Source organism: Cucumis sativus, chromosome 2 (genome assembly GCF_000004075.3).
Source record: "Cucumis sativus cultivar 9930 chromosome 2, Cucumber_9930_V3, whole genome shotgun sequence".
NCBI classification, from domain to species: domain Eukaryota; kingdom Viridiplantae; phylum Streptophyta; class Magnoliopsida; order Cucurbitales; family Cucurbitaceae; genus Cucumis; species Cucumis sativus.
In genome coordinates, this window is record NC_026656.2 from 21,230,277 (window position 1) to 21,369,104 (window position 138,828).

The 138,828-nt window shown below is 31.2% G+C and overlaps 18 protein-coding genes and 1 non-coding gene across 24 annotated transcripts; 9 read left to right on the plus strand and 10 right to left on the minus strand.

Moving 5' to 3' along the window:
- Positions 1-3,130: 3,130 nt before the first annotated feature.
- Positions 3,131-6,333, minus strand: LOC101206439 (probable glycosyltransferase At5g25310). Its single transcript, XM_004138802.3, has 4 exons — positions 5,990-6,333; positions 5,731-5,897; positions 4,566-4,917; positions 3,131-3,888 (listed from the first exon to the last, which is right to left on the minus strand). Exons 1-4 carry the CDS (start codon positions 6,197-6,199, stop codon positions 3,220-3,222), a joined length of 1,398 nt encoding a protein of 465 aa, XP_004138850.1. The 5' UTR covers positions 6,200-6,333; the 3' UTR covers positions 3,131-3,219.
- A 3,406-nt stretch (positions 6,334-9,739) lies between these two features.
- On the plus strand, positions 9,740-14,767 carry LOC101215191 (hydroxyproline O-galactosyltransferase HPGT3). Of its 2 annotated transcripts, XM_004138671.3 has the most exons (12): positions 9,745-10,084; positions 10,394-10,457; positions 10,720-10,769; positions 10,986-11,182; positions 12,043-12,103; positions 12,234-12,306; positions 12,595-12,718; positions 12,807-12,894; positions 13,133-13,183; positions 13,304-13,375; positions 13,750-13,862; positions 14,339-14,767. In XM_004138671.3, exons 1-12 carry the CDS (start codon positions 9,960-9,962, stop codon positions 14,359-14,361), a joined length of 1,041 nt encoding a protein of 346 aa, XP_004138719.1. In that variant the 5' UTR covers positions 9,745-9,959; the 3' UTR covers positions 14,362-14,767. The 2 variants fall into 2 exon arrangements, with proteins under 2 accessions (XP_031736920.1, XP_004138719.1); XM_031881060.1 differs by lacking the exons at positions 13,750-13,862; positions 14,339-14,767 and having other exon boundaries at positions 9,740-10,084; positions 13,133-13,224; positions 13,304-13,373.
- Positions 14,768-15,383: 616 nt separating this feature from the next.
- On the minus strand, positions 15,384-19,450 carry LOC101214951 (protein MEMO1). Its single transcript, XM_011651532.2, has 9 exons — positions 19,300-19,450; positions 19,142-19,201; positions 18,112-18,196; positions 17,962-18,030; positions 17,489-17,601; positions 17,228-17,339; positions 16,997-17,140; positions 16,296-16,470; positions 15,384-15,783 (listed from the first exon to the last, which is right to left on the minus strand). The coding sequence occupies exons 2-9, from the start codon at positions 19,191-19,193 to the stop codon at positions 15,658-15,660; spliced, it is 876 nt and encodes a 291-aa protein (XP_011649834.1). The 5' UTR covers positions 19,194-19,201; positions 19,300-19,450; the 3' UTR covers positions 15,384-15,657.
- A 2,114-nt stretch (positions 19,451-21,564) lies between these two features.
- Positions 21,565-22,515, minus strand: LOC101214709. The gene has a single exon (XM_004138669.3). It carries the CDS (start codon positions 22,425-22,427, stop codon positions 21,822-21,824), a length of 606 nt encoding a protein of 201 aa, XP_004138717.1. The 5' UTR covers positions 22,428-22,515; the 3' UTR covers positions 21,565-21,821.
- Positions 22,516-27,535: 5,020 nt separating this feature from the next.
- Positions 27,536-29,500, plus strand: LOC101214306 (40S ribosomal protein S11). Its single transcript, XM_004138668.3, has 6 exons — positions 27,536-27,691; positions 27,781-27,821; positions 27,954-28,054; positions 28,780-28,924; positions 29,004-29,093; positions 29,183-29,500. The coding sequence occupies exons 1-6, from the start codon at positions 27,680-27,682 to the stop codon at positions 29,271-29,273; spliced, it is 480 nt and encodes a 159-aa protein (XP_004138716.1). The 5' UTR covers positions 27,536-27,679; the 3' UTR covers positions 29,274-29,500.
- A 4,535-nt stretch (positions 29,501-34,035) lies between these two features.
- Positions 34,036-38,876, plus strand: LOC101206203 (flotillin-like protein 4). Its single transcript, XM_011651533.2, is given in 7 exon segments — positions 34,036-35,058; positions 35,146-35,666; positions 37,404-37,466; positions 37,468-37,960; positions 38,008-38,185; positions 38,188-38,318; positions 38,320-38,876. Coding segments are annotated over 7 exon segments (2,520 nt in total). The 5' UTR covers positions 34,036-34,131; the 3' UTR covers positions 38,527-38,876.
- On the minus strand, positions 38,690-41,543 carry LOC101214063 (hydroxyproline O-arabinosyltransferase 1). The gene is made up of 8 exons (XM_004138666.3): positions 40,941-41,543; positions 40,497-40,564; positions 40,194-40,395; positions 39,996-40,093; positions 39,814-39,883; positions 39,403-39,474; positions 39,188-39,301; positions 38,690-39,010 (listed from the first exon to the last, which is right to left on the minus strand). The coding sequence occupies exons 1-8, from the start codon at positions 41,340-41,342 to the stop codon at positions 38,951-38,953; spliced, it is 1,086 nt and encodes a 361-aa protein (XP_004138714.1). The 5' UTR covers positions 41,343-41,543; the 3' UTR covers positions 38,690-38,950.
- Positions 41,544-47,930: 6,387 nt separating this feature from the next.
- On the plus strand, positions 47,931-48,368 carry LOC105434671. The gene has a single exon (XM_011651534.2). The coding sequence runs from the start codon at positions 47,931-47,933 to the stop codon at positions 48,366-48,368; it is 438 nt and encodes a 145-aa protein (XP_011649836.1).
- Positions 48,369-49,448: 1,080 nt separating this feature from the next.
- LOC101213817 (homeobox protein knotted-1-like 3) lies at positions 49,449-54,599 on the minus strand. 3 transcript variants are annotated; one of them, XM_011651536.2, is made up of 6 exons: positions 53,437-54,599; positions 52,307-52,427; positions 51,134-51,324; positions 50,545-50,676; positions 50,103-50,239; positions 49,449-50,024 (listed from the first exon to the last, which is right to left on the minus strand). In XM_011651536.2, the coding sequence occupies exons 1-6, from the start codon at positions 54,202-54,204 to the stop codon at positions 50,021-50,023; spliced, it is 1,353 nt and encodes a 450-aa protein (XP_011649838.1). In that variant the 5' UTR covers positions 54,205-54,599; the 3' UTR covers positions 49,449-50,020. The 3 variants fall into 3 exon arrangements, with proteins under 3 accessions (XP_011649838.1, XP_004138713.1, XP_011649837.1); XM_004138665.3 differs by having other exon boundaries at positions 49,449-50,035; XM_011651535.2 differs by having other exon boundaries at positions 49,449-50,032; positions 53,437-54,598.
- A 9,531-nt stretch (positions 54,600-64,130) lies between these two features.
- Positions 64,131-67,238, minus strand: LOC101213579. The gene is made up of 5 exons (XM_004138664.3): positions 66,777-67,238; positions 65,707-65,769; positions 65,520-65,582; positions 65,074-65,142; positions 64,131-64,878 (listed from the first exon to the last, which is right to left on the minus strand). Exons 1-5 carry the CDS (start codon positions 67,104-67,106, stop codon positions 64,630-64,632), a joined length of 774 nt encoding a protein of 257 aa, XP_004138712.1. The 5' UTR covers positions 67,107-67,238; the 3' UTR covers positions 64,131-64,629.
- Positions 67,239-70,423: 3,185 nt separating this feature from the next.
- Positions 70,424-70,505, plus strand: TRNAS-UGA. Its single transcript has one exon. It is a non-coding gene; the product is annotated as a tRNA-Ser (tRNA).
- A 5,641-nt stretch (positions 70,506-76,146) lies between these two features.
- LOC101205958 (probable receptor-like protein kinase At1g80640) lies at positions 76,147-80,368 on the plus strand. The gene is made up of 10 exons (XM_004138800.3): positions 76,147-76,852; positions 76,961-77,128; positions 77,237-77,493; positions 77,578-77,710; positions 77,829-77,892; positions 78,059-78,155; positions 78,360-78,462; positions 79,411-79,529; positions 79,625-79,714; positions 79,809-80,368. Exons 1-10 carry the CDS (start codon positions 76,699-76,701, stop codon positions 79,959-79,961), a joined length of 1,338 nt encoding a protein of 445 aa, XP_004138848.2. The 5' UTR covers positions 76,147-76,698; the 3' UTR covers positions 79,962-80,368.
- Positions 80,369-80,832: 464 nt separating this feature from the next.
- On the minus strand, positions 80,833-84,630 carry LOC101213342 (aspartate aminotransferase, chloroplastic). 3 transcript variants are annotated; one of them, XM_031880768.1, is made up of 13 exons: positions 84,471-84,581; positions 84,313-84,384; positions 84,117-84,188; positions 83,887-83,930; positions 83,564-83,758; positions 83,381-83,419; positions 83,212-83,301; positions 82,970-83,078; positions 82,776-82,885; positions 82,495-82,638; positions 82,139-82,305; positions 81,458-81,722; positions 80,833-81,200 (listed from the first exon to the last, which is right to left on the minus strand). In XM_031880768.1, the coding sequence occupies exons 5-13, from the start codon at positions 83,738-83,740 to the stop codon at positions 81,069-81,071; spliced, it is 1,233 nt and encodes a 410-aa protein (XP_031736628.1). In that variant the 5' UTR covers positions 83,741-83,758; positions 83,887-83,930; positions 84,117-84,188; positions 84,313-84,384; positions 84,471-84,581; the 3' UTR covers positions 80,833-81,068. The 3 variants fall into 3 exon arrangements, with proteins under 3 accessions (XP_031736628.1, XP_004138711.1, XP_011649841.1); XM_004138663.3 differs by lacking the exon at positions 83,887-83,930 and having other exon boundaries at positions 84,471-84,630; XM_011651539.2 differs by having other exon boundaries at positions 83,564-83,930.
- A 1,727-nt stretch (positions 84,631-86,357) lies between these two features.
- LOC101212943 (60S ribosomal protein L39) lies at positions 86,358-87,149 on the minus strand. The gene is made up of 3 exons (XM_011651538.2): positions 86,994-87,149; positions 86,763-86,866; positions 86,358-86,671 (listed from the first exon to the last, which is right to left on the minus strand). The coding sequence occupies exons 1-3, from the start codon at positions 86,994-86,996 to the stop codon at positions 86,623-86,625; spliced, it is 156 nt and encodes a 51-aa protein (XP_011649840.1). The 5' UTR covers positions 86,997-87,149; the 3' UTR covers positions 86,358-86,622.
- Positions 87,150-93,446: 6,297 nt separating this feature from the next.
- LOC101212705 (ethylene-responsive transcription factor ERF003) lies at positions 93,447-94,553 on the plus strand. The gene is made up of 2 exons (XM_004138660.3): positions 93,447-93,724; positions 93,827-94,553. The coding sequence occupies exons 1-2, from the start codon at positions 93,642-93,644 to the stop codon at positions 94,269-94,271; spliced, it is 528 nt and encodes a 175-aa protein (XP_004138708.1). The 5' UTR covers positions 93,447-93,641; the 3' UTR covers positions 94,272-94,553.
- Positions 94,554-100,282: 5,729 nt separating this feature from the next.
- On the plus strand, positions 100,283-101,153 carry LOC101205730 (ethylene-responsive transcription factor ERF003). Its single transcript, XM_004138799.3, has 2 exons — positions 100,283-100,462; positions 100,569-101,153. The coding sequence occupies exons 1-2, from the start codon at positions 100,380-100,382 to the stop codon at positions 100,978-100,980; spliced, it is 495 nt and encodes a 164-aa protein (XP_004138847.1). The 5' UTR covers positions 100,283-100,379; the 3' UTR covers positions 100,981-101,153.
- Positions 101,154-110,157: 9,004 nt separating this feature from the next.
- Positions 110,158-111,648, plus strand: LOC101205493. The gene has a single exon (XM_004138798.3). It carries the CDS (start codon positions 110,319-110,321, stop codon positions 111,219-111,221), a length of 903 nt encoding a protein of 300 aa, XP_004138846.3. The 5' UTR covers positions 110,158-110,318; the 3' UTR covers positions 111,222-111,648.
- A 1,954-nt stretch (positions 111,649-113,602) lies between these two features.
- On the minus strand, positions 113,603-115,173 carry LOC101212462 (deSI-like protein At4g17486). The gene is made up of 3 exons (XM_004138659.3): positions 114,768-115,173; positions 114,135-114,422; positions 113,603-114,049 (listed from the first exon to the last, which is right to left on the minus strand). Exons 1-3 carry the CDS (start codon positions 114,904-114,906, stop codon positions 113,772-113,774), a joined length of 705 nt encoding a protein of 234 aa, XP_004138707.1. The 5' UTR covers positions 114,907-115,173; the 3' UTR covers positions 113,603-113,771.
- A 20,827-nt stretch (positions 115,174-136,000) lies between these two features.
- LOC105434672 (zinc finger protein 3) lies at positions 136,001-137,080 on the minus strand. The gene has a single exon (XM_011651542.2). The coding sequence runs from the start codon at positions 136,850-136,852 to the stop codon at positions 136,178-136,180; it is 675 nt and encodes a 224-aa protein (XP_011649844.1). The 5' UTR covers positions 136,853-137,080; the 3' UTR covers positions 136,001-136,177.
- Positions 137,081-138,828: the final 1,748 nt, after the last annotated feature.

A 138,828-nucleotide genomic window follows, 5' to 3' on the forward strand; every position in this document is an offset into this window, starting at 1 on the left:
TGGAAACTTCAAATTGACATAAAATCAAAGGCAGCCAGTTAGTAGACCATTGCCGCGTACCCTACATCATCAGTGTGGGTCAATTTATGAAGTTTCATGTCTCGGTAGGGCTCCATCGTATTCCCCTTCACGTGAACAACTTACTATTTAAATATAAAATATATGCCTACATAGTCCTCTAAATTTATGAAGTTTCATGTCTACTTTTCATTAATTTTGTTCCTATATACGTTTTAGATGGTTATACTTTTAAGATAAGAATTCCAGATAAATTTATCTTTCACCACTTTTATCTAAGTTTCAATAATTTAAAGCTTTCTCTAGAACTTCCTTTGAATTGCTAGATATTATGGATCTCTTTTTTTAAAAAAATAATTAATTTGCAAACTAGTTTGTCTTTTACATGATTAAATTAAGTCGTGTATTGAGTATACGACTTGAAATAAAAATCATATACCTACTTGCAACTGGCTTGCTAATGTGGCAGTTCTATACCACTGTCATGTTGTCATCATGCATGTTCAACATAGTTGATTCCTAGTTTACCATTTCTAAATATATATAATTACCATCTTTACTTTTTTATTATCTTAAATAATTTACCATGTATAAATTATATTTTTCCATAAATAATAACTTTCCATTTTTTACTTTTTCATCACCTAAAATAATTTATCATATATAAATTATATTTTTTTCATAAATAATAGTGTAAAAAGTGGGTTTTTCCTAACTTAGACATAACAAATTATTTCTTGGAACCTTTTCTTTTGTCAAACTAATTAACTTTTGGGTACTAAATTAATATATATTTTTAAATATACAATTAATTTAAATTTGATTTGCATCAAATCTTGAATATCATTAAAAATAAAATTAGAGTTTCTATTTAATTGGTGCATTTTGAATTATTCATAAAAGTTCAGGTTTAAATTTGTAACGTTTGAAATAAATTATACATTTAAAAAAATAAATAATAAAGTTAAATGTCTATTATAACTAAAGCTCAAGTATTAGCTTACTAATTATATATATATATCCAATATTAAATAACCAGAGAAGTGCAAGTAATTGTCATCAATAAATTAAACTTAAACAATTTAACATATTTTAATATTAAGAAATTATTTAATCACTTAAAATATAAATAAAATAATATTTTTATATTAAATATTAATTTAATTACTAAAGTAGATAAAAAATAATAAATTTAGTTATAATATTAATAACTAATAGTATTTTAATTAACTGTTAAGATAACATAAAACATTAGTGGTAGTGAGAAAACGGATCTAACTCAACATAATTAATATAAATAAAACTAGCTGTAGACCAAAATGAAAACTTTTAGGAGCCTATATTTAACTAGTCCATTGCAAACTTTACGTTGGATCAATTAATTTTTACCCTAAAAGTTAAAACATCTAATTCATAAAGTTGGACTCTTAATTTAGTTTAATGTTAAAATATAAAGCTTAACACAAATTTAAATTTGATTAGTTCATGAATTAACTTACGTTAAGAATTAATTACTCGTCCATTTTTTAACTAAAAATTAACTATAATGTTTTTATTGTTAATTTTTTAAAAAATCTTATTAAATTTGTACCATAAATTTATTTTATAATTTATTGTAAAGCACGTTTTTTTGTTTAATGTTATTGTCATTCCTTTCATATTTGTAAAGGTAAACATTTGTACAACTTGAAAAGTATGATTTTTTTGTTTGTCACAAAACAATGAAAAGACTAAAAGAATCATTCTTGGTTAAGGCGTGTGCCCTACTTCTACTTCTACTCCAACTCTTCCACAACATTCCTTCTTCTACAAGTTTTCCTTCCAATGAATATCTCTTCTATTCTTTTATGACCCACTTGTTTCATTTCTTAATTAATATAATAATTTAAATGTGTGTTTGTCACAAGAATCAGTCACCTATTGAGAGATTTTATATAGGAGAGACACCCGACATTATAATAAACACATTAAAAATAATTAAAAACATATCTCGACGTTCCACTGATACTCTAATAACATGTGTAGCAATAAAGAAAGATCGATAATTTTTAATGTAAATATGTAAATTTAAATTTTGCATTAAAAAAAAAGAATTAATACATTTTTCATGGAATATTGTTGAGAGATGAAAGTTTAGATTACCGACTTTGTGGTATTTAAAAAAAAGATTGATAGATAGCAATCAGAACTAGAAAATAAGTTAAGGTTTTATCTTAGATAGTTTTTTAATATATATATATATATTCCTTTTAAGAAATCATCGAAAATTTAGGAAGAAATTTGATATTTGAGGAAACAAAAATATTGATGTTTTGAATAAAATCTATTGGAATAAGAACTAAGAGTAATAAAAACAAAGATTTGAATTCACAACCAGTTAGTTGGATAACAATTAGAACTAGGAAATAAGTTAGGCTTTATCGATAGTTTATATATATATATATATATATATATATTCCTTTTAAGAAATAAATTTAGAAAGAAATTTGATATTTGAATAAAGAAAATTATTGATGTTTTGAATAAAATATATTGGAATAAAAACCAAGATTTGAACTCACAACCAGTGAGTTGTGGAAGAAGGATCGTGCACACTACAGCAAAAGCAGAATTTATGCAAAATGAAACTAAATTTAACATATATTGTAATCTAACACTTTAAAATAACATTAAAATATAAAAACCGATCAGGTGAGGAGGGCATTATTTCCTGAGTCCCTTCATAAATTAGTCCTTGGCAAGAATAACGATAAAAAATGAAAGGTGAAACCTTATACTTCTATAATGAAATATTATATAATAATTATCATCAAGCTTATTTTAATTAATTTAACACATTTGATTGTCGTCAAACTAATATACAATAATATAGGTTTGTATGTCGTTCAAATCCTCCAGAAGAAAATATTGGTGAAAGTGTAAGAATTGAAAACCCTCTCCCTTATAATATATTCACCAACATATTTTTTCTATTTCCGTACTAATAAATACCCTAAAATTAAACTAAAATATATTAACTAACTTCATGCATGCATGAATTGTCACGTATCCAAAATGAATTATCAGCGTCAATTAAATTTATGGGGAAATGTCAATTCATCCGGAAGTAGGGTTGTGTAATGTGTGTTTGTATCAAATCTAAAGAGCGAAAAGAAATTAAAGTGTAATATTTAGAAAGTTCTGTACAAAGTAGAAATTTGGTTAGGCAAGTTTTACATTTAATCTCCGAAGCCAAACAGAGTGCAAAATCATATGAAAAGCATCAAACCTCTTAGCCGGACGGTTCAGCACAAAGTGCTTCCTCACAGTCCTCAAACCTTGTATAAGTTTCTCATACCTTTCTTCCGATACACCCATCAAAATCTCCTCCAACCTCGGAATTTCTGACACACTAACCTCAATCGAAAACCCTTCCCATCTCAACACATCGCTGAATGGCAAAACATAACGCTCCGAAATAATCACGGGGACGCATTCGGCATAAATGGCCTCCACGATTCTGGGACTGGCCACCTCGTAGCCGCTGGGGCAGAGGCAGAATCTGGATTGAAGCATTTCGTCGTAGTAGTCGAGCTGTTTTGGGAGGTACTCGTAGACGTGGATGTTTGTGTGGGTTCGGTTTTTCCAGTGGTTTAGGAGTATGGGTCTGATTGGACCGTGGAGACCTCCGGCAAAGAATGCGAGGTGTGGACGGTGGTGGTGGGAGTTTGAAGCTGAGAGGAGTTTGGGGGAAATTTCGCCATCGTAGAGGTGGATCTCTGGGAGGCTGACGTCTTTTTGTGGGTTGAAGCCTTCGGAGGAATTTGCGTTACATAGGACACGGATAGATGTGTTGTATAGGAATCGGTTTCCTTCTGTTGCTATTGGACCCTATGAAATTCACGCCAAACACAAACTTAGGTTCAAAATTCTCAATATTTTTTCTCATCCAATATTATTAAAAGTAATATTAATAATTTAAATTTTATTTTTTTCTATAATTAGTCAACCAAACCCTTTAATTAATTGATTTTTATTGTAAAATTCGGTTGATTAAATTTTAAATTTAGCTCCTATAATTTTAACATAAGTATCAAATTCTAATTTATAATTTAATCCAACGTTTTTAATGCTAATGCATTATCTACCTCAAATGCCTATACTTTAGTTAATATTGTAAATCTACTGCATTTTCTCATTAAAAAGAAAATTATTAGAGTTACTAAATTTTCAAATTTCTTTAAAAAAAGTTTAGGAACCACAAATACATCTACAACTGTCAAAGTTTTCACAAGTTAAATTTGTAATTTAACCAAAACTAAATTTTAAAATAATTACAACTATATATTACTAAATAGTTTGAAAAAGTTGAAATAAAATTTGAGTATAAACAAATAGATGAAATTATTAGGAGAAAGTGAGAACTGAAAAAATAATGAAAAAAAAAAAAAAAAAAAAAGCAAACTGGACCAACTAACACACATGATTGAGAAGAACATAAAAAGCAAGGTAACTTTGTATAGAAGAAAAGAAGAAGAGAAAAAAGAAAAAAAGAGAGAGAGACAAACCCAATCATGGCATGCAAGGATGAAATGGTCAGCCCCATTAGTTTTATTCCAAAACGGGTATTTCTTAGACACCACCTCCACATAATCACTCACAAACATCCGTAATGGCGTTTGATCATAACTTCCATCTTTATATAAGTACTTCACCATCCAAGCCACACTAAACGGCATAAACAAAACATGTGCCCGACTCGGATCCACCGTCCTGAACCCGTTTCCACCATCCTCCATCTCATGTATGAACCTCCCTTCAATTGTGTATATGTTTTTACACGGCCCGGCATGTGTTATTGGCAATTCCCCTTCTGGGTACACGTACACTTTAAATCTTTTCTCCATTTCCACGTAGCTCCTGTTTAATTATTGGATGATTATTGGTTATAAGTCGCCAGTGGGGGTAACTATAGTCATAATACATGGTTTATTAGATAATTAGTGAATGGATTATTAGTGAAGAAAATAGTAATGATAGTAGAAAGTGTGTGTGGTGTACGTGGCTTTCACTGTCGCAATTGAGTAATGTGCAATTCTATTCCACAAAAAAGAAAATTGGAAATGAGTGTGCGCACTTAACACGCCTACAGTCAGTCATCCTCGGGTCACAGCTAAAGTAAATAATAAATACCAAAAAAATCAAATTTATCTTAATACTTTATCTGTGTCAGAGTGATCAAAATAGGATGCAACCGTTTATTTTTCTCCAAAGAATGTCACAAGTAATATTACAATTTTTCTATGAGTGCATCTTAATAACGAACACATTAAGTAAATTTGAGGTATTTTTATATTTAAGAGACAAAAAAAATTGTGAGGAAATAAAGATATATTATGACGTAATATAATATTAAAAGAAAGGTTTAATCAAACTAGAAAACATATTCCGTTCTTGACGGTGTGTTTACTACGTTATTCTCTTTATCTACTTTTTTATTATTACTATCATCATATTTATAAAAAGAAAATAGTTTTAATTTGCTTCCCTTGCATGATAAGTATAAGTATAGAAAAATCGAAATTACTCTAATTTATGAGGAAGTTGCCATGATTACGAGCAGATTTATAGATTATAACGTAAAATAATTAATAATTTTTCCTTCCCTCTCCACCTTCCAAAGAAAAGAACGAATATCTGTGTAATTGGTAAGTAAGTAAGAATAATACTAACTGATAAAAAGCGCGGGGATTGTGATAAACGGAAGAAGAAGGAATGTAATCGATGGAGGAAGTCGAGAGGTTCGAGTCATTGGCTGCTTTGCGAATAGAAGCCCTAGCCTGTGCGAGCCCTAGTTCCAGCTTTTCTTCACGACTCAGCCTAGTTTTCCTCACTTTTCTCTGCGAATATAAAGGTTTAATACATCAGTAATTCCATACACACACACATATTAATCATATATATTCGTTTTTTTTATATATATATTTCTTACCAGTTTAACACGAGAAGGGGCTGTTTGTGGGAAGTGAAGGGCTCGGAATTGATCGGAAATAGGAGGAAACTCGCGGTGCAAGTGCGTGGAATTGAGTGGAGTGTGAAATTTGAAGTTGTAATTTTGTGAGAGAAGAAGAAAGATCAGGAGTAGGAGAATAGAAATTGATGAGAATATTGTGATGGGTTTGGGTGGGTGAAAAAACTCCATTTGAATTATACTAATTTGGAAAAAATTTGGATTGTCGAGTGAAGGCGATGATATGTATATATGTGTGTGTATGTGTGTATTAAAGCCTTTTAGAGCTTTCCATAAACGAAAATTTGAGATTTAAGGAAATTTTATGAAAGGCATACAGTGGAATGACTTGTAATTGACTTCACTCACTTCACGTTACAAACCACACTCGAATATATGTCAAATCCCCGAAATGCCCTCCTCTTGTTTATTCAATTATGGTAACTTTAATTATATATAAGGTTATAATCCAACCCATCATCAACAAAGATACCGTCTTAAACCATCAATCAAACCAAAAAATTTAATTGATTAATGAAAGTAAATTAAATTATATATATCACAACATTTCTTTTACTTTTGAAAGTATGTTAATTTATTTTAAATATTATTTTCTATTTTTAAAGAATAGTATGGTAAAATTTATCGTTTTAGTATCAATTATTAGCTTTTTAAATTTCAACTTTTATAATCAATTTAATTAAATATCACATCTAAAATCAAAGATAAAAGATCCTAACAAGACCACAAACGTGTGAATTTTGAATGAATAGACATGTTAAATCTCTCTAGCAACTTTAAATATTTTGATAAATTAATTTTAAAAAGTGTGCTGTTAATCTCCTTACTTCAATTTTGATTGCTAACCATAACCATAGTGCTTTGACAGATTAGACGAGGGTGAACAAAATTAAGCAGAACTTTTGAATATTTTTGCAAGTTTACTCTTACTCTACCCATAATTAATGCTTTTCTGCCACTAATTGATATGGTTATGATTTTTAGTAGAAACAATGAAAGAGATAGAAGCAAACAAAACCACTTGTTAGCTAGAAGACTGTTTCAGTTATTGTTAAATTAAATTTACTTTAATAACACAAGTCTATGGTTTGACTGGTAAACCATCTTTTAAACAATTTAGAAATAATGATACGTTACAATTGAAAACTTGTTGTTCAAATTATTACTTCTACCTCTTATTTAAAAAACATTAAGTTGAACTCTATTTTTCAGTACAATAATAGTTACAACAAAGAGTGTTATTGAACTTTTCAGTCTTATAAGAGGATGGTGATCGAACTAAGTAAGATAACAATTAAAATAGATCAAGAATAACAATAAATAAAAAGAAAATCGTGATAAAAACTACCAAACAATCATAGAAGTATTATACTAAATAAAATAAGAGTAATTTCTTATAGAAAAAGAGCATAGTCTCTCATCTCTCATTTAAAGTAAAATAATAATAACAACTCAATTATATCAACTATCCATTTGATATTAATTAGAGATAGTAAAAAAAGTTTGAAACTATTTATAAAATATAGATAAAAAAATTAATAGAGAATCTCATAAATTTTACACAATTTATATATACATATTTTAAAATGCGTCTTAAAAATACATAATAAATTAATAATAAAAGTGAAAGTTATTACCGTGGACTAAAATCTTTTGAATTTATTTATTGTGATCATAAATGGACATGACGAAAATTAAGAGCCTTTCTTAATGGAAATTTCTAGTCTTTCACAACCATTATTCTTTTATTTTTATTGTGGAGTAATCATTGGGTTAAGATTAATCAGTTGAGACGACTAAAACTCAATTGGATTGTTAAGTTATGAATTTGTAACGTAAAACTAATTCTATCAATAACTAATAATCATTCAAATCCCATTCACTTATTCAACTCATGTGTTTAGATTAGTTTTAACTGGATTCTAAAACTCTATTCCATTAAAGTTTTTAAAACACATTTCACCTTAAATTACAAAAAAAAAAAAAAAAAGTCAAATTATATATATATATATATATTTTTTTTGATTGGGTTGTGAGACCATCTATATTTTTAGGTTGGTTGGATTGACAACTTAAATAATCTGAATTAATTTTCCAACTCAATATATAAAATATGGATTGAGTTAGGTTGCTTTTCTTTTTTCTTTAATTCATGATGATTATAAAATTTAAATTTATTGTAACTATTCAACGGTCAACATTCATGAAAATGTTTAGTTGGACTGAAAAGGTTCAAGTTTTTATGATTAGAAGATAAAAGATAAATTTGTCTTTACAAAAACTAAAACAAATATTTTGCCATTCCATAAAATTCATTATACTTAAATTTTCATGTTAATATTACGTGAAAATATTTTATTTTTAATCATTTTTTATTCAAATGAACCTATAAATTTTAAAAAAATGCTCCCTAAGTGAATATTTAAAAATCTATTTGTTTTTTACATTATTCCATTTTTTTTTATCTAAATGGGAATATATCAAAATTTATTGATCTTTTAAAAAAAGTATTTTATTTTATCAAAATTGATCGTATTTCTTAATTTAAACATGAATGTATCAAATTTATTGTTTTTTTAAAATGGTTCCTGCGTGTGTATACTTTTTAATGTGACATTACATAGAACACTATAACCAATCATTAAAACTTAAAACGAAAAAGGAAAAAATAAACAAACTATTGTTATATAAAAACATCTTGTTACTCATTATCAAATTCAAAATATTGCAATTAATTTGGCACCTTAATTTTAATATTTATCATATTCGTAAAACTGTAGAAAATTTGAAAACATGTCAATTTATACTTTTGATATTAATTAAAAAAAATTACCTAATAATTGAATCAATTTAAATGTCTGAATTTCATCCGTTAACATCCTCGTCCGAAATTCATTTTAAAAAATTAGTAAGAAGCCAATGATTTGTATGTGCTAAAGCTCTACTCTTTACGCCATCTAATTTCTCACCCTCGTGTAAGTTATCTCATATTCAATCTTATAAAATTGATGAATAGATGAATTGATGCGTTCATAAGTTTTAAAGAAAATAGTAATGGAGAGTCTAAATTTATTTATTTATTCAAATTTAAAAGTCTATTATATATCATTATAAGTTTTACGCAATGTTTATCAAAACCGAATAAAATAAAGTGTATGAATTGATACAGTTTCAAAATTTGAAGATTTAAACGAATACATTATCAATCATTCTTTTTATGCACTTCCAAAGTTTCAAATTTATCGTGGAATTGATACACTTTTAAAGTTCAATCCCTCCTTTTTACCTTAACGTTTAATCTCTTGATTTTCTTATTTTTATAAGTTTAAGTTTTTATGATGTGTGGGCATTAGTTTGAAGTTTGGTATTAGTAATTTGGAATGTCAATTGTAAATTCGGTGCATATATATGAAAATATAAATCATAGGTACATTTTTTAATTGAATTTACTAATTTAGATAAATGTTTGAAATTGGACTTAAAAATTGTTGCAACTTTTTCCTTTGCTAAATTTGGTGAGATTGTTTGAGTTAAAGCTTGAAGAATGGATTAAAATATTTGTTAGAAACAAAATAAAGAATTGTGTTTAATAAATAAAACCAAACATTTTAAAATTTAAAAGAAGTAAATTGGGAGGAAACTAAAGAATGGCGCGAGGAAGAGATGGGCCAAGCCCATTTGTGTGTGGACCTTTGAAACCGAGTGCAATGGCAGGCGAGATCTCAACGACTCTGTCTTCTTCTTCCTTTTGGCACTGAGTTTCCATTACTGTATTCTTTCCTTCCTCCTTTCCTTCCTTGTTTATGCCAATTTGTCTCTCTATCCATACATTGATCGATTCTTTCTCAAACACTAACAAAATTTCTGCGTTTAAACCCAATCCCATTTCTCTCTGTCTCCATCTCGGCTCTTGCTCCTCAAGGTTGACGAGATGGAGAGTTTGCCCACCACCTCCAAACCCGAAAGACGTCCTCGATCCAAGCCTATTCATGCCTCCAAACCTTCTATACTTCTCGCATTCCTCTCATGTCTTGCTTGGCTTTATGTTGCTGGCAGGTATCTTCTTCTTCTACGTAGCCATGTTGATTGAAACCGCAGAATCTGAATCTCGGAAATTAAACCATACTTATAGTGCACTTTTATTCTTGGTGTTTTTTAGGCTCAATTGGATCTTATTATTTCATCCGATTCTTTTTTTCTATTCCAATTTTTAAATGATCTTAAGATCATCAAGAAATGCATTCGCGGGGGAGGTAGAGAGAGAGAGAGGAAATTGATTGTTCTATTGCGATAATCTATTGCATTTCACTTTAATCTTCCTTATCAATTCGTATATTCTGATTATTGTTGGTTTGGTTTCTTCAGGCTATGGCAGGATGCAGAAAATAGGAAATTACTGACTACTCTTTTACAGAAGAACGCATCCCAGGTATATGGATTATTAGTACTTTTTTTATTCTAGGAGAAATATGTTGGAATTGCTGCCAAATTTTACATTTCCTTTACTTGAATTGAAAGTTTGTATGAATACTGCACGCGTATTTGCTAATAGCTTGTATCCGATAATTCTAGTTCTACATTTAATCGTTTTTCTCCGCGTCCAGCCATTAATTCGCCATATCTGCAGAAATGATTTGTTCATTTTTTAGCATTGTGCCCTCGATTCATTAAAATTCTGTCACTGTTTGCAGAGACCCGTGATTTTAAGCGTTGAAGATAAGCTGCAAGTCCTGGGTTGCAAGTATGAAGCTAATGTTCCTTTCTTGATTCTCGTATAAAACCCTAGATCTTTGTTTTGTAATTTTTTGTCTTCTTTTAAATGATCTCGTGCGTCTTTCTTGCAAGAGTTGGACGTTTTGTTTCCTTTCATTCTTTGTAAAATTGTTTCTATTTACGTAGTTATTAATAAATTCTAATCTTGATATTTCGCATTTATTGAACTAAAACTTTTATTAAGAGATTTGGAGAGAAGGATTGTGGAAGTTGAGATGGATTTAACATTAGCGAAGAGTCAAGGATACCTGAAGAATCAACTGCGACAAAGTGGATCTTCTTCTGACCCTGGCCGTAAGCTCCTTGCTGTTATCGGTGTTTATACAGGATTTGGAAGTCGACTGAGGCGCAATGTATTCAGAGGATCCTGGATGCCAAAAGGTTAGTCAAAGTTTAGATACTGTTTGATTGGGGGTGATAGAGCTTCATTTAAAGCAAAAATTTATTGTCTTGTTCTAATAGTCTGTAGGAGTGATTGGTATATTATACTTAAATCTAGGAAATCTAGCATGCCCATGGTATCAATGATTGGTAACTGGTTTTGGTGGTATTGTCATTTTTCCTTGGAAATGAAAGACTTCCTCCTATTGTCGGGCCCTGTAATAGGTACGCAGAAAGAACGATAGTTCCTTGCAATTCAACATGGTTTATTATTAAACAGGATTAGGGGAGAAAAAAAGAGGGGAAGAGCCATGCTTCACATAAAATAATGATAGACTCCCTATCTACCAGTACAGCAGGAGAGAGAGAAAGAAGTAACATGTGCATATGAATGACACGTGGGAATTGGCAAAGGGAAGGGTTAGTAGTTAGTATAAATAAAAGCAGTATGAGGGCGGGAAAGTTAGTTATGTTTTTGAGTTTGGAGAGATCTTTCTGTTCTTCCTTGAAAGGGAGGATAGCAGGAGAGAATTATTCGATATTGTAACAAGGAATTCATTCCTATAGTATCATCAATAATAATAGGAATTACAACTACATTCGACTTCCATCAAATAGATCTTGAAAGTGATGTTTGCATTAGACTGAAACTGATGCTTGGATATATTCTTGCGATGGAGAAATGTATTATTTTAAGAAATTATAGGGGAATGAATTCTCTGCTAGAATATTTGAATCTTATAGAATTACTTGTAAATGTTTCAATATTTGAAGAAACATTGACCGGTTTAATTTCATGGTGGGATGTGTGTGAACATGTATTTGATGATATATGATAATAGTTCTTTTGGGATTTATAGGTGATGCATTGAAAAAGCTGGAGGAAAGAGGGGTGATTATACGCTTTGTTATTGGTCGGAGGTTTTCCTTTCCACTTTCAACTCTATTTCACATCAGTGTTCTACACTTACATTTCTTTCATTTGATGACATTATGTTTTTCAATCTCTTTGTTGTTACATGTCATAACTTTACTGATTTGGTATTGGCAGTGCAAACCGAGGTGATAGCTTAGACCGCAATATTGACAAGGAAAACCTTTCAACTAAGGACTTCTTGATACTTGTATGTTATAAAAGTTTAAGCCTTGCATATATACACCTGTTCCTATCACTTAGAATTAGCAAAGACTTTCCAACTCAACTTTTTGGTTCATGGTTCCCGTGGTAGTAATAACTGTGCTTGCATGTTATCTTGTTTCCACTGGACTCTATCTAGACAATATCATCCGTAGATGGTTTGTTAAGGAGTATCTCTTTATGTATTGATATTGTACAGTTTATAGACTTTGTTAATTTATTCACGCCACCAATTGCTTTGAAATTCTCAACACTTGTTCCTTATATTTTGTAGGAAGGTCATGAAGAAGCTGATGAAGAGTTACCAAAGAAGGCCAAGTTCTTCTTCAGTACAGCAGTTCAAAATTGGGATGCACAATTTTACGTGAAAGTCGATGACAACATCGACCTTGATCTTGGTTGATCATCTAATCAACAACCTCTATTTCCAAGAAATTTATTTATCATGGCTTGCTGATTAATTGAAACTTTCTTTTGGCCAAGTAGAGGGTTTAATTGGGCTTCTTGAACATCGTCGTGGTCAAGATAGTACTTATGTTGGATGCATGAAATCTGGAGATGTGATTGCTGACGAGTATGCGCTCTACCATTCCATTTTTTATTATTAAATATACGTGGGTGTATGAATTATATGCTCCAACTTCTACTTTTTAAATTGATTTTGGAAATTGTTTTCACCTCCTTAAGCTTCCGTTTTTTATGATAAAGACTCTTCATTCTTTGTTTTTGTAAGGTCAAGATTTTATGGTACTCACTCATGTAATTATCCAGTGCTCTAATCTGTTGAAATGCTATGTATTTTTTTTTTTCAGAGGAAAGCAGTGGTATGAACCTGAATGGTGGAAGTTTGGAGATGAGAAATCGTATGTTATCTAGCTTCAGGATGGAGCCATGAAGGAATTTTGTAATTATGTTCTTCAAATATATTGAATACTGCCTCGACTGCAGGTGTAAAACGTGATCAATTTTTGCATATCCTTTAGGTACTTCCGGCATGCGTCTGGTGCCCTTATTATCCTCTCCAAGAATCTGGCTCAGTATATTAATATTAACAGGTAATTTCAACAACTCAAGTACCAGAAGATGATTTACTTTATCAAAGCTGTATTCCATGTTCAGAAGTCTAGGATTCCATTCTCAGTTACTTCTAGTCTATGGGAAGAGAATATTTTTATAACTCAGATTATCTTTTTCCATTAGAATTATAATCAACAAGAGTCGGTATCTGCCAAATTGTACTCCTTTAAGACAAGTTAACTCCATCAATTTGAATGTGGTATTCTGCTCTATAAATATAAAAGAATCTTATTACTGAAATTGCTCAAGTCCTTTATTCAACTTTTAATTTCTAGAATATATTTCTTGGTTATGTCATGTATCATAATTGTCCTGCCTCTGAGGCCTTATTAAATGTTGATTTTATTTGCAGTGCATCGTTGAAAACTTATGCACATGACGATATATCAGTGGGATCATGGATGATTGGTCTCCAGGCTACTCATATAGATGATAATCGACTGTGCTGCAGTAGTATTAGACAAGGTGAATGTGCCTCCATTCTATTATTGTGGTACTTGGTTTTTTCTCATATTTCTACCACTGTTTTAAAGTACTACTTGATTTGGAAAATTGATGGGAGCAGCTCAAAGGTGCTTTGGTGCATACTTTTTCCTGCTCATCATTTACCCCCAAATCTTAACTTTCTATAAAGAAAAGGTTTGTGGGTTGTCAAATGAGTTGGATGAAATGCGAGACACCAATACGGCCTTTAGTTTGCATTTGTATTATTCTTCTTTAATGGAAGAGTTAAAATGAAACAAACTGATACATTAATAGGAAACTCTATAAGAACAGAAACAAAACCATAAAACGTTATAGGCCTTAGGCACTAGTCGTTTAAGAAGTTTACTTCACCAGGTGGAATTACTAACTGTTCAAATCACTGCAAAGAGGTACTTTGGTTTTTGGTTTATGGATATGTACTTATGCCAATGATGGATATCCCTTTTTTTTTTCAGACAAGGTGTGCTCCGTGGTTTAATAAACCCACAATAACTGAGGGCGGTAGATTATCTGGACATGCAGCAAATTTTTCGGAGCTTACACAATTCTTTTACTACAGTTTAATGTGCCTGAGTTCACCTTCCATCTGAGCTGACACCGGAGAATCTCGACATGTTCACTAGATTTCTCTTTTCGGATGCTGAGGTACACAGCAAATTTTTTTTCTCGGGATAATAGTGACAGGTCGATCGAACTGAATGCCCTCTTGTTAATATTAGAAAGTAGAAAATTAGTTTGATACATATGATGGATAATATTGAAATATCACAGTTCTTTTTTCCCTTCTCCTTTCTCTTCCTCGTTAATATTTCTTTCTTCTTTCTGAAGAGAAATTGCTGTCTTCAAATAAAATGTTAAATTCAGCAAAGCGGTATTTACATTTACAATCTGTGCCACATTACTCTAATTCATAGGGCTGGGTTTGCCATGTGAGTCCAAGAGATCATTTTTTTTTCTGTTTCAAGTATGGAACTTTTAAGAATGTTATCACTTTATGGGAAACATAAGCGGTTCTTTAGAAAGTTTTGAAATTAATTTTCTTGTTCGAGTCCAAGAGATCATTGTTTCTTGTTATTTCTTCTCCTGCTAAAAAAAATGTTCCGGAATCATTTTTGGTTTCTTGTGCTTTAAAATTTTAAATTGAAGTTGTAGATGAAAAAAAAATGATTTCAATTGTGATATGGAAAGAGTGGGAAACAACAACCGAAGTTCATATTAAGGAAACTTGATCTTGTTTTTTACCCCCGAAATATAAGTTTAATCTTAGGAATGTTTCTTAAGAACAAAAAACAAGCAAATATCTCATAAATTGAAAACAAAAAAAAAATCTAAAATGTTACCAAACGACTTAATAAGTTCACTTTACCCTACTGGTCACATTAAGTTTCAAAATGTGTATTGATTAAGAATTGTACGGAACTTGGAACGGTAAATTTCACCCAAACCGCTGGCAGACCTTTCGTGTCAAATCTTAACAAGCGATTTGCAGTGATTCTTAAATACTTGAAAAGAAATTATTAGAAAAGAAACGAAATCATTTGACACGAAGAAACAAGAAATTTCATCAGAAGCCCTTGGAGAATCGTCATTCCGACCAAGAATAAATATATGAAACGAAAATTAAATAACACACTAACAATGAAAGTTGCTGAATGACTGATATGTAACACGATGGACAAGACTTTCTAAATAATTTAAGAACAAAGTAAAATGCATGATATCAGAAGTTAAGGCGAATGCAATGGTGAAGCTCGTTGCCATAATTCACACAGCTTCAAGCATCCACCTTGGCTGCAGCTGATGCGTAGCTCACACTGCTGTCTCTAGTTGTTTTGCATTGACTCGATTGCTCATATCGAAGGAATTTTATTTTTATTTTTGTCGAGCTGTGCTTCAACATCTGGTGAAACAAAACCAACAAATTCATAATCAGATTCAGAGGATGCAGCAGAGTGAAAATTATAAACCCTAATGAGACCAGAAGAAATCAGAATATGCACAACTTCAAGATACGTTATGTGTAGAAACAAAATACCTCAGATCAATAAACCCTAAAATCTAAATCTTCATTCAAATAACTTCAAAAGCCAATTTTTTTTCTATATTTTAAAGTTGATTAAACGTGCATAAATCAAACAAATCTCCATATCATCTGTCCAACATTCCTCAGAAGAGAGTGTTCAAGATTCTAACTAGAATGCATGGATGATAATTTTATACATGTATTCAATATATGTAGAAGCCCAAGAGAACTTCAGCACATGCTTTTTACTCATGAGGAAGGGACCCTTTCGAGGAACCAACCTCGAACGTAATTTCTTTATTCAAGGACTATCCTCTTTTATTTTTCTTTTACTTTTTCAGCTCTTCCCTTTCTTTATCATTAGTTTTAGAGTGTTTTCTGGCACTTACATGAAGAAATACACTAATAGGGTGGCGACCACAAATGGTGTTGTCATATTCCTGCAGGTACTTTTTGAATGCTTCAGCATCACCTGTTTCTATTATATCCATACCCATACGGTCCAAAGCTTCAATAGATTTGTATATTGGTCCATGTTTCTTGTCGTAGTGCATGTAGCTGAACCTAAAGTACACATCAGACGAAATTCAGAACAATAATGACAGTAACTTTGAAAGCCATTTATTGTGAGATTCATGAATTAAATACTTCATATACATCCAACAGGCATCAACACATAAGGGCAATGAGTGCAGTGATGAAATGAAAAAGAATCACTTTTTCCCAATATGTGGAAAACTAGAGAGCTGACTCTAATCAGTAATTACTAATATACTGTCAACTTAATTTTACTTAAATTCGAGGCCCAGTCAAACCTAGCCATTTAAGAGACTTCCAATGAACAACCACGACAGTTGATATAGCTAGTCTGTACAGTCAGAACTAAGAGCAGAAAAATGACCCCACATTCAAGCAAAACTAATTTGCACCTTAGGCCTTTTTATAATAACTAAGATTGTTAGAAAGCACTAATAACAAAATAGAGCCCAAAGAGTAATAAACCTCGCTAAATCTATGGCTACATTATAGGACGTGCCATATAGATCTCAAAATGAACCATGCCATTATATAAGATAGTGATAGAACATACCGAGACCCCCAATGACAAAAATCTGAGGATATAGAAAAGAAATTTTTTGGATCATCCACATATTTGGCAAGCAGGCGTCCATATGTGGCTTCACTTTCTGCAGAAACAGCACCAACTAAAATGGGTACAACTTTCACTGGATGCCTGCATGAGTGCCTCGTTATCAGTATGAGTAGGTTTCTAGAATGCTATATAATCCCTCGTTCAATAAAAAAATATACACATATATACCCCTCAAATACTTTGGCAAGATATGGCAAATGCATTTCCATGCTATGTTCAGCTTCATCAACATGCATGTCCATCAATTCAAATTTTCCGGTAGCTTTTAGCTCCTCAATGACTGTCAAAGTGAATAAAACAAAGAAATTTAGGGATTAAAGGAAGACCCAGTTTTTCATGGATGCAAGCACAAGAAAACCTATATGAGAAACCAAGTCCAGTTGAGAAAAAAATGAAAATTCTCAAAGAAAAAAATTGAAATCAGAATACCTTCCAAATCAATAGGAAGGTCCCCCACAGGGGTCTGGTAAATAGTGGCAGTTGAAAGAGCACATTTTGGTGTGTAATAGTGGTGAGATGGGCCAAGAAGAAAGATCCTAGAACTGCAAGCATCAGCATCTAGTATATTAGCAACAAGCTGGAAGCCGCTTCGAAACGAACCAACAATTATTTTGGAGATGATATGAGAATATGGTATTTGAAATAATTAAGATTTGTTAAACGAACTATTTTCTTAAAACAGCTTTTCATTTTTGCTTTAAAAAATGTTCTTAGAGTGTTGTGATAAGTGACAAGTCACTTTTAGAAAGAGTTTTCTAGACATGTTCACGTATTTCACTGAATTCTATTAGAACATAAACACATAATAATAATGAGTTTTGGAATGAGCTAAACTTAAACACCAAGTAGCATACAGAATTTGTTGGGATAGAGTAGTAGTGATGAAAGGGAGATAAACTCACATGTTTGTTGGATCAATGTTACCAAACGCATATGCAGCAGCACGTCCTGAGTATGAATAACCAGCATGCCTGTGTTTCCACACCAAACCAAATGCATCAAAATTGATACATTTTAATTTTTTTCAGAAAACTTTTCTTACAGAAACTTACGGAGCAATTACACCACGTACATCCGGGGATTTAGACAGGCCTGATGCGCTCAGCCACCCATCAAGCTCCTCTGCGAGTTTCTTAGCTAGAAAGAGAGAAAAAAAAATAAAGAGGGAGAGAGAATTTAACATACGATATCTCACTATCCATTTGCGTTTGCCTTCCACAAACTATAAAAACTACAATATGAAGATAAAAGAAAACCCAAACACCAACCTCCTCACTATGTCATGGAAGCTCACACACACAAGCAATGTTAAATTCTTCCAATTTTTTATTGTTGTATACTTAAGATGGCATACAGCTAAGTTCGTCCATAAATCATAATCTCATGCATCTGAGTGTATTTTGGATCGAACTTGGGAGAACGCTTTATCTCCTCATCAGTAGAATAAAAGTTTAAGCTTACCCCCAAGTATATCCCAACACAAAAGAGGTATTATTAAAAATATTACTCGATCACATTCATATTTAAACCAAAAGCAGAATATTTAAAGAATTGCTAGATAATAAACTTTAATTAAAAAAGGATAGAACGAACGCCCTAAACTCATGAACCTTCGGATGATGAAATTCAGCCAATATCAATGGTCCAACAAAGCATCTCACTCTCAACCGGGTCTAAATTTGAAGTTATAATTTCATTCCCTCTTCGTGAAATTAGCAGCACAACAGTAAGATCAAGACTTCACAACTGAAATTGAAGTACCCCCACAATATACAACCAATAAAACCCGATATCCTAAACGTACCATAATCACTGTGTCATGTAAGTTTAATCAATGGACTTCTACAAACTTCATTGCGCAGCTGAGGAAGCCACAAAAATCTAGCTTGAGCTCGAATTGAATAAAAAAAAAAATTAAAACTTCCAGGATTGTAATTTTAAAAATCACAGTGCCTTCCAGAAGTTGGGCTGAGTATCGTAAATCAATGAAAATAAATAATAATCAGAACATAAAGCAAAGTGAAGAATTGAAAAGCAATCAAGCCAAAAGGTTCATGCAAAGAGTAAGAGAAGGCGACTTACAATTGTCGGTGTACCAAGAACCGGCATGAGAGGCTCTTCTAATTTTGTCCATAACAGGAACTAAGATCAGATTGAAACAAAAGGAGCAAAAGGGTGAGAGAATGAAACAGAAACACGGTAGTGAGTGAAAGAAGATAGAAAAATGAGAAGGAACTGACTTGTGTGTTGTTCTTTGTTCTACTTCTAATCGAAAATACTAAAAGAACTTGAGAATCGCTTTTAAAAACTATTCTGATCTCTGAGTTCTCACGCAACTTCCCCGGTTTTCAATTTTCAATTTTCAATTTCCCCGATTCCGCCGCTCCCATATTTATCTCAATCTCTTTGGGCCTAACTCAAGAAGGCCCATTTCATTTTCTAACTGTTCTATCTTTACTTTTATGTTTTGATTTAATAATTCTTTTAGATTTCGATTTCATATTTGCCTTTAAATCATTTTTAACCAACTGCTGTTAAATTTTTTTAATTCCTTCTTATTTTATATTCAACCTACATAATGGCCCTATCTTTTTTTTTATATATATTATTGTTATGGAAGATAATGGTTGAGATTGTTCAATTATTTATGTAGATTGATCAATTATTTTATTAGTGGTAGGATATGCTTCAATAATTAAGTTATGTTCTTTAAAATAAACAATTAAGTAATATATACTTGACTAATAAGTTAAATATCCAAGTCTCCCCACTCTCATATATGCATGCCTTTAGTAATTAAAAAATAAAATTGTAAAATTAGAGAACTAACCCACAATCTACCTAAGTAATTTTACTTGGGTGCTTTTCAATCTTATTTTGTTTGTGTTTATATAATTTTATCTGTATTTTATTTCTATTTTGAAATTTAGGATAGTGAATTAGGGTAGATTTTGGCATTTGATTATGTATATGTCTCTTCTTCTTCCTTCCTCATTTGTGTGGAGGAGGCTCGTAGATTTGTATTTTGGCCTTTGGCTTAATGTTTTCCTTTCTTTGTAAATAAAAACAATATATATCACTCTCAACAGTAGAAAGAACCAATCTGATAACAATTTATAGAATTGGTATTGCATGTTACTTTCAAAATTATGATTCAACTTATACATGTCTTTGTTCTGTACAAAATTATTGTACATAAATTTATATTTAGCTACTTGGTGATTCCATTTTTCTCTTTTTTATTTTTTTCATTAGCATAGTCAATGTGAGTTGATTGAATAGGTAGTTATGGAGTTTAAAGTGAATAATAATGAGAGTCTATCTATATGTATAAATAAATACTAGACATTATTAAAGAATGGGGAAATACCATATTAATAAATTCTTATTAAAAAATATATACTTAATGTAAAACATTAATTATTTACTTCAAAAACATCATTATTTTCAAAAGTTTCAAAATACTCTTAAATTATTGCAACATACTTTTAGAAATAGTAAAACAAATTTTGATTGACTTTCTAAATATTTATAAGTGTAAAAAGATGTAAATGTCAATCGATGGCAAAAGGGAGACATAGCTTTAATAACTAACTAATAACTCATAGTCTACTTATACTAAATACTTATAAAGTTAATCTAAACGAATCATATCATTCAAGATTTTTTAAAAACATTTAAGGACATTTTTTTAACAATTAAGATTTTTTTTAACAAAGTGATTTACATCCAAATCATAGCAACGTTATTGTTGAACTTAGTAAAGAAATAAATCAAATATATTTTGTAGTTCTTTTAAAAGTAAGTGATATTTTTTAATCGAAGTTTTTTTTTTGTTTACAATTTAGCCTACATTTTTATTTTCTAGTTTCTAAATTTTATAATTTAAGTTTTAATAATATAACTTCTCACCCAAGTTTTCCATCCCATTGCCTTTGTCACTCAATTTTAGTTAAATCATTTAAAATAACTATGAAGTTGATTTTCAAAATTAATTTTGATAGTATGAAATTCTGCCCCCCAAAAAAACAATTATTCATTATAACTATTTAGTTAGCAAACATATATTTTTTTGCAGGGAATTAACAAATAAATATTGAAAATAAATATTCAAGAATTCAAAAGTAATATTTAAAATCCCAACAAAAAAAGGCAAAAAAATGTTAAAGTTCAAGATTACAGAAAATAAATATAATAATGATCTAATATTTTAAAATAAAAAATAAAACTCAAAACTTTAATAATAAAAATGTTAGCACTTGAAACTTATTGAGAAAAACAAATTCCTTAATTGAATTTGTTGGTTTTTTTTAATTATAAAAAAACTATAATTCCTCTTCTCTCCATGTTCTTTACAACAGAAACCTGTCTCCTCCATTTTAATGGATTCTCACCTCCATCAACAGTCAATCCCAAGCATATTATCATCACCTATAAAACCACACTGAAATTAATAAAATACAAAAACTAGAAACATTAAAAATAGTTATTTGAAAAAAATGGCATGAAGAAATCAATTAGTTTACTATATAACCTGACATAGAAGCAAACTCAGTCGCCACGGTAAAATAACGGCTACCGAATATCAGACCCAAACAAATTACAACGGCAACCGGTTTCAATCGATGGAAGAACAGTTCGGTTTTAAAATGTGTATTCACAATTGCATTTCTTATATCTAATTTTGTACAATCTAATTCACAAATTTACTTTAACAGATGATTTGACTTCACTTAAATCTGCCAAAAATCAATCAAACTAATCAATCGGCCTTCGACATGACCGAAAGCCGGCTGGGCTGCGGCCGGAAATTGGCTCGTCTTCTCAACTGGTGTGAAGAGGGTCGAATCAAAGCAGTCAACGCTCGCTTGACCCACTCTCCTTCAACCCCACCGATTCTCACCAGCGAGTTCGTCATCGCAGACCTCCGCATGTTCAAACCGCTCGATGAATACGCCGACGACGACGCCTGATGTTGGTGAATGCCACTTCCCGACTTTTTATGTAGACTGCACCGGAAGGAACCGGGGTGAGTCGTCGGCGAACACGTGCACGGCTTTTTCGGTAGAGAAACCGGCGAGTTCCGGTTGGAAAGTGTCGGCGAACCGGTTCGGTGACCAATGGAAAATCGAACAGAGTGAGACAGGGGAGTGGAAGAAATGTTGACACGAGTAGGAGAAACGGATCGATGGTGGTTATGATGATGATCGTCGTGATCGTGGTTTTGGAGAAAGATTGAGGATCCGGAAGAGAAGCCGAAGTTTGTTGAAGCAGCGAACGAAGAAATCCCAGGAGAAGAGAATTGAGATTGAAATCGAGCGCCGGCGGGAAATGGGCGGAGAACTGGGCCGCTTGTTTCCTTCTTCATGGAGAAGAGTATTATTTAGGTTTTTTGTTTCGGTTCACTCTCAGATTGGGGATTTGGGATTACGTTTTGGTAAACCAAGTTTGTATCGGTGGTGTGGAATTTATAGGTGGGATGGGAGTGGGGGTGGTTGGATTGGAATTTGCTTGTAAACTGAAGGGTATTTTTCGAAAATAAGGTGGGGCATAGGAATGCAATTTCTCATCTAAGGGCTAAGACGAGACGACGTAGACAGCGTGATTGCACCGAAGTGCTTCGGTTGATTTCTCCAACCGCCATTACGAGCAGCTTCAAATGGTGCCACGTAGAAGATGTGGAAATGTAACGACGTGACTTCGGAAACTACAAAGGAACTGCTTTTTTCCACTTTTCATGTCGGTTAATTGCAGTGTGAAACAAAATATAATTTCATTTTCAGGTTTATTATTATTATTATTACTATTACAAATCACCCAATTAAAGTTTCATCCATGAAACTATCCTATAGTTTTATAAGACATAAAATATCATATCATGTAACATAAGATATGATTTTCTAATTACTTTAATGTCAGTTCGAGCCCTAGCAATAAGGGATGAACATGTATCCAATACGGTTTATTTATTTTTGAAAGACGGCAAATTTGGTCAACCTCGTCTACATGCATGACACCTAGGCTACTTAATATGATTTTTTTAGCTACTTAATATGGTTTTCCATGTTTTTAATATAATATTAGTTATCATCATTATTGATTTGAATCCTCTTACGCTCCATTCTCATTAATTAGTTGAGTATAGAGTAACCATTCAATAACTCCACCATAGAGACCTTGACTAGTTGTTTAAACAAAATTTAATTTGTAAATTTGTATTTTGCAATCTATATCTATCTCAAAAGGAACAGATAGATGAGCTTTATATAAATATGAAAATTGTATATTTGTGTGTGTGTATTTTTTTTACCATTCAACCATTTATAAAAATTAAGGATATACACAAGACAGGTTAACCTAAGTTTACATTTATTCATAAAATAAACAACTTTTTACAACTTAATTTAAAAAAATGTGAAGCACTGGTTCTTTATTTGTGTTCATGCTGGGAAGTTTGGGAGGGCGCCCCTCATGCTAGATTGGAATCAAAATTGATTTGTGGAAGGTATGGATGGAATGATTTGTGGGTGACAAAATTTTGAAGATATTGTTGAATGATTGTGGTCTTTATATTGGTGTTGTCGCCATTTGCTATTTGAGAGATTCATATAATATGTTTTATCCACGAGTGATCATTCAGACTTCGTTGTTAGGTGTGAGTAGAATTGTGTAAGTTTCTATACAGTTTTTTTCACAATGACATTTGATGTTCATATCTATTATGTTGTGATCCTCTAACATGCATGTGGATGTTTTTCAGCCACAAATGGGTGGAGGTTGCATGTTTTGGAGTTAGTACTTCTTCATGGATCTGCAGAGGTTCAAGTAGCTTCATATAGATGCAAGAAAAAGTCAGAGTTGTTATCGGATGTTGATTGGTATAATAAATAATCATTCGTTTAAATTTTATATAGATATTGTTTTGTTCATCGAGAACATATGTCATTTGTCTCTATTTTTTATCTTTTGTCAATTTTTAATTTTGTGCAACAACTGAATTAAAGCAGAACTACTCACAAGTGGGCTCGTAATTAAAAGATTTAGTGTTGTCTATCTCATTTTCGTATGGTGATTTACCTTTTCAATATCCATGCTTCATTAATACTTCTAGTTACAAATGTATGGTGTACAGTGTACAAAATGTTTTCCTTCCGTCAAATGTTTTTGGCAAACTTTATGCGTTTACATGATTGATTTTGCTGGAAAAAAAAGAAAGAAAAGTAAACTCATTACAAATGCTAATACAGTTGGTTTAAGATATATAGAATATTAAATACATATTAATAAGTTTAGATTCACGTCAAGGGAAACCCAAGGTTGTGAATAAGCAGTAAGAGATGGGGACGTTTTTTTAAACTACAATTAAATTCTGAAATAAGTTGATAAGAAGAAACTGAAGGCAACAAATTAGAAGAGTTAAGTTTTCATGCATATTGTATATAATAAACGAGGATGCAATCGAGTGAGTGGCGGATAAAAACGTCTTTTCAAATACAAATAAAAACAAAGACTTTGGAAAGATCAAGAAAAAGAATTATACAAAAATAATCGGAAATTAGGACTGAATGACAGCTGTCAATGAGGCAAGATTATAGTAATTTGTTAGCTTGCGCGTGCTTACATGGCGGTAGATGATTGGGAGAAGGCGTGGGGCCTTCTGCTTCCAAATCGGATCCCGTGGAGGAAGGTGCATTGAATTAATTATAAGTGGCTGTGGTTTATTGTTGAAGTTGATAATCAAACGAGCGCACATGGACTTGCTATGTACAAAATCCAAGTTAATTATTTCCACTATATTTGGATGGAAATTGGAATTTGATATTTTTTCTTTCAAATGTGATTATCTTTTAAACTAACATTTTTTTTTAAAATTGAAGTTAAATTGCTGTGCATGTTCATTATAACTGTCTTGTTGAGACTAATTGTTACAAATAATAGTGGTGAGTTGTGAAGGTGATCGTTAGAGTTGGTTGCTAATAATGATAGTAGAGGTAGGTAATCAAAGTTCATTTTAAGTGTAGCACCAAATTATTCATAAAATTGTTTTTATTTTTTTAATTTTTTGCATTACAGTGGTTTGTCCATACTTCAATTATTTTTACAAAAAACTAAATACTTGAAAGGTTAAACTAAACAGGATCCTAATTTAAATACTCAAAAGCATCTTTTTGATGTGAGACTTGTAAATTAATTCAATCCCAAGATTGTATTAATATTGCTAGTCAAGTTAAAGATGCCAAATAATTGAAAAGTAAAGAAGAACAACAAGGCATCAAATCCTACTACGGCCAACATGGTTTAACTTCAACTATTCTTTAGCATAGGTACTCTTAATACTTAAACTTCACCGAGTTGTTTCACTTTATTTTAAATTACAAACAAATAAAATACTAGTTGCGTCTAATAAATCTTACATTTCAACTCCACATCGTTGGTCATCGTTTTTTTAAAAATGAAACTTGTTTTCTTGCAACTACAAATAACATTATTAAAATTTCATGGCATGTTAGTAGAGACTGTGAAAAACATGTTATATAGATGATCAAAATGTTGTGAATATTATTATCACAATAAACAAAAACTCATACATAAATATAAAATATGAGTATAACGAATTAACGTTGTTTCCTTAAAACAAATTTACTCACCCTAGTGCTTGAGTATATAGGGTAATTGCCTCCCATGATATAACATATTACCTTTCTTATAAGTGTAGCACCCCGTGTAGAAAATCAACAAACCAAATCATGCGAATATACCGAACGTCAAGATTGTGAATATGTAGAGAAGTTTGTTTATAGAAGACAAATGATTATTGATATTAAACTTATCTCAACCAAACGAACTTATTTATAAACGTATTCATGACCATTCAAAAAGTTATGTCATTTAGTTATTAATATTATTCATGAAATGAATGCATGCGCTCATGATGCATCCATTCATGAAAAATTATAAATAATAACAATTTATTCCAACAAAACATACTTTAGAAAATAACAAATTCAACAAAAACAAAGTTGTATTTTATGTTTATAGAGATATGTTTGGTGATAGGTTCAAAAATTTTGATTACGGTTCTTAGAAAAAAGATTTTAGTGAGATTGATACTATATATTTATAAATCGCAAAATTAGTCATGTTACGTCTCCACAAATTTATTAATGAATATAGATTATGTTTAAAAGTTGGTTAAGTTGCAATTATAGTCCCTAATGTTTGAATAAAATTTTAGTTTAGCATATAGTTTGATAAAATGTCATATATAGTTCTTATGATTTGACAATCTTCATAATTAATTAACCGTTTGTACGAGTGAGACTATTTTCTATGATTTTATCAAACCAAATGAACTAGATTCTAATTATAAACCACACAGACTAAATTATATCATTTTTAGACTATAAGGACCAAATTTAAAATGTAGCATAAAAATTTATATAGTTATTAATTTGTATCATTATATAATTTATACTACATCATATTATATTAAGGAAATGAATTGAGTTTTCTTATAAAAATATTAATTGAATTTACAACCGTGGGGATTTTAGACTTTTGAAACTTGGAGCTTTGAAGTTTAGGATCCGAATGGCCCAGTTCACGATAGAAAAAGCCCAAGCTTATCCCAAAGCATAACAAGAAAAAGGCCCGCCCCCAGAATTTAGTACAGCGAGAGAGAGGAAATCCAAAAAATATTAAGAATTTTGGGAAAATGAATGATTATTGAACTTTTAACATCTTTTTTATTCATTTATGCCTTTCGGTGCGATACTACGTATTTTATTTGTTAAATATCACACAGTCAAAGATTCAGTAATTTAGATGTTTGATAAATAAATAGAGAAAGCAATCCCTCGTACGTTAAAATGCCTCATTCGCTAAGAATTTACATAAATCATTCTTAAATGCATGGATGGAGGAAATGAGCTCTAAAGTTAGACAACCAAATACTTAAATCAATTTTATCTTTCAAGTTTTTTTGCAACGATATCAACAAATTCATACAAATATAGTAAATTTCAATTTCGATGTTATTGAATGCTTATGTTCTAAAATAAAATGTTTTTTTGCCCATCATTCGATTTCACTTCAAATGAATGAAAACCCTAGAATTAATTCGGTCAAATCACAATATTTAACAACGGTGTTACAATAACAAAATCTTGATGCTAGATTAAGACATTAAATATTGTCTATCACAATAATCCTAGCAATTATCTTGTTTATTAAATTAAAAATCTATTTAAAATATTTTTTTTTGTTAAAGTTTAAAAATAAAATTCAACTGTTGTGAATAGCTTAAAAAATTTTAAAATTATTTATAAAATATATAAAATTTTTAAAATAAAATATAGATAGTGTGATAGTTTTAATATTTTGCTATTTTTAAAAATAAAAAAGAAAAACTAGGAATAATTTTGCTATTTGATTGTTTACGAGTCTAATTAGAAATTACATTCGGAGGCAGGGGAGAGGGCATAGTGGTAATTTTGTTAGTTAGGGCTTTCCTTATAAACGTCTCAAAGCCTTCCTCCTCACTCTCTGCTGCCTCTAGGGTTTTTACTTAGTATCAGACTCTGCGGCTTAGGCTTCTATCGGATCTTCGAAACCCTAACAATGGCGGAACAGGTATGGATGTTGTTCTTCCCCGCCGTTTATTCACATTCAATCATTGTCTGATTGGCCTTTGCATTTTTTAACTCTATTATATATTGCAGACGGAGAAGGCTTTTCTGAAGCAGCCCAAGGTGTTCCTTAGGTAGGAAATCCACTGGAAATTGTATAGTTTTTCACTGTCAAACATGTTTAACGTTTTACTTGATCTGTCAAAGGCTGTTTTATTTCCGGTGTCTAATATACTACTACATTTACATTGAATCGTTGTTTCCAGCTCGAAGAAATCGGGCAAAGGAAAGAGGCCAGGAAAAGGAGGTAATCGTTTCTGGAAGAGCATTGGTTTGGGCTTCAAGACTCCCAGAGATGCAATTGAAGGTCATATTCTCTTCACTTTCAGATCCGTGCTTTATCTTTACTTATTCTGGAGTTTGTTCTTCCATAGAGACCAGTATGCTGAAGTATTTCTGCAATTTGTCATGTCTCTCTATGAACTTTCCCAGCTACTTATAATAGTAGCCGAGAAGATGGTTCTTCTTTGCCTGAATTGGTGTGTATACACACTCAGTTTTTACTTCAATTTCACTGGTCGTTAATCAGCAATTCGCATGCTCTTGGGCCTGTAACTAGTTCTTGTTTAATTGGTTCAAACTAGGGATTCGTGTGTGTGTATTAGATTGCAATTTCTGATAGGGGACTTGAAAATGTCAAGTTATTTGTTACTCTTTCTTAATTAGACTTCATTTTATCATTGGCTTCAGCTTCTTTTTAGCTTCAAATATTGCACTTTGCAATCGAATGGCTAGTGAACGTTATCTGCTCAATTTTTACATTTGAAACCGTGAGCATATGTTATTTATTGAGTTCTATGAAACAATGCGGGTCTGTCCTTGGCATCATTTGATCTGGCCAATGGAGAAGTTTGATTTTCATTTATCCTATGACAACATTCAAACTAACATTTTCATTTAAAATTTGGTGTTTATGTCGCAAGTGAAGTTTACTAATTGGTAGGTGGTGTGGAGTGTTATTTTAGATTTTCATTCTCAGCGCTGCCCTTGCATCTTAATTTTACCAAAGGCTGAAGAGTTTTTTTGCTGCAGGAACCTACATTGATAAGAAGTGTCCATTCACTGGCACTGTTTCTATCAGGGGGCGTATACTTGCTGGTACCTGCCACAGTGCTAAGATGGTCAGAACTATCATTGTTAGACGTAATTATCTTCACTATGTGAAGAAATATCAAAGGTGATAAACTACTGCTCAAATGTTCTTGTTTATTATTTATTGTTTGATTAATATGCTGACATTGGTTATTTCATTATAGGTATGAAAAGAGACACTCTAACATCCCAGCACACATAGCTCCTTGCTTTAGGGTTAAAGAGGGAGACCATGTCATCATTGGCCAGTGCAGGTTTATACATGAACTTCCTATATACCTCTGGTTCTTATATACTCTTGCACTTTTATTTATAGTCATTTTCTTAATGCCATTCTTTGCAGGCCCTTGTCAAAGACCGTGAGGTTTAATGTATTGAAAGTGATTCCTGCTGGATCATCCGCAGGTGGAAAGAAGGCTTTCGCAGGGATTTAAGTCCAGAATTTTCAGGTCCCATATTTGTTTATGTTAAGGGGATAATATGTTAGCATGAGCTTTTCTTCAGCTAGATGATCTTTTCACTTTATTTATTAACTGAATATTTCATTATTGTGATACTACTGCAATTTTGATTCCCTTGAGTTTTGCTTTATCCATCAGTATCAGTACCTTCTCTGTTCTTGGTTTATCAAATATTATTTTCTGCTTACGGTAATCCATAAGTTTGATTCCCTTGAGTTTTGATTTATTCCTCTTTTCCCCCCACCCCCACTCCACCCAAAGGAAAATAAAAAGTAAATAAAAACTATAGAGAAGAAAGACATGGGAGAGCAGTGATTTGACTCTATGAGAGCCCTTTGAAAGTTGAATCTTGGGGTTTAAAGAGAGGGGAACCCTGTTCGTTCTCTTGTTTAGTGCCATACGAGTATTGGAATGCCTAGAAATATACTTTTTGAAATCTTACGGATTCTTCGGTTACATCTAATGACCTCGTGAAATTGGGACATGATGAAATGTGGGTGGGGTACAATGCTGGGTCGGTGTTGTCTAATTTTTCTTTTGAAGTGGCAGATTGACAATTCTCTTGCTCAATGCACAAACTGATATCTATTTCAATACTATTTTAGCAATCTTCACGCAAGAATAAGCCAATGTGGAAACTTTTGAAAGAAAATAACCGTTTACGGACCCATTAGTTCAATTATTAATTGGCATGTTTAAGCAGTAAATGTATGACCAACTAACGCAGGTTCTCTTTTGCATAACCTCCTGTGCTTCTTGTCTTCTACTATCAGTGTAAACGTGAAGGTGAATAATTCATCTTCGGAAAATTAGAATGTTATCTATTAACCAATATAATCAACCAATCTAGCGCCCCAAGGTTTCTAGGAACATTAAACAAGTAACAATTCCTTCGTTGGTGGATGTTGGATGTCATGGTGAATGGGAAGTTCAACCAATTGGCTCGATAGTAATTGGGAAAGGGGTCGAATATTCGATCTTAAAACTTCACGTTTGTGTTTTACTTAAAAAATTGACACCCAATTTGATTTGAGGTAAACGAACTGTTCAGACTTGTAGTAGTGTATTTTTATGTAAACAAGAAGGTTTTAATCTGTTTCTCGCACAAATCAATTGGAAAGTGATATAATCTGATGAGCTGGTGAGTTAATGCTCCTAAACAATAATTCTAGTTCCTTTCCCAAGGCAGTGATACAAAATATACCCCCCCAAGGTCCATACAAATAAACCTATTTTATTTGTTTCTGTTCTCACTTGTCTTCTTTTGTGGAATGCCTATACAAAAATTGTCTTTTTGTTTTTGTTCTTCTTTTGGATGAGATTGACATATACCATAGGACAAATGCAAGTAAATGTAATCATACAACGGAACCATATAAATTATCCAAGCGTACTATTTAAATATGGAATTAAGACGCAATATGATAGAAACGTTCCCAAAAGGAGAATTTATTATGTACGGATTCAACACTTAATTGTTGGGTTTTCTTTTTTGTTCTTCCAAGGGAGAGTATTTGATTGATGTTCACTACAAATAAATTTATCTTAAATTTTTTAAAAAAGATATGTACCTTTTCATTCCTAGAAAAAATGGGACTGTCTTCAGAATTTATATATGTAATCCATATAAACATAACATTGCAGGTATCCACAATTCATTTACTCCGTCCAGTTTTAAATGGCTTACATTATACTTAATTTCTTTTTTCAAATAAGAAAGATGATTGCTCTATTTCATCACGCCAAACTATACTTTATGTCGTCTTCATCGACATACCACTAATATGTTTAGTTTTTGTCTCATCGTTGTTAATTCAATTAATAAATTTTTATAACATGCATACGTTTCATAGATGATAGACATATTCAATGATGTTATTAATGATAATTAACATAAATGTATTGAAAACTGTTGCACACGTAGCTGAAACTTCAAATAATTGGGAAGTTTCTTGCCAATTCAAAGGGTTGAAATAAGAACTTAAAATCAAACAGAATTTCCTATGGATGACAATATTGTCATCAGTTGAATTTTGGATGATGATGAGTGAAAATAACATATAGTTTCGACAATACCGCCGTTTTCGTTGTTTGAATCCAATATATTCCATTCATTTTATTAAACCCCAACTTGTTTAATTTTATGCCTCATTGACTTGCATGACTTTATATTTTATTTATATTCATTCATAATCAATACTTTGATTTGATCAACTTCTTCCTCTCCGTCCTAATAATCATAATAATAATAATAAGAAATCAACTTCTACCACTATGTCTCCCTCTCAAGCAAGCTCTCGTGATTGAAAACTATGGAGCTCTTGTTTCCTTGAAATTTCTTGTTAGTGGTTGATGAACTCCTATCGATAATATAATATATTATTAATAGACTTTAAGAACTAAATCTAAACTTTATTATACTTGCGAGTTTATTTTACAACGTGGTATATGAGCGCTAATATTTGGAGATTAATTGATAAAAATATAAGTATTAATGAAAAATAACAATTTTGACTCTAAACACTTTAAGGCCACATTATTAACGATTGATGTAATCAAAACGTGATTTTATTGATGGATGAATTGTAACCGACTCGAATCAATACAATTATATTGTTTTTGATGTGTTTAACTAGAACTAGGAATGTGACATTTAATTGTTACTATTATTGTTCAATTCTAAGCAACTTCATTACTTTCTAACAATATATTGGAGGCTAAAGCTTTATTCAATCAAAACTGATGAGTTTATGAAGATGATAAAAATTTGTGGACCCTTTCTTCTTGTTCAAAGTCAACTTTATCCAAAATCACCCAAATAACTTTCTCATTAGAAATAAAACGAGGATATTTGTGCTTTAAAAAAAAAAACAATAATTGTGGAAAAAGAAAACTAATTAGGAAAGTGAAATAATTGAGAGATGACTTTTATGGAGATATATCTCAACAAAGTCTTCTCTTAGAAATATGAAAAAGTCCTACAAAACTATATAACATTATAATTATTATTAATACAACTCTCCCCCAAATCTTCACCGCAAAACTTGCTTCTCAAACAACTCATTGCTTCTATTTCTCTATTAATTTTACACTTACACATCTTAAAAAATCTAAATTTTTGTATATACTGATATAAACAAATCTAAACACATAGTAGAATAAAAAGAAAAAAAGAAAAGACATATAACACATTTACACATACGTTTTTTTTAACCATAACCACTAAATTTACTTTGAAGGTATGTGATTTAAGCATTGGTTAAGTAGGGATGGGCTTCTGTGTTCATGAATTGAACGACTAAATGACAAAAGCCTTCCAAAATTGTTTTTAAAAAAGCTTTAAACTTCAAAAGTTAAAAGATGACATTTTGGTATAATTGAAACTAACCGTTTAGGAATATATTTCATATATCATTTTAAATTTAACTAAATGGCTCATTTGTTTTCTTCCATTTGTTTGTACCTTAGGAAAAGAAAAAAAAATGGTTTCAGAATTAATCATCCAATAAGAAACTTAGAAAATAGTTTTGAAAAACATTAATATTCCCAAATCCAAATGTATTTGGGAAAAAAACAAAAAATGAAAAAGAAAAATGTAGAGATGGTAAAGGTAAAAACTTTTATGATTTTGTGTAAATGGCAACATTCATATTAATAAAAATAGCAAATATTCTATGCAGGGTTAATTTCAGAGATGACATCTAAAGTCACTCAGATATATTCATAGTTTCGAACAAAATTTAAAATTTGAATTTCAAATAATATAATAATAATATATATATATATTATTCACTTTGAACTAAACAAGCCATAATCACCTTAAAATATAAAAATTATGAAAATATGTTACCAAATAGGGTATGAGCACAATTTCTTGTTGACCAAGCTAGGTTGAGATCGATTTAAATAATTGATTTTGCTTTTTAAATTATTGGTTGGGATGATTTTATTACAGGTATACAAGATTTATAGAACAATTTCAAAAATATAAAAATCAACTGTTTAGATTTGACTATTTTAACTTTCTAATATATAAACAATTTTTTTCAGGATTATTTGGTATTAGACGTTTTCTAAAATATTTGTTATATTTAGGAAGAGTGTGAAATAGAATGGGTAGGGCTTATTTTTATTTTGTTACTCAACCCTGGAATATTTTGAGGTTAAATATTTCATATTTATGAAAATTATTGGTTATTTACAATGAATTATTGAAAATATTGTTTTTTTGGTTGAATAAGTTAAGTGTTGTGATATGAAGTTTGATGAATAAATGAATCTTAATCCACCGATTTACGCGAGAAATTGAAAACAATTGCAATTATAGAACTCACCACAAAAACATTTATAAATATTAAAAGAATTTATATATATAACAAAGTTTGAATTTTTTTTCCGACCATATTGGTAATGAAATTTTAGGAGCTATTGATGAGCATAGATTTTATTATAAACACAATTCTTTAAAAGAGCAGTACATTTGATTATTATTAAGAAAATGCTACCTAACTCAATTACCTAAAATGTAATTTAATCAAAAAGTCTATTTGATACAAGAAATGAAAATTTAATAAGTCATAAAGTTAAAAATTAGATTAAGGAGTAAATATTGATTAAGTAAGCATAAACATAAAAAATTAGAGATCATAGATCATACTTAGAATTAAAATTTATAATATTTATGATTATAGTTATTTAAAAAAACTATGGGAGAAAGGAGAAAGAGTAAAAAGGATGTGTGTTTGTCTATATTTAAGGGAATTAAAACGAATCAAAATCAAATTCACATTATTCAGACTCTCAAAAGCTTTTCTCAATTTCCGTTGCGATCATGTACAAAGTAGCGAGCGCATCGGAATACCTTGCCATTACCGGTGTCGGAATCAGCGACATCAAACTCGCTAAGAAGGCATGGGTTCTCCCTGGCCAATCCTGCACCATCTTCGACATCTCTCCCGTCAACTACACCTTCGAAGTCCAAGCCATGAGCGCCGAGAAACTTCCTTTCATCCTCCCCGCGGTCTTCACCATCGGCCCTCGCTCTGACGACATGGACTCTCTCCTTAAGTACGCCAAGCTTATTTCCCCGCACGATAAGCTCTCCAACCATGTCAAGGAGCTCGTCCAGGGCGTCATAGAGGGGGAGACTCGTGTCCTTGCAGCCTCCATGACCATGGAGGAGATTTTCAGAGGCACCAAAGAGTTCAAACAGGAAGTGTTCGGGAAGGTCCAGTTGGAGCTCGATCAATTCGGGCTTTTGATTTACAATGCTAATGTTAAACAGTTGGTGGACGTTCGTGGGCATGAGTATTTTTCGTATTTAGGACAGAAGACGCAACAGGAAGCTGCGAATCAGGCGAAGATTGATGTGGCGGAGGCGAGGATGAAGGGGGAAATTGGGGCTAAATCCAGAGAAGGACAAACCCTTCAGAATGCTGCTAAGATCGACGCTGAAACTAAGATTATTGCCACACAGAGGCAAGGGCAGGGTAAGAAGGAGGAGATCAAGGTCAAGGCGGAGGTTAAGGTGTTCGAGAATGAGAGAGAGGCGGAAGTGGCGGAGGCTAACGCCGAACTTGCTAAGAAGAAGGCCGCCTGGACTAGAGCTGCCCAAGTGGCGGAAGTGGAAGCCGCGAAAGCCGTCGCACTCCGAGAGGCGCAGTTGCAGAAGGAAGTGGAGATGATGAATGCAATGACCATGACGGAGAAATTGAAGGCTGAATTTCTCAGTAAAGCCAGCGTTGAGTATGAAACTAAGGTCAATTTCCCTTTACACACACTTTGTTCTAAACTCCCTTTATACACACACTCTGTTTTCGTTAAATTTCTCTCATAAATTGAAAAGGTACAAGAAGCAAACTGGGAGTTGTACGACAAGCAAAAGAAAGCGGAAGCTGTTCTGTTCGAGAAGGAGAGGGAAGCTGAAGCACAGAAGGCACTAGCCGACGCCGGGTTTTATGCTCGTCAACAAGTCGCCGACGGAGAGCTCTATGCCAAAAAGAAAGAAGCGGAAGGATTGGTGGCACTGGCGGAGGCTCAAGCTCTGTACCTCCGTTCACTTCTCGAGGCATTGGGCGGCAATTACTCCGCTCTTAGAGATTACCTAATGATCAACGGAGGCCTATTCCAAGAAGTTGCTAAAATCAATGCCGACGCCATTAAAGGGCTTCAGCCTAAGATTAGTGTCTGGACCAATGGAAGTGGCGGACAGGGTCTAGAAGGAGGCTCCGGAGCTGGGAGTATAGCGATGAAAGAGGTGGCCGGAGTTTACAAAATGTTGCCACCGCTGTTTCAAACGGTTCATGAGCAAACTGGAATGCTGCCTCCGCCATGGATGGGAAGCTTGGGTGATTCTTCTCAGAATTGAAGAAGAAAGGTTTGATTTTGTATATCAAATCAATTAAAAGATCTCTCAAATTAACTGTTTTTTCCCCTTCAAATCAAAAGACCAAAGAATAAATTGGTGTGAGCAATTTATAATCTTTTAATTTGTGTATCTTTCTTGAGAAAACAATGAGTTCTGTTTTTTTCTTTTTATTTGGACTGTCAATATAATAGTTGGGTTTTCTTATTTATTTTTGATTTCAATTATTGAAAAGAAATTGTGTGTTTTTTTCTTTAGCATGTTCTTAGTTCTTAATAAGCTATCTCAACTAGTTTTAATTAAAACATGAAAGTTTGTGTGAGTATTAATGAGTTTTGTTAACATTGGATTAAAGAATGCCTAACTCAATGGATGGATTTATTGGATGAATGTTAATATAGATTAGATCATATAGCAAACTATACTATTCTATTAACATTTGTAAATGCTAGTTATTATTATTTCGAGTACAATCTTGAAAGAGTAATTTGAACCTACATCTCTTTAACTTCTTATGCCAATTCATCTTTGCTTGATTTAGAATAATATCTTCTTTGTCTATAAAACATACTATTAACTCAAAATGACTTCAAATCTGAATTTTTTTGGTGGTATATCTCTTATAAATATAACTAATCAAGCACTTCACTCATATAATGGATGTTCTAACCTTAGAGTATTGTAAGTTTTTAAATAATTGATGACATCTGTGCTCTTAAAAAAATTCAATCCATATATTAAGTTTTGGTAAATTTCTGCTTTAAACTTGAACAAATAATGTTACAATTATTTGGTAAATAAATATTAAATTTGTGTAATTTAGCTACAAGTACTGGCTACTACTTAAAAGACAAAATCAAAAGTAAAAAATCTCTTTATTCTACAAAATCTACTTTTAAAACTTTAATTTAAATATATATTTTAAGAAAAATAACACCATAAAACTTTGAAATTAATAATAACTAATTGTTTTAAAATTTTGAAATTAGTAAAGTTAGGAGGTAGCATTACATTCTTTAATGAATTTGATATTTATTTCTTTTTCTTTTTTTTAATAAATAAAAAAATAAGAGAAAAGAAAATTAGAGATTGATTTATACTTTTGTTTTAGTAATTATTCATAATAAAAGAGAGAAAAAAAGGTGATATATTTTTTCAAGGATACTTTATTTCTTTCGACGCCGTAATACATTAATAAGATTGGAGAGTGGAAGTATGGAGGAATTTTCATATAAGAAAAAATTTCAATTTTCCATTCATCACCTAAATTTCATTTTCTAAAAATTTGGTTTTTAATGAATTATTTGATAAATGAATTTCTAAAAAGTGCATTATTCTAATTTGTCAAACACTATAGTTTTTTTCAAAATAGTTCTTTTTCACAAAATTAAATACTTCAAAATCTCAAACCAAACACACGTTTAGAAAGACAAAAATAATTTTCAATCATCCCTCCTATCAAACAGTCCAACAAACAATTTTAAGAAAAAAGAAATCAAATAAAATAAAATGGAAACAAAATCCTTTAATAATCATTCTAATCAATCCCAAATGAGAAAACCAAAAATGTCCTCCATCCTCGTTAGTATAGTAAATTAGGAATGAAAACCAGAATCTCTAAAATAAATGCATTGATGTATTTAAGAAAAGTTATAATAAATCCATTAGATATACATACGACACATAGGAGGAAGATGAGTAATTCGTAAGTGGTAGAATTGATTAGCTTAAACATTTAGTTCTCCTTGCTGTCTTCACCATTCGTATGCCAAGCTGATCTCACCTCATGACAAGCGCTCCAGATGTCAATGAACTTCTACAAGGTATCATCGAAGGAGAGACCAGCGTGCTTGCGGCTTCCACGACCATGGAGGACATTTTCAAAGGCACCAAAGAATTCAAGCAGTAGGTGTTTGGAAAGGTTCAGTTGGAACTTCACCAATTTGGACTTTTGATTTACAATGCTGATGTCAAACAATTGGTGAATGTGAGTGGGCACGAATATGTCTCCTACTTGGGGCAGAAGACACAGCAAGAGGCTTCCAATCAGGCCAAAGTGGACGTTGCTGAGGCAAATGCAGAAGTGGCAGAAGTGGTGGAGGCAAATGCAGAGCTGGCGAAGAAGAAAGCAATATTGGCTAAGGGATCAGAGATGGCGGAAGTGGAAGCAGCAAAAGCAGTCTCACTGAGAGAGGCAGACCAAAAGAAAAAGGTGGAGAAGATGAATGCATTGACCATGACTGAGAAGCTTAAGGCTGAATTGTTGAGCAAAGCTAGCATTGAGTACGAAACCAAGGTGAGTTCTAAATCCTAGACAAGAACAACATGATTTGACATCAGAAGGCACAAGAGGCAAACTGTGAATTCTACTAGAAACAAATTAAGGCAGAAGCTGAGCTGTTCCAGAAACAATAAAATGCAGAGGCACAGAAGGCATTGGCTGATGCTAAATTTTATGCTTGCCAGCAAACTGCTGACAGAGACTTATATGCAAAGAAGAAAGAGGCGGAGGGACTGGTGGCACTGGCACTGGCACAGGCCTAAGCACTGTATCCCTGCTAGATGCATTGGGTGGGAACTACACCGCTCTTAGAGATTACCTAATGATCAATGGAGGGATGTTTCAAGACATTGCCAACATCAATGCCAATGCTATTAAGTATTAAGAGGCTCCAACCAATGATTAGCGTGTGGACGAATGGGAGGGATGGACAGGGTTTAGGAGGAGCTGGTAATATGGCTATGAAAGAGTTGTCTGGAGTTCATCAAATGTTGCCTCCATTGTTTCAAACAGATCATGAGCAAACTCGATTGCTTCCTCCTCCATGGATGGTAACCATGACTGACCCCAAACAGAATTGAGGTTAATGACTTTAGCCTTTTCCTCTCTCTAAATTTTCTTTTCTATACTTAAGACTTGTCTGTTCCCTAGTTGTTATTATATATATGTATAATGATTTCTGTTTAGAGATTCTACAATATTTCGTTTCCAGAAACTGCTCGATTAATGGGTTTTGCCATTGCATTTGGAACAAATATTCAACGTTCGTGATGTATTGACATAGGTGTTAGCTTTCTAATATACATGAGATGATTGAAGAGAACGCTAGCTATTTATTTTTATCTTAAAACGAAACAACGTTTTACACATTTAATACATTTGCCCATGCCTTTGCCAATCAGATACAAGCTAATCAATACATATTCAAAAAGGTAATTATATTGTGTAAGAATTAAATTAAGTACCGGTCTCCACGCCTTTCAAAAGTACACGTAACAGACTTTCTTAAGATCCCCAATTAGGAATGTTTGCTGTGGCTTCATTAACCATTTTCACTAGTGTCACCTGAAAATGCATATATGGAATATGTTGTCTCAGGCATCACAAGAATATTAAAATGTATGTAATTTATCAAATTCATTACAAACTACTTGATCAGTTAATAATAGTAGAAACATATCGACAAGCAAAGGATAAAAAGCATTCCACATCATCCACATGCAAGGGTTATAGGACATATACCACGCTTTCAGGGACGCCGGGTGGTGGTAGGGGAAGGTTCCTGGGAGGAACAACATTATCATATGATCTCTTGTCAAACCTCCATTCTCCAATCTTACCGTAAGTCAGTTTTCCCTGTATACCAAGGTATAACAAGTAGCCATAGACAAAGATAAGCTATGATGTATAATAGAGGAGAGAGATCGGTATACACATAATCAACCTTTGTTTGATACCTTCATATCATAGTCACAACCGTAAGTGTAATGGATTATGAACTTCTTGCCCACTTCTGTGTCCCATGGGGGCTGTAAAGTGTCAACGTACAATAAGTTACTTAATATATAAAATCAGAATATTGATCAAGTTTGAGAATGAAGGGTCAAATCCTCTCATTTCCTAAGATCACGTGTTTCCTACATCACATCCTATCAGCCAACGGAATTGGATAAAATTTCATGTGGTTTGGTAGAAAGTAAACATAAAAGTTTTCACAAGGATTTCAAATTGTGAAGCCAATTCAAGCTGATTATGTTTCGTGGAGGAAGTATATCAAACAGCAATGAGAATCGGTAAAAATGCTATGCTGCATAGCGAATGATAATCCAACCAAAAAGATAAAGAAACAGAAATATTTCTCTAAGAACCTGAATCATGAAGTCCTTATACAAGATGTTACCAACATCATGTAGAGCAGAAGCGACAGCATAAGCATACCTACAGTTAAAATACAAGGAGAAGAAACATGGGAAGCAAAGAAAATAAAGAAGTAAAAAGACCATACGAAGTGAGAAAGATGAAAAGGAAACCTCAAAGAAGAAAAACTTACATTTCAAGAACCCAACCAAAAGCCTTATCTGTCTCAGGATCCTTTTTCATTGCCAAAGAAACATTCATCCAAGTGGGAGCAATTTTCTTGAGAGACTCCTAGCAAAATTTATTCAAAAGAGAAGAGAAAAGTAAGACAGAATGGAGAAAGGAGAGAAGAATGCTAAATGTAATAACTTAGAATCATGATATTGCATACCTTTCCAACAATAACAGGTGAATTCCCTATTGGATCAATGTTGGTAATAGGACCCTTGTCCTCAGGAAAGAACTTCCGTAGTTGGCTCTCATACTTCTTGGGTTCGATGTAAAAGAATGGAAACGCTGCCCCAAGCCCATCCTTAGACAAATTTGGTATAGGCTTGACAATAATATGATCCGGCTCTGACATGAGTATATAACTGTAAAACATAATTTTAGATAAAAAAACATTCAGGGTAAACTCAAAGTAAAAACATTATTGATCTATCAGTTAATTAGAACAGAGGAAAGCGCCCCCTACTCTTCCTTGATGTCCGCTTGTTGAAGCCATTGCACAAATGCCCACGGTCTGTTGAGGACAATGTAGCCCTGTAACAGTTTCAAACCACAGATGAGCAGCTAATAGAAGGCAATTTCAGCTCCATGAAAATGAAACCCAGAGAGGGTAATAAAAGCAAAATAGAAAATTCTTAATTCAATTAGAGACGTCGCCCATTGGGCGTCATTTCATTAGCCAAGGAGTTAGCCATAATAGAAATTCACTGCGACCCCTTGCTTTCCTAAGGCGAATTCCTTCAAACAGGTGTAGAGCATAAATAAAACCATAGATAGCACATAACAAAGTCGCAGATGAACACTTCCCCTGAGATTCTCAAAGCTTATAATAGAACACCAGAAGCAAAAACAAGGCCACGCTCAAAAGTCAACCCCGTAAATAATAGAAATCAAGCAAATAAATTAGTACCCGATCCATTCCCGCTGGCAGAGGCTGAGCAACGAAGGTGGGGATCTCATCCATATACTTGTCGGGCTTCCCTGAATGCAAGATCCTGGTGAAGCCACCCATTTCAGAATTAGGTCCGTCCTTGAACTTCTTGAACCAGTAGTACATGATCCGACACTGCCAAGTATTGTACACCGAATCCGACGCAGTAACTGCCGTATGGAAGAGTCGTTTGGAGGAAGAAGTTTCTGATCTATCCAGGGGCATCTTAATCACAGGGTCCACAGTAATGGAAGATGAAGATCTTGATGGACCAGGAAGTTCTTGCTTGAGAGGGGCATTAGCAGAGAGAATGATGTTGTAAGTAATTAGAGCTACCGAGAAGGTTACCAGAACCAAGAAGAACAAATTCCCACAACCCATTTTAGGATTCGTCTCCAACTTGCTGGAATTCAGCTCAAATGAATTTGCCCATCAAACTCCCCTTGGAAGCGAAGACAGAATAAAGGTAGGAACTTCAAGTTTGAGAAAAGTCGTCGCGCCTAGGCCTAGAAGAGAGTTTATTGAAGAAATTTGCTGACCAAAATGGAGAGTTGGATTAGTTTTTTCTGGTGGAATTATATAATAATAACTCATAAGATGAAAGTTTGGATCTTTAAGCGGGCGGCGGCTGGGATTGCAGAAGACAGAAGTAAACATGGAGGCAGCCCAGTTCAGCTTCTTGGGCCATTGCAACTCCATCCGTACCTTTTCTTACTTTCCTCCTGCTCAATTTTTGGTATCTTAAAATATAGGAGTTGAAGATGGAATCCACTAATACTATCGTTTAGATTACCGCCATGACTTAATTTTATTAATTCAAACAATGTCCACGGTTGAAATTTGGTAATTATAAGCTAAGAAAAAGAGTAGAAGGTGTATGTATTCTTCTTCTTATATTTATAACCATGAAAAAGCGATGCAGGCGATATTATTCATCAAATATGTAAAAGAAGTGAAAGTATTGTGGCCATGAGATGGGAATGGGCTGCTCTAGGAAGTAAGAATAAGGAGCCTATAATACTTATGCTCACCTCCAAAGCCCATGCAGTCCATTTCCAATGCAAGCAAGCTGCTCGTTGATCCATGCCACCAAAAAGACATGCTTTGCTTTCTAGTTGAGCATTCAATTCAAACGACTAATTTTGTATTAAAGACAAAATTGATATTTTCTCACAAAACTGAGTGCCACCTTGTATCTTAAAATGTGACGATTTGATGATTAAATTATTCTTTGTTGCAGCTTTCATCAATAGAAAAAAATATATTTTTTGAAGCATACATGTAGTACAACAGATTTCGTATCATATAAATTAAGAAATAAGTTGAGATGACTCAATTTTCAAAGTGATGAACACCAATGTAGTATTTGTCACACGTACGTTTAATTTGTGAGCACAATTTGGATATGTGCTTGTCCAAGAGCATTTGTAGGATGTTGGAAGAAGAAACATCTATTTATTAGGTCACAAATGTGCAAAAACATAACACATAATTTAAAAGAAGAAACAAAAAACTCGATAGTTATGAAAAAAACTCTAAATCGAAAAAAATCAAAGAAAAAAAAAGAGTTGTGTGAAAAAGTATTACAGTCAAAGGAAAATTTCCATCTAGCTTCAATTATGGGAAGAAATTAGTTGTGAAAACATTTGTGTTATGTACTATTTTTCACGCTCTCAAACTAAAAGAACACAGAAGAATAATTTAAGTTAGCTAAAATAGTTGGAGAATTTGAAATAAAAGAGAGATGATATCCCTATTGTGGAGTCTATAATGATGATGATGATAATAATAATAAAAAAAGAAAAAAAATAAAAGGGAGAAATGTGAACCGTACACAGAATTCTGTATCCAAATGTGATAAAAGATTTGAATGTTTGGTCCACAACCTGAGTAAGCAAAAGCAAGTTGAAAAAAATTAAAATTGAGCCTTTGAAAGGGTGAGAGAGTCAGAGTCCAAATAGAGTGACTCACCCATTGGATAGTTTCGACATTTCTCCCAAAAAGATCCGACGCGGATTTGACACATTAAAAATCCCCCACTCACCACCACGCTTTCCACGCTCTTTCTCTCCCCTCTCCAAACCAAATACGCAATCCTTATCCATTTCACTTTTCTCCACCCTTCCCCCTTTTGCCCCCCCTAACCTATAAATCCACACCAATCTCTTTTCTATTATTATCTTCTACTTCTTCATCTACTACCACTCACACTCACTTCCACCAACAATGTTCTCTCCTTCATTCTGCTGTTTCCATCCCTCCAACACCCCTAAATCATCCCCCTCTTCCTGCCTCAAATCCACCGCTCTTCACCTCTCTCGCTTACTTCGCCGCTGCCGCTATTTCCTTGCTCGGCTTGCTCGTCGCCGGACAAACTCCCTTTCCTCTGCTCACTTTTCCTACGATTCTTCCAGTTATGCCCTTAATTTCGACGACCATTCCCATGATGACCATCAGTTCCCCTTCAGAGATTTCACGGTTAGATTCCCCTCGTCCGCTACCAAATTCGCCGGATCTCAACATCAAATCCCCATTTCCCCCTCTCCTTGACTCATTATACCACCGATTTTGAGATTTTTGTTGTAAATTCCTCCTCTGCCCCTGGAATTGTAAATATCATATCATATATATACATGATAATTTCTTTTTCTTTTTCTTTTTTTGTTTTTCTTACTTGGGTGTTGATGAAATAAATATTCAAATCGTTTTCGGGAACCAAGTTTCATTCTGACCTTCTCATCTTATTAGAATTATAGTCTGACTAAACACTACTTTTCTTCTTCTTTTTTTTTTTTTTTTTTTTGGCGGGGGGGAGAGAGAGAGAGAGAAAGAGAGAGATGATTGGGGAAAAATCTAATTTCAATCGAACAACAATCTTGACTCAAAGTGGAAAATGTAATTGTACGAACAGATGTAATAACAATATTATTATTGGTAATTCAAACGTGGATTAATTTTATAAAAACAATGCTGTGGTTATACTTACGAGAAAAAAAAAAGATCTTGAACCTGTATTCTCTAGGTGATTACAGAAAACACTATTATTTTACTCTGTTTTCATCATGTGGGTTGGTGTTCCATTAAATAGTTTCTTTTACTACTTATATTGGTTTAATTCTAAATTTGAGATTATGTTTGGTTTAATATCGACAAAGATAATACAATAAAAATCTCTATCTACAGCATGGAATGACACTATCTCACTTTATTTATTCATGTATATATCCTACAATAACTCGTATCGATTTAATAAGTTCAAATACATCCACACAAAAAAGAATTAATTTTATAAGTTTGAATAAATTTTTAATGGGACACTTTTTGTTTATGCTTAGATTATAAATTTGATTCTTGAATTAAAGAATTTGTCTATTATATTCTTAAAACTTCTATACATCAGTATCAAATAATTCTTTATATTTACATACTTTCCTATAATTTCAATTTGGTCTTAACAAATTCAATGTTAAGAATGAATTGATTTACTATATATATTCATTTGAATTTTATGTCTAACCCTATTTCCAACTTACAATTTTATATCCGATGGATCTATGTTTATTAATCAATTTATTTTGTTTCTTAAGACAATTGCCATTTTTCTTAAATTCTTCACCTCGTGAGTTAACAGTTATAGAAAAAGAACAAGTGTTTTTCCTTTTTGTTCTGTTTTTGACAAAAGTAAAGATTTTGTTTTTGTTTTTATTTTTAACTTTTTCAACAAAAAGAAAATATTTTGATCCAAAAAAAAAGTGAGATTGTCTTGAGAAACTTTATGCTATCGTTTTCCTTTATTCTCTTTCTTTCAAAAACCGAAAGAGAAAAGTACACACTAATATTATCTCTCGTATTTTCTAAAGTAAATTTAACCTTCTTTTTTTTTAAAGAGAACATATTAGTGATAAAATTCATATAAGAAAAATACTCTAATAATTAACCATAAATTTGTAAAAAAAGAGAAAAGTAAATTACAAATGGAAATAAAATAAGTCAATTCATGTAACATGTCAGTATCAAAATTTCAATTTTATAGATACATGAACATATATATCTATAGAGTAAATCACTTTAAGGAGTATTCACAGATATTTAGTATGGAGTTGATTGATATGGATGAATAGATGAGTATGTGATTTAAGTTAGAGTTTGAGAATAACAAAATTACGTGGTTTGTTGGTATGAATGCATCCAAAGTTTTCTCATATGAAGAGAGAGACGAATCTTCTTTTTTGAAAAAAGAATAAATACAGAACGAAAGAAAGAGTCAATGTCTTGGTGATGTCAACAGTGACGTCGATATTCTTTTGTGCCCTTTTGGAGTGGATATTATTTTATAAAATTAATAAATATTTTGGTGGAAAAGGAAGCAAAATCAACCAAAGATCTTTCTTTGTTCCTTTTTCTTTTTCTGTTAAAGTAAAATCAAATATTAACAACAAATGGTGGGGTGGATTTGGTTTCAACTTTACGCTAATATTTTAAATTTTCTAATTAGAGAAGAAAGGTTAGACATCTAATTTCCCATAGAAATTATTAATTGTAATTAACTAATTTTTATTTCTTTTTAATTTATGTTGAAGTTGAAAATCCAATGTGTTGATAAACTTTTATATTGACAAAAAATAATACCTTATCTTAAAACCAAAAAATGGATTTACAAAAAGAAAAAAAGTAATAATAATAAAAATCCAAAACGATTAGAAAATTCATGAAATAAAATGAGGAGCCGACAAGAAAAAAAGAGAAGGGAGCGTAAGCCACGTAGCATAATGTTTAGGGTGAAGAGGGGGCTTTGATTGAATGAGTGTATAGAAATACAACCCCACTTTGTCCTCTCGACTTCAACTATACTAATCATCTCTCTAATGTATTGTTCTATCAATTTTCAATATCACCCTCTCTTCCAATACTTTGATTTGGGCCAAACAAACAATTCATCTAATTACCATTCATTATTTTTGTTAATTTGGTTTAGGGTTTGTTAGATTCGAAATACATACATATTATATTTAAAATTTTGTGTTTTTAAATTTATTGATTTTAATAAATATGCATTGGATATGATCTACCGTTATAAATATGAGAGGTTCAATCTTTTATCTTCGTAGTTGTTGCATTAGAAAAGGTTTTTGAAAGAACGGTGTGTAATATTTTTCTTTTTCTTTTTCTTAAAATTATTTTATAAGGATAGAAACACAACATTCAAATAAAAAAAGAGTATCACAAGATAAATTTAATTTAAACCACTGGGAAGAGGGAGATTGAAAAAGACATAACTCTTGATTCTCTAATGTCTTTTTTCGCATGATAGTGCACTAGAACATTATGGAAACAACGTATGCGAGAGAAATAAACGATCCTATCTCTTGACCTCTTTCTTTGGCTTCCTTGACAACAAACAAGACTTTTGATAGATCCTCGGTCTCATTATATTTAGCAAATTCACAACTATTTTAATAGTTAAATTCAATAATCAAGTTCGAAATGTTAAATTAACCTAATGATCATCGATGACGAAAGAGGTCAAAATATACGAGTTAATTTCTATTTCTACGTTAGATAATGTAACAACAATTTTCATCTCTGAAGTAAAAAAGTTCATTAAAATAAACAACATTGATGGAGTAAATGGAGTGATTTATAAGGATTTGATGGCTCTTAATTAAAATTTTAATTAATCATTAAAAGTGAGTTGAAAAAAAGAGAGAGATGAATACATAGTTTGAAAACATTGTGGTATGTGATATCATTTATTAGTTTATTAAAGATAGATGGATTGGATTGGATTGATTAGAGAAGTAGAAGTTAATTAAAAGGTTAAATAAAGTAAATAATGGAACATTAAAAGACTAATTAACATAGGTGGACCAAACAAAATGATCGGTTTTGGATTTCTTAAAATGCAAGGATATGATGATGTGTGGTAGTTAAAGTCGGTGTGAAGTTTTGTAATTTAATTAATAAATGAACCCTTAAACCCTAACTATTATTATTATTATCATTGCTTTTTAGACATTCTAAATTTTGGTATTTAACACCAAATTGAGGTAGAAAACAAGAACTCAAATCACCACCAATAACACTCCCCCAAATTTGTAAACATGTCAAAAATATTATTATTATATGATTTATTGAAAGTAGAGAGACTAAATCTAAAGATTTGATAGTCTAAAGATGAAGATAAAGAAGACGTAAAGTGGTAAGTAGAAAATATTAATTAATTTGATTTCAAACATATTATTTTGGTGATAATATTGTATAGTGTGTTGGTTCATGTAAGTTTGAAAAATCTAATTTGAGTGGATGGTTATTGAAAAAATGTTAGATGTAAGATTGAGTAAAAGTAGAGGAATTATGGAAACATAATATGAATTGAATGATAGTGTGAAAAGATAATATTGAGATGAAATAAGAATATAGGTATAATAGATAGGATAGGAAGAGAGGGGTCCCATATAGGGTGATGGAGATTTGAATAATTGCACGGAAATCGTAACACACAAGCCTTTTGTTTTTGGTTCTCAATTATATAAAATTCATAAATATTAAAACATTATGATAATTATGATATTGATTGTAACAAAAATAATCTCTTAGTTACCAAAATTTAATTATATAGCCTACATCTGCGGCGTACCAAAGGGTGAGGGAACAAACTGCAAACAAAAACATCATCTTCCTCGATCACTAATCAACACCTCTTGATTTCTGACACCTGGACCCCATTAATTGTTTTTATTCTAAGGAAACCCACACCGAATAACTCTATGCGTTGGCCGATGCTGATTGGTCTGTTTTCAAAAGTCTTGATCTGTAGCTCTGTCACTTGACTCTCTTTTCTTGGACCCTTTCGCCTCCGATTCTAATTCTATTTCACTTCTGCTTTCGCTTCTTCAATGGCCGCTCAATTTTTATTCTATCCTCTCTCTCTCTCTTAATCGCTCCATCCCAGATTTTGCTTCTTCCACAATGCCTTCTTCTTCTTCTTCTTCTTCCTCTTCTTCCCCCATTGATGGAACCTTGCGATCGGAGGAGGGAGAAGATCTTCGTGATCAAGTAGGAGTTTCGTATTCTTCATGTGGATGTTTCTTCGGATTTCGATCCAGACTGTCTCGTGTTCGAGGCGGGTATTTACCGCTGCAATCCAATCGGAAGACCGAAGAAGTGAAGCAGCACCAGAGTTGGATGATGACCAAGGTGAAGAGATTGAACGAGATTATAAAAGCTGTGGCAGGGCGGAAGTGGAGAAGTTTGATTAATGGAATAATTAACAAGAGACGGAGTGTGAGGTTTCAGTACGATCCCAGGAGTTATGCTCTGAATTTTGACGAAGGGATCGAGGAAGAAGCACGCCATACTCTCCACCCGATCGGACTGGGGATTGGAATGAACAGAAACCAAATATGATACATATGCCTATTGGCCGGTTCCATACTTTCCATCTCTTCTTCTTCTTCTTCTTCTTCTTCTTCTTCCCAATGTCATTTTTTTTTTTATGTACATTGCTTAATTAAATGATTAGTTGTGCTGCTAATTCTTTACGCTTTCACTTTGATATCCATTCAATACAAATATTTATATTTTATAGTACAAAACAATAGAGATTAAATTAAATTAAAACGCACTGCAATAATAAAAAAATATATATCTATTAAAGTTAGGTGATGAAACACACACGTAAACACCCACAAAAGACTGATTTTAGACTAGAGATTAAGTAAACACCAATATTATGTTAATATAACATTGAGAGTGAGATTTAGCATCTTTTATTTCTTTTTATGTATGCATATGGTTTGATATGGGTAATGTAGAACATTAATCATTGACTAGAGGTCAAGATTCAAATCAATCTCTTGTTATATATGTATATTCAATTCTTCAACTTCAAATTTTCACAACCAACTTGTTATATATATATATACATACTTTCAATGTGAGAATACAAATTGTTATTTTAATGGTGACTAGTTAGTCAATAGTTTGAAGTCAAAGAACAGAATAATTGATACAATATAAACATTACATGTTTTCAGTGCAAGTTTTGCTCTTTTGGAGTGATACTGTATAAATATAATTGCTTCATATTCGAATCATTTCACAACCACTTTTTTAATTACGATTCAAAATTATTTTTATAATGCTAAAAATAAACTTAATCAATTTTTTAATCACTTTTATGCTTTTTTTTTTCCTTTTCTTTTCAAAGTGATAGGATTATATAACAATATTTTGATCAAATATTATATTACGTAATTAAACACAACAAAAATTACAAACTCAATTCTTTATTTAAAAACTGTTCTCTATGATCAACACAATCATTAAATTTGAAGTTTTTTTTCATCATTAAAAAAGAACTACATGATCGTTCAACGGAAGACTACTCTATGAACATTGATTGAGACATTTTTTATATTTTCCATCGTGGATCTATGGATTTTAAACGAATTTGTTATATCTTTTAAAAAACCCCAAGAAAAATCATATTAAAATCACTCCATCATAGAGTTGATGAATTAAGTATGATCAATGAAATTTCGTGTCAAATACATATATAATGTAAAAGCTATGTTTTGACATATTAACTACAACTTCAAATCAATCGTGAATCTAAGACGTGTTAAGAAAAAGCCATAATGGCTAGTATAGTATGACTTGTAAAGGAACCATACCAAACCTTATTACACTATACATCTATTTTCCTCACCAAGAAAAATTCTTCAACATCTCACTAAACCAAGTGGAAAACACCCAATTCAGTTCTACAAAAGCCTTCAATATTTAAATTCTAATCTTCCGTGTAGTAGTTCAGTTGCATCCTCCTCCATTCAAATTCCTTTCACCATATATATATAACAATGGCCTTCAACATCAACATTGCTGCTGAACCCCAGAACACTCGATGATTTCCAATTTCATTCAATGCTTCAAATCTGTTTGATTTATACCTTCAGCTTACAACTTGATATCGAAGGATCAAGGGGATTCTTTCCTTCTTTTGTTGTTGTTATTTTCTTCCATCAAGCTAGAGCTATGGATGGTCGTTGCCTGTTGCTTCACCTGCATTACTTCTTTTTCAAATCAAGTTAGAGAAATGGCACACAACTTCTGGAGTAGCATTTCGTTCAGTAGCTATACCTTTTGCGTTTAGTCTTCAAGGTCGTTGAGGTTGAAGGATTTGTGTGCCAATTCCTCTTCCTTTGGTTAATAAACCAGTTATTTATCTGCTTTAATTGAAGACCAGTTTCCTGAACCAACTTTGCTTTATCTTCCTCCTAAAAACAGGGAAATGAAAGTTCAATTCAAAAATAGTTGGTCATTTTAGGAATACAGCTTCAGAAGTACTAGGTACTTTTTCGCCCATTTAAGGATTCCATAGAAGGCCTACTAATTACTTGTTTGTAGCTTGAATATTGTACTTTTCTTAGACGCCTGTACCCTAAGGGATTTTTTTTAATGACTTAAAAATACTTTCCTAAGTACAAGAAGGTCGTTTCAAACCGACCCTTAATGTATTTATGAGGCTCATAATTGACCTCACCTATGGAAAAGGAACAGAATCTATAACCAGCATACTCACAGTTGGATATGGCCATTTTGAATGTGATTGCCACCAAGCTTTTAAGACGGACGTGGTGTCACCAGGAAGTTTACCTGCTCTCCTTTTTCGTAAGATCTCCTCCCTTATATCTACAATTTTCTCCTTGTATCCCTGTTAAAAGTAGAGCTAGTACTTTTGTTAGTCAAAGCTGCAGAATAATTAAATTTCATTATATTCCTTGAACTTTTATTTTCGCTCTATTTTAATCCATAAACTTTCCAAATGTATATTTTGACCCTTGAACTGATTTTCCATTTTAATCTCTAAACTTTTAGATAGTGTACTTTAGTCCCCAAGCTTTTTAGAAACTATTTTGCTCTTTTTTTGTTATTCTTTTCATCTAATTTTCACTAACCTAATGCTAGTTTCTAATCACTATGGCCTGAAGTCATGCTCATATAGTGACATGTTATAAAGACTCAAACCCACATCACCAGTTTGCTATAAACAAAATAAGATAGAATCAAAATAAAGATATGGAACTAAAGTTCAGGATCAAAACCAAAATAGGATTAAACCCTGAAAAATAAACAAAAACGTGAGAGAGAGAGAGAGAGAGAGGCCTCACATTCTTTAGTTCATGCTTCAATTCGTGCCTGACCCTTTCCATCAAGGATCTCTCACTCTCTGTTGGGATAAGGGGACCGAATCCCATAGTATCATGACCCTCCAAACTTCCATCAAACATAGCATCGCTATCTATTTGGTCTTCGTCATCATCGGACATTGTAGCACCCGTACCTACACCTGGTGAAACGCCTAGACAAGGAAAATGCAGAAATAATTATAGCTTTTATAACCAGACTCATTAAATAAACCATAACTAACACAACCCTTGACTGGAAGAATAAGGGTTCTAAGTTCTAACCATCCAAACAGAAAGTCATCGAGTGTAGACTAGTAAACAAAATAACACGTAATTATTTCCTTGGGTGAAAAATTTAGGATCACAAGGGTCCGCTATTAATCATTTCTTTGGGTGAAAAATTCAGGATCATAAGGGTCCGCTATTTCTTTTAATCAAAATCACAGAGAAATTCAGATGCTAACACAAACAACCAAAAATAGGATTTATTCTATGCTCTTCCAATTTAATCTACTGGTTTGAGTCGGACCATGCTTTTTTTTTTAATAAACTGAAGTAAAGTTGCACCTCTTGATATTTTAATTTTCAGCATATGATATATAAACGAGTGGCCCAATGTGGGTATGCAATAAGGAACTTCCTCAAAGGTCCAGAGCCTATGAGCGGTTTCAAAAAACTCTAAGCATGCCAATGGGATACGAAAATAAGGGTGGGATGATCATTGTAAGCCAAAAGAACCTAGAAAACGTCAGAGGAAAACTAAACGATGCACAAATTTTAAAATCCAAATAACAGGACAATTGACTTCTTTCCATCAGTTTCCCTCCGGTACATCAAATAACCAAATCGTATCTTGTATTCCTTTTGTAGTCTCATAGAATATATGGCACTGGAATTTTTCAATTTGCATCATTTAAAGAACATCTGTCTTAATAGTTAATAAGTGCTCATGAATACTTGTAAAGCATCTAGGGGGACAAAGTACAAGCATTATCCTGAAGAAATATTAAATATGAGGAGAATGAAACTTTTACTCAGTAAGAAAAGTAACTGCTAAATAGAATAACCAACAAGCATGCAACACATTGAATAAACTTTTCTCTTTATTCCCCTTGTTCTTGCTTTATCTCTTTCACTCTTATAGTTTGAAAATACCTGTCAAGCTTTGCAGAGATTGCTCAATTTCCCAGCAGGCATATACTGCTTCCATTGCATGGACACGGACATGTTGCTGGAGTTGTTCTTTAAAAGAACAAAGTAAAAAAACATAATGCGTCTGCAGCATAGAACGATGAAAATAGCAAGAAATTAAATTAGCATCATTAAGCCGTCAGCACCAAACCTCAGCAATGTACCACGAGCAACAAATGAATTCATTCAGCACTTCAAATTCTTCATTTCAATTTTGAGAAATCCGTACTAGACACATATCTTGCAGGAAATAAATTATCTTATGCAAGAAGGCTGAGAAACCAAACATGTTTTAGTTTGAAATTTGAAATAGAATTCAGAAGAATAACACTAAAAATAGTTTCCCTTCAAGAGTCAACTGTTTCAAGAAATTGAATATAAACATCATGAAACAGTATGAAAGGAAGAGCTAGACACTGATAATACAAAAAACATACGTTTACTCGAACATGACGATGGCAAAACAATATAAGACATGGGTTATATCCTTAAATTGACAGATGATGGAGTGAAGCATACAGTTCAAGTAATGGGTTTCTGGAAGAAAGAAAAAACAATGAACTCGTAGCATTAGGAAACTACCTTTACGACGAGCCACACGATTCACTCCAAAAATGTAATGGCAATCGGACAATCACTCGCTTACTAAGCCCTAGTTTTCAAACCGAAAGGGGGTTGGTGATTCACCCAATCTCAGAGCTTAAAATGACCAGAAATTCTTAATTACAAACATTTCGTTATCAAGAAGAGAACAGTAATCCATTAGCTGGATTCAAAAGGCAAATCCCCCAATTCGATGAAGTGAAAGAGATGACAAGTGGGGGAGTGTCTGTAATGCAGACAGCCCTTTTTCTAGGGAAGACGATGCCGGAAGACATGCTAGATTCTGCCAAGAAGAATGTCTTTCTCGAATCTCTAAAACGTACTGAACTTACAAAGTAGAAAATAAAGAAATGAAGATACTTACAAAGTGCAGACAGAAAAATAATTTAATAATCTTTCTCAAACTCAGAGAACTATACGGTCTCCCCAATCCACTGTATGAAACAATCCATAAAAAAAAAAAAATTAAAAAAAAAAAAGATGAAACGTACCATGAACTGATCAAGCTCTTTTCCATTGCTGACTATGGACTGGGAACCGTTACCCAGCGACGAGTATTTCGCCGCCACATTCTGAGACCGAGAAAGCTGAGAATCTATTCTCGGCAACTGATCCACCGGCGTTGCGATCCGGAGGCAGGCGACATGAGCAGAGAGCAGCTGCTCGTAAAGAGGATGCGCCAGAATTTCAGCCTTAAACTGCGCATTCTGCCAATTCATCGCCGCTTCTCCACCACGAGCACCTTCATTACAATCGCTCTCAACCGCCACATCGTCGCTGTTATTCACACCGTCCCCTCCTCCACCACTGCTGTTGTTCTTCAAATCATCCGATTCACGCGACAAAGTCGCAGTAGCGCCAATCATAGCATCGGCAGCATCGGCGACGTCATCGATAACATCACTTTGATTGCGATGGAGGATCGGGCGGGAAAGCCATTGACCGGACGAATTGGGAGCAGTCGTGTGAAGATTAAGGAAGTCGGTGTTGACGTTATCCGCAGCGGTCGTCGTGGTCTCACCGGAGTAGTGAGAATGAGGGGTTTGATTCCGAAGTAAAGCAGTATTCAGCCAATTCGGAGCGCTCTGAAGCGGATTCTCAGACTTAGAACCATCGGCAGCTGTAGAGTGATCCGTAAGTTGATCAGATAGAATCGAGCGCAGAGTGTTATCAGAAAGCGGGCGTTCCGATTGCTGCTGTTGAGACTGATTCGCGTAATGGAGAGGAAGGTCCCGAGAGAGGTGGCTGCGAAAAGCCATGGTAAAGGAAGCAGATGCAGTCAAAGATTATAGAGCCATGGGGGGGGGAGGGAAGCTGTGGAAACAGAGAAAGATGAAGAGATACAAAGTCGAGTGTACTGTAGAAACGTGTCTTCAAGAACAGAAAAGGAGAGACATGGGAAGCCTCGGGAAGATGTGGAATTTCACAGATTAGGAAAGGAGCGAAAGCACCGGGAGAGAGAAAGCGGTTTTCAGATGAAGAAAAACAGGCCGGCAAACTGCTAATTGTAAAACGGCAGTTTGGTTCCCTCTTGTTTTTGGTTTGTAAGGGCGGAGAGATTGGGAGGATTCCTTTTTATCTCTGCCACTGCCACGTAACATCCGCATCACCTAAAATTTTACTCATAAATCTTCATAATTTCTGTACTTCATCCATCAACTAAGATTTTCCCTTTTATATATATATTTATATCTTTCATTATTCTTCAGTATTATTCATTAATTATTTTTTAAATTATATATACACACACATCATTATTTCTTCAATATGGTTCAATTATTTTTTTATTTTAATTTCTTCAATATCTCACCATTCCTACTATTTATTGACTTTGACTCTTCACTCTTCACTCTTCCATCAAACTTTCAAAAGAGATTAATATATCAAATTAAAATACAATATAAGTATTATATCTATACATATATAGAAAATATGAGGATATTAATAGTAGAATGAGATGTGTATGCATACTATTTTTTTTTACTTCCTACTTGTGATTAATCCTTACATGTTATTTCCACTCCATAAAATATCAATAACACTTGGAGTTAGGCTCTTTATTTACTTTTTAGAATATTAATATTGTTTTGTCAATTCCTACCAACAATCTATAACAATGTTATAAATTAATTACTCTCTAACCATCTAATCACAAAACAAAACGTGAGAAATCTGAAAAACCATCTTTTCCTATGATACGAAGTTAAAGTTGCTTTGAGATACAACATAGTTATCCTCTCTAAGAAATGGATATGTTTTTGTTTAATATTTTTTATTTTTTTATTTGCATTCACCTCAAAAGTTTAATAGTTTGTAATTTATGAGCACAAACGAATTATATTGATCAAAATTTGTAGTTATTAGTACCTATCAAGTTAAAAAGGTTCATCTCAAAAGAATCTTGTTGATTACTAAATTCTAATATGGTTATATATATATATATGTAGATGAGGATTAAATATTTTAGTTAGAGAGTTGTATAAGACGAAGGCCTAGTGAGGACAAAACCATTTATTGACTAAATGGGTATAGTAGTAGTTGCCCAATTGTTGAGGTAGCTAGCCTAACATCAGATAAAGAAATATGGTGTGATATTCAAGCAAGACAATAGAATTTGTCCACGTTATAAACTATAAGCATCTTTTTTGTTTTTCTGTAGACTTTAGTTATTTCAAACAGTGAATGATGATGATCTTATGATCTTATTCAAATTGTCAAGTGGTAGGTACAATGTATGTAATTTCGTTGAAATCTGTCCGTCTTCATTTCTTACTGCTAAGATAGGATTGAGGAATTTAAAATATATGTAAATAATAAAGGAGTGTTCTGAAGTGATTTAGTTTTAATACTAAACTGTTAGGATTTGATTGGTGGAATTAAAGTCTCTCTCACAATATGTCAACAAACTGAGTTTGGTATGGTTCAGACTCCAATATATGAAAGACAAAAGTAGCCTCCAATGGAACAAAGAGGAGCAATCTCTTTGTCCAACAAACACTCATCCTTTCTCCACCACAGCTTACAACAAAGCTTTCTTCTTTTTTTCTTCCACCGATCTCAATTTTAACATAAAGTTATCAATTAAAGTAAACATTTTTTAATATTATCACTAGAGAAGAAATTTTGTAGAAGGACGAACAATAATTAAGACATGAAACAAAGTGAAAATGAAAAATATTTAGTTAAGTGTAAAAAATGAAGCAGAAGGAAGAAAGTGATGGTTAATTAGAAGCGTGTAAATTTAATTAGGAGTAGATTTTGTAATTTTGGATGTTAATGTAAATGTGTGATAATGGTAGATTTTGATGGTTGAGTTGAAATGTAAATTTGTAAAATGAAATTGAAGAAGAGGGGGACCATAAGTTGCACTAATTCTCTCTCTACCATTTTGTTTCTATGGGAAGAGGGAAGGACAGAGAGAGTAAGAACCTGCGACACGCAACGTGTCTCTTTCTCTCTCGGATCACCCATCTCACCCGCACGCCTTTTACATACTCATCCTATCATCCTCCACCACCTGTCTTCTTTCTTCATGCGGACCCTCCCCCCCCCCCTCTTCTTTTCACTCTCCCACACCCTCCCCCTGCCGCCTTAATCAATGCCATTTTCCCAACTACTTTCTTTTCTAATTCATCTTATCTCTTTCTCTTACATTTTTTTCATTCCCCATTCACTTTTATTTTCTTACGTAAATACCTTCTAATTTTGTCTCTAATATACTACACTAAATCTATTTTTATATTTTCTCTCATACTCCCTCAAATCTTCTACTTTCAATAAATCTAAATATTTTAACCAATTTTAATTTCCATTACTAAGTATCAAATATTTATGTATGTATCTATGATTTTATTTATTTTGCTTTATGCATCCAATTCTCATCACAATTCAAAACAACATATAAAATTGCTATGGTACTCAATTCATTTTCTTTTCATCCATAACAATATTTTTCTAATGTTTCCAAAATCATTTTAAACAGTTTAAATTACTTTTTTTTTTTGCTATATATAAATTTATTTTAGGGGTATTTTTTAAAATTAAAATACTGTTTTTTTACCAATCAAATTATCTAGCTGTAAATTACTATCGTAGTGATATTTTAAATCTTAAAAGTTAATTTATTTAATAATTTTATAAGAACTACGGTTCTTTTTCCTATGGTTAGCTGTGGAGAAGCAAATTATGAAATGGATTATATAAGAAATTACTAATGAAATAAGGAGTTTTTTTGTATTCCATTTTCATAACGTAGGTGTAAAGCAAAGAAGTTGGGCTGTGCATTGTACTTTTCATAAATCAACAAGAATAAAAAAAAACGTATTTTTCAAATATGAATGGTCACTTTCATGTATTTGTTTTCAATGGACAACATGTTAATTTATTTTGTTACCACATGTTAATTGTCACTTTCATAAACATATTTTTAAATGGGACAAGATTGAATACATATTGAAGAGTACGCCAGAGGTTGATCTTTGCTTGAGTTTTCAACCATCGTTTATCTTAAAAATGATCCTGAATAAATCAAAGGGAAGATGATTCTTAAAGAAACAACCAAAAAATGAAGAATCTCTTTTGACATTAGTTTGAAGAATATGCAATAACCTCTCATCTACAAACTAAGAGAGGGTTTTCTCATTAATCAATGAAGAATATAATACAAGAGGTAATGTATAGAAAGTTTTAGCAAACTAACAGAAAGTAACTATTATTTCAACTAAACAACATAATTGTTTTCTATTATTAACACACTATATAATACATTATACTTTGATCATTCTTATGATTTTTTATTTTCTTTGGAGATACTATTTTGTTAAATATATATATACATCACTTTCCCTTATTGATTTCAAATTTTAAAATTTGAATACTAAAAAAAAATTGTTTCTATTTTTGCCCAAATGTTTACATATATAAATTATAAAGCTCATGTTGAGAAAATAAATACATTTTTTAATTAAAAATATATCTAATGTATTCTTTGAAGTTTTACATAATTTTGCCTCCTTAGCTTGCCTACATCGGTTTTGTTCTTGTTCGTAAGTTGCAAGTTTATAAATTTTAGAAAAATGTATGATTAGTAAGATAGGTTAAACTATTAGAAATACGTAGAAATTTAACAAAGAATTCTAACATTTTTTTAGTCAAACAAAAGATAGAAGTTTAATTCAGCTTTCACTCCAAACATTGATTATAATACATTTTTAAAAAAGTTTGCTAAGATAAAAAAAAGATCATCAAATTATTCAATGAGATAGACGATACTTTAGTGTGGTTCAAAATTGACAATATTTAAAAATCTAAAAGTAAATCATATCTTATAATGTACATATTCCTCTCTTAGTGATTGGAAGTTAGAATAATTATAATCCGTATTTTTGAATTGTACATGTACTTGTGTTCATTGGCCCTCTTGTACATCTATTATACACATATATTTGCATGCATCTAAGCATTGTCATATATGTTTCCTAGAAAACAAATATATGGATGTTACTCCCAAAAATAAGATGCCCCTATGGGCATAAGTATCTGTTCTTTCATTTTGTTTTTCTTTTAAAAAACAACTCTCAAACTTAATTATCAAATACTTAAATTTTAAATTACCTTAACAATATAACTTGTAATCTCGTAATATTCACTAAGTGCAACCTTTTAATAGTTGTGACTGTATAAACAACGATATTTTTTACTGTATAAACAACAATAGAATGAAGGATTAAATCTTATATATATTGATCTTAAAGACAAAAATCATTATCTCGTTTAAGTCTGCATAAATAATGATTTTGATGCATGACATTTATTGAAGAGTATTACTAGTATTTAATAGAAAAATACTTGGATGCATCCTAGACCTTATCCATCTTTGTTTGTCCCATCAAATTGTCCAATCAAAACTCATTTCATAGTATTTCGATATTTTTTTTATGTGAGAGGTGAGAAGAGATACACAAATTTGAATGATGTACGGGAGGCACTTAAATATTGTCTCGTTTAATATATTTGAGTATTAACTGCTAAACTTGTTTAAATAAGTTTCTTAACTTTTAAAAAATTTATAATTTTGTCTTTAAAACATTCAATATTATGTCTAATGTATATCATTAGGTTAAAAATGATGTGTTAACTCTATAAAATTTGAAGTATGTGTTTAGTAATTCTTGAAACTTTTAATTCTTCTTCTAATACGTAGTAGCTGTTCAAAAATTTAAAATTCATGAACTTATTGTATAAATATATAAATAATTGAAATTGGAAGGAAATAAATTGAAGAATGAAAATGTGGGAATATGGACGATGGAGATAATAATTTTGGGTCCAATGATGATGAACAGCCAAATTGTATATGCAATAATAATGTTGATGATTGAGGGAGGCAAAGAAATTAAGCAAAGCATAGGCATGATCCATAGTTGTCCCAATCCCAAACAAATACCATTCAAAAGAAAGAAAAAGAATGGGGGTAGCAAAGAACCTTTCTCCAAAACATCATCTCAAATTGATTTGAAGTGCATATGAGACAGTTTGATTTGAAATTGAAATCTTTTTGGCTCTTCTTCTTCTTCACTTCAACTTTACCACCACACCCACACACACTCAATATTTTTTTCACGTCACTTGGGGAGCCATCTTATCTCAACTTTGACCTTTTCTTCACCTCTTTCTTTTCTCTAAACAAAAAAAAAAAAAAAAAAGTTAGGTTTAATTATAAAATATTAACCCATTTTAACTCAAATTTGTTAAGCTAAATCAAAATGTAGTTTTAGCGTTAAATGATATATTTTTTTTTAAGAAAAAGTTGTGACAAACGATTATAAAGATAACGACTGACTGACTAACTAACATGTTGTATCATCAACTATCATATTATGCAATCAGTGAATGTGATAACAATGAATTTCCTTATGTGTCTCTCTAAATAAAATGTCTTCCACCACAAGTTTTGTCAAAGTTAACAATTCTGCATTATTGCCACCACCAAAAGTCAACTACACAGTTAAAAAACACATATTGTAATTGAACCTCTACAAATAGCACATCAAGTGATCCTCATACAACCTTTCATCCTATAGCAATGAGCGTACTTCTATCATCCAAAAGCACCTCTATCTTGCTTAAATTAAACGAGAGAGGTGGAATGAAAAGGAATAAATTTAATTTGATAAAACATAGTGATGAATTTTGTATGTTATTGATTGTTGCCTGGACTTATAATTAACCAAAAGAATTAAACTACAATACCTATCATAATGATTTGAAATGAGTTTGTGGTGAATAACGAATTTATAAGTTATTATACATAGATTAATGATATTGTCTCACTGTTTATTCACGTGTGATATTGATGTACAAAATATCATATCAAAATAATTAGATGTCGATATCTCAATAATGAGCTGGCTTGGCTCTTATTATTATTAGTATTTAAAAGAAAAATAATATTATAAGAAAGGGATTTGGGTCACATTTAAGTATTAAGTTGGGACATGTTATAAAAAAGAAACAAAAATGATTGCCTAACAACAAACATCAGTGCATTCCACCGGATAAATTTTCATTTTGGAATTTTTTTTTTTTTTTTTAAAAAAAAAGAAAGATAGAAAGAAAGAGAGGGAGTTTTATAAAGATGAGAATGCATTTTGTCAAAAACTTGTCATTTCAAGAGGGCTTAAATCAAGTCAGGTAGATATCAATGTTTGACAAGATTTGATATTAAAGATATACATTTCACATTATCTTCCTTTTCTTTTCTAACTTTTTATCATACAATTTTTTAAATCACCCTTGCTTCCTTAATTCTAATCATATGCTTATATTAACAAATTTTAAAAAGAGGTTCAAAATCATCTAAGAATTATAAGGTTACTAAGATTACACCTTTCAATTTTTAATTTGATTAAAAGACGGGCTTATGAATGAGATTAGTAGACAACTCTCTTTTTTTTTTTTAATTTAATGGAAATACTTTAAGTGTGTTGGATTTATTTAAATTATTTAGTTGATATTCGTGTTTAAATTCAAGTCTAAGAAATTAAGGAAGCTAAGTTAATTTAATTTGATGAAGTGTTTAAAAGTATGTTATAATTCTTTTAAGGATAAAAGATATGAAGGATTCATCACATTATTGAAATTATAATGGAAGACGTATTGCAAATTATACCCACAAATTTGTAGGAGTGGATCAACTATAATTTTAACTCATAATTGAACCAATTAAGGCAGGATCTTTTTAAAGCTTAAACAACCTTTTTAATCAAATAAATAAATTTCTGAAACATATTATTTGTTAATCTAAATAAGCCCTTTCTAGGTTTTTAAATATTAAGTTCGATATCGAGAATAGTTCTCTAATGTTTATTTTAAAAAATTAATTGTTTTTTAAACTTTCAATATTTCTAATAAGATTATACTCAATATTTTTTAAACTCACTTATTTATTTGACCCTGAAATTTTAAAATTGTATTGAACATTAAATCCAATAACTTATCATAAATACATGAATTAATATATGTATAGATCAAATAGACAAAAAAGTTGAAATTTCAAACCACTATTAAATCTTATTATCATTACTATTACCAACCCATTTAAAAGTGAAAAAAATAAAATAATTACAAACTTCAAATACTTCAACTTATAGTGTTTTTTCTTTTTAGTAAAAGAGAAGACGAATTGGATATAAAAATAGGTCATGAACGTTTATCGAATCTTGGGCCCAGCTCAGCCCCGTCGGCCCAATTTATATCCCTTACCATTTCAACTTTCACATATGAGAGAAAAATTATTTTAAATGACAAAATCGTTTTCTATTAATTAGTTTAAAACATATTAAACCAAATTGGTTAAAAATCACTTTTAAAAAACATTTTTGTTTTAGCTCCTAATTTATTTTGAATGTGATATTTAATTATTTATAATTAAGATTTACCTTACATATCTATTTCATTCTCATTAATATTTAATCTATATTCTAAATTTGATAATCAAGGTAGTGCATCCATTTTTTAATTAAAAAGTACACCATATCGTTGTTTTCAAGTGAAGTTATCTCACTTCATGTTTAAAAACTAATCTCGATCGAACAACAAATATAAATTTAAACAATTATATAAAATTTACAGATTATGAAAAACAATAATAATAGGTTTATTAATTTTTATATTTAAAGCAAGATAATTTAGTATTTATTTACCAAATACTATAACGTTAATTTTAACTGAAATACACTATAGACTAATTTATTTAATTTCACGATTGACTCACAATAAATTTATAGGTGGAGATTTATGTTTATTAACATAATTTTTTAGTTAACATAATTTCAAAAACTAAAAGAAAATCAAATGGATACAAAATGAAATCCACCAGTATTATAGAATTTATAAAAGATTTAGTAGTTCATGGATCAAATTAGACAATATTACACTTCAAGAACCAATTATAAAACTTAAAATTTAAAAAAAATCATCAATTTCTAAAAAAATTTAAGTAATGTGTGAGAACAGTAGGTTTGGTGCTTATAAGTCAAGATTACAAACATTACATTCACTTATTGGCTTCTTTGTTTTAATTTGTTATCTACTTTTTGAGGAGTGTTTTTAATATTCAAAATTATGAAAACCTAATGATGAGAGAAATATCTTTTTAGTCCTTAAATTTAGTTTTGGATTTGAACTCGATTCTAGCACTTCTACTTATAAAGTTTCAATAATGCACGGTTTAACTTTTAAGATATTAGAGTTGTTAATGACCTAACAAAACTGTAATAAAATGATGAATGAGTTAATTGTAAAGGAAGAAATGTTAGTATTGCATTTAGTATGAAAATGCTTTCATACTAAAAATTATTGCAAGAGACTTCACATGTATGTATGGATGTATATATGTATATATGTAATTCACGTATAAAACTATTGAATGAATATCCATTAATAGTAGATTTTTTTTTATAAAAAAAAACGTCAATAAATTCATTCACGATGGAATACTTTGGTCTTGCATTTCACAATATAATTATATTTCCTTAGAAAAAAGTGGACAGTACGAAAAAGGAAACTTAAGAGCAGGGTTCAAAGTTCATTGACGATCTTAAGAACCTGGAGTACACTTAACCCAAATAAGGTTACTTTTTTTCTCGGGCTGGGTTTATATATATATATAAACGAACAAATTTAGTACAGGTTGGAAGAAGAGTAAAAGAAAACTAAGAAAATATGGCTGGAAAGGATAGCATTTCCATGGGCATCGCCAGATGAGGAGGAAGCTAAGAGCCTAAGAGAAGCATTGAATCAAGAAGCCTAAAGTCGGACCTGAAAATGGTAACCTTTTGTAAGGCTATTCTTCTTCCATCCTAGATTTACATTTTTATCATCGTTTTTAGTACTGCTTATTTTTGGTTATAAAAAGAAAAGAAAGAAAGTTTGTTTTACAAAATTAAAATATTCACAACGTCAATTAATTTGGTATTTAAAATGTGTCTAGTTATTACCTTCATTAATGTTTCATCATGTCATTGCCAGTTACGATTTATGATTTCAATTTCTTTTATTATTCTTCTTTTTTTTTTTAGAGAAATTTAAAAGTAATATGAGTTGCAAACCACTGTTTTTTGTTTTTGAAAAAAAGTGAGAAAGAAAGAGAGAAGAGAGATGAAAAAGATAAAAAGATAAAGGTAATATGAAGTACTTTGACAAAAAGTCAAAAAGTATTTAAAAGTATTTTTTTTTTCCCTTTTGTTGAAAAAAAAATGAAACACTTTAACTTAAAATTATAAAACCAAACAAAACAACAAAATAATTAACTGTGTGATAATTTGGGTTCAATACATTGCAATCTTACAATTCAAGGAACTCTTCAACCTTCAAACACGTTTTTAATTTAAAAACTTGTATACAAAGAAAAAAATAAAAAAGAGGGGATATATTATAATAAAAAACAGGCTTTTAAAAAATATTCTGCTCCAATATTTCTTGCAACTAAAACAACAAAATGATGCTTTTCACAGCAATTCCCCATTTCAATTTCTTTTAATCAAAGATCAAAGAAAAATGAGTTCTTTTTTCCTCTCTTATTCCTCACAATCCAAGCAAGGAACAGTTTCTATGACGTCATATGATATAAACAGCTATCAGTTTTCTGAATTCTGAGCCAATGAAATTGATTCGACACCTCGCATTTAGAAAAAGAAAGAACAAAAATCAAATCAAATATGTTAAAGAAACCATTACAAAGGTTTGCTCTGTCGAAATGTTAACAGCAACAGCAGCTCGAGGAGATTGATAGTTAAACAATGTCAGTTAGATGGCTTTCCTGAAAATATAGAATAAGAATTGGGTTGAATAGAGAGAGCAAACGTTTCAGCATAGAACAAGTTTTGATTAGCTTTTCTTTTTACCTACAAAGAATCAAACATGTTTGATCCTACAATATTGAAATGAATTTCAATAAGGTATTCTACTCCAAAGAATTTCAAAACAGCAACAGAAGGAACTCCCCGGTTTTGAAATTCTAATGACTCGGTCAAAATCTCCTTTATGACCTCAAGAATCATCTTGGGGAAAAACGACCTCCAGTAAATTATTCTTCATTTGACATTGGGACAAGTCGTTTATCGTGAAGTAACGTTCTTGATGAAGAGTCGAAACACGTCTTCAGCTCAAGATCAATGAGAAACTCAGAGACAGTCCTCAGCTGGGATCATATTAAGATCAGGTAGAAAGAAACCACCACCACTTTCCATTGAATTTATTTCCTGCCTGTTGTTTGATTCTGATTGTGAACTGTTTCCAGGTGCAGTTTGCATCGGTAAAGTTGCAGGAACACTTTCAGTTGTAGGATCCGCCCTTTGGCACTGTTGATTGGAAGCTACTGGCTTCGACATGTCCCGAAGATGATCTGATGATGTATTGAAATTCATATTGAGCTGAAAAACGTGAGAAGTTCATATCAGAAGAGCCAACAGCAAAGATCACAAGGCAGGCTCACATATTATTATATATAATACACATCGACCTTTAATGTTCATACATTATCAAAAGATCAACATCAATGTCTCACATTTCTTAATATTTTAAGATACTATTTTCATCTGGGTTCGGAGGGAAAATTTTTGAATCACCTTCATTTTCTTCAACTTCTCATTGTTAGTAGTCTGTTCCTTGAACGTCGCATGTAAGCTTTCCAACTCCTGTTCAAAACCAATCAGACTTTCATTAAACAAAAACAAAAGGATGGCTTTGATTGACAACTTGTGAAGTTTTTTTATTTTCAAATAAACGTTAATGACAACTTTCTCCAAAAGCACTTTTCAAAATTAATGAGCTGTAGCAGTAAGGAATAAGGATAGATCATAGATCTAAGAAGTTTAAACTCAAAACACAAACTCACTCCCTCCAAAGAAAAAGTTAGCAAAAGCAGAATACCGTGATTAAATCAGTAAAAAACATACACTTTAGAAGGTTGCAAAGATAATTTTAAAACACACAAACTAGTATTCATTCAGTAACAACTACACTAATTCTCTCCAATTCAGGAATCTTCTTTGCTTTAGAACAGCAAACACACCTTTTTGAGATGTACCCTTTCCTTCAAAAGTAAAGACTCCTCCACTCTCAGATCAGCCAATGCCTGAAAAAGTTATGGGTAATTCAGAATAATAAAGTAAGATAAGAAAAAAGACTAATAATTAATCACCAACAACCAAATGACATTACAAGAATTGGAACACTGAACACAAGATGGGAATTTTTACCTTCCTTCTTTTTAACCTCTTGGCCATGGCAGTGCTAGAACTAAATTCATTAATACCACAACCCTGCACAAAAGGTCAACCCATCAGATTTGAGTTTCTTTATACAGAAACTACAAAGAAAAAAAGAAACACAAAAGTCCACAAATACATTCAGAAAAAATTTTAAAAGAAGGGGGCCCTGTTTTAATATATATATATTTTGTTTTAAACTTTGATAAACCAGTAATTAAAGGCCACATCATCAAACCCACATGGAGGCTCATCAATCTAACTATATAGTCTAAACCCCAATTTCTTCTTCAGAATCTTACTTCCAATTACTCGCGTGACCCTTCACGTGCCTCTCTTCTTTCAATTTAATGGCTCTTTAAAATGAAAAACAATTGCCAACAAGGAAGGGAAAAAGATGAAAAAGAAGATCATTGACCTTCAGATCTGAGAACCCAAAGGATCAAATAATAATGGCTAAACAAACATTTCGAGATTGTTCTATTCCAAGCCGTCTGATTATTGGGAGCGTTGTACGTGGGACATACGCGCATAAACTAACTACTCTGCTCTCGAGAACAGAGGATAAACAAACATACTTTGTTCGAAGACTTTGCGAAAACCAAACGCATCCTATCTCTAACGCCGTTCTCAGATAACGAGAATATCGATCTGATGATTCTGATCCCCACCACTCCTCCGTGCTTACCGGCTCCCTTCCGTTCAGAGACTTTCAGTTCTGGACTTCATTACTCTTCACTTAACGCCGCTATTAAGAACGAAAAACAGAGGAAAAGGGCGCCATCATCCAAAACGAAATTGTGGGGTTCTTGTTTCAAATACGTCTTTGACAAAATACGAGCAATTCATCTTGTGGGGTGACAGAGTCAGCCACGAGGAGAGAAATACTCGTTTGTCGGCGGATAAATTCGGCAAATACAGGGGAAAGGAAACTGCCATGATGAAGATCGAGGGCTCTGTATTTAACCCAAAACAAGAGAGAGAGGGAGAAACAAAAAAAAAAAAAAACTGAAATGAAGATTGAGAGAAATAGAAAAGAAAAAGTAGAATCGAGAAAGAACCTTGGATCTGGAGGAGAGGGAGAATTCGGACGGATGACTGGACTCTTCGAATCCATCGGCGGTAGCAGAGGGAGATGTATCGCCACTCCAAGAGAGAGGTGTGGTGGGGCTGCATCTGGTGGAGGTAGAGTCCTTATTCTTGTGAGAAACGGCATCGAATCGGAAAGGGGAAAGAATCCTGGAACGGCGTTGCCTGAGACCCCATCTGGAGGGAATAACGGGAGATTTAATGGAGGAGGAGGCTTGAGACTGCTTGAGACGAACGAGTAACTCAACGACGACGGTGTCATCGGCCATGGCGGCACAAAACCACTCGTCCTTCAACACCATATTGAGCGGGGAGTTGGGTGTGAAAAGAAAAATCCAGAAAGAGAGAGAGAGAGAGAGTTGAAGTTAAAAAAGGGAGAAGGGAAAGAGAAGAGAGAGTGAATGAAAATGGTGGAAATATAGGAAATGGGGAGAAGGAGAAGAAGAGATTCCAGTTATTCGTTTTTGTTTTGTGGGCTATTAGGGTGGGTGGGGGCGTGGCTTCGGGCCCGCATCTCTTTCCAGTATTCACCATTTCTTTTTCTATTTTTCTATTTTTCTATTTTTCTATTTTTCTATTTTTCTTTTTAATTAATGATATCATATTACCGAGAAGGGAACCACCGATTCTTTCTTCTTTTTTTCTCTTTCTGAAAATAAACTTCGTCCGACGGGACCCACCTACCTCCTCCCACGCCCAAATGTAGCTTCCTTTTCTTACCCTAACTCTCCTGGGCTTCTCATGGGCCGCCCTCAATCTTTTCCATCTAGCCCATTAATATTTTCCCAAACTTTCTACCTCATTTTTAACCTTCTTCTTTTTAAAATTATTATTATTATTATTATTATTATTATTATTAAAGTTTTAGTTGCAAACATAGCACCATTTTTTAAAAATAGAAAATATTAGGAGAATTTTTTAAAATAACAAATTCATATGCTATAAAAATAGAAGACTACCGTGAATAAAATTCTAAATTTGGCTATATTTCATAAATATTTTAATTTATTTTCCTATTTATAAAAATGCTTCAAAAAATAACTTAATTTAGATGCAAAATGAAGTTTTTTAAGTCCTTTATCGTCTCTATTTTCCCTTCATTTTGTTCCTTTTTTTCTTATTTTAATTCTCACGCTCTCGCTCTTTGCTCTAAAGTAGGAAGAGCTCAACAGGTGTGTATAGTACATTTCTTTTGGTAATTTATATTAAAGATGACATAAAAAAATGGTTAAACATTTAAGTTTAAAAAGTTGGACATATTTTAGGTAAATTGTACAATTATCTGATTGAAAATATCTAAAATAAAAATCAAATTTCTTTTTCATTCTGTACATCTGCCTTCTTCCTTAATCTCCCTATTTTGCCACCGGTTGCCATTGTTTTGTCTCCATGCTTCCTTCAAGACAACAAGCTAAGAGTTTTTGGGTCTAAAATGAGAGGGAGAAATAAGGGAGAAGGTGACAGCAACAGAACGGTAAAGGAAAGAAGAGGAGAAAGGATTTAATTGCATTGCATGTAGTTTTAAGATAAGAAATCTCAATTCAGCATTATAAATGCTACAACAAAAAGGAAAACTGCTAAATAAATCGTTCTTTAAAATTGAAAGGTTAAACCGTCCAGTTTAAAAATTTAATGACTTTCATACTCTACTAAATAAAAAAATCCAAAGTAACTATAAATGGTTCTTTTTCCCAAAAACATAAATTGCACGAAATGAGTTTCTGATTGCTTTTGCATTTGAACATTAACTTTTCCAATTTTAAGAATTATGGCTTAGCATATTTACTTGATGTAGGCAATGTGTAAATTGGGGGAAAAAATCAAATGAATTTGTTTTGTTGAGTTTGAAATGAAGCGTTTTCAAAGTTATTTTGAGCGATTATAAAACAATTCAACTTTTTTTCTAAAACGACTATAAGTTAAACCATATGATTACGTGTCTTTTTTAATAAAATAAAGGGATATATGAATTTTAAAAAAACACACACACAGAAGCAAATATACAAAAGCTTTGTCTCTTTTGCTGGAACGGTATCTTGTTCCTATTCATTCTGCTACCAGACATGGTTTTTTTTTTTAAATAAATGAAAGAAAATTGTATTTTCATGTGGTTAGGACAAAAGTATACAAATTTTACACAGACGTATATTCAAATATAAATAAGAATTAATACAAATGATAAAATGTCAGTCAAAGTTTTAAAAAATGATTTACATAGTTACTTTGGAATATTGAAAACTAACACTGTGCTGCGTGTGCCAAAGTAGGATAATTTTAAAGTAGAAGGGGGTTAGGGTGAGTGAAAAATAATAATGATTTAAAGGGTGGTTTTATTTGTAAATTAGGGTTTCCCTCTTCAAGTTCACTTACTTCTTTTGTTGCTCATTTTTTTAGCCATCTTTATTAAGATAATAATAAAATAATCTTCTAATTAATTTTCTTTTTAAAAACTAATGCGATCTCAAAATTCATTTAAAATTCAAAATTAACAATCCTTCTTAACGACGATGAGTTGAGACAATAATTATGTTCACTTTTGAGACTCAACTCAAACACATTTCATCTCTCCTTTGGCTTTTAGTAAAAATACTTATTTAACTAAGTGACTTATAAGATTGACCTATTAGACCGACTCATAGGATTGACCATCATCAACTTATAATTCCTGAATATGAAATCAATCCATAGGAACAATCATAAAGCTTGATAGACTAAGTTTTGTACTTTTAAACATGTTTGGATCACTAATAAAATAAATCATACGATTCTCGACAATTAATAACAACAAAATTAACTATCTATAAATTAATTAATGAATAGTTTTTACAAAATTTATTTTTATACAACCAAAAAAACTTACAAAACTTTTGAGGTACAGTTAAACACATTCTAAACTTTATATTATCCTCAGTTCTCTAAACACCACACCAGCATCATATTCTTTTATATTTTGTGCGATATTTGTTTGATTCATTCCAAAATTTACAAATCCATAGTTAGTATCAGATGCTCATATCAAAACTACCTATACTTAACAAATTGTATCAAAATTTACCACAACCTTTCAATTTTATCAATTTGAATACACGTTATAATTTTTATTTTACATTAATTCTTCCATTAAAACCATCTCTGTTGTTTAGGCAATAAAAAAAATGTTATTCCACATTTGAATGATAATGTTAATTATTGAGTAAACTTATGTTCCCCCTAATTTAGTAATTTTGCCTTTTAAGTTTAGTAATAAAAGCATACACTTATTAAAACTCTCAAGTACCTTTTCTTTTATTTCTGCACCTTATACTTTTGTTAGGGTATTTAATGGTTAGTATCTTTATTATTATGTGATAGCTAACTTTTAAAAAAATTTAAATTCACTTGTTGACACATAAAAGTAAAATATTAAAAATCTAAATTTGTAATTTAACCAAACGAAACCAAACATTTATTAGTATTTTTTTATACTTAAAATATTTAATAGTTAATTGTGAAATAATTATTAAAAAAAAATAATTGCATAAATTGAATTGCATAGCGCTTATGAAATATTATTTGACAGATTTAATTAAACTTTATGTTTTTCATTGTATTGATTAAACCGAAAATTATGAACCAAATGGTCGATATGTCCGAGTGGTTAAGGAGACAGACTTGAAATCTGTTGGGCTTCGCCCGCGCAGGTTCGAACCCTGCTGTCGACGCTTTTTGTTTCAAATTTTATATTTATTTTATCTCCTCTCCACTACTCCCTACCATCACCCTAAGTTTTTCTTCAAAATACGTATTCAATTAATAATAAAATAGAGTGGATCATTTATTTTAATGTTGTATTATTTTTCTTTGATTTTGTATTTTCTAGATTTCAAGCTTTACGTGTCTATAGTTATTTTTCATTGAACACTTACTTTTAGTCATTAGTTTTTTAAAAATATATTTGTAAAGAATATCAATTGGTATGTCATGTTTGTAAGGAAAAACGATTTGTAAACTCAATTTAAAAGTTTAAAAATCGCTTTCCTTTTTCTCTTTCTTTTGAATTCAGGACTTTGGTCTTCTTAGTTTAAATCAATCACATTGTCTCTTTAATTACTTGGTATGTTCGGTTGAGCATAATTAAGATGGTGAACTTTGGGGCGTTGTGGACAATTTCCCTGCATAAGGTAAATGGGCCTGTTGGGAGTGGGCTTTGGGTACATGTTGGGCTGAATTGGAGAGGGATGTGAAACGACATGTCGCATGGAGAAATGATTGAAAACGGAGGGATGTGTCGGTTGGAGGAAGATGAGGAGGAAATTAGAAGGCGTGGGTCAGAAATGAAAAGCAAAGGCACTCGTTTTTCAAAAAACATGTTCACTTTTTTCCAAACCATTTCTGCAAATTGAAATTTGACTTCTATTTGTTCTTTTTTCTTTACAAAAAGTTAAATGAAAAGCGTATGACGCACGCATTCCACTTTTTGGTCCTAATAATATTTGGGTCACAATTACAAACACACACCATCTTTCATGGCCCCCCCCCAAATATGGTACATTCATCTTCTTCTTCTTTTTCCAATTACCATCCTTTCCACCACCGTCATACATTTTCTCAATTTCCTTACAATTCACAAACTTAAAACCATATTAAAGTAAAAAATACTTCGGTACTGATAACAACGTGTCATGTGGTAAATTTGAAATATATATTTACATATTTTAAATGTAGTGTACAAGTCAGATTAGAGTATGAGATTGGATTGAACTAAACCACACCTAATGTGAGAATAAAATATGGAATTTCAAATTGAAATTGAAATGTATACTAACAAGCTCTAGACCAAAAAATATGCATGGCAATTAAATTAAAGTTGAAGTTATAAATATGAGCATGTGTAACATCATCTTTAGCAGCTCCCTCTCCAAAACTTATACTGTATAAATAAATTGGTTTTACTTTTATCTGCACTTGAATGTTTTTCTTTTTTTTTTTTATCGACAAATTTCAAGCTAATTAACATATCTATTTTGGTACTGTTAAATTATTCTTGTCTTATATTTAATTGTATTTTTCTTATAGCATTAGGTTATTAAATTATGAATACAAGCCACAAACTAAAAAGAAAATAATTGTGAAAATCAGTATTTAAAGGTTTAAAAAATGCAATGAACTGAGCGCCATAAATATAATAGTTGAATACAAAATTAAAAAAGGACAAAAGATCATGCTAGTATGTTATACGAGTGTGTTGCTTGTCCCCCAATCCAAATATATATATATACACACACATACACACACACATATTTTAAAATTATTTTACTTAACTTAAACTAGTTTAATCAATCCAATGAATTCTCCCTCTCTCCATCTTCTATTATTAGATTAAAAAATTATTTTAGTATTTATAGTATTGATAGCAAAGATATATTTAAAAGTAATATTGAAATATAAGTGTTAGGCGTAGAGGAATAATAGGGAGACTAAAGTTTAAAGTAGCGTATAGTTGTTGGGTATGGCCCCTACTGCCACCCCATCCATCACCCTCCAATTACTACGTTGTTTCTTCTTCTTCTTTTTTTCTTTTTTGTGTAAAATAGACATTTTCCTTTTAAGGTGACTTTTTCTTATGAATTTCCAAACAAAAATATGGATCTTTTACAACTGAACAAAAAAAAGAAGTAGATAACAAAACATATCTTTTGAATTTTTAATCAAATTATGTAGGTTTTAAAATCTCAAGAAAACAAATTTAATCGATTGAATTCAATCGGACAGTATATATATAAAATAAAACTTTATATATAGTTGATTCAGCAGTTGGATTAGATTTTTTTTTTTACTTCCTAATATTTTCTATTCCAACAAATAGTTAAGAATTTTGTTGGGTAGAGAAGGATATAGAAAAGTAAATTAAAATATAAAGACGTGAATGTATGAATTTTAGGAATGGAAAAGACTTGAAATAAAATCAAAGGTTGAATAGAACAAGAAAAAAATGACGTATCTTATCCAAAACAAAAATTGATTAACACAAATTTCAAAATCTTCTAAATTTGTGGGGTGGGGCTCATACTTGTACATCAATCCCAGCTTATTTTCTCATCCCTCCATTTCACATCATCTAAACTCAAAATTTCTTATCTCACTTGTAATTTTGTTGAAACTCATTCATTTGCTTACTTGGTTCTTCCATTGGGCTTTCATTTGTGCATTGGTGATCCTCTGTCTCTGTCTATGTATGTATATATTTTGTGTTTGTTTTTGTTCTTTTATAGTTTTAATATCACAATAATTACATACTTATACTTTCCAAGAGTTCAATAAAATTTAAAGTTTTTAAGATTGCATCACTATTTCATAAATGTTATTTTTTGAATGGTTTTTATTTGAACTCCCCTCCAATGTTAGGTTTAAATAATTGTATCAAACAAAAACAATTGTTTGAATGCATTTGAAAATTATAATGTCTCAAGCCCTTCTTGGGTACAAAAGAAAGAGAGACAAAAATAAGTAACTAAGTAAGAGTATTCTATTTTTCATTCGTTGTCATTGCAAACCCTTGGAAAATCATTCCTGTTTTAGTATAGTTTCACCTTTTAACCCACTATGCACAAAGGTTTCACATATCAATATAGTTTTAAGTACTACAACACTCTAATGCATAAGTTAGTACAAAAGAGTGTATAGATCGATTAAGTATGCAAAGGTAAAGTTGGATGCCCTTCTTTAAAAAATTACTTTTATCTCCCCTTTAGTGTGGGCTATTATTTATAGGGGCTTTTCTCTATTGTTTGTAGGGTTACATGTGACACTAGTGATGTTAGGGTGGTTTGTAGCCTTTGATACTATAATGTGACATATCAAGCACGACTCAAATAATTTTCAATTAGTATATATTTACTAGGTTGAACTTTGACTTTTCATTTTATGAATACACGAATCTTCATATCACTTTCTAATGTTTATTAGATTTTGATTCACCATAAACATCGTGACCTTGTGTAAGACAATTCTTGGAGTATGTGACACCTGATGACTTCCAATAATATAGTTATAGGATGAAAAGAGGATATATTTTTTTTTAAGTATCATTTATATGCCCTTGACAAGGGTATTCAATACCCTTATAAAATATGAATTTTCTGTTTGCCACCCTTTAATTCATTTCACTTTTATTTTGAAAATAGTTCACTAAAATTAGTTGATATTGATTTCACAAAATCAATTAACAATTGGAATAAATCATATATATGTATTTTAAAAACATATACTTATTTTTTTTCACCAACAAATTCTTAACAAAATTAATGCAATTACTTATCTATTAATTTTTTTTGACTAATTAGTAACTAAATCTTATATGTATTCAATAAAAAAAAATGGGTTACAAATATTTACAAATAAATTTTAACAACAATTTTATAATTTGAAATAATTTTCATAAAATATATCTAATTTTTTTATTAAACCCAAAGTTAAATAGAGACATTGGAATTCATTTGTACTCTATAGACAAATATTTATCTACAAAACGAAATTTAGGCCTACTAAAGTCAGCTCCATTTTTTGTCCTTTCTGGCTGACTTTTCTCTCTTTTCTTTCCTTTTTTTTCTTCTTCTTTATATATCATATAAATAAATAAATAAATAATAATGATAATAATGATAATAAATAATAGAAATAGTAAATAATAATAATAGATAAGATGGGGTTATTGGTTTCCAAGAGATGAAAGTCTTGGAGGGTTAAAACATTTGCAATTAAAAAACTCCAAAGTTATGCACTTAAATTTGTCTCATTTAGTTACCCATATTCTCTTTGTCAAATAACCAAGAGCTTATTTTTATTATTTTTATATTCTCCCTATTTTTTTAAATTTAATTAAAGTGTAGTTTAAACAAATAACATGCCATTTAATTTAAAAAATCTCCATCAATAATATTCTCATTTTCACATTATATTATATTATACTATGAAGTTGGTTACCTACAGAATTTATATATTTGGTACCATGTTTTTCATATACAAGATATAGACTATACTGAGGAGAGAAGTAAAGTTATAACTTAGTATATACTTTAATAATTAATCTAGATGTTTAAAGTATAATTAATATCGTAAGTTAGAATGTTCACTCGAGCATTATGAGCTAATTATAAAAATCAAATATTATAAGTTAAATAAAAATGTGTTACATTTGAATACATTGGAAAAGGACTAGATGTTTACTTTTATAATTAAGATGGACCATATATGTTTGATTTGTGGGTCATTCTTACGAGAAGCTAACACTCTAACTTATTACTCTAATCTATCTAAAAAAGGTTTTGGTATACATTCAATTTTCGTCGCAATTCCCTCATAAAAGAAACATTTATTATTTGGTAAAGAGTCCTATATTAAGTGATATTTTCATGTGTTTTCTTAACTCTATGAATAGGAATGGAAATAAGTCATTGTAGAAACATTGTTGTCTCTCACCTATTAATGCTTGTGTTGTTCTCTTTAATTTCATTTTCTTTTATGCAATTAATAATTCACAAATCAACTATTGAATTTACTTTAACAATCAATGCCCTATTAAAATTTAATATCTAACAACTTGGATAATATGCATACAAATAAAATAGAATAATGATAACATAAATATGTTAGATTGATCAATTTTTTTCTAATAAAATCTTCCTCAATAAACTACCTCTCAAAATAACATACCTTATCGTATTCTTTTCAAAAAACAAAAATTGATACAAAGATCAGGATTTGAGTGACAAACGTTGTAGTTATTAATACATTCAAATATCAGTTGAGTTAAACTCTAGTTTGTTGACCAGTAAGATAGTTTAAGTTAATAGTAAATAAACTTGTATATTTCTAAATCTAATGAACAAGCATGTGCTATCCAATGTGATGGAATTCATATATACCAATAACAATCGATTTGAAAAAAGCTAAATAATTTAAATACCACCTAACTTTAAATTTGTTTAAAATGTTTTCTTTAAAAAAAATGGTAACATTTTCTTGTCATTAGAATCCACTAATATAGAATAATGCAATTTTTTTTTTTTTTTTTTTGTAATTTTGAATAAATAATCATTGTGATGCATCACCTTTATTTTAAAGGACTAAGATTGAAATTTTTAAAATTTCAAAACCTAAAATCAACAAAGTGTAAAGTATAAAAACCAAGATAAATATATATGAGAAAATTACCTCTAAGAAATGATGATAAATGCAATAGGACAAAACTATAGAATGGTTAGAATTTCTAAATTACACAAATTTAAAGGCGAAATCTGTAGACTTATATGAGCTCAATGTTTACTTTTAGAAATATATATTTTTGTGAGTTTCTTTTGGCAGTTTGAAATTTCTGTTCAAACGAAAAGTTCATATTCCCCAAAAAAGCTATCACCATTTTTGAACCTATAGCTTTCTCCTTCTCATAAACTTTCCCAATTTTTTTTTTCCTTTTAAACAGGCGACGACCAGTGAAGACGACGGCTCCTGAGGTTGTACAGTGCGCCAACATTGCGTGAAAACACATCTCTCTCTTTACAAATCAATTTTCAATTCCCCCTTTTTGAGATTTGGTTATCTACCCACTGCCATTGCCACTCTCTTTCTCTCCCACTTCTTCTTCTTCTTCTTCTTCTTCATTGTTTTTGTTCTAATGGCATCTCTTTCAGTCAGAGTATAATGGAATTTTAAATCCCCTTTTGCCCCATTAACTCCCCACATGATTCGTATGCTGTGTGTGTTTTTGTGCATACAAACTTCTTTCCTTTGCCATTTTCAATCCAAAATCACACACTCTCTTTCGTCCTTTTGAATCCACAACACGACACCCATCTCTCTCTCTCTCTTTCTCCATATCTTCATGAAATCCGTGAAAACAATTAAACTAGGGATAATATGAACCTTCTTCTTCTTCTTCTTCTTCTTCTTTTTCCATCTCTTCGATTTCAAATTCCCTCTATTTTGGTGGGTGCTTCTTCTTTTGAACTACTTCAACAATCTCCTTCTCCCATTTCTCCATTTTTCGATTCAATGACTGCTTCTTCTCCCGGTGGGTATTTTACAGATCTCTCTCTTTCAGCTCTGCATAGTTTTCTTTTCTTAATTTTTTATTCTCCACTCACCATCCACTGAAACTTCCTCTGTTTTGTGTTTCCAGGGATTCCGATAGGAATGGAGACTCTTTCAAACGATACCCACAAGAAAATGCTTATTGCACTTATCGTTTGTGCTTCATTCGGTGCTGTGTTAGTGGTTTCACTGTTTTTGTGGATTTATTACAGAAGAAACTCCCCCAACTTCCATAAACGAAACGGTCAGAGCTCAGGTAAAACTCATATTGAATTGTTTTGAGTCATCTGCCATTTTTCATCCGGTTTGAATCGATTCATTTGGAGGTTTTGTTTTTGTTTCTTGTTTGAATTTGGATTTGAAGATGCCGAGAAGGGAGTTGTTGGGTTAGCTCCGATATTGCGTAAATTCAGCTCAAACAAAATGATGGGTAGCAATAAAGTATCTGTTCCACTCATTGATTACGAGGTGCTGGAAAAAGCCACCAACATTTTCGAGGAAAGCAACATTTTAGGGGAGGGTGGATTTGGAAGGGTTTACAAGGCTCGTTTAGAAGAAAACTTATGTGTTGCTGTAAAGAAACTTGAATGTACCGATAAGGACTCAGAGAAAGAATTTGAGGTTCTGTTTCTTTGTACCACCATTTTCTTCTTATTCTTCTTCTTCCTTCAGAAAACTGAACTTCCATAACTTGAAATTTTGCAGAATGAAGTTGATCTATTGAGCAAAATTCATCACTCGAACATTATTCGCCTTCTGGGTTACACCATTCATGGGGAATCAAGGCTTCTTGTTTACGAGTTAATGGAAAATGGATCACTAGAGACATTGTTACATGGTAAAACACCAAATCAAAGCTTCTTAACTTTTTGTGGTTCATTAATTAATTGGCTCTATGATTATCCCTTACTTGCTCAGAGTTGTCTGAAATCGAAATGTTTAATGTTTAATGTTAGGTCCCTCACATGGAGAGGCATTAACATGGCACATGCGCATGAAGATTGCTCTTGATGCAGCTAGGTGAGCTTGTTTTTATGTTTTTACAAATGTCTATGTCTAACACAAGATAAGAAAAATTATTGAACAAGACCGTCATTATGGAGATGGAATTGTCTTTAATAACAATACCTTCCTTCTTTTGAGCTTCTTCCTTGTGTTTTTCTGACACTTGAAAACTGTTGACCAGAGCATTAGAATATTTGCATGAGCACTGCAAGCCATCAGTAATACATAGAGATCTGAAATCCTCCAATATTCTTTTGGATGCAAACTTCAATGCCAAGGTAAAATAATACATCAATTCAAAGTTTGAAAAAAGTCCAATCCAATGCCCTTTTTTAAAAAAAAAATATATATATATATATAAAATATCAGATAGCAGACAATTATTAATTTACAACAAACAGGTTAGGCTCTCAATTATTAAGAGAAGAATACAATGGAAGAGAGATACCTAAACGTCTATGTTTTTTGTGTTGTGGATTCAGCTTTCTGATTTTGGCTTGTCTGTCATTGTTGGAGCACAAAACAAGAATGATATAAAGCTTTCTGGAACGATGGGTTATGTTGCTCCTGAATATCTTTTAGATGGTATGTCAAACTCAACATTTGATTCTGTGAAAAATAACCTAATCAACACGATGTTGTAGTATCACTTTGATTAGTAGCATAATTTAATATTAAATAAACATAATTGGGGGATTAATTATTAAATTAACTTTTATGATGATTTTTTCACTTTAGTCTTTGTGACGATATAGTTGATAGAACATAAAGTTGGACTGTTTTCAGAAAAGTTAAGCTTAATTTGGGTGTTTGCCTCTTTTAACTGTTAAAAGGGTCTCATCATGTTACAATTTGCTGGAACTTTTATCTCTAAAACTCAAAACTTGGTGCTGTTTGATATCAAGTGTTAGGTGGAGGCCACAGCTAGCTCAAAAAGATATAAGTAGGTTTTTTTTCTTTTTTCTTTTTTCAGAAAAAAATTAGTAAAGGATATGATTATAAAAGTGGGCCATCCCGTTGTCTTGGAATCTAGTCTCACTTGTAAGAGGGTGAGGAGCATGCAACCAAAAGCAATAGACAAAAGAAAAGAGAGTGGTAGAGCATTCTAAATAAAAACTTGTTTCATAGAGATTTACTCTCCTGTCCTTCCCTACCTTGCCGATATATTTGGAATGGGGAATCTATTAAACATCATTCACAATTTTGAACCGAGACTTTAAAGGAGTGTTATATATAGACTCTCTAATCTCTTTAGCGTATTTGTATCCGTAAAACTGCTTCCTTAGCCTTTGCATGTAGTCATAGATAAACATACTATTAGTGAACTACGTAGATCTATGCGCCAATTCTTATTTCGGTCCCTATTACCAGATAATTCATTGTTAACATAATGTAATTGAAGATTTCAACTTGTAGAAATGAGATTTTGTTTTCAACTTGTTTGTAATTTTTCATGTTGATATGTTAGCTGCTTCAACTCCATATAGTCTCCTTCCAGCTTCAATTTAGTAAAAAAAGATTACTTGTGGACAGGTAAATTGACTGATAAAAGTGATGTCTATGCTTTTGGAGTTGTGCTTTTGGAGCTTCTTTTAGGAAGAAGGCCTGTCGAAAAACTGGCACCATCTCAATGTCAATCTATTGTCACATGGGTAGAGCTTCTACTTAACCAAACCTCTCAATGATATTCCACATACATTTTTCTCAATCTTACAACCTATAGTTGGTATTTTTTTCCTTCTTGCAGGCTATGCCTCAACTCACTGATAGATCAAAGTTACCCGATATTGTTGATCCGGTGATCAGAAACACAATGGACCCGAAACATTTATTTCAGGTGCATAAATACTTCCCATTTCTATTAGACCTTTTCCTTCCACCTCTTCAATTGGAAGGTCTTTTGTGTAATTTCATACTATCAAATGGTGCAGGTTGCTGCTGTCGCTGTACTGTGTGTGCAACCGGAACCGAGCTATCGTCCCCTAATAACAGATGTTTTGCACTCTCTTATTCCTCTTGTTCCTGTTGAGCTTGGAGGGACTCACAGATCATCAACATCACAAGCTCCTGTGGCTCCAGCTTAGCTATTGTTTGGTGGGAGAAAGTGAGAAAGAGAAATGTTCGATGAAACAAAGCGAGAAAGAGAAATATTTGATGATACTGCAGCACTGGTTCAAGGGTTCTTCAATGCTCAAATATACGATTCTTTCAATCATATTTGGTCTTATTTCGGCAAATATGGTTGCAGTGAATGATATGAAAACCAATTGCTATTGGTGCTTGGTTCAAAGCCTTGTGAGGACTGGTGGAATGTTACACTACGTATATTTCTTTTATCCTCAAAAACAATAAAAATGTATAACTTTGGGTCAAAAGAATGCATTTTTTTTTTTCAAAAAGGATTTTGTGTATATGAACTGAGGGACACTCTTGGAAGTAATATAATTTCCTAACCATTTGAAATGCCAACTTGACTGTTTCTGACAGCAAATTTTACTCTTATGTTTGAGTAATGTTGAAAGCTGTTCTTCATCAGAATTTGTACTCATGTAATTATGATTTCATTAAAAAAAGAAAACCCAAAAAAGTCAGCAAGGCATTTTTGCATCTATAGCATATTAGTAGTTTTTTCCTAGCTCGTCTTACTCTATCCCCTTTGGCTTGATGCCATCGACCAACACGATGTTGCCTCTTCTGTCACTTATATAATCATCACTTTCTTTTTTGTTCATCTTAGGTTTCTTGAGTGTTAGTTCGGAATTCCTAACACAGAAACGGCCAATCCAACCACATACAATTCAAAACGCATGAAATTTAAAAGTACTGAAACTCAATCAGAACTTTTGTAACAGATGAGCTACTTGAAAACTAGAGAGTTAAGTGTATTGAAGGATGAAAAAAAAAGGGTCTAAAGATCATGATCTGCCATAGTTGATGAAAACATGAACATGCAAATAACAAAGAACCAAAAGTTAAAATACTAGGAATATGACAGATTGCTTCAAATTTGACCTTGAATGAAGAAGTCTGACAATCTCTGGGCCACTTTATTACAAATTTTAGATCATCGTCTCAGCTAAAAACTAAGATTCAGTTAAGAAATCTTAATTATTCGATCACTCATGAATACAAGATTTGAAAACAAAAATTTGAAGATATATTTTTACCATATATCCGATAAGATTTCCAGTTTACCGTACATTGTGGAATGAATCAATGATGGCATCTGCGAGATATTCACATTTAGCTAACGACAATCCAGCCAAAGATATCCTTCCATCCTTTGTCATGTATACATGCCATTTGTCCGTCATATTATCACTCTGTTTGAACATAAAGAGTACAATACAAGGTAACATGTTACGGAAATGCAAAACAAGAATTGGGATATTGCCCAAAAATGAAAGAAGTAATCAGATAAAACAAAGACTATTGCAATCGGTTCTGATTGACAATGTGAAGAAGCCTAGCATTGCTTCTCTTCCCAATTGATGAATTTTTTGGATCAAAATTATAAACAGTGAGGCACCTTATATTGATTTTCAGTAGATAAAAGTTGATTAATCGACAAGAAAATTACCTGAACTTTGCTCAAGCCTGTGAATGAGAACATGCCGATCTGTTTGAGTATAAAGGACCAATCTTTCCCACTTTTATCTTTTGCACAGAGACTATCATAGAGCTTCTGCCTAACATTCTTTATTCTTCCGGCCATCATTTCCATTTCTGCTTTCCACTCGTTAAATAGTGCTGGATCTCCAACAATGTTCGCAACAATTCTAGCCCCATGAACTGGAGGATTTGAGTACATTGGTCGAGCAAGCCTCTTCAACTGGCTCTTTACCCTAAAAATAAAAAGGCACCCATTGGGAATTAATAGGGGGATAAAGCAAAATGGATCACTGCCCAAGCCACCGGCTTCAATGGGAAAAGGACTACTTATCAAGCAAATTAATCATCATGAAAATTAGAGATAATCGATCAGAATAAACTAAACCAATAGAAAGTAATTTAGTTCAACCCTGAAATTACGCAAGCAATGTATCACTCATCCAAGATATATTCAAAACCTGTAGGAGAAAGTTGAAGTGCCTATTTCCTTTCCTTTTGTGTGATAGTACAATATCATATATAAGCCAGGATTGTATTACCATCTTCTACTTGGGTTCTCATAAATTTTCAGACAATAATTTGGGCACCAGAATGTAACAAACTTAAGAAACCATGGAAAGGACAATGCAAAAAATTTTGCTCCGTGCACCTGATTGCTGCATCTGCTGACGTGCAGACGACATTGATAGCCCCAATCCTTTCAGCATAAAGACCAAGATTTTTACTATAGGATTGAGCAACCAAAAGCTCCAAGCCACGAGCTGCAAATAGCCTAACAGATGATGCATCAGCATCAAGACTTCCACTAGCAAAGCCCTAGAACTCGAGACAAAACAAAATGTTTAGAGAGGAACCAAAAATGATCAATTTCACAAAAATATAACTGTATATAGATGGTGCTCCCAAAAAAAACACAACAAAAACAAAAACTGCAGGTATCGAACAAAACTCCGAGTAGCAACAAAATACTACTACGGTAGCCTTTTCTTTTCAAAGACTCAATACCTGATATGCAACATCGAAAAATGGAATGTGGTTCTTTTCCTGAATGACATCAGCAATTTTTTCCCACTGCTCAGGTGTTGGGTCAATGCCAGTTGGGTTGTGAGCACAACCATGAAGCAGCACGAAGGATCCTTCAGGTGCTGCCTGGAAGATATGAGTGCAAAGACAATGTCCAGAGCAAGACAATCATCAATAAAATAAGCCAAAGTTTGGTATAAAATTGAGGACTAGCACCAGAAGACAAATGTCACAAGGAGGAAATTATTTAGTCAAGCAGTAACCTTAATATCAGATATCATCCCCTCAAAATCCAAACCAACTGTTTTAGGGTCATAATATCGATACTCAGACCATGGAACCCTTGCATCATTGAAAATATTTTTATGATTCCCTGGAATAAGAATTTCCTGACTATAAGAATTAGTTTGCCAAGAACCAAACCAATAAATAATAAAGTAGACACATCAATACAAACCCCAAGTTGGAGAAGATATAAGGACTTTTGCACCAGGAAAGTATCGTTCTATGAGTGCGGCAGCTAGTCTGAGAGAACCAGTCCCTGACAGACCTTGAATAGTCGCAACCTAGAAAATATAGAATAAATAAAACAAAAAGGTATCACCCTTCACAGCAGATATATGTCATTGATTGTTTTCTTAAAGCAAAAATCTGATGATATCGAAAGAAAGTTCATTTTCAAGCTAAAGTTTGACGTACACGTTGCTGCTTAATGACAGGGTTATCGGCTCCAAATAATAACTCTGCAGTTGCCTTATTAAATGCTGCCAGACCTTCAATTGGGAGATACTAGACATTGAAAATAGGTTATTTACAGCATCCATGAGTCAGATAAGATATGCAAATACTTTCATCAACGTCAATGTACCTCTTTGTTATCGCCCCTCTCCAGCATAAGTGCCTCAACCTGTTGAATCAAACAAGCCAATTACATAAAGTAAAAGATATTGCCAACCTCCATGAAAAACCAAGATTGAACAAAAAATACAAATATTTTATTAATAAAACACAATTATAGAATCGAATCAGGATAAGATCTTAGATTGTTAACCTTCTTCACAACATCAAGCACATAAGGTTGCAGCTCTTCCGTGCGGTATGCACCAACTCCCAAGTTGAGTTTGTTTCCGTGTGTGTCTGCTTTGAAAGCCTCAGAAACTCCAAGAATTGGATCAGGAGGAGCCATCGTAATCCCCTCAAACCGAGAGACATTAACCGAAGCAACCATAGATATCCTGCTGAAGGACTGAAAATCAAAAAATGGTACTGGATCAATCCGACTTACACTTCCCTGCACTCAACTCCACTATACACTTTGGTAACTCCATCTACCAAGGTAAGCAAATAAAATTTAGAGATAAGGACAACTAACACCTCATTATATGTCCATGAATCATGATAGCGGTTGCACAGATATCCTTCAGAGGTAAAACAGGATCCAAAAAAGACACATATAAACACTCGATCGAATGAAGGAATAAAATTCATTTTAAATAGAATATTTCCATGAGAAGAAGCATGACGAAGGTACAATACATAGATTAGCAACCAAATGAAGAGAAGCTCAATGAATTTTGCTAATGAAAGAGAGAGAATAAGCATACCTTGGCCTTCGCGAATGGATGGTTTTTGTCAAGATCAAAGGTTAGAGAGCTACTTCCAAGGTTCAACTTCTTCTGTTAAAGGAGCAGAAAGCGCAATTGTTCGTGAGTAGAGTAAGGAAAACAACAAAAAGATCGAAACCAGAAGACAAAAACAAGGCAAGAACGAAAGAGATAGTAAAGAGAAGGTAGAGAAAACCTTATTGTTGTCAAATGATGAACGTGAAGCAGAAGGGGAGACGGAAGCAAGAGGGAGGACAGAAGAAGCCATCTAAATGGAGGCAAGAAGAAATGAGCTCAGCAATGAAACAAAGAGAAAGTAATTAAAATCAATGAACGTACAGGTTAGATATGTACCTTGATGGAAATGGGATCAGTGACGATGGCGATTGGAGTTTACTGAGAGAGAACAAGACGGAGGACAGAAGGCGATGGACCCGAGGGGAAATTTGTTAACGAAGGAGGGACTCAGCTACAAACTATTAGCGCTCGTTAGATCTGTTCTCCGTGCTGGGGCTCAAATGGTAATTCTGGTCGTTTCAGAAGGTTAGAGATGGGATATTGATTTTAATGGATTGAGTTCATGTCTTAAGATGAAGCCACGTGGACGATAGAGGCCTTAAGTCATTTGATTCCTACTTCTTTTTAATTTGGAGAACTAACCTTTCAACTTGTAAGAAATACTATGAATTCAAATTTATCATATATGTATCTTGAGAAATTAATCAAATTTTAAAGAAAGACAACGTTGGGAAATCTGAATTTTGGGAAAGTTTTGCTCCATTATTTAAAATAATATAGGACAGGTTGGATGATTTATTGAGCCAAAATTTAGACTATAAACACAACATTGAATCTATATATACATATATATAAACCAGAGCGTATAAAAGAAGTGGTTGTGAACTGATCCAAAATTAATTTCTTTATAACGTAATACTTCTGCAAAAAAAGTCAAATCTATTTTCAGTTTTTAAATATATAAATTCGTTGTATGACATATCTAACCCTAGTTTTGTTTTTAATTGTACGCATTCACGTATAGTACCAAATTCATCACATTAAAAAAATCCATCAAGCCTTTATTTCTTTACTAGTTTCCAAAAATAAATAAATAAGATTGATACGATAGATGATAGGTCGATTTTCCTCATGTATCACATATAATAATTGAAATATCAAAAGCTCAAATCACATACCAAAGACTCTACCTGCAGTACGTAATCTCAACCCTAAACTCACATATGGTTGAACTCCGAAAGGGAAAAAATCATATTCATCGTGCAGATATAATTTTTTTTTAGAAAAAAAGTCAGCACCCTCTTTCTAGCATCTAAAATTTCAAATCACATTGAAGCTAAAGATACAAATATACAAATCAATATATGACATAGGAAAATAAATTGAAAATTGAACCTATCCAACAAAATTTATCAAATGAAAAAGCAGATTACTGCCATATTTCCTGCTTTTATATATATATAAGATTGTCATCAATTTACCCGCTAGCTTATACACACAACCCTAGAACACTTGGGGTAACAATAAAACTACTAATAGAAGGCTATGACTCCAGTCTCGTTTTTACCGATGAGACAACCCAGTCTTCAATTATTGAGAAATACAAACTAACATCCTTGTAGAGTATTATGGCACAATCATCTAAATAGGGCTACCTAACAGCCAAGGAAGAAAATCACCACATCTGTTTAATTGATAGCTAAATATTGCCTGTTAAGGCAAATCAGAACGAACAATAACACATTTGACTATTAACTTCGACATGTCATTGTTTTACAACGAAATCAATATCAATTTACTTTCCCCACACATTGAAAACAGATACTGGGCAGTTCACAAACGCTATATGTTAATCACACGAAGTCACGCAGTAACACATAATAGTGGAAAGTTGTCACATTCACATGTTAACAAGCCAGCCTGTTATTCAGTTTACTAGTTTGATCTTTAGATGCGATTAAAATTCTATTTACTTTAGTTCAAAAGATGGAAGTGACATTGAAAACGAACTTGGATTATTCAGTAGAAAGTTAATAATAGATGTTACAAAAGAGAAACTAATCCCGAAATTTAGTTAAGAGTTAAGAATCGAACAAAAATTCCAAAATTTTAGAAACCTAGAAAATTTTCTACAGATAAGCAAACTAACCAATAAGCGAGTTGATAGACGACTGAAAAAATATATTAAATTGATGATCTAATGTAATATAACTTGAAGTAGCGTTATAAAAAATGGCAAAAAACTGAACTAGAATAGTATTAAACAAATCGAAAACGAGATTAACCGTCGAATGAAGGTCACTTCAGACATAAATTTAGCACAGAATTAAGAAGCCTATAAACTGCACGGGTCTCTTTAACAAGTTTTTAATTGAGAGGCAAAAAATTCAAAAATCTAGCTCTATATTCTTCGTCTTCTCCATAACTAAAGCTTAAACAGGTTCAAAACAATTGCCAAGGATGAAGAGAAAATCACAAGCAAAGAACCTCAGAATCCGAGTTTAGTGCGGCGCCAGTGCCTTCGCTTCGCATTGTACCTGAACGATACATCAAAATGCAGCGTTAGATTTCAGACTGAAAAATAATAAAATGATTAGATGAAGGACCACGAAACGGAAGAGTAAAGACCTGATGGTATTATCGGTCCTAAGACGGATCCAGTGAGGAATAGGCCTGTTCTGTCTCATCTTCTTCGCCAACTTCTTTTTGATTCTGAAGGTCTTGTGAGACGGCTGCGCGCATTTACAAAAACTCAAATTACAAAACCTCCCAAAACAAAAAGTGAATTAAAAGTGTAATATAAAACAATTCGGAAGGAAGAAAGAAAATAGAAAATCAGTAGAAGAAAGAAACAGATACCATCTTGGAGATTCGGCAACCGGCAGCGACGAGGGCCACGAACAGCGAACAAAAGGAACGGAAACCCTAATTTCAGATAAAAACAAGTGAAAGAGGAGATGACCTTTTTATGTGGACCGCTAAAACAATGTTGCTCGATTCTAGACAACCAATGAGCCTACTTATAAATAATGGGCTGATCCGTAAGGCCTTTTCGAGCTCGTTCAACAAAACTTTGAAGCCTAGTTGAAATGGGCCTCCTTATTAGTAAAAGTCAGCCATAGAATAAGCCTTCTCCTACTTAATGGGCTGGTCCTACAATTTTAAATGGATTGTTTTACATTTTAAAATTTTCAGAAATATATATAATTTAAATTATTCCTATAACAAATTCTGAAAACAATAATTTTATATATTTTATTGTATCAATATTTTGAAAATAAAGAAAAATATTGAGAGACGTCAATTAATTTTTTTTTAATTAAAATATATTATAATATACCATAAATTATATAATATTACAAAATAGTAAATATAGAAGAGAAGTTAAAGTAAATATAAATGAATAACATGCCATTATCCATTAATATTTAGTAACATATTCTAAATAATTGTTAAGTTAAGTAACTTTGAATGGATTAGATAATAAAGGATATTATTGAATGTTGAGCCTGGAACGACCACAAAATCTTTATGTATTGACTAAACCCCAGCTTTTGAAATCTTAACCTCCTACTGGGTAAGGTTAAAGACTAATCAAATAATTATAAAAATCTATGATCACATTGCTTCACATGGAGCAGGAAGCAATTTCCGAAATTGTCTGCCAATTAATTCACCAATTATTAATTAGAGAGTTAAAGAAAATAAAATTCTTCAAAAAGAAAAAAAAAACGGGGGAGTGATCTGCTTAGTTTATTATGGACCCAGGGGCTTGTTAAAACTTAAAACTGTTGACTCTCGGGCCATGGAACCACGTGCTTCACTTTGACTATTTTGTCCAAACTTACTTAATTACATTCTACTTAACTTTATTTAATAACCTAAGTTCTTTTATATTCAATTAATAGTCTAATTCTATCAATTTCATTTTCATTAATTATGCCTATTAGAGTGGGATTATTATGGTCCATTTTCACGTTATTACACACAGCCGAGAACAGGTTTGCCATCAAAATTTGTTATTTAAAATCCTAGATTAATTATTGGGATTATTTTTCTTGACCTAATTAAACACTTAAGTGTTTAAATGTTTTGTATTATCAACTCTTCACATTTCAAATTCAATTTAGTTCATCTAATTAGAATTTTAGAGTTATTTTTATAAAACTATCATTTTAGTTTCAGTTTCAGTTTATAAATACTTATTTAATTGCATACTCACGAGGGTGTTTGAGTAAGATCATATGATAACTATCCTTTCTTAATGACGTGAGTCTTTTTGGATGAAACTAAATAAGAGAGTTGTTTGTACTATGTAACAAATATGATTTTTATTATTATTATTTCTAGAAAATTCAACCTTATAGCATAAAATGTACACACAATTACTCATTGTTAATTCTAAATCAATAACACAATACATGACATATTAGCTCATTAATCTCATTAGATTTTTAAATATAATTTGGATTAACAGTGAATGAGTTGGGTGTTATGACAAAAAAAATTATTCCAATTATAATCATGGTGGCTTCAACCTAATATGAACTTAGTTTTTAGTTGCTCAAAAAGTTTCTTATGAATGAAATAAATATAATCCTACATGGAATGTACCACACACGTAACAAATTGGGTTAGTTAGTTAAAGAGGAGCATTGCATATTCATTACTAAACATCTATATATGTGCTTTTCTTAGTTAATTATTACCAATCATCTCTACACCCAACATCTTATCTTTGTTTCATGATATAATAATCATAATAAATAATTAATCCCCCACTATACCTAAAAGGTGAAGAATTGGAGTAGTTGGAGAGATTAAAAATTGCATCTAGTCTTGTTCAATGTTAACTAGCTTGAGAGAGGGTTTTTGAAAACAACACCCCTTTCTAAAATATTGAGAGAGAGCTAGAAGAGTGAGAGAGAGAGAGGAGCGGAGTAAAGAGTTCGATCTTTTGCTATCCAATTATATTTAAAAAGTAGAAGAGACTAATTGTCAACATAGTTAAACAATTTATAATATGTATATTTAGAATCAAAGTCGTATATAAAAATTTCAAAGAGAAGTTTTTTTGAATCATCCAATCGAATAGAGACAAATTTGTATATATTCAAAAGAATAAAAATTTCTGGATAAAATTTTTTCACAATTGAGGTTTTGAAACATGGATGAGTAAAAAAAACCCTCAAATAAATCATGACAAAATAAATTTTTAAAACACGTGAAGACCACGAAAGCTAAGTACAACTTGCATCAAAGTGGGGAGTAAAAAAAGAAGCTTAATACCATCTTATAATATCTCAAACAATTGAGATAGTTCATTTTTATTAAATAAATAATGTGCATTATTGAATATTACAAGAAAAACATGTTTATACTAATCTAATACATCCTAAAACAAACAAAAAATATTGTAAATAATAAAAATGTTTAAAATGTTTGAAGAAAACATAGGAAAGCTATAGAGAAGAATGACTTCATCGTTGTTTTTTTGTTACTCTAAATCAATACCGTATTTCATTTTTACTGGAAATATACAAAAGAATTCATATATTAAGTTTTTATTTTATTTTAGAAGTAATATATTTATGATTAAATAAGTATAGATGTGTGTGAGAGAGATATAATAAAAAGAGAATATTATAATATTTGGGATTAAATAAAAGGGAGAGGGGAAGGGTTATGCACATGGTTAGGGAGGAATGAGCGTTAAAAAAAGATGTAGAAATTAAATGTGGGAAGGCCAAACTGAAATGGATGATGTTGATGGGCAATGGAAAAATGAACCAACCTACCTAAGTGGGCTGCATCCCAAAATAAAATTAAAATGAATTAAATTCCATCGAAAGAATAAAGTTTGGTAATATTTTAGATTTATTATTGCCCTTTTATTTTAATTAATGCGTTATTCTTCAGAAACCGCGTCTATTTTATTTCATTGTAGAGCGAGATTGGTGTTGGAAAAATGGCAATAAAAAAACAAACCCAATTGGAACCCTAATTAATTGAGTTCCCAGAAGCTTACAAAAACAAATGGTTGTGAATGATTGAACCAAATCCCACAATATAAATATTTTGACTTTTTGTTTGTTGTGCGTTGGAGTCTTCATGTGATATTTTAGGTGGGGGAGAAAATAAGTACTTTGACACCCATTTGATATGTCTCACTCCATCAAATTTCTACTTCAATTATAATACTACTGCTTCTCTATTTATAGTTTAACATATCATATAATAATTTATTTATTTATTTTCTTCCATTGCCATAGATCTTAATTTCTTTTTTTTTTTATATAAAAATATATAAAACATGGTTTGGAGAGGGAGCAATTTTGCTAAGAGAAAGGAAACAAATTTGGTAGCATCACCCATGTTGTTGGTTTGGCCCACATTACGCGTTTTTGTATAAAATGGGTTAATATTAGATCATAATCAAAGCCAACACTTTTCTTTGGTGGGCTCCAAATGATTACACAAATTTAACCTTTCTTCACCAATCTTACTTCATCAAACCAATCCACTCATCTCCCATTTTAGCTGTGAACCAAACTTTAACATACATTTCCAAATTCAATTTTATTTTTTTCTTCAATAAAATATAAATTTTAATCCATCTCAACTCTCTAATTTAAATATTAATAAATTATTAAAAATATTTATCAAATAGAACAAAATTTTATATTACATGATGATAGCACTAATGTAACATAATTTTCTTTGCAAATACGCTAAAATAATATAAGATATATAGGTCTGAATTGAACTTTTTATTTAATCTCACGATGAATTTGATTAAAAATGTTGTACTTTGCATTCAGTTGATTTGGACGTGATAAAAAAGGGGAGTAGAGTGCAAGAAATGATAAAACAATTTGGCTTAAAAGATGAGAAGTTGTTTGTTGGTTTGTTTGTTTTGTATGTATGATGTCCCTACCGCACATGGCCCTATTGATTTTTATATATGTAATGTAACGTAAATTGAGAGTTGAAGCATATGGTGGGCGATGGGATGTATACATTATTATATATATATCTAAGCAAAACAAATCTTTGTCATGGGATCTTCCAAGCAAATTAATCCTCCTCTACCATTAATTTTGGAAATTACATCTTCCTCCATCAAATATGCACACTTTTGTAGGATGAAACTCTTCATGACTCAGTTGAGTTGAATGAATATTATATATAAATAAATTATTAAAGTTGAGAAATTTAAGACGCGAGTCTTTTAAAATCATTTGAAAGATTTACTCGTATCCTAGAGAATTTAAACACAAAACTCATTGGTTAAGCTATCAAGTTTGTGTTGATGCCAAAATATGAACTTCGTAGGGTGTACATGATTCTTACCGGCAACAACATGGATTTGTAACTCAAGAAAAAATGATATGATATGGTATATGTCACATAAACTATGTGGTGTCTAATTTAGTAAAAGAAAAAAAACTTTACTGTAATTGAATAGATAGTTTATTACAATAAAGTTTTTAGTAATAATAGAGTTGACTTACTTAATTATCTTGAATGACTTTATCACATATTTATAATATTCGTCGACCTAAACATCGTTTCCTTAAGGTTTCTAAGTTACATTCAAACCTTCTTCTTCTTTTTAGAGAACGTCCCATCATGGGATATCTTTCCCTTTTAGATTTTCTCTTGTCGACCTCAACTTCGATGGTATGGGTTGGAGCGCATGTCGTCTTTCTCTTCTAAGTTACGTTTTGTCATGAGCTTTTCCTTTTGGCCAAAATCTTGTCATCTTTATTGTCTTTTGATACATCTTTTTGGCCCTTTAGTCTAAAATGACCCATAGCACAAATCATCAATCAAAATGTCAAAAATTTGAATTTCATACGTAAAGTTGGAGTAACTAAATCAACCATGTCGATTGTATTGGCATTAGGAAAAGTGTTGATGGTTGTAGAAATAGGAGAGATATAGAGGAACAAATTTGGATTTATGAGCACATGGGGAAACAGAGATAGAATGGGAAATGAGGACAATAGCAAGGCACAAGCAGTGATTCCCAAATGGGTTATGTTTGCAGTTAGAACAACATGGTGCGAGCTCTTATACAAATTTATTCTTCACATGTGCAGCCATATTTTTAGCCCATTCCCTAACCATATATTCTTTTCTTTGTGTATATCTTCTCTTTTTTCCTCACACTACAATCTCGTTTACTTTTAATTATTTGACAATCCTTTGTCCTTTATCAACTACTTTTGATTTTTTTTTTTTTTGTTTTCCAAATGTGTGCATGAATGTGTTGTAGATACTAAAATTCAATAATAGTAAATTTATCTAGAGGGAAGAAAATATATGGATATGATTTGACACGAAACACTTTTCATACTTTTATGGATTTAGTGTTATCTTTCTTAATTAAACATGTTAATTTTTGTAAAAACTTTAATATGTATAATTAAAGGGGTGCCAAATTGATTGAATGACTGTAATAATAAATTATAATAGAATTTTGTGAGATTAGAAAAAAAGAAAAAAAAAAGACTTATAGTGAATATGGTTGATATAATCTTAAAGAATCTTCACAAAATTTCAAATGTAGAGGAGTTACAAGAAATACATGTTTATACAAGTTTGAGATAAAAGAAGGATAGTGATTTGTACTTGTCAATGAAAAAACCATTAATGAAAAAACTATTGATAACTTGGTTCTTAATTTTGTATGAAGTGACCACAATTCAAGAATCATTCCATAAATACTAATGATGAAAACAAGGGAGAATTATGTTTTATTACTCATCAAACAACACACTCAAATTAATCGAACTTTATTAATAGAGTCCGGAGCATTTTTAATTAGACAATAGACTATAACAAAAAGATTAGATTAAACATCTATCTTACTAACACACAACTCCTAGGTTAGCTGACACTATAGAGATCTAGCTAGATAATATAACATGATAATAGTAAACAAAATGTATTCCATCAATAAAGCTCAAACCAGTCACACATGTATCTTGAAAATTAAGCAAATAATAGAAACTAAATAGATACTATTAAAAAAGAAAAAAGAAAAAGTGGGCCTTCCCAGAAAATAGATTTGAAAAGAGAGGAAGAGAGATGAACGAAGTTTGGGTATTTGTTTTCTAGTGAGAGCAAAATCTATTGAAAATTTGGAGATCATGTGAATAAAATTTGGTGAGTTTTGAATTTAACACTTGACCTGTAATATATTATTCAATATTCCTCACATGCATTTGCTACCAGCCAACTGCTAACTAATAGAGACTTACACACAAATAATAATCTATATAAGAAAGAAGAATAAGAAAACATTTGATAGACAAAGTGGGACCCTTCTTCTCCAATGACCAAAATTGCTTGACAGTTCAGTATTTGGAAAATCCCAGCTCTCAATTTGTCACCATTTTTTTCTGTCTACAAAAACCCCTCCTCTCTTTTCGCATCCCTACTTCCTTCCAACATTATATTCACAGCACACTCCACTTCCCTCTTACCTTATTCATCACTATGCCTAGACCACAACAGAGATTCCGTGGTGTCCGACAGCGCCATTGGGGCTCTTGGGTCTCGGAAATCCGCCACCCCTTATTGTAAGTCTAGCTTCCTAAAAGGTTACCGGTTTGGTTCTAATTAATCTTCACTCCAATCTATACAGACAAACTGATATATATGTATTGATATTGTAAATGCAGGAAGACTAGAATTTGGCTAGGCACTTTCGAAACAGCGGAAGATGCTGCACGAGCATACGACGAAGCTGCACGTCTTATGTGTGGACCGAGAGCGCGTACGAACTTCCCTTACGATGCTTCTCTGTCTCGCTCTTCATCTTCCCGCCTTCTCTCGGCTACTTTAACAGCTAAGCTCCATCGTTGCTACGTGGCCTCTATGCAGCTCACCAAGCAATCTTCCTCTGCCGCTCGTCGTCCTCAAACTGATGTAATCCGAACCGATTTTTCTGTAGCGTCCGGCATTGCTCCGGTGGAGCGAGTGGAAGTGGACACGATGACGGCAAAGAAAGTCAAAATGGAAAGCGTGGATTGTGAGGAGCCATTGATGATTGAAATGTTGGATGATGATCATATACAACAAATGATCGAGGAGCTACTTGATTACGGCGGAATTGAGCTTCGTTAAGTAATTTGCTTCTTTACTTCAAACTATAAAATTTCATCTCTAATTATATTATATGTACAAAATATCAATTAGTTTAGCTAATTTTAATTAACCATTAAGAAGAAGAAAAAAAAAACTTCCGATCTTTTGAGGTCATTATTTCCTCTTGGCCAATCAAGATTTGTTTCTCTCCAGTTTGGCCAATTGAGTGGCGGCGCCCCTAATTTATTTTCATGTACTATTTTCTAAACTCTTCTATGTCACTTTATTATTAATATGAAGTCCTTGTTAGTTTTTTTTTTTTTTTTTTTTTTGCTTAATTTTACTAACCAAATTTGATTATAATCTAAATAATCTTATTTAACTCATTAATCATTTCTCATTGTGGACTTTGGTACTCACATCAAAGAGAAAATAATAATGTAATTAATATTATATTATATTATATATATATATATATATATATTATAAAGGCTATAATTTTTCTTCTTTTTTCTGAGAAATCACTTTCAAGGTGGCAACAAAGTCAAACTCTGCAAACATGTACAATGCCTAGACTTTTTAAACATTCATTCAAATTTTGAATTAACATAAATTTATTGCCACATATAGACGATTGACGAATTGGTAAAAGACTCAGTTTTGTTTGATTCTTTTAATAATTTACTTACAACATGTGTTGTACGATTTTGAAATTTTCGAGATCCATAATATACAAATTTATGTTCTTATTCTTTTGAAATGATGTAAAAGATAATTAAAACAGTGATTTTATATATATATATATAATTTTTAACATCTTCTCGTAGAAATTAACATAACAAAGTAATATTGTTTTTGTATTATCGATTTCGAAGATGTGGTAATTCCATCCGCATATTAAATGCATATAAAAAATAGCCCCCAAACCATTTAGGAAGACTTGAGACTTTTCCTCTGTTTTTTTCCTCCTTTAAAAGTTAAATTTGTTACCTAATCTATAAAAGTTTGAATATTTAAAAAGTAAGGAGTTACTTATCTTTGAACAAAATTAATAATTCACTCTCCACTTTTATTATTCTAATTATTATTTACTTTAATCCACGCTAATAACTCATACTAATATTGGAAGTGCTACTAAAGTTCCACGTGATAGAAAAAGATAAGGTCATAAACAAAGTTTCAACAGTAATTGATATGTAACATGTATGAAATTTAAACATTTTTAATACCTCTATGTATTGTACTAATAAAAACATGAGAGAACTTATATTTGAATAAAAAGATAAATTATATCACTATAAAAATACATAAAAGTTTAAAGTATCTATAAATTATAGAGATTAGAGATCATCATTTATTACTCTTAGTTTGTTCGTGTTTATATGCATGATTCAACGAGGTTGTTTTTCTAGTTTTCATAAACCTAGTCCGACTCACATTAACTTTATGTTTTATACAAGTGAGATATAAGAATTTGTACCACCGATCTCAATGATAAAAATAATATACATGTCAATTATTGTTGAACTATATTCAGACAATTTTGAGAGTCAAATCAATTATTTGTTAGGTACAAATATACCTATTAAAATTCAATACTTAAGCATTTTAATAAAAAATAAATATTTTATGTATGGTAATGAGTTATCTAAAATATTAAACGAAAATAAATATAATCATGTTTGTTAATACACCAAAATACGAAAAGCAAATATTTCTGCTTTTTACCTGAGGAAAAGAGGTAGATATAAATCTTAATAATTGACATTAAATCTAAACTTCCTATTAAAATAACAAGAACATATACATCCTTTAATGTGTTCCGACGAAACATCTACCAAAAAAAAATGATGCAAAAGCTTAGAAGAAATTTAACAAAATATTATTGTTGTCGTACTCTTTTTCAATTTCTTATATTGATCAACTTTCAACCTACTAATGCCATATCGGAGGCAATTGAGTTGAAAAATATAATATATTCATTTTGTGGGCAATGTTGTTGTGTGATATTCTTTTGCATTTTAACAATATTTAGGACCCCACTTTATTTTATGGATAATAGGAGTAACTTAGAGGACAGTGAGAAAAAAGGTGGGGTGAAAATTCACATAATATTATTCTTACTCTATGACTAATTATGTGTTGATCTATATGTATAGAAATATTCTTTTGATTAATTTTGATCTCAATAAGTACTATATAAAGAGGAAAGTAAATTAGGCGTTATGGATGCTAGCTAGCTTCCCTTCACTCATCATCATTGCATATTATCATAATCTCTATTAACTTTATTTTTACCTTAATTAATTATTCTCTTACTATTAAATTATTTGTTAATTTGTCATATTTAAGAGAAAATAAATATTGCTCAGAATTAAGATTTTAGAGTCTTGATTATATTGTGATAATATGATGTAGAATCGACCTAAAACAGTAAATATTATTTCTTTGATTTTTAACTTTTTAATTTTTAAAAACTCTTGCTCTACATTCATTTTTTAATCTATTTTTTTAGGAAAGATTTTAAGAACGGAAGCAAAACTTGAAAACTATATACATGTTTAGTAATTCATTTGTTTCTTTAATTAAAAATAATTGTGTTTGGTAACTTAATTCTTTTTTTTTAAAAAAAAAAACCTGTGTTTGAAAATATGAAGTTAAATAAATAAATAAATAAAAGACATTTTTATCATTTTGGTTTTGTTTCTAAAAACAAAAATTAAACAGAAAAAAAAAAAAGAAAAGAAAAACAAAAACAAAAAGATAAAATGGTTAGGCCATAAATGGAACCTAAAAGATTTTGGTCGGTAAACATTTGATTTTTCTAAAGATAAATTGTCAAAAATGACTTCACTTAATGACAAAATGTAAAGTAAATTTTTATATTTTTTTAAATAGTATTCATTTTTGTTAGTCTTAAAAAAAATCCCTTTTCTGAAATTTAATTTGTGTACTTTTTATGACTTTAAAAAAGTTGTTTGCATCTTTTCTAGGTAGAATATTTAAAATTTTAAAACTTTTTTTTTTTTTTTTGTTTTAGAACTTATTATTTTTTATTAAAAAAATCAATATTGAGATAAATTACGCCACAAATTTAGAAATCTTCGGGTTGAAGGAGTGCTTTTAAAAAAACTAGAAAAAAATTTAAACAATTATCAAATGGACTGTAGCTTTTAAAAACTTGTTTTTTCTTATAACCTATTATATTGAAAATATGAAAATCATAATAAAAATTTGAAGGAAATAAACTTACCATAAGAAAAAACAAATATTCGTGAAACTGAGTCTTATATAACAAAGATTTAAATTATATCTTTATTATTAAATTTAGCTTTATTCAGTTTTCTTTTTAATGTAAAATATTTAAAATCATTATTAGACAGTGGTTAATAATAAAATAAAAAGACATTAAAGTGGTATAAAATGTAAAATTAATATGTTAGAAATAAGTGATATATAGTTATAATATGAAGTTCTTAGTATATACAGGAACATTACTAAAGTTGAGTTACTTAACATCTTATATGGAGGATCAAACATATTTAAATGACAAACATTGACACCTCATCTCATAAACTAACTGAACCTAAGCCTACAAACATTTGGTAAATTGTTTTGACCTAACTCATAATGATTTAACGTCCAAAGGACCCTTTTACGTCATCTCATAGTAGGATTTTTCATCTTTTAAATAAAAAAATCAATGGTTTTAGGATTAAAAAATGAAAATAAGAGGTAAAGTCGCAAAAGATTTGTGGTTGGAAGTGATGGTGACAGACAAATGATAAAGAGACACGTCAGTGAAGCAGCCATAATCAACGGGCTTGTGGAATAACAACCCGCCATGGGCTTCACGGATCGCTACAATGGACGATTATAAGAGTAGGTACAAATTTGGGCCCAATTTTGGTAGTTTCATAGTCCTTGGGGCCCATCTCCTCCATCGATTTGCCAAGTGGCTTTTATGGTTATTTCTAATTTCCCATTCTCACTATTTTATTATTATTTCTTTATTGTTCAACAAGCTCTACCTAATAAGCCATTCTAATTTTTAAATGAAAATAAAATTCTTAAACTTTTGAAGTTGTCTTTTTTAATTTTTATAGTTCATGTGTTTTAAACGTTTATGTTAATTTAACAAAAAAAATTATAGATAATTCAATAACTTTAAGATTTACACTATATATATATATATGTATATATATGTATAACAATTGTTTGAAGTTAGTTTTTAATAAACAATTCATTGAGGTTAAAAGTGTACAGAATTTACCAAAGTATAATTAAATGATTCACGAGAATAATTATTTTTCTTTTTAAAATATAGTTTTGCAAACGTTCGAATATATTAAAAGACTGTAAAGTTGAAAGTTTAAATATTTAGGATAGACTGTTTGATTTATTAAAGATATGTAAAAGTTGAAGAACAAAATAGAGAGCAAATGAGATAAAAGGATTGAGAAAAAGTATGAAGTATAAAATTTAAAAAAAATGAGAAAATGAAAAATTGGTTTTCGTTGGTTCCCAAAAGCCGAAGCAAAAGAAAAAAAAGCCAAAATTGGCGACGACTTTTGTGAAAGAGAAAAATTGCCGGATTAGGGAACTCAAGGCTACACCCCGACGAAAGGAACTATCTATGCTACCTCTCTTTTTAAAAGTCTGCAAGATAAATTAAAGGCCCATCGATTATATCTTTCAGTTTTTTCAATTAAAAACACTCGTCAAATTCAAATTTGTAAACGCTCATCAAATTCAAACTTGTTGATAAGTTGAATAATTTAATTTTTGTGTCATCTTGATCAAATTTCTATAATTATTGAAAGTCTAAGAGTTTAATTTTAATATTTTTAGAAATATGGGACTCAATGGTAATTGTTGAAAGCTGAGGTTTCAATTTGTCTATAAGACATTAGATCTACCCTTTAATAATAATTTAGGTAATGTTTAATAATTATTTACCTTTATTTCTTAACCTTTTGCTTTTTAAATACATGTATTCATATTAAATTTTGAAAAGTAAAAAAGTAAAAATAAAAATGTGTTTTTGTTTTCAAATTTAACTCATAAATCAACTTTTTGTACCTAAGAAAAATACAAACATTAACAAGAGATTCAAGAAAAAATAGAAAAAATAGATTTAATTTTAAAAAATAAACGAATGATCGATCATATACTGAATTTTAAAATTTCCATTTAAAAGTTTGTATGCTTTTTTTGTTCACAAATTCCTTTCAGTTTTCATCTTTTATAACTACACATTTATATAATTTATAAATTTTGATAACCAATCAATTTTTTTATAACTACACATTTTGAAAAAAACCAATATTCCCACACTAGTTAGTTGTCTAATTATGTTTTAGTTCATTCTTTGTTCATATACATAACCTCATTGAACTTACAAAATTTTGTTATCCCATCAACTAAAAATATCATAAGCATGCAAAATAAATTTGTAAACTTTAGAAAAGAAAATCATACAAAAATATTAAATATAGCACAACTATTGTAGTACTTATCTACAATAATTTGAAGATAATAAAATTAATTTTGTCATAGATTCACTATTGATTTGGTTATGTTAGGAAAAGAAAGAAAAGAAGAATGATTAAACGTTATTAACAAAAACTTTTGTGTTTAATCCATTGCCATCATTATTTTTGGGTATTCATTTTTAAAAATGGCTAAATTTTGCAAATGTCCACATTAGAGAAAGAATCTCAATGATTGTCCATGTTCTCTCCTCTATTTGCCAATTATAAAGAAAAAAACAACAAATGAATGAGCCCACAATTTTTGAACATCAAAACAAAGTAAATGTGGGAGGAAAAATAAAATCCTTTTCTTAATTTTATTATTTTGTACATAGCAAAATTTCCCATAAAAACCCCAAAACCCCAACAGAAAAACAACCTCAAATTTCAAAATCCCATTGGTGTAAAATAGAAAAAATAGACTCACACACATACAAAATAATTATAGGTCATAATTGTTTGTAGCACTTTTGTACGAGTTTAATTGATAATATTTCCCCCCTCAATTTCCCCCCTCCTTATTAAATATCTCTTTCCCTTATATTTCTCTTTCAGGCATTTTCACAGACACCTTTCCTTCACTATAATTTTCTTCGGGACTAGCTATCTATCTATGGCCAGGCCTCAACAGCGTTATCGAGGCGTTCGTCAAAGACATTGGGGTTCATGGGTCTCCGAAATTCGTCACCCTTTATTGTAAATAACCCAACTTTCTTCAAATTTTTCATCTCTTCTTTTAAACCCCATTTCCTCAAAATCTTTCTATCTCTGTGTTTATGCTCTGTTTTTCTTTTTCTTTCAGGAAAACCAGAATTTGGCTTGGTACTTTCGAAACGGCTGAAGATGCTGCTAGAGCTTACGATGAAGCTGCTCGTTTAATGTGCGGTCCAAGAGCAAGAACCAATTTCCCTTTCAACTCAAATGACTCAAATTCCTCTTCTTCTAAACTTCTCTCGGCCAATTTGACTGCTAAACTCCACCGTTGCTGTATGGCGTCCCTTCATTTTCAGAAACCGGCCACCCATCGCTTCAATTCCGGCGTTGACGTGGCCGGGATTAAGCCGCTGACGGTGGAGGGAAATACCCAAACGGAGATCGGGCATCAGCCGTTCGTGGCCCTGGAAGAAGATCATATTGAACAGATGATTGAGGAATTGATTCATTATGGGTCTGTTGAGCTCTGCTCTGTTGTGCCACCCTCTCAGGCGTTTTGATATTAATTTAGAAAACAATATTAAAAGTTTAAATGCCCATTTTGGTCCAACTTTAGGAATTACATAAATATTGTTAGTAATGTTTTTTTTTTCTTTTTCTTTTTGGATGTAGTTTTCTACTACTTTATTTGTAAAATCCGATCATCTTAATGTACTAGTACTAGTTATATATATATATATATATATTTATATAGTTTATATTTATTTGTATGTTTGGAAGTATTGGTTGATAAGATATAAATTGTTATTTTAAAAATTTGATAGAACTTACAAAAGAAAAAGATGAGAGATTTTGTGAACATTATTATAACGTAGGTTGACAATTATGCTATGCAAAAGAAGGTTAAAAAGCTTCTTTTCAACTAGATTATCTGACCACTGAATTTAAAATATGTGAAATTATGATATTAATCTATGTTTAAAATATTAAAATTAACATAAATATTTGCTACAATTTCAACAAATATATGAATAAAATATCAATATTGATTAATATCGGTTTGGGCTTTATGATATTTGGTAGTACGAGTTTTTATTTTAAAATTAATTGACAATAAAGAGTTTGTGTCTTTTTGCTTTTTTTTCAATATGAAATTTTCATAAAAAACTTTAAAAATTGATTTTACACAATGAAATAACAATAAGAAAAACAAATGGCTATTTTTTTTTAATTAAAATAGGACGATTGATTCAAAATAACACATCTTTTCATCACTAATATATTTCACAAATTAAATTAAGTAGATGTTATACGAGAATTATTAACTTTTCTGACTGAATATTTATAAATAAAAATATTTGTAATATTATATTCTCACAAAAATAAGTGAGAGTGACACTAATATAAAACAATACTGAATATAATAGTTAGATATGATGTTATATTTTGTTAGAAAATAGCCCACATAAACACAATTAAACTGATTTAAATATATGGTTTTTTTATTAGATATTTGAAATTAAATCTTCAACCCTTCGAATTGTTTTGAAGTAAAAAAAAAAAAAAAAAAAAAGATGTTTAAGATCTATGCATAGGCATATTAAATTAACATCATAAGTATGCTTTTAACATATCATAAAAGAGAAGGACAGCTTGATAGCATTGGAAGTCTCTCTCCATCTGATCTCTCCTATGAAACAGAACGCATGTAAACATACCAAATGATGCACTCCTCATTCTGTACTTCCATTTTTTTTTTTATTCCTTTCTAATCAAACAATGAATTGGACAAAGATTGGTAGATATGCCAGTTTCCATCAATCATGCATATCATTCATACCATATTGTAATTTCCTAATCATCTAACAACATACCAACACAAATAATATAGACCCCTTCAATCCCATCAATTATACATACATAATCATAGCAGAGGAGTAGCCTATTAATCAAAGATGTCTTAGGTTAAATTTTCATACATCAAAAGCTAGGTCAAAGTAAAAGTTGTGACTTCAATATCGTCCCAACAAATCCTAACCAAAAAAATAATTACACATTTATCTCTTCCTTTTTATGTATGATATTTCATTTTGAGCTAGAGAGTTGGAAAGTCAAATTATCTCGTTGAAAGATATGATACACGCACCTACGATTCTTTAAGCTATTGCACTTACATATTAACCAAAAGAAAAAAGAAAAAATAAAAAACAATATTCTCACATTATTGTTTTAAGAAAATGATGGGTTGTGAAGCTCCTTGACTCTAATTAACTTGACGAAAAATTATAAGAACCGTTTTGGATGAGAATTGTTGTCAAGAATGATATATATAGATAATAGTATGTATAATGTTGTAAATATATTGTTTTTTTAACCATATATACTAACATGTAATACCAAATTAAAGTTTACCTCTCTCTCTCAATTCTAACTCACTCATTTAGTTCAAGTATGGATGCATCATTGATATACAAGAAGAGGAAGAAAACTAACAATAATAAACTACTGATTTTGGATTAATGTGAGTAATTGATGTGGCCATTAATGTATAACTTCAAATGTTAGGGTTTTGTTAACCATTTGAATATTGGAGGAAATGAAAGAAAAAAGAAAAGAAAAAAAAAACAAAGAATGGCAGGTAGGGTTAGTAGGGTTTTGGGATCCATCTCCATCAAAGTATAAATTGATGATGAGGTGAGTGTATATATGTTTGGGGAATTGATGATTTTGCTCCCCACAAAGAACAAAAAGACACATTAAAGGGGTTTTGTTTTTTTGTTTGAAGGAAAGGGGCGATCTTTTCATTATTATATTTGCTTCGCTTTTTGGCTCACTTAAAGGTGTAGACTTTATCATGGCATGTTAGTGAGTTCATTCATCATTAGTACTTTGAAAATAAATGTAAAGAGATGAAATAAAAAAAACTTTTGCTACAATTGGCCTTTCTCTTCACATTTCATTCTTCCCATAAAACCCCACTCCCATTTTTCACACCCTCTCTCTTCAATGTCAACACACATTATTATCTTACAATTCCAATTTAAAACATATTCTCATGTATCAAGCTCCAATCAAGTATTACACTTCAATAAAATTCTACACTTTCAATAGCAAACACCTTAAACCAACCACAAAATCATCAAGATGCAGTTGTATAAATTGATCCAAGCAAAAGCATGAAACACACCTCATTCATTTTATCAAACCAAGTTGAAAATACTAAAATAGAATACAAATATAAGGTCAATTTTTTTTATTGAACAATTGAGAATTTCTCCGACACATAACTAATGTGCGTCTTTACTTACCACCAACACAAAAGTAACCACTAGAATACTTGTAATTCCTAATTAAAGAAACTATTTGGTAAAATTGTATTTTTTTCCCCAAAACATGTATGATTATTCAATAGTTCATTAAGGTACAAAAAAAACATAAACGAGAGAATACATATATACTATTTTTTAGAATACAACAAATATGAGATGAAATGAAAGATTAAACCACTAGTGTTTAGATATAAAACTCGTATAATAGGAGAATGATATAATAGACGTAGAGAAGCGGGGAGGAGGGAAAAGAGAGAGTGCAGCTTTTTAAGCTTTTGATATTGTTAGGCAATTGGGAAGTGAAAGAGAGGAAATTGAGAGTGAGAGTCAAAGTTTTTGGAGTAATGAAAAAAAGAAAAGAAAAAAAAGGAAAAGGCAGTCAAACACAATTATGTGACACACAATCATGGCATGCCTATAGAATCTCATGCATCGCCACTCCTCCCGATATTCAATCATATCTTACTCTCTAACTTTAATTTTCAACTAGGTTTCCTTTCAATTTTATTATTTCTAACTTTTTCTTTTTTTAAAAAATTATTATTTCAAAAACATCATTCAAATAATTTATTTTATATATATCCAATACGATTTTAATCATACATTCTTTCATTTTTAGCCCTTAAAACAAATTGAAACATATCACACTCATCTGACCTCTAATCAATTGAATCCATCGTATGTGTAAATTAGTTAAGATATAGAACAACAATTCTTTTATAATATATAGTTTACCTATTATAATAATCTATATCCATTAGCACAAAATCCAAAACGTCCCAAACCGCTTTTGTATTCAACCCACAACAACAATAAAAACAAATATTGGTTGCCTGCCTCTCAAAAAACCCAAATTACTTTCAAATCTTTTTTTTTTTTTCATATAAACAATATTCCATTAAATATTAATAATAATTATATAGATATAGATGTATAGGTTTTAAACAATTAGTAAGAATTGAGAGAAAGTTTTCGCAAGGACAAGACCTTGTGGGTGTTCCCTTTCAATCAAAGACAATCATTTCATATTTTCTATAATTATATTTATAAATTTAATATTGAAAAAAAAAACATATTTCATATACTCTCCGTAATCTTTTGAAATTAAAAAAATGAAGAAAAATATAGAAGCTAAGGGAAGGAGATAAAAGAATTAACATTTATGAGCTTATCCATTATGTTCTCCATTGAACTGTATTTTTATATATAATAATCATGAAATTCAAATGATAAAGAAATAAGAACATATGTTTGCTAAGAAATTATGATGAAAATAAGAGGAAGTGATATACATTGAATGGCATAGCAATCAAAATGGTTTCACATGTGATTGAGCATGTGAAGGGTTTAGGAATCTATATTCACATGGTTGCAATATATATATATATATATATGATTTGGATTATTAACTGAAAAAGGTATAAACAAAAAGAATAGAGAAAGTGACAAAAAGAGAAAAATATAAGATATGTTCACTTTGTACTAACAACTTGTTTGTATGTTTCTTTCATGATTTTTCTTCACTCCTAGTCATGTTGGGGATTAATGAAAGGGGTATACCCTACCCCTAGCTACTATACCCTATTGTTTTTAATTAATTTAATTATTTCCCTATACTATACCTAAGTCCCACACCTACAACCTTCATGGGTAGGCCCATTAAAGCTTAATGATGTATTTTTTGCCTTTAAAGAAAAAACAAATTTTTAAATCACTTTTCTTTCCCAATTAATCACAACAAACTAAAGATGGAGACATTCCAATCAAAAATGTTAATTTATTTCGATCTTTTAATTGATCACGACTATACCAGAATGTATGCAGATGATATTTAAGTATTTGAGAGCTGTAAATTTTAAATATCTTTTTATATATATCTTTATCAATCCAAATAAGATGAATCTTGGAACAAAAAAAAATTACAGAAACTCTTTATTATTTGAGTGTGTTTAGACAAGTTCACACACTTGTAATTAATATTATCGAGGTTGAATCTCACACTTAGTTAATTGGAGCATGTTTAAGTCTAATTTGCTAAAAAAAATTAGCTTAATTCGATTAAAAAATTCTTATTTGAATGTGTTTAGAGTGAGTCTTTTTTCTATAAAAACGTCAATGTGATTATTCCACAGAAAAAAAAGATTGATTCTCATTATCAAATTCTAAAGTTTCACTCTTTGCTCTCCTATTTATACATTTGAGTATGCCATGTTATGCCTCATTCTGTATTTAAACAAATTTATTGTTGTTATCCCATTTTCTTCTTATTTTATTTTTGAAATATCAATCTCAAAATCTATAAAATAAAAAATGGAAGGTGAAACATAGATACAAAATAAATTATAGAGGGTAAATATGGAAATGACATTCTTTTAAAATTAGAACTTTGGTGAAATTGCAAAAAAAAAAATGTTTCTCAATATCATAATTTTAATTTTATTTGAACAATTATCTCTACGTCTAGACTCGCCAACTAATAACTTAAAATCTCAAAGTGATCGATATTAAAAAATAAAATGTTTATAAAACTTACGTGAGATAGTCGAATGTGTTATGTAATTATTTTGATTTATATTTTTCTACAAAAAAACCTTTTCCTTTTCTGAAAGATCAAAAAAACAAAAATCTGAAACTCGAATTGATACGTTTCTATTTGTGATGGGCCAATAACTTGGGCCCAATGACCGATCTCGATCATAAGCGGCCCATCTGTTAAAGGCCTGCTTTTTCTCAGTCCAATGTTGCAGATAGCCATTGTAACGGCCCAGTTTGAAATTTCATGCTAGGATCCTTTTATATGTAAGGATTAAATGTACAACATTCTAAAAATAATTATAAAAAGATATATTAGTTACAATATAGCCAATTCTGAAAATAGATCCTTGTTTTTTATATAATAATCTAGCATTGTATTATATCTGCTAGTACTTTTAGCTAGTTGCAATATTTCAATTGCTTATTTATTTTTTATAAATTCTTTTTATCATTATATTTTTAAATTTTTAAAAAATAAGCACAAAAATTAAACTCATACGTAATAATTTAGTATGTAAGTAGATAAGTTGGTGACTTAAATATTAATATTTATGATTCATTCCACCCTAACAAAGGTAAGAAAATATATAAAAGTAAGGAACATTTTGGGTTGAAATGAAAATATTAAAATATTTAGTGTGAAGTTAAAGAAACCAAACAAAGCAAAACACTGTTAAATTTAAGGTATATAATGATAATAGAAGGAACTCATTTGGAGGGGGGGTTTTTGAATTCAATAATGAATTAAGGGTAGTTGATTATTGTAACTTAATTGGTTGGAAAAGTAGTGTTTATTATTATTTGTGTGAATACAAAACAAGTAAACGAAGGAGAAGAAGAAGAAGAAGCCTCTAACTCCCATTACCCAATTTTGACAAATGAGGATTAGCTAAGAATGTGAAAAAGTTGGTGGTTAGGTAAGCCAAGTTGCCTTAACAAAAAAGAAGTATTTTTTGGGATGATTTATTATTTTCTTTTATATTTCATTTTGACATAGATCTCTAGCTTGATCATTCTTTTAAAAAAGAAAATATAATAATAAAAAGAAGAAGAAAGCAATATATAGGGTTTTGATAAACTTGTCGTCCAAGTATTAGGAATGGAAGCACATGGGGGTGTGGGGGCAACCAAATTGGTCCTTATGCTTCCAATTGTATCATCCAGCTTGCATATTGCAGCCATTTGGAGGATAAAACAACCCCATCACCTTTTTCTCTTCTCTTTCATCCTTCAATTTCTTCTCTAATTTCCTCCTCACTTCTTTTTTTCCTATGTTCACAGTTTTCCTCAAATACACAATCAACGGTAACTGTGGAAAGGATCCAATCTTTTGACAATTACATGTCTATTACTAACCTCTCTTTAGCTTTTCTTTTTGGTGTGCATTTTACATACGTAAAACATTTGTTACGTGAGTATAACTTAATTTAGATATGGGAGTTAGAAGGTGTGTGTATGAGCGTGGAGTTGTTTGGTTGAACACAAAGAAATTGAAGATGGAATTAAGCAGTACTTGTGGAGTAGAGAAAGAGGAAAAAAATAAAAAATGTAAAATTGTTTTTGGTTTGAGAAAGAAGCGCAAATTAAGCCTCTCTTTCCTCCAAATTTCCTTCTGTCAATCAAATTTAATCAATTCTTTTTCTCTCATTCATTAATAATGTTCCCTTTTACATTTTAAGACCCTACCAATTGTTTAGGGGAGACATTAGTTCATTCCTCTCTCAATTTACCCCCATCTTTTTTTATTTGATTAAAAGGCTACAAATATGTTATTGAAAAATAACATAAAGTAAGGCAAAAAGGGCAATATAGTTTAATTATATATATAACTTGAAATTAAATTAAATAAATTATAGAAAAATTGTGTTAAAATGAAGTCTCTAAACTTGAGGGTGTCAAACACAATGACCACTTCATTTTAAGTTCTTTAACACGGTTTCCTTTAATCCTCTATTTGTCTTTTTTTTATTCTATTTCTTATTTAAAATTAGTCATTTTAAAATGGTCAATAATTTCAAAGTTTTACATTTTGACTTTGGATTCTTCGGTCATAAAGATTAAAGGCTCTTTCTTTGCCAGACGCCGACCCGACCCGGGCCCATCTTCCATCCTCTAACTCAATTCCATTCCTCTTTATATTTTTTTAAATTCTCATTTCCTTTTCTTAATTAATCATTATTTTTTATTTTCTACATTCTTTTCCAAATACGTCATGTTTTTCCCTAATTCAAGAATAAGAAAATAAAATTATTTGAAATACTAATACTAGGACTTATGATAAATAACCTTTTTTTTTTTTTTTTAAATTAATGGTTCATACTTTCTTAGGCCAAAATGATTTTTTTTTCTTTTTTCCAAAATTGTCGATCAGTGTATATTTATTTATTTACTGCTTGTAAAATATTATTGAGTGATAATAATTATATTTTTAGTCCAGATGATGGGGTATGATATGGTAATTAACTTGAGGTGTATAAATAAGAAAGATTGACAAACTTCGAGTAGTGTTTTACTACACCAGCTTTGATGTTTATTAGACCCAAAAATAATGATATTAGGGAGATTTTAAAGGATTGGTATATATGTGTTAGCTTTCAATAGAGTTTTAATAATGGGAATCACTTTGAAATAAGATTTTTATGAAAAGAAAAATCAACTGAAAAATATAATATACAGTAAGTAATTGGGTCAGACTTATAGGTGTGGCTTTTAGGTTTACATTTTGTTTATTTCAAAATTAGATAGTAATAGATCATTTTTATCTTGGTATTAAGAAAGAGATAATTTTGAAACATTTGTATAAGGTTTTGGGAAATTTTAAAGAATATACATAATATTGTATACAATTTAACCTTTTCAAATATTGGATTTTACTCACCAATATACCAACTAACTATTCCCTCCCTTTTAAGTACTCCACCTCGGTAGTTAAGACTAATACAATCCATCAAAATTCAAATAGAAAACAACTGTTGTACTCAAAACAAAAGATAAATCCAAAACTTACAAACACAATTTGTTCAAAAAAAAAAAAAAATACACCTCAAATAATTTGTCAAAGTTCGATTAAATTATATGATTTTTTTTAATGTCAAAAATATAAATAAAGAAAAATATTTACAGTAACATTAATTTTATAATTAAAAAAACAACCAATAAAACAAATAAATAGAGCTCTAAATCACATTTTATCGAACAAAGATTACGATGATATGGATATCTTTTTTTATTGTACATAGGGGAATAGATTTAATTATTTGATCCTAAGTCACACATTATCTTATATTTATCTTCTTTGATGATTTTTTTGTGACCTTAAACATATTTTCTTAGTTTTGGTATAGAAAGTTAAAGCGCATATAGGGTGAATTTGTGATAGCAAAATCAAGACACGATTACTCAGAGCATGCAAACACAAAAAGAAATGAAAACCGATGTGGTGCTTACCACAAAACTGCCTTATTCTCGATTTATCTTTTCTAATGTTTAAATTAAATTAAAGGTTTTTTTTTTAAAAAAAATTAAAACTATGCCAATATGGCATACCTTAAAAACTAAATTTATAATTCCTTTTAAAATAATGGTGTTTGTTTTCTAAGGTGTGTATTTTTAATATTTGGAAATACATTGTTGTTCCTTTAGTGTCAAATAATATAGTATTTCATATATATAATATGTCTTATAGGAAGCCAATAAACAAGTGTTCTCGAACTCAAATCCTCCATCGAAAATTTGAACTAAAGAAATAATAAAATAAAACATAATGTTTTATATTAGAAAATTGAATTTCATTGGATGTAAGTATTTAAGTGAAATAATAACAATAATAATAATAATAATAAAAGAAATAGAAAGGACAGCAACGATCCTCAATGCTTTTACTATCCCTTCTTCTTTCCCACCCTAAAATTTAAACCCCAAAATCCTTTCCTTTCAATTCATCTCTTCCAAAATGTCTCCCCGTTCCTCCCCTTACGCCGCCTGCTTCCGCCCTCCGACCAGCACCCCTCCCCCCCCTCACCCCGCCTCCTCCCATGTCCAGCCAATCCAACCTCACCACCGCCCTCTACCAAACCCCCACCGCCGCCTTCTCCCTCACCTGGTCCCGCACCCTCTTCTCCCGCACCCTCCATCTCACCTCCGACCGCAGCCACTCCTGCTGCCTCCACCTCAACTCCTTCGCCTTCTGGAAAAAATCTGGCTCCAAGCATCTCCCCGGCTCCCCTTCTCTCCGCCTCTTCTGGGATTTCTCCCGGGCCCGATTCGGGTCCGCTCCGGAGCCCCGATCCGGATTCTACATCGCCCTCCTCGTTGACAACCAAATGACCCTCCTCGTCGGTGATTTGGTCAAGGAAGCTTACGCCAAAACCAAAGCTCTGAAACCCAAAAACCCTCAATCTCTTGTTCTGAAAAGAGAACAAGTAGTTGCTCACAAAATCTACTCGACGAAAGCCAAAATCGGCGGTAGAATCCGGGACATCCAGATCGATTGCGGCTACAACGACGATACCCGGCTCTGTTTTGCCTTCGACGATGTTAAGGTTCTGGAAATCAAGCACTTGAAATGGAAGTTCCGTGGAAACGAGAAGGTCGATGTGGAGGGAATTCCGGTCCAGATCTCTTGGGATGTATACAATTGGGTGTTCGGCGACGAGAAGGATCACGGCCACGCCATTTTCATGTTCAGATTCGACGAAGACGATGAAGAATTAAGAACAGAGACGCCATCGTTTCAGAGGAATGGGATGGAGCATTGGTCCATCAACAATCACTCCAGAAGAATGAGAATGAGTTCCTCTTCCTCCTCACTTTCCATGTCGTCGGTGGGTTCCTCCGCCGGTAGCTCCTCCGTTCTCGACTGGACAACCGTCGAGGAATCCGAGCTCGGCGGCGGCCCATCTACCTTCTCCCTTCTCGTTTACGCTTGGAAAAAGTAGGCCACAACTTCACCAGAACTTCAAAATCGGTAAAATCCCAATTCATTTTTCTTTTTACAAAAACACTAACACCATTAAAAATTACAACAACCCATTATCAGAATCATTCTAAATTTGTATGAATATTCAAATTCAGCCTTTCAATTTCACTACACTGATCTAACATAGAAGCAAATTGGTCATTTTTTTTCCATGGGATTCGATTGATTGTACTGTACAAATATTCAGAAATTCTTGCTTTTTTTTTTTTCTTTTCTTTTCTTTTCTGTATCTGTTTCGTCTGTAATTTTCCTTTTTCCCAGTTGAAATTATCAGATATTTTTTTTGAGAAATTTTGACTTTGTAATTGTATTGTAACGTACGGGATATTTCATTAGAAACCAGCAATGAAATTACGATAAACAATGATTTGTTGTTATTATGATGAGATCATGAGGTGTTCGATTAGAATATGATTTGTTGATAATTGTGAATCAAGAAATGTTTAGTCTGAATTTGTTGGATACAAAAGAAGAAGTCAAAAAACACGTGGCAGTATAGGAATGGATTAACCTGATGACAGTCTCGTGAAGTGGCAATGGCGGATCTGGACCGTCAAAAGAATGAAAACGATGACCACGTGTTTGACTGTGATTTGATGGAAGGAATTATTTTGTTGTTTCGGTGTCATAGCCATACCCAATGAGGAGAGCGTTGCAGGCAAATAATGTAAAGACGAGAGGAGCTGTTAATTCACGTGGCAGAGCTACGTTCTCGAGGTTTGACTCTTTGACCAAATCTATTTATTCTTTACCATTAAACCACACCCCTTAATACTTCATTCATAAACAAATCACTCTTAATTCTTTATACTAACAATTTACTCTCATTAAATTTGTAAGAAAACATATGTATCAAGTTTACTCTCATTAAATTTCATGATTTTGTTCAGGTAACATACAATAATTCATTGACAGAATACTTAAGTGATACATGAGTAACCCTTTCTCATCCTATTCAAAACTTGTTATTCAACATATTACAGCACAATAAATTTTTGTGAACTTAATTAAGTCGTTTAATGTGCTATCTATATGGAGTTTAGTTCAATTAGTATAAATTATATATTATGGATGAAGAAATTAGATGTTTAATTTTCTCGTCCAACATATACTTAAGCCCAATATTGTAAAATTTGCATAAACAAAAGCAGATCTATAATTTTATTAAAATTAGCATATATAGATATTAAAATCAAAACTATACATATAAGCAAGGACAAAAAACAAATTAAACATCCATCGATAAACTCAACAAGCAACAATGAAATGATTCAAAGGTTCCTACAAGATTCAAATATTTGTATGTGTACTTTCACATTTTGTGTTTGTAGAAAGAAAAACTGAGATAATTGTTGTTGTTTCCCAAAAAGAGTAATGATATTTTCTTTGAGGGCTTTGTCCATTACATGTGGAACTGTTGTAGTGTTCACAATAATTCCCGAACCCATGCTTTATAAGTAATGATTTTTTTTTTAATGTTTTTCTTATTAGTTCAATACATAATACACTAATATAATTTTTCAAAAAGAAAGGATACTTATAATATTAACTTATATATACTTCTCGCTAATAATTTGAACTTTTTTGGTTTCAACTTATACATACTTTAGAATAAATGTAAACACAGTAGTGTAAGATGGAGCAAGTTTCAAATCTCTATAGTGTTTTGTCACAACAAGTAAAGTTTCACTTCCAAATTAATAATTATAACAAGCAATTATTATATAACTAAACTTAGATCAGAGAGATAAAAACATTACGATTCATAATTATAGTGATTAATTGGTTGTTTACTTTTCACTTAAAAAAGTTGGTGATTTTCTTTAAATCCTATATTCAAACTCATTACTTTTTCTAAAAGATATTAAACAAATATCATCCTATATACCATTACTTCTTAAATATCGATATTAAAAATTTCTCTCACATTTGTTATATAAAGAATTTTTTAAAAATGAAATCTACCTGAAGTAACGTAAGTTCAAGATTTATAGTTTGAATACTATATTTGTTATTTTTTAAATGAAAAAAGAACTTTGTCATACCATTGTCAATAAATTTATAAACAATCCACGTTACTAAAGCTCAACGAACATTTACAGGAGGGCTCGAGAAAGGAATTGATGACCCGACCTTTACTAAATTCTTGTTCGCAAGTAGGGTTAAATTAAGTTACATGAAAAAAAAAATTGTTTTGTATTTATAAGTGGTACATAATTAAATAAAGAATAATGTGTAAGAATTGGGTTGATAAATAAAAGAATGAAGAATTGGTTGATAAATAAAAGAATGAAGAGGTAATGAATAATGAAGAAGAAGCAAACCGTTGCAAACCCAAAAACCGATAAAAACAACATCACCTTCAACATTCCAAAACCAATAAAACAATATATAGGGAAACACATCATATCATATATATTAAAAATATATATACCTATTTTTCAACAATTAAAATTAGGAAATTCTAGAAGTTTAATTAGGGAATAATAATCCAAAACTCATCATAAAACTACAGCTTCAACAGGAAAGTAGAGGTTGAAGAAGAGAGCAAAATAGAAGAAGAAGATGGAGCAGAATGTGTTTGTTTACTTGTTTTTCTAACCACGGAATTTGAAGCTTTTGAAGAAGATAACGGTGTCGGAGTTGCTGCAGCTCCAGATTTCAAACCACTTTGATATCTACTTGATTGTGTTCTCAATTTCTTCTTCTCTCTGTTCTGGTCTGCTTTCACTTCACCAACCTTCATTTCATTCAATCCCACCGGAAGAACACAGTTGCATAGAAACCCTATTCCATAAACACCAATTCAATTACATTTATGCATTCTCTCCATACAGAAACATTCAAATCATGAACAGAGAAAGTTAGTTACCCAGTCGAGCAAGACGATTTACCCATCTAGGGATTGGTTTTCCTGTCAATCTGATACAAACGTCGTTACAAAAATGGTTACAGTTCTTGGTGATGAGATGATAGGTATTTCCAGAATACTCTTCGGCTAGTTTCTCCATGAATGATCGAATCTCTCTAGGACTTAGATTCGTCCTTCCTATTAAAATTGATTTTCTGTATGTGAATCCTGGACAATGCTTTGGCTCCACTTCGAATATCCCTGTACTCGCATGCTCATGAGCTCCAAATGCGTACTCAACTCCATGAACTGCAACCAAATTCAACCTAAATTACCGTTTATCTCCAATTCACATATTCCCCTTTCTCAAATCAATTTTTGTTAGATTAAAGAAATCAGAGTAAATCAATACCAGAAAACAGATTCTGAAGACCTAAGATCTGCTTAAATGTTCGAAAATTACAAAATCAACAAATCATTCACCAAATATTTTACTATTCCTAACAGGAAAACGATTAGAATCCAACTCTCGACTTTGGGAGTCACTTTCTCAGGAAACAAACAGACCAGAAGGCGAGAAAAAGGCGGAAAAGTAAAACAGAAACAATAATAATAATAATAATAATAATAATAAAGGACAGAATCGTTGCTGACCTTGTACGCCGGAATGGTAAACACCGAGGCCAAGCCAATAGGCGTACCCATTAATCGGCGTTAAATCGTACACATTCAGGTAAACCGGAACCGCACCAATCTTCTTCCTATTCGACACAGTGACGATTCTACACAACATTTTCCAGTTCGTGTAGAAGAGTGAAAGAACCGGCGTAACCGGCGTAACCGGCGGCGGAGATGGAGAATCGGGGAAGGGGATGGAAGAATAGGATTTGAAAACAGAAAAAGAAAAAAAAGAAGTAATAAAATTGGAATTGAGAATGGAAAGTGAGGGAAATGATTTTGAGTTCTTGAGGAGAGGATTGTTGTTGTTGTTGTTCTTCTTCTCTGTGTCCGCGTGCCTTTTCCTTTTCAGTTTCACTGTTCTTTACTTTAATAATGCCTTTTTTGTAATTATACTTTGGGGAACACACTATTCTTCTTCTTCTTATCTTAATTCTTCTTTTCTAATTTAATACATTTTTCATTTTTCCAAAACAAAACATTTTAGTTTTTTTTTTTTTATAATTATTATTTTCTAAAAAATTTATATCCAACCAAATTATTGATTATTAATTCTCATATGAATTTTAAATGTGAAAAATCTTGAAATAAAAAAAAATTATTAGTTTCTTTTTATAAATGATTTTTCTAAAAACCCAAATAACAATATAATTGTTTTAAATGCTACAGCTATCTTAGACTACCATCTCCCTCTTTTCTAGTCTTTTTTTTTTTTTGGCTTTTAGCTTATTTCTTTTGGTTTAATTCCAACCACAACAAATTGTTATGAGTAAAATTATTTTATTAATCAAATTTGGATTCTACTGATTATATTAATTGTTATTTGACTGGATGATAAAGCAAGGAAATAGACTTCACTAAATATTTGGTCCATAACATTGGTAGAATTTGAAAATTTTCATTCTCGTAGCTTATTAACTCAATACACCATAAAAATCACTAGTATTCCTTAGACTTAATAATTAAACTATAATAAAAAAACACTATTATGGCTTTTGTTAGGAAATAATATAATTAGCTATGATTAAATAATCTAAAACCCCGTAAGAGTAGAAATAAACAAATGAGCATGTAAAACGTATACATATGTTTAGGTTTTTTTGGTACTTCATTTTCAATTTTGATTTCAACTAATAGTTTCTTTTGAAGGGAAGAATACGGCGGCGAAAAAGAAACGGTTAGTGGGAATAAATAAATAAATAAATATAGTTGTTTAAAAGAAGACAACAAAAAGAAAATTGTATTTGTACTATAATAAATAAATAAATAAGAAATAAGAAAGAAAAGGTGTATTTAAAATTTATGTATAATGAGTCATGACAACTTGGGATGACAAAATTTTCTTCAAAAGCAACACTTTTTTTTTATATATATAATTATTTTAAATTAAAAAGGAAAAAAGTAGATCATAATTATTTGAAACAATTAAAAGAGTATAGGTTTATGAAATAAAAGGATTAATAAGTAATAAAAAAAAAAGAATAAAGTGATATATTTCATATTTGTATAAATATAAACTATGAAGTTGGATTATTAATTTTAAAAAATGTATGGCTGGAATAAGTGGATGATAACTGGACCATGTGGATGTGGAACCTACTTTTGTGTTATCCACTCACATTTCTTAATTGATATAAATATCCTTCTATTAATTATAATTAAAGTATTGTATTAGTATTATTATTCTTTTAATAATCTATTTGTTTAAGTTTGAAAAAGAAATGGTTTCAATATTTACTGAGAAAAGGTATTTTAAATTCGAAAAAAATTATTGGTTCGAGGATAACTAACTCTCTTTAAACATGTTTCACAATTGTATACTTAATTCTTGTTTTTCTTAACCTATTCTTCCATTACTTTTTCTATCTTCAACTTACACACCACACTGAATATGTTTATAAAACAATATGAATGTTTGAAATATATTGATGAATTACAAATTAAAGGAAGAAGATTAACAAAATGCAATAAAATGGCTCCGTTTCTTATAAAGTAAATAAATTATAGAAGATTAAGTAAAAAAAGAAAACAATATAGTTTTGTTATACTTTCAATTACGGTGTTTGAAGCGTCATGCAAATTATTTATTGAATGGTACAAGTAATTGTTTATAAAAGAGATTGGGAAAATAGAGAAACATCTCTTTATATTTTAAAGGACTATTTGTGATTGTTGAAATAGTTGAAATTCCATATGAAATCAAACAAATTTAATTTTTTTAATAATTAAAAACAAACAATTTAAAGGTTATTATTAAAATAAAAATTAAAAACTTCACTTTTGCCTATCACATTTTCTTTAACTATGGTCTCACAACACTAGCTAATTTTAATTAATTTTATTATGCAGATGTTATGTTCTTCTCTTTCCACTATATTTTCATAATTTTTAGTGGCAGTGTATTCTTTGAATTTTAAGTAAGAAGTATTATTTATTTTATAAAAAATATGTGATTCTAAAATTTGAAATGGAGAGATAATGTAAAAGTTCTAATGTTGATGTATTTTTGGACGATCGAATAATCATAAGATATATACTTTGTAATATAAAATCATTAATTAGTTGTATAAAAATAGAACAAGAGGCTTGGCCGATGAGTGTTTATATCATAACAATTAAAGCCATTCATTCTAAATGGACCCATATTTGTAAGTCATTCATTCTTAATTGGACCTTATATGGTCCATGCAAACATGATTAACTAAAGATCATTTTATATCTATATATCATCATCCTATTTGATTTGCTTTCTTCACAAACTTGAATATAGAATTTTAAATTAATTAATTAACTCAAACATGTCAACACATAAGTTTTCTTTTATATCTATATATCATTATCGTTCGACTTAACTTATACACTATTCAACTAACCTCACAGAATAACCTATCTGATGGTTAGGATTTATGATTTAAGATTAAAGTTGGAATTTAAGATTAAAGAATGCATAATGTTGGGCAGGTTATTCTTCATCTCTTTTTTGTTATTCAAAATGACCTAAAACTATGTTAGACCTTTGTATTTATATTCGATGTATAGATTGTAGATTGTGTACATGTTTGATATTCAATTTGTTGTATATTTTGAAATTACAATATGCTATTGCAGCAGCGAAGAAAGAAAATGAAAAGTATGAAAAAATTATAGAAGAGCTTAGGTGCAAGAATTTTCTTCAACGTTTGAGGACCTCAAATCCAAAAGTAGGGACGTGAACAAAATGGGCAAAGATGAAAGTTGAACATTATTACGTATTGCGTTGAAGAAACATGAGGTTGCTTCAAAGAGAAACGACCCTTGCTCTAGTGTTCCAGAAAATTTTTTTAGTGTTCCAGAAAACGACCATAAACCCTAAACCCTATGATCACACTGGACAATTATGTTGAGGCAATTTTTTTAGTTTTTAGATTTTATTATTCATTTGTTTTTTTAACCTACAAATATGTACTTTTTTAATATTTTAATATACTTTTGATTTGATATTTTAATTTTACGTTTCTGTTTTACAATTTCAATCGGGATTAAATTGAATTTGATCTTAATACAACAAAAAAATTTAATAATAAAATGTTTTTAAAAAATATGGTAAAAGGGTTTTTTCGACGCACACCGCGTCACACAAAGCTATGTCAACGCCACATCGGCTCTGACTTCCACGATGCTTTGACTCCACATCGGCATTAGTATATTGCCGACGTTAGGGTGTAATGTTGACATTAATATATCGGCGACATGTTGACCTTGTCGGCAAAACACGTGTCGGCCAAAAGTCTATGTCAACGTCTTCACGTTCATGCGTCGACATTACCTCTTACAATTAATGTCGACATTACCTCTTACAACGCTCTTGTCAATGTGTCCTTTTGTGTCGTGGTAGCCTTTGCTGACACACTGTGACTTTCTAGTGACGCGCAACTACATCAGTAGAACCCTGAATTCTTGTAGTGTGATCCTAACATTGAAGTGGGAAGAAAACTAGTAGAAAATTAATTACTTCTAAAAAGATAGAAATATAATTTTATTTTTTAAAAAATGTGAATTTTATGCCACGATTTATATTCCTTATAGCTCTTTTAAAAACCTTTTTATATTACATTTTTTTTATTTCAACAACAAATAAGTAGGATCGGAGATATTTCGATTTTAGTTCAGAGTTTATATATTAACGGATTAGACTTATTTTATGTTGTTCATCTTATCTTAGTTTTGGAACAATAATTGCATAACTTTTACGATAATAGATATAATATTTTAAATAGTATAAAATTTAGAGGACTTTAAATTATATTAAATTTAAGAGAATTTGTCAAAAATAGAAAATTTTAAGAGATTATATTCTTTTTTTCTTTTATGTGTGTAGATACCGTATTTTGTCCTGCCTTTTTATTTTTTTCATTAATTAATTTATTATTTTTTTAAAAGAATTTGAATTTGAATTTAAATTTAAATCTTAATTTTTAAATTTATGTTTTAAAACAAAAACAAAAATAAAAACATATTTAAAATTAAATTTAAAAGTAAAGATTTTGTTTTTCTTCTCCCTATTTTCTCAACCATCCCCTGTTTTACTGAGTCACAACCCTCCCACTTTCTCCCAATCTCTCACGTTCTCCCACTCTTCCACCTTCTTCCCCAATCTCTCACGTTCTCCCACTCTTCCACCTTCTTCCCCAATCTCTCACGTTCTCCCACTCTTCCACATTTCTCTATATTCCATTTCACTATCTAAACCTACTTCACTTCTATCTAAAAAGGAGACATTTCCATATAAAAAGAGAAGGAGACGATTCAGAAAAGGAGGATGTTTTTTTTTATTATTGGAGGATTTAGAAAGAGGTGAAGAGTGAAAGAAGATCAAAAGGAATAACCTTTGGCATTGAAGGGCAGACCTGCTGGTAAGTTTTTTTTCTTTTTCCTCTTTTTTATTCTTATTCTTGTTTAATGATTTTTTTTTGTTTGATATACTGCTTTTAATTATGAACTATCGTGTTCATCATTTTACCATCATTTAACATGTTAATTTTATTATTTGTATCTTTCTTAATACTGAGCATTCTACCTTCCATTCTATATTAAATTTTTTATAATTTTTTTAAATATTGGGTATCCATTCTGTGTTAATTTCTTTTTAAATATTGGGTATCAATTCTGTGTTAATTTCTTTTTAATTGTTGGGTATCCATTCTGTGTTAATTTTCTTTTATTATTGGGCATCCATTCTGTGTTAATTTTCTTTATTACTAGGCATCCATTCTGTGTTAATTTCTTTTTAATTAATTAGCATCATATATTTGTATTTGGATACTCATTCTTCATTGACACCCATTTTACAGTTAATTACTTATATCCATATGACATGCCTTAATAATTATGCATAATTAATCAATTAGCCTTCTGTATTTGGTAATACTCATTCTTTATTGGCACCCATTTTACAGTTAATTACTTATGTCCATATAACATGCTTTAATAATTATGCATAATTAATCAATTAACATCTGTATTTGGTAATACTCATTCTTCATTGGCATCAATTTTACAGTCTTTGTTAATTACTTTATACATGTATCCATATGGCATACTCCGTTAATAATTACTGCTATCCATATATTATCCATGTTAATAATTATGCATGATATAATTAATATTTGGCAACAACCATTTTTCATTTGGCCTATTAATTAATTAGCAACTTGTATGTGACATTTTCACTCCCTCATTCTAATTATTTGCATGATGTATTAATTAATCAGTATGCATATGTGGCTATAATTATTTGATATTCATTTTGGTGTGATTATTTATTTGCAATATTATTTATTTGCATATTGGGCCAAACCTACTTTGGTATTCAACTGTTAGTTATTATTTGATATCAATTTGGCCCTCGTTTAATTATGCATTAATCAATTATTTTGCATCCTGCATTAATCAATTATTTTGCATCCTGCATTAATCAATTATTTTGCATCATTTTGATTTAATTAATTATGTTGCATGTGTTGTATTAATTAATTATCTTGCATCCTACATTAATATCTTTTACATTTTGCATATATTATCAATGTATTTATTTTATCTCAGCATATTACTTCTAAGTATTTTTCAAATTTCATAATGTTTTGCCATTGTTATTATTTTTATTTAAATATAATAATGTAAATTGGAGAAAAAGTATTGTTTTTTATGGATTTTATAATTTAAAATCCATAAATACATGAAATTTTTCCGTTTGAAATTTAATTAATAGATTGTTTTTTTAAATTAACACATTTCATATTTTAAATGAGACTGAGTAGTATTTTCTATGAATTTATTAATTCTAGATATATGAAATTTTTCATTAAACACCTATGATAGAGATTAAAATATCAAGTTTTGGTATCTTAATATTCTTAAGGTGAATAAAAATCTTTTAAAACAAAAATAAACTTAATTTTTCTAATGGCTCCTATGCCACCCATAATCATCAATTCATGCTTAGGTTTTACTTTCTTCGATATGAATTGATAAACATGGGACATTTAAACAAAACCTAAATAAAAACTTTGTTTTGTGAACCTCTATAATTTAATTTAAAAGATAAAATTGGGTAACCATTTTTTGGGTGTTGTAGGGTGCTAACACCTTCCCTACACACAACTGACTCCCGAACTTAAATCTCTGAATGTACGCAGACCATTTTTTTTTTCTTTTTTTTGGGTGACCAATCACACCTTAATATGGTTGGTGGCGACTTCAAAACTATTTATTAAAATTAAATAAACGGGGAGGTCGGCCGCTCCGCGTAGCGATCACGTCGCGACAGCTTGGCGACTCCACTGGGGACATTGCAATGTGTAAGAGAGTCAAGCCAGTACATTTTTATCTTTTATTCTTATTATATTATAATATGTTGGTTCACTTAATTATTTTTTTTTTATTGATTCATATGTAATATTTTGTACTATGTTATTGGTACATTTTTTTTCCAACATGCATTTACACACACTCACAAGCCCTCTACCCGGGCTACAACCTTATAGGACTAGAATTGAGGATGGAGTAGTGTTGACCTTCGAGGGGTTTCGACTCCCGTGTAGGCACATGAAAAATCCTCGCTCAGATTAATTCTTTTGTTATTTCTTAAATAACATTAGAATAAGTTTGAAGACCTTTAATTTCTAAGAGTTTAGATGATACCAACACCATGTCAGTTTCTTTTTGACATATTTTATCCAAAAGTCAAATATTCAAATTATTTTTATTTATTTATTTTAACAAAGTTTCACATTTTCCTAAAATTTTAAATAATACATATTTCATTTAAAAAAAAGAATTTCAATAATAGTATTTTCTATATTATTATTATTTTGAGTTTGATATTTAAATTTTATTTATCTTAGTTCCCTAAATTGGTCATTTGGCTTCATGCATACTTTAAAGAAAGTAATGTTTACATTGTAGAGGTACATGAAAACCTTTATATTCTAAAATTAACTAAATATTAAAAAACAATTAAGCTAAAGTACATAAAATTCTTATTTCTTTTCTTTTTTTTTTTTTCTTTTTTTTTTTTTTTTGATTTTTGATTTTTGATTTTTGATTTTTAATTTTAATTTTTAATTTTTAATTTTAAATTTTAATTTTAATTTTTCTTTCTCTTTCTTCCCTTGCTCTTTAGTCTTCAAAGTTTTCAAAATAATCAAAGTAAAACATAGCTCACCCTACTCCAATTCATCATCCTTACAATACGATGCATAAAAGTCGAATCGAAGAAGAACAAGATAAAGACATGGATAAAATGAGACAAGATATTAATAGTCTTGGGAACAAGTTTCAAAAATACTGGAATTGCTTTCAATAGGAAAAGGAAAAGTCGTCATAGAAACAACACAATCAAGCAATCCAGTTCAAGACACCAATGATCCCATTTATCCCCCAAGATTTATGTCACGCCACATGAACGTTACACAGTCTCAAACTGCTCGACACTATGTTGCTATGAATCCACTTTTTGATGTTCCACCTCCTGTCCCAGATATAGAACAATTGGAAGCTCAGGCTAAAATTCAAGACATAAGGCAAAATGAGAACACTTCGGCTAAGCAAAAACTAGATGTTTTGGAAGAAAGATTGCGAGCAATTGAAGGGACTGATGTTTATGGAAATATAGAAGCAACACAGTTGTGCTTAGTGCCAGACTTGATCATTCCAGCAAAGTTTAAAGTTCTCGAATTTGACAAATATGATGGATCATCGTGTCCAAGGAGTCATCTTATAAGGTATCGTAGAAAGATGACAATGCATATTGGTAATGATAAATTGTTGATCCATTGCTTTCAGGACAGTTTGACTGGTCCAGCTACTCGATGGTATATTCAATTAGATAATACACACATTCATGTTTGGAAGGATTTAGCTGATGCATTTCTAAAGCAATATAAACATAATATTGATATGGCTCCAGATCGTTTAGACTTGCAACGTATGAAGAAGAAGAATTCAGAAAACTTTAAAGAATATGCTCAACGATGGAGAGATATGGTCGCGGAGGTTCAACCACCATTAACAGACAAAGAAATGACGTCTATGTATATGAATACTTTGCGGGCTCCATTCTATGATCGAATGATTGGTAATGCTACAACCAATTTTTGTGACATTATTGTTATTGGTGAAAGAATTGAATATGCGATAAAGCACGGGAGATTAGCAGAGGCTTCAGCTGAGTATGAGGGATTAAAGAAAGGAACAACATCTAAGAAGAAAGAAGATGAGGTTCATGCATTTGGTTTTCCTAATTTAGGGAACCACAAACGTTTTTTTAGCCAAAGAAACATGACCAAAATTTTCTTCATATATAAGCAATGTTTCTCATGTCCCTCATAACAACTATGTACCAACTCACTCTTTCTCTAGAGCCCAAAAGCCTATTAATTCAAACTCTTCTCAACCATTTGTACAAGGTCAAAGTAGCGAGACCAACTCAGATACATGACAATTTGATCCAATTTCCATGACATATACAGAACTTTTACCTCATCTAATTCAAAATCGACAGTTAGCTCCTATCCCAATGAATCCTATACAATCTCCTTATCCAAAATGATATGATTCAAATGCTCGATGTGATTATTATGCCGAAGGAGCAGGACACTCAATTGAAAATTGTTTGGCTTTAAAAAGGAATGTGCAATCTTTGATTAATGATGGATGGTTAAGCTTCAAAAAAGTTGGTGAGAAGCCGGATGTCAACAACAATCCACTGCCTAATCATGAAAATCCAAAAGTGAACATTGTAGATTGCTTTGTTTCAAAAGTGCAAAAATGAAGGAGAAACAGTTTATGCATGTCCACCTGATTTCGAGCTTAATACTTGGGATGTTGTAGATATACCTACATTTTCAAAAGAATTTCAAGAGTAATGATTAAGCTTTTATTTGTCAAATTCCTTTTATTTTATAGTGGCTCTACACAAGGCCACAATGTTTTATTTGCTTTACAATATGAATGTACTGTTTTATTTGTTATTTAATGAAATCTTCGCATTTTCCTTTCGTTCTTTCCAACTTCTTCTCTCTGCTTTCTTTCTTGCATCTTGCAAATTAAACACAAAAGTCCAAACTTTTTCATAGACAACATTCATAAGAACGAAGATGTTAGTAATTCCAGTTCTACCCTTGATACCTTAATATACACTATGGAATCTGACAAAGAGAGTGACGATGAAAATGCTGGGAGAATATCCTCAGAACTGTTAAGATTAGTAGAAGAAGAAGATAAGGTCTTAGGTCCTCACCAAGAGCTAGTTGAAGTAATCAATTTGGGTTCTCAGGAGGAATTAAAAGAGGTAAAAATTGGCACATCAATGACCAGTGAAACTCGAAAAAAAATAATCAATTTGTTACGTGAGTACTCAGATATTTTGCTTGGAGTTATCAGGATATGCCGGGGTTAAATACGGATATTGTAGTACATCGTGTTCCTTTGAAGCCAGAATGCAACCTAGTAAGACAAAAGCTACGTAAAATGAAGCTTGATATATTGTTTAAAATAAAATGGGAAGTACTTAAACAATTCGAAACAGTGTTCCTCACAGTCTCCAAATATCCTGAACGAGTGGAAAACATTGTTCCAGTATCCAAAAAGCAAACAAAAAGACAGAAAAGTGAGAATGTGTATGGATAGAGATTTAAATCGAGCTTGTCCAAAGACAACTTCCATTTACCTCATATCGACATGTTGGTGGATAACACTGCAGGATACTCAACTTTCTCCTTCATGGATGGTTTTTCAGAATATAATCAAATTAAAATGACTGAAGAAGATAAAAAAAAAAAAAACAACATTCATTACCTGTTGGAGAACATTCTGCTACAAAGTAATGCCTTTTGGTTCAAAAAAATGCTGGGGCAAATATCAGTGAGCAATGGTTACACTTTTTCATGATATGATGCATAAGGAAATAGAGGTGTATGTTGATGATATGATTGCAAAATCCAAAGCAAATGAAGATCATACAACTATACTCCAAAAATTATTTAATTGGTTGAGAAAGTATCAATTGAAATTAAATCCATCCAAATGTACATTTGGGGCAACCTCGGGAAAACTGTTCGGATTCATTGTCGGTGAAGAAGGGATCAAAGTAGACCCAGATAAAGTGAAGTCTATCATGGACATGCCATCCCCTGAAACAGAAAAAGAAGTTCGAGATTTTCTTGAAAGACTAAATTACATATCCAGATTTATCTCGCATTTAACTTCAACCTGCGAACCAATCTTCAAGCTTTTACGTAAAAACAATCCAAGAAAATAGAATGAGGATTGTCAAGAAGCTTTCAACAAAATTAAGCAGTATTTGCAGAGCCCACCTGTATTATAATAAGCCATGGTATTTTGATATCAAGCAATACATAATTGTAGAGAAATATGGAGCTTCAGAGAATGACAAGCGCACAATAAGAAGGTTGCCATGAACTTTTTCTTAAGTGGTAAAGTTCTTTATAAAAGAAACCATGATATGGTACTCCTTCGATGTGTTGATGTGGAAGAAGCAAAACAAATTATGACAGAAATTCATGAAGGAATATGTAGAACACATGCGAACGGACATATTATGTCTAGACAAATACTTAGATCTGGTTATTATTGGACAACGATGGAATCAGACTGTATAAAATATGCAAGAGAATGTAAAAAGTGTCAAATTTATATGGATAAGATTCATGCAGCAGCATCTCCGTTGCATGTCTTGTCAGCACCATGGTCGTTTTCTTTATGGGGAATGGATGTTATTGGACCATTGATCCTAAAGCCTCAAATGATCAACATTTTATTCTTGTGGCGATTGATTACTTCACTAAATGATTAGAGGCACATCTTACTGCAATGTTACAAGAGGAGTGGTGCTCAAGTTTATCAAAAAGAGTTGATCTGTCGTTATGGTCTACCAGAGGGTATTATTACAGATAATACCAAGAACCTTAATAACAAATGATGGACGAACTTTGTGAGAAATTCAAGATCAATCACAGAAATTCGACTCCATATCACCCCAAGATGAATGTGGCAGTTGAGGCAGTCAACAAAAATATTAAAAGAGTTATTGAGAAGATGACAACAACATACAAAGATTGACATGAAATTTTACCATTTACACTGCATGGATATCATACATCAGTTCGTACTTCAACAGGGGCAACACCATTTTATTTGGTTTATGGTATAAAAGTTGTCCTACCTTTAGAACTTAAGATACCTTCATTGAGAGTTATCATGGAAGCTAAGTTATATGAAGTTGAATGTCGTTATGAGCAGTTGAATTTCATTGAAAAAAAAATGTTTGGCAGCATTAAGTCACAGACAACTTTACCAAAGAAGACTAATACGAGCATACAATAAAAATTGCACCCTTGAAGTTTTTGAGAAGGAGATTTGGCATTAAAAAGGATATTTTCATTTGAAAAGGATCATCGAGAAAAATGGACTCCTAATTATGAAGGTTCGTTTGTGGTGAAAAGAGTTTTCCAGGAGGAGCTTTGCTTTTAACCAATATGGATGGTGTTAAGCTAAAAAAATCATGTGAATTCAGATTATGTTCGAAGATATTATGCGTGAGGCCTTTTCATAGAAAATTTCGTAGTGTTGAAAGAAGTCAAGGGTATTTATAGGAAACTTACATTTAGTTCTTAGAATGTTATTTCATATGTATAAATTATCCCTTACCTCCTCTCTTTGTACTCCTATTCCAAGAATCGTTGTTATCTTTTCATTTCTTATCATATTTATCAAACACTTCTTTATTTGTCAATCCATTCTTTCAATCCTTTCTTTCATCTTTTTTTTAAAATATCATCAACTTATAGTAAACATCAATTTATTCATTAGTCTATTGTTCTATCTATTTGTTAATTAACAATGATTCAGTACAACTTATTGTATTTGCAAACCAAGTAAAAGCTATGATTTTCTCTTGTTAAGACTTAAGGAATTGTAAGTGTTTACAAGTCCAGACAAATTTCTCTATGATTGTGAGTTGCTGCAATTGGAAGTCTGAATCCTAAAGGATTCATGTTTTGTGAAGTCCAAGACGAAAACAACATTATGTCATTACAACATAGTACAATCTTTCGCAGTTTGGATTCATTTGTTTGATACGAAGAGAGGCGAGTTCTACAGCTTAAAAAGTTCTCGTGATACATGTCTTATTCTATCCTACGACGATTATGCAGATAGATTGTTAATGGTATTGGTAAAATGGAGTAGTGAGCTATTTATTCCTTTGAAAAGCATAATATTTTTAAATTAAACTTCAAATATGTTTTAAAAGAAGGATGAGTCCACTTTATCAAATCTAGCCCTAGAGCTAAGATTGGTTTTTTTTTTTTTACAAATTTTGATCAATCGAGCTCAGATATGAAGCTGAGGCCAAAGCCTGTTATCAGGTCCTTTTTCCTTTATCAAACCTAGTCCTAGAGCTAAGGTTGATGTTTTTCAAATTTTTAAATCGAGCCCAGATATGAAGCTGAGGCCAAAGCCTGTCTATCAGGTTCTTTCTCATTTATCAAACCTAGTCCTAGAGCTAAGGTTGATGTTTTTTTAAAAAAAAATATTGGTTAAATCGAGCCCAGATATGAAGCTGAGGTCGAAGCCTGTCTATCAGGTCATTTCTCATTTATCAAACCTAGTCCTAGAGCTGAGGTTGATTTCTTTTCAAATTAGTTAAACCGAGCCCAGATCTGAAGCTGAGGCCGAAGCCTGTCTATCAGGTCCTTTCTTTATCAAACCTAGTCCTAGAGCTAAGGTTGATTTCTTTTTCAAAATTTGGTTAAATCGAGCCCAGATCTGAAGCTGAGGCCGAAGCCTGTCTATCAGGTCCTTTCCTTTATTTATAAACCTAGTCTAGAGCTAATGTTGATTTCTTTTTCAAATTTGGTTAAATCGAGCCTAGATCTGAAGCTGAGCCGAAGCCTGTCTATCAGGTCCTTTCCTTATATTTATCAACCTAGTCTTAGAGCTAAGGTTGATGTTCTTTTTCAAAATTTGGTTAAATCGAGCCCAGATCTGAAGCTGAGGCCGAAGCCTGTCTATCAGGTCCTTTCCTTTATCAAACCTAGTCCTAGAGCTAAGGTTGATGTTCTTTTCAAATTTTAGTTAAATCGAGCCCAGATCTGAAGCTAAGCCGAAGCCTGTCTATCAGGTCCTTTCCTTTATTTATCAAACCTAGTCTTAGAGCTAAGGTTGATGTCTTTTTCAAATTTGGTTAAATCGAGCCTAGATCTGAAGCTGAGGCCGAAGCCTGTCTATCAGGTCCTTTCCTTTATCAAACCTAGTCGTAAAGCTAAGATTGATTCTTTTTCAAAATTTAGTTAAATCGAGCCCAGATCTGAAGCTGAGGCCGAAGCCTGTCTATCAGGTCCCTTCCTTTATCAAACCTAGTCCTAGAGCTAAGGTTGATGTTCTTTTTCAAATTTGGTTAAATCGACCCAGATCTGAAGCTGAGGCCGAAGCCTGTCTATCAGGTCCCTTCCTTTATCAAACCTAGTCCTAGAGCTAAGGTTGATGTTCTTTTTCAATTTAGTTAAATCGAGCCCAGATCTGAAGCTGAGGCCGAAGCCTGTCTATCAGGTCCCTTCCTTTATCAAACCTAGTCCTAGAGCTAAGGTTGATGTTCTTTTTCAAATTTGGTTAAATCGAGCCCAGATCTGAAGCTGAGGCCGAAGCCTGTCTATCAGGTCCCCTTCCTTTATCAAACCTAGTCCTAGAGCTAAGGTTGATGTTCTTTTCAATTTAGTTAAATCGAGCCAGATCTAAAGTTTAGGTCGAAGCCTGTCTATCCTGGTCCATTCCTTTATTTATCAAACTTAGTCCTAGAGCTAAGGTTGATGTCCTTTTCAAATTTGGTTAAATCGAGCACAGATCTAAAGCTGAGGTCGAAGCCTGTTTATCAAACTTAGTCTTAGAGCTAAGATTATTTTTTTTTTGTCTCTCTCAAAAAATAAAAAATTGGCCCAAATACCTTATCTATTACCTTTGTCCACCTTTAAATATTTTCAGGATGGACAAAGGGGGGCAAACTGTAGATACCGTATTTTTGTCCTGCCTTTATTTTTTCATTAATTAATATTATTATTTTTTAAAAGAATTTGAATTTGAATTTAAATTTAAATCTTAATTTTTAAATTTATGTTTTAAAACAAAAACAAAAATAAAAACATATTTAAAATTAAATTTAAAAGTAAAGATTTGTTTTTCTTCTCCCTATTTTTCTCAACCATCCCCTGTTTTAGTGAGTCACAACCCTCCCACTTTCTCCCAATCTCTCACGTTCTCCCACTCTTCCACCTTCTTCCCCAATCTCTCACGTTCTCCCACTCTTCCACCTTCTTCCCCAATCTCTCACGTTCTCCCACTCTTCCACATTTCTCTATATTCCATTTCACTATCTAAACCTACTTCACTTCTATCTAAAAAGGAGACATTTCCATATAAAAAGAGAAGGAGACGATTCAGAAAAGGGGGGATGTTTTTTTTTATTATTGGAGGATTTAGAAAAGGTGAAGAGTGAAAGAAGATCAAAAGGAATAACCTTTGGCATTGAAGGGCAGACCTGCTGGTAAGTTTTTTTTCTTTTTCCTCTTTTTTATTCTTATTCTTGTTTAATGATTTTTTTTGTTGATAACTGCTTTTAATTATGAACTATCGTGTTCATCATTTTACCATCATTTAACATGTTAATTTTATTATTTGTATCTTTCTTAATACTGAGCATTCTACCTTCCATTCTATATTAAATTTTTATAATTTCTTTTTAAATATTGGGTATCCATTCTGTGTTAATTTCTTTTTAAATATTGGGTATCAATTCTGTGTTAATTTCTTTTTAATTGTTGGGTATCCATTCTGTGTTAATTTTCTTTTATTATTGGGCATCCATTCTGTGTTAATTTTCTTTTATTACTAGGCATCCATTCTGTGTTAATTTCTTTTTAATTAATTAGCATCATATATTTGTATTTGGATACTCATTCTTCATTGACACCCATTTTACAGTTAATTACTTATATCCATATGACATGCCTTAATAATTATGCATAATTAATCAATTAGCCTTCTGTATTTGGTAATACTCATTTTTTATTGGCACCCATTTTACAGTTAATTACTTATGTCCATATAACATGCTTTAATAATTATGCATAATTAATCAGTTAACATCTTGTATTTGGTAATACTCATTCTTCATTGGCATCAATTTTACAGTCTTTGTTTAATTACTTTATACATGTATCCATATGGCATACTCCGTTAATAATTACTGCTATCCATATATTATCCATGTTAATAATTATGCATGATATAATTAATATTTGGCAACAACCATTTTTCATTTGGCCTATTAATTAATTAGCAACTTGTATGTGACATTTTCACTCCCTCATTCTAATTATTTGCATGATGTATTAATTAATCAGTATGCATATGTGGCTATAATTATTTGATATTCATTTTGGTGTGATTATTTATTTGCAATATTATTTATTTGCATATTGGGCCAAACCTACTTTGGTATTCAACTGTTAGTTATTATTTGATATCAATTTGGCCTCGTTTAATTATGCATTAATCAATTATTTTGCATCCTGCATTAATCAATTATTTTGCATCCTGCATTAATCAATTATTTTGCATCATTTTGATTTAATTAATTATGTTGCATGTGTTGTAAATTAATTATCTTGCATCCTACATTAATATCTTTTACATTTTGCATATATTATCAATGTATTTATTTTATCTCAGCATATTACTTCTAAGTATTTTTCAAATTTCATAATGTTTTGCCATTGTTATTATTATTTTTTATTTAAATATAATAATGTAAATTGGAGAAAAAGTATTGTTTTTTATGGATTTTATTTTAAAATCCATAAATACATGAAATTTTCCGTTTGAAATTTAATTAATAGATTGTTTTTTTTAAATTAACACATTTCATATTTTAAATGAGACTGAGTAGTATTTTCTATGAATTTATTAATTCTAGATATATGAAATTTTTCATTAACACCTATGATAGAGATTAAATATCAAGTTTTGGTATCTTAATATTCTTAAGGTGAATAAAAATCTTTTAAAACAAAAATAAACTTAATTTTTCTAATGGCTCCTATGCCCACCCATAATCATCAATTCATGCTTAGGTTTTACTTTCTTCGATATGAATTGATAAACATGGGACATTTAAACAAAACCTAATAAAAACTTTGTTTTGTGAACCTCTATAATTTAATTTAAAAGATAAAATTGGGTAACCATTTTTTGGGTGTTGTAGGGTGCTAACACCTTCCCTACACACAACTGACTCCCGAACTTAAATCTCTGAATGTACGCAGACCATTTTTTTTTCTTTTTTTTGGGTGACCAATCACACCTTAATATGGTTGGTGGCGACTTCAAAACTATTTATTAAAATTAAATAAACGGGGAGGTCGGCCGCTCCGCGTAGCGATCACGTCGCGACAATGTGAAAGGAGGAAAAGTTAGGATGGTCCATTTGCTTTCATTTTTATGCTTTCGGTGAAGTTGCAAATGTTCTAATTTAATGCCTTTCATGTTAATTAGATTCTCATTACATTTGTTTTCTCAATTTATTACATCTCATCCCATAATTAATCATTTTACCTTTTTTATTTAAAAAATAAGGCTATAAATACTTTTTCATCTTCCAATCTCTTTCTTTTTTATCTTCTTTTTATTAATATTTTAAAAACTAAGTTCAATTTTGCAAACTATTTTTACAAAATATATAGATTTAGATCTGTAAAATTATTGACTTTAAATTTTAATTAAAATGGGTATGGTAGAGGAATATAGTCACGGTCTCACACATTGACTAGAAAATTGAGAGATTGGTAGAATCTTTTTAAACGTTGAACAAAAGGTATTGTGAACTTTAGGAATGTACGGACGAAATATTTGGATGATGAACACTTGTAAAAGTGGTTTATGCTATTGAAAGAAGACTCAATTGATATTATCCTAAACTCTCTCCATAATACATATTCTCAACTTTAGGCAAACTAAATATACATGGAAGAAACTATATTCACATATCCAACTCCTTTTCTTTCTTTTCTTTTCTTCTTTTTCAAGTGCAAATGAAAATTTTGATTTTATAAAAAAAATATATATATAAGGACTAGAAATAAAATTTCAACATATCACCTAGCTATAGCTATAGTATAATGGGAATATCATCCTTTCATGTTTGGAGTTCGATTTTTCTGTCCTATGTATTATAAAAAAAGAAATTAATAAATAATAATAAGATTTGGACTTGAAAAAATAAGTTCATATAAAAGTTTAGATAAAAGTATAAAGATAGTATATATTTTAAGATTGAAAATGAACTAATTAATTCTCCTTTTATTTTTTTGTTCAAGAAATAAAGAGTGAAGTTATTCTAGTTGAACAAACAAAGTTCTTTAAAACAATCTACCATAGTTAAGATATCAATTATTATTTAAAAAATTGATGGCTAAATCTCTCCTTGTATATACATTCTTTTTTCGATTTTCAAGCATAAATTAATTAATATTTTGATGACAATAAATTAGACGTTATTCGCAAACAAATTGAAAAGAATTGATAGCATTGAACTATTGGAAACTGCTACAACCCTTCTAACATGTCTTAACTCACCCTAAACCAAAGTTGAAAAGTAAAGAAATTAATCAACCCAACTTTAAAAGAAAAATTACTAGTTAACAATGACTTGATGGTTAAATAACCGGCCAAATTTGATCAATTAGAAAATGACATGTGGAGTCTTAAGAAAGCAAAAAAATGACCACTTCTTATTCGATTTTAATTGATTATATATTCTGATTCTCAAGTGGTAGAGAATATATATCAAGTTTGACTCAACTATTGATACTCTCTTCTCTGAACTCTAAACTCTTTCTCTTTCGTATTTATTTTTTATAATTAATTAGAGTTATTGTTTGTTGTATGTTGTAATAAATTGTTAGATATATGTTTAGTGATATAATTGTTGTAATTTAGTTTTTGTTGGTACATTTATTTTATCAAATTTGTTTTAGTTTGTAGCTGTAGTTTGAACTACGTACAGTTGGAGTAATATATTGGCATATATACTTATACAGCTAGCTCATATGATAATATAAAGAAGAAAGTGAAGAAGGGGTCAAAATCATGGAAGTGAAGTTTGGGTTTTAAAGTTCCCTTTCAAAAGCTTTAACATACAAATAAATGAAACTTTCATATTATGCCAACGTGTGATACCAAACAATAAAAGAAGAAAGAAGTAGAAGAAAGAAGAAGAAGATATGCCCTTAGATCTTGTACTGCATGTCCCTATCAGAATTGACACTTATCACTACTAAGTTTTGTCCATTTGGATTTAGATTTCAAAATTTATACAGGATGAACCTTTTATTGTATAGAAATAATTATAAATAAAATAAAAACTCTATATATATACTCCTCCATTTGCCCAATTCAAACTTTGACCGTTTTACTTTTACTAATGCAATTTGCATATGATATATATAAACCTTGTTGTACTGTCATTCATGTTCATAGAAAATAAACATGTAAAAAGAATTATCAAATTTCTAACCATTTTTTATAGGTTGCTATGCTAACGCCTGCAATTTTTAAACTCAACAAAATGTTTATTAAATGTTGCATCATAGTTATAGCAAAATGGACTATAAAGCAATCAGACTAGCTACTAAAAATCCTCCATATATGAATAGCAATGGTTTGTGTTGTTGTGTTTCTAAAAATTGGTGTCGTCGTCATATAAATCTTGATAATATTAGTGAAATTGTAGTAATAGACATATTTTCTTTCTTCTTGATAGGGAGTATCGATAAAACTAAAACGACAACTTATTAAAAGCATCTTTTTTAGAGGAAGAATTGCATTCATTTAGTTGAATAGGATGATGGTAAGTGTTTGAAATATAGCGTTATGCATTTTTCATACCCTCTTTATACCCACGTGATTTGGTTAAGGACAACTATTTGGTGATGGAAGAGGAATGGGAATTGTGCAATTAACCTATTTTATACTTAAATAGAGAGACCCCCACTCCCCCCTCCCCTTCATCTCTAGGGCTCTAATTAATTAATTAATTTATTTATATATAAAATGTTGTAATTTTCTTCACTTTTTCCCCTCGCCCTTCTGTCGGTTTCCACCAACCGACATGTAGGAATTTCTAGGTCCCTCGCTCATGGACGTACCTTCACACTTTCCATTACAAATAACAAAAACCCTAACTCTACGAAATTAAACGACACATCGAAACACAACCACATGCTTTTCTAAACTTTTATTCTCTCATCCATATCCTCCCTTCGACATGTCGGTGCTCTCTCCTTCCTTGGGTGTCATTCACTCAATTTTACATATATACACACATTCATAAATATCCATTTATATCTATGAGCTTTGGTATTGAGGTCTCCATGTGTTAGACTCAATTATTCCACTCCATGCATTAGTTTAATACTTATAAATTTAAAAGTTTTTATTCAATTTAAATATAAAATTAATAATTTTTAAATTTGGCCAAATTGTAATGTTAATAAAAAGGTATAAGTGGATTGAAAAGAAAAAGAAATGAGAATAATAAGAATAATAAAGAAATAAAAAGAAAGTGGATGGTGTGAGTGTCCTAGATTGGAAATCAATTTAGGAAAAGGAAATGATGCACGCATTTCACTAAACGACAACCCCATGCTCTTCGGCTTTTCCTCATTATCAAATATTCAAAACCAAGCAACTTGTCAATAAAGTTACCCTTTTTTTTTTTACAAAAAAATAAACATATTTTTTGTACGACTTTTTTTCTTTCTTTTTTTAAACCCTGACCACTGCCAAGATCATGTTTATATCATATTAAATATTTAAATATTTACGATTACCCTTCTTACTTCTTTTTATGAATTCATACTCAATAATCACTTATGAGTTTACGAGGTTCTTTTCTCCTCTTTACATGACATCTCCATTGCTTTTTCATCTATGTCTTTAATTTCTTTGTTTTTATTTTTTTATCTTTTTTTTTTTTTTACTTTCAAATTTTGTATCCACACAATTCTTTCCCTTCAATTAAAAACTTTAACTTACAACTTTTCAAATTTGTTTAACAAACTATCATATTTCCATTTTTAAATATTATAAGTGAAAATTCAACCCTTCAAACTATATTATATATTATTTGACTAATTTTGAAACAAAAACAACAATCATACACATTTTCTTTAACTTCATGGTCCTATTTTTCCTGGTTCAGAACCTATCATACATAAATATAAAGGCTAATCCAGTAAAACTTGTAATTCAATTTAAATTTTGTTGCTATTTTGATTCTTAATTAATAATATGAGATTTTCTATTCTAGGAAATAACTTTTAAAAAATGATCCATTGTATTTACTATACTGTTTGGAAAATATATATATAAAGAACGTGATATGAAACTAAAACTAAATGCCTTAATAATATTAGACTTGCCCAATAAGATGATTTTTAACTAAGATCATAAAAAATCTAAAATCAACTTGGCTCTAATCTTTTCAAACTGAATAAATACAAAAAAAAAAAAAAAAAGGATCAATTTTAAATCAAGTAACATTATTTTGTTTAGGTAAGACAAAATAAACATAAACTTACCAAATGGCAAAAAAAAAAAAAGATGAAAAATACTATAATTCAACATTAATTTGTGCAAATTCCAGCTTCACTATCTATAATATTGACTTGATTCATATCAAAAACGAAACTTTATAAGATGAAAACATGAATTAAAAGAAAAAAGAGCTTTGAAGGTTTATATAATTCTAAAGTGGAGAGAAATTTATGTATAAATTACAGCTTAAGAGACAAGTCGAGTACTTTGTGGGTGTCGTCGGCAGCGGCCGTCGTCGATCGGACAACGTCAAAGTCGAACCTACCGACGGAGCTACAGCCACGTGGGGGAAATCCAGTTGTATGATTAATCGGATGGCCAGCGTTCATCAAGGGTAGCTTCCCAACACCTGGCTGTTGATGGATGGGAGTTCTAGACCAACCACCGCCGTAAGAACGGCCGTAGTGAACCCCAAACCGGGAATTGGAAGAAGCCGGCGGGTGGTGAGACGGTTTATGTACCATCGCGTGAACTTGAATTCCAAGCGATCTGTTGTTGTTGTTGTTGTTGTTGGGACTACCGGGAAGTGGAAAAGACGGCGCCACCGCCGCCGCATAGTGGTGGTAGGCACCGAATGCCGGGAACCGTTGACCGCCTCTTTTGGCTAACGTTCTCTCTCTTTTATGAGCATTTTGATGCCCTCCAAGTGCTTGTGAGCTATAAAATTTTCTTTGACAAAAATTACACGAGAATACCCTTGGCTCCGATGAACCCATTTTCAAACCTTCGATCAGATTCAGTTCCTCCGCTGGAATCTCACGGCGGAGATGGTGGTGGTTATCCTCTAATTCGTCGTCGTTTTGTTCCTGATTATACGACGCCGTTTTGGGAGGTGGAGCGGTAGAGGACTCCATTAATGGAAAAAATTGAACCTTGTGTTCCCCAAATTTTTTTAGTTTTAGAATGAGGAGAGGATTATATTATGAAATGAGAGAGGGAATTTTCTTTTTTTTAAAAAAAAAAAGCAAAAAAAACAAAATTGAGTGTATAAAAAGGTAGAGAGAAAGATGGAAACAGTAGAAGTAAACAAAGGGGGAGAAACAGAAACACAAACCACTTTTAAATTTACTAGTAATAGCAATAAAAGATTGGACTTCGATTTGAACACAGCTTTTGGATTCATTTATTCATTATTTATATATTTATTTTGTCGAATTAAATTCATGTCAACTATATATGTGTTTCTCCAATACCATATCTTCGAAGTAAGAAGGAATATATTTATACCATAATGGATATTTATTCCATATATCTTTTTTCCCTCTTTTTAATATCCAACATCATGTTAAGATGTTACATCTCATTCTTCATTTTTATTTCTTTCTTTCTTTCTTTCTTTTTTAAGTATTAAATAAATTTTATAATTCAAAAAAAAAAAAGTTAGAATTTAGCATCACACACCTCTATATCATACTATTTGATAAATAGCTTCTACATATAAAAATAAATTATTATAATAATTTCACCATATCCATTGGACTAAATTCAAATTATAAATCATGAAAATTAGTATATTTAGGAGAAAATATAGACATAGATACTTTAAGGATATGTTGTTTGCAAACAAAAGTTTAGATAAGTAATACTTTGTGGGTGCGTCTCATTTCCATGTTGTCCTATTATTCGAATAAAAGTAATATTTTATCACATGGTAAACTTGTACTTACACATTCAAGTGAACTATATAAAAATGATCACGTTTGTAATCCAATTGTTTTAAATATAGATATATAAAAATAGGTGTAACTTAGAGAACAACTAAATTGATTGTAGAAATTCCTAATAATGAAAACAAGGGATACATAGGACTACGAAAAGTCGTGTTTAACATGTCCTACTTATTAGGGGGCATAGGGGACCCTTCCCTGCACAAGATGTGCCCACCAAAACAACACCACACACACCCCTTGGAATCCCATCTTCAAGGGCGCTCTCAGCTTCTTATAGTGTCCTTCTCTATAGTCTCTTTGCTTTTGTAGGGTTACCCCCTATTGTAAGGAATGTTCTGTGCCCCTTCTTTATTTTGGACTCTTTACTTTATTGTACTATTTTACTCTACATTGCAAAGACATTATATCTTACACAATTATCTTCTTGTTTCTTATCGTTATTAGTATTATTAGCATGTTAGAAGTTAATGGTTGGACCATATACCATTCATCTTAGTTGGAGTAGAGAAGATATATGGTAAAATAGAAAGGAAATGTAAGAATGTAAAGGGAAGTATTTAATGTGGGACAAATGGCCGACAAGTAAAAGAGGAGAGGGTGATGACTGATGAGGAGCCTCTCTTTCTGTTATTTATAATAATCAATTCCAATTAATTTTAACTTCATCCAAAATCTAACCTATGATCTCATTCCCTTTCTTTCTACTTTTTCCTTCTCTTTTTTCTATTCTTTTAACTCTTACTATCTTAGCTTCCATAACAAATTAGTTTTACCAAAGCTGTGTGACGTCATTTTAAAACTTTCACATCTGTCCTACTAATTAAATTCATATAACTTCCTATCTATCTATCTATTTCTCTCTACACCAAACTAGGATATCAAATCTATGTCTTCCTAAATTTGCTATTGTTTGTTTGATATTAAGTTATTTTATATCAATAACCATGTATTATGTGTTCAATTCAATGTAGTTTTTCTTAAAAGAATTTTTTTTTAAAATGTATCAATTATTTTCAATAAAATTTTATATGCAAAGTATAACCGTAATTAGTGAGACAAAGAAAACTAAAAAAAAGAGTAAAAGGAAACGAAAGTATGAGTTCCACCTGAATTATTGTTATGTGAAAGCATATGGGTTAAAGTCATCTTTGGGCTACTTT

What these genes read in the sequence shown, in the direction of transcription:
- LOC101206439 (XM_004138802.3), bottom strand. Translation starts at nt 6,199, where the DNA reads ATGGAGTTTTTTCACCCACCCAAACCCATCACAATATTCTCATCAATT. An exon ending in AATCCCCGCGCTTTTTATCA is followed by an intron (nt 4,918 to 5,730) that starts GTTAGTATTATT and finishes ATAATTAAACAG; the next exon opens with GAGCTACGTGGAAATGGAGA. An exon ending in TCCTTGCATGCCATGATTGG is followed by an intron (nt 3,889 to 4,565) that starts GTTTGTCTCTCT and finishes TGAATTTCATAG; the next exon opens with GGTCCAATAGCAACAGAAGG.
- LOC101215191 (XM_004138671.3), top strand. Translation starts at nt 9,960, where the DNA reads ATGGAGAGTTTGCCCACCACCTCCAAACCCGAAAGACGTCCTCGATCC. An exon ending in TGGCTTTATGTTGCTGGCAG is followed by an intron (nt 10,085 to 10,393) that starts GTATCTTCTTCT and finishes TGGTTTCTTCAG; the next exon opens with GCTATGGCAGGATGCAGAAA. An exon ending in CAACATCGACCTTGATCTTG is followed by an intron (nt 12,719 to 12,806) that starts GTTGATCATCTA and finishes TTGGCCAAGTAG; the next exon opens with AGGGTTTAATTGGGCTTCTT.
- LOC101214951 (XM_011651532.2), bottom strand. Translation starts at nt 19,193, where the DNA reads ATGGACAAAATTAGAAGAGCCTCTCATGCCGGTTCTTGGTACACCGAC. An exon ending in AACATTGATCCAACAAACAT is followed by an intron (nt 17,602 to 17,961) that starts GTGAGTTTATCT and finishes TGATGCTTGCAG; the next exon opens with TTCTAGGATCTTTCTTCTTG. An exon ending in TTTTGTCATTGGGGGTCTCG is followed by an intron (nt 16,471 to 16,996) that starts GTATGTTCTATC and finishes TGTGTACTTTAG; the next exon opens with GTTCAGCTACATGCACTACG.
- LOC101214709 (XM_004138669.3), bottom strand. Translation starts at nt 22,427, where the DNA reads ATGAAGAAGGAAACAAGCGGCCCAGTTCTCCGCCCATTTCCCGCCGGC.
- LOC101214306 (XM_004138668.3), top strand. An exon ending in CAGCCCAAGGTGTTCCTTAG is followed by an intron (nt 27,822 to 27,953) that starts GTAGGAAATCCA and finishes CGTTGTTTCCAG; the next exon opens with CTCGAAGAAATCGGGCAAAG. An exon ending in TATGTGAAGAAATATCAAAG is followed by an intron (nt 28,925 to 29,003) that starts GTGATAAACTAC and finishes ATTTCATTATAG; the next exon opens with GTATGAAAAGAGACACTCTA.
- LOC101214063 (XM_004138666.3), bottom strand. Translation starts at nt 41,342, where the DNA reads ATGGGTTGTGGGAATTTGTTCTTCTTGGTTCTGGTAACCTTCTCGGTA. An exon ending in CAAGCGGACATCAAGGAAGA is followed by an intron (nt 40,396 to 40,496) that starts GTAGGGGGCGCT and finishes TATGTTTTACAG; the next exon opens with TTATATACTCATGTCAGAGC. An exon ending in GTTGTGACTATGATATGAAG is followed by an intron (nt 39,302 to 39,402) that starts GTATCAAACAAA and finishes CTTGGTATACAG; the next exon opens with GGAAAACTGACTTACGGTAA.
- LOC105434671 (XM_011651534.2), top strand. Translation starts at nt 47,931, where the DNA reads ATGCCTTCTTCTTCTTCTTCTTCTTCCTCTTCTTCCCCCATTGATGGA.
- LOC101213817 (XM_004138665.3), bottom strand. Translation starts at nt 54,204, where the DNA reads ATGGCTTTTCGCAGCCACCTCTCTCGGGACCTTCCTCTCCATTACGCG. An exon ending in AAGAGCTTGATCAGTTCATG is followed by an intron (nt 52,428 to 53,436) that starts GTACGTTTCATC and finishes TCTATGCTGCAG; the next exon opens with ACGCATTATGTTTTTTTACT. An exon ending in TGAAGCATGAACTAAAGAAT is followed by an intron (nt 50,677 to 51,133) that starts GTGAGGCCTCTC and finishes TACTTTTAACAG; the next exon opens with GGATACAAGGAGAAAATTGT.
- LOC101213579 (XM_004138664.3), bottom strand. Translation starts at nt 67,106, where the DNA reads ATGGTGTTGAAGGACGAGTGGTTTTGTGCCGCCATGGCCGATGACACC. An exon ending in AGAGGTTAAAAAGAAGGAAG is followed by an intron (nt 65,583 to 65,706) that starts GTAAAAATTCCC and finishes TAACTTTTTCAG; the next exon opens with GCATTGGCTGATCTGAGAGT. An exon ending in AGAAGTTGAAGAAAATGAAG is followed by an intron (nt 64,879 to 65,073) that starts GTGATTCAAAAA and finishes CACGTTTTTCAG; the next exon opens with CTCAATATGAATTTCAATAC.
- LOC101205958 (XM_004138800.3), top strand. Translation starts at nt 76,699, where the DNA reads ATGAACCTTCTTCTTCTTCTTCTTCTTCTTCTTTTTCCATCTCTTCGA. An exon ending in ACGAAACGGTCAGAGCTCAG is followed by an intron (nt 77,129 to 77,236) that starts GTAAAACTCATA and finishes TTGGATTTGAAG; the next exon opens with ATGCCGAGAAGGGAGTTGTT. An exon ending in ATGCAAACTTCAATGCCAAG is followed by an intron (nt 78,156 to 78,359) that starts GTAAAATAATAC and finishes TTGTGGATTCAG; the next exon opens with CTTTCTGATTTTGGCTTGTC.
- LOC101213342 (XM_004138663.3), bottom strand. Translation starts at nt 84,384, where the DNA reads ATGGCTTCTTCTGTCCTCCCTCTTGCTTCCGTCTCCCCTTCTGCTTCA. An exon ending in CATCATTTGACAACAATAAG is followed by an intron (nt 84,189 to 84,312) that starts GTTTTCTCTACC and finishes CTCCTTTAACAG; the next exon opens with AAGAAGTTGAACCTTGGAAG. An exon ending in ATCCATTCGCGAAGGCCAAG is followed by an intron (nt 83,759 to 84,116) that starts GTATGCTTATTC and finishes TTTGATTTTCAG; the next exon opens with TCCTTCAGCAGGATATCTAT.
- LOC101212943 (XM_011651538.2), bottom strand. An exon ending in AGGACCGATAATACCATCAG is followed by an intron (nt 86,672 to 86,762) that starts GTCTTTACTCTT and finishes TGTATCGTTCAG; the next exon opens with GTACAATGCGAAGCGAAGGC.
- LOC101212705 (XM_004138660.3), top strand. Translation starts at nt 93,642, where the DNA reads ATGCCTAGACCACAACAGAGATTCCGTGGTGTCCGACAGCGCCATTGG. An exon ending in GAAATCCGCCACCCCTTATT is followed by an intron (nt 93,725 to 93,826) that starts GTAAGTCTAGCT and finishes TTGTAAATGCAG; the next exon opens with GAAGACTAGAATTTGGCTAG.
- LOC101205730 (XM_004138799.3), top strand. Translation starts at nt 100,380, where the DNA reads ATGGCCAGGCCTCAACAGCGTTATCGAGGCGTTCGTCAAAGACATTGG. An exon ending in GAAATTCGTCACCCTTTATT is followed by an intron (nt 100,463 to 100,568) that starts GTAAATAACCCA and finishes TTTTTCTTTCAG; the next exon opens with GAAAACCAGAATTTGGCTTG.
- LOC101205493 (XM_004138798.3), top strand. Translation starts at nt 110,319, where the DNA reads ATGTCCAGCCAATCCAACCTCACCACCGCCCTCTACCAAACCCCCACC.
- LOC101212462 (XM_004138659.3), bottom strand. Translation starts at nt 114,906, where the DNA reads ATGTTGTGTAGAATCGTCACTGTGTCGAATAGGAAGAAGATTGGTGCG. An exon ending in TTACCATTCCGGCGTACAAG is followed by an intron (nt 114,423 to 114,767) that starts GTCAGCAACGAT and finishes ATTTGGTTGCAG; the next exon opens with TTCATGGAGTTGAGTACGCA. An exon ending in AAATCGTCTTGCTCGACTGG is followed by an intron (nt 114,050 to 114,134) that starts GTAACTAACTTT and finishes TTTATGGAATAG; the next exon opens with GGTTTCTATGCAACTGTGTT.
- LOC105434672 (XM_011651542.2), bottom strand. Translation starts at nt 136,852, where the DNA reads ATGGAGTCCTCTACCGCTCCACCTCCCAAAACGGCGTCGTATAATCAG.